Raw genomic sequence first — 121,896 nt, forward strand, 5'->3', positions numbered from 1 at the left:
AATATGATGCCCAGGCCCTATTCGCCTATGTAACACAAATCACTAAATCTACCCCCCCCACCTATCCCAGACGAACAAGCTCTTTCCAAGGCTAATGAGCTCGCTTCTTTCTTTCAACAGAAGATCTTAAATACCCTCGCCCTCCTTCCTCCAAATACTACACCTCCCAAGTCAGGCGAGAATCACCAGTCTCTTACTAGACCCAAATTTGACAGTTTTGAATCAATCTCCACTAAAGAGATTGAATCCCTTCTAAAAAGACAGAAACCATCTAGCCATCCAGCCGATAACATCCCATCGAGACTCCTGCTTCTCATCCCTGACACGATCTCAGGACCTCTGACCAGCATCATAAACAGCCTTCTAACACAAGGAAGCTACCCAGACAGCCTCAAAACCGCCTCACTCAAGCCCCTCCTCAAGAAACACAACTTAGACCCGAATGTACTAGCTAATTTCAGACCCATCTCTAACCTCCCCTTCGTTGCCAAACTAACGGAGAAACTGGTAAACACCCAACTTTCTGAATATCTAGAAGACCACAAGATCCTATACCCTTCGCAATATGGTTTCCGTAAATCACGCAACACGGAAACCCTCCTCATTTCTCTTGCAGACCATGTTATTATGGGGTTAGACAAAGGACACTCCTTTTTACTAGTCCTGTTAGACATCTCGGCGGCATTCGACACCGTCAACCACACCATCCTGCTGGATCGCCTAGCAGATATCGGCATCTCCGGATCTGCCCACAACTGGTTCAAGTCCTTCCTCAACAATAGGACTTTCAAAGTCAAAATCAACAATAAAGAGTCACCCCTAACAAAATCAACTCTGGGTGTACCACAAGGCTCCTCCTTATCCCCTACCCTCTTTAATATATACCTCCTCCCCCTCTGCCAACTGTTAACAGATCTCAACCTAATTCATTATCTGTATGCAGACGACGTGCAGATTCTAATCCCTATAACAGAATCAATATCAAAAGCGCTCACTCACTGGAATAACTGCCTTCTTTCCATCACTAATCTACTCAACAGCTTAAACCTGGTTCTCAACGCCTCCAAGACAGAGCTGCTCCATATCTCCTCAAATGAAAACAATATCACCCCACCATCACCACACTCTTCTCACATTACCTGCAAGCAGGTTAGAGACCTTGGGGTAATACTAGACAATCGACTAAACCTAAAGAAAATGGTCAACACAACTTCCAAAGACTGTTTCTACAGACTACAGGTTCTAAAACGACTTAAACCACTCTTATTCTTCCATGACTTCAGGACAGTCCTCCAAGCGCTACTATTCGCCAAAATAGACTACTGCAGTGCCCTTTTCCTAGGCCTCCCCAAATCCACTACCAAACCACTGCAGATGATTCAAAACGCGGCAGCAAGATTGCTGACCAGTACCAGCCGCGGCGAACACATCTCACCCATCCTCAGGAACCTACATTGGTTACCAGTTCATTTCAGAATTCTATACAAATCAATCACCTTAATTCATAAAACCATCCATCATCATCTTCAACTCGACCTGGAAATCCCATTCAAACTCCACTCCTCCAACAGACCAACTAGGGATATTCTCAAAGGCACTCTGAAATTTCCCCCCACTAAAGCCTCACGCCTCTCTACAACCAAAGACAGAGCTTTTTCGATAGCTGGCCCATCTATCTGGAATAGCATCCCATCAAATCTCAGACTGGAGCCCTGCCTTTTAACTTTTAGAAAAAGACTTAAAACCTGGCTCTTCCTCCAAGCCTTCACCGATCCACCAGACATTCACTAGTTTGACCTCACTCTTACCCGACCTGGCATTTACACTCAAGAATGGACTCTGACTCTTCCAGGTTAAAGCACCTATTAAGCATTTAACCGTACACCCTACGGTAACACTTTATATTTCTCCTGCCTTATCTTCCTTCCAGCTTGTCGCAAGCTTCCAAGTTCTCTTTCCCTGTTGATTGTAACTTTGACTTATTCCCTCCTATTGTTTAGCTCTCGTTTACTTGAATTGTTACTCCAGTTATTCCCTGTTAAATGTAAACCGATCCGATATGGTTATTACTATGAAGGTCGGTATAAAAAACTGTTAAATAAATAAATAAATAAATAAATAAATAAAATATCTTGTTTGTTCTCTGACCCCCTCCCAAGGATTTTAGCCCCCTCTTAATTCTGGTTTGTTTTTTTTAACATGATGATTACTCTCGGCCCCCTTTACTTTTTATTTTAGATGTCCTGGCCCGAGGACCACAATGATCTGAAACAATAAATATTTTATCAGAAAGGATGAAAGCCTGGGAATGATGAAACAGCGCAGGCCGCCTCTCATCATTAGGGGGGGGGAGGCCTTGATGGTGCCGTCTACTTGGGGTCCCAAATGCACAATGCCTTCATTCAGGAAGGCCAGGGCTGCCGCCTCCCCCTACCACTCCCCCCCCCGCCCCCACGAGCTCTCCCAGCCAGGACACAGCTCAACCCGGTACCCTAATGAGCTCAAAGAGTATCATTAAGTCCCCGCTTTTTTTTCCTGCATATCCCCTCCTGTTCTTCCTCCTTAACCTCAGACTCTGGCATCACTACTGATGCCCTAATTAACTCAATAGTTTGTGTGTGAAAGCTCCTTCCACCCCCCCACCCCATCCCCCATGGTACAGTATATATATATATATGTGTGTGTATAAATAAACACAGACACACGATTTCACTGTTACTTATGAAGCAGACGGTAAGAAAGGGAGGAGAGGAGGACAAGGTCGGAGAGAGAGAGAGAAGGAGAGAGGCTGCCGAGAATACACCTCCTCAGCGGCGTTCTGCTTTTCCACGTCCTAGCGAAGCTGCCGCCTGGTGCCAGCGTGCCCCTCGGCAGAGCCCTGTGTCGGATGCCAGCCGGCACTCTGCAAGGTCAGTGCTGCCTGCCCGCGCGCGCACGCTCCGCAGCTCCTCTCCCTTCAGTGCGCTGCTGACTTTGCTGGGCCGTGGTGCGGGGGGAAATGTTGTTCTTGCTGCAGGGGTTACCAGGTCCTCTGATCCGGACAGGCCACCATCCATCTTAGCTGGCAGGGACCGCCGGAGAGCGCGCAGCTGCGCCTCGGACTCGGGGGCAGGGCCTGGCACCTGCTCCGTTCCAGGCCCTTTCGCTGCCTTTCTGAGTCACTGAGTGAGTTCTAGTGATGGGGAAGAGTGGTCCCGTGTGCCCTCTCTGAACACGAAGCCCCCAGAAGCAGAGACCCCCCCCTTCAGAAGAAGCAGGTGGGGCATCGTTTCTCAGGGCTGGAGAGTCTGATAGAAGGCAGAAATCATGGAGGGATACAGGAGCAAAAACCATCTCTGTTTTCTGTGGCTAAACATAGAGCTAATAATAATAATAATAATCAACCCTTGACCAGATTGTAATGTAAGTCGGATAAACTTATCCAACTAACTTTGGAGGAATATTCAGTGGTGCAGCTGCACTACTGAATATGGTAAGATACATAGATTTATCCGGCTACTACTCTACAGCACGAATAAAGTTAGCTGAACTAAATTCTGCCCCAGAATGCCCCAACATAATCCAGCTAAATTTTAGCCAGATAAGTGAGGGAAATATTGAAAAGTTGGCATTTAACTAGAAAACTTGTGTTATCCCACTAAATTCCACTGAATATTGACCAAGAAAAGTCTGAAATAACCAGTCCCTCCCCCCCCCCCTCATCCTTTCTGCTGCATAATTAAGCTCTGGAATTCCTTGCCAGAGGATGTGGTGAAAGCTATTAGTTTAAAAAAGGTTTGGACAAGTTCCTGGAGGAACTTGTCCAATTAACAATTATTACAGGAGAGTTGCAGAAATCCACTGCTTATTTTTGGGATAAGAAATCTGGAATCTATCTATCCTTGGGATCCTGCCAGGTACTTGTATCCTGGCTTGGAAACAGGATACTGGGCTCGATGGATCCTCGGTCTGACCCAGTATGGCAAGCCTTATGTCAGCACATACCCTATTATAGGAAACCTCTTGCACTGTCATTTCCTCGGCTCTCCTTGGAAAGAAGTGAGCGTTTTTTCCTGAAGAAATTCACACTGGAGGGATGAGATAAGATGAGAGATTTAAAGAGACAAATAACATGATTGATTCTGTTTCAATTGTCCTTTTAATTTGATTCCAGTGCTTTTTGTTGAGATGTACATTGCTTTGAGATGTTTATTGTACTCTGTAAGGCGATACATAAATGTTTTTAAATACATAAATAAACGGGCCTCATTTGCAAACTGCAGCGTGTACAAGTATTTTTCTGCCTGTTTCCTGCAAGCACTCGGTTTTGCATGGGGCTGATGCACTATTCCCGTGGTTGGACGTGGGTTTTGTAACGCATGTCCACAACCTCTTATTCTATAAGAGGATTAGCGCATATAACCCCCCGAACCCGCAAAACTAATAGCGCTCATCACAGGCGAATGTGTGTGGTTGAGGCTATTAGCTATCCTACTCAGATCAGAAAACAAATTGTGCACCCGACCCAGAGCAGGTGTTAATTTCTGAGCGCCCCAAAAACTTGTACAGAAAAGCAGAAAATACCGCTTTTCTGTACATCCTCCGACTTAATATCGTGACAATAGATTAAAAAAATTTTTTTTTTAAGTGTCAGCGGTCAGCTTCGGGAAACGGACGCTTAGTTAATCAGCGTCCGTTTTCCGAACCCGTGGCTGTGCGCCGATGAGGAAAACAGATGCTGCAAAATTCAGCGTCTGTGTTCTTAACTGGCGGACAGCCGACCTCTCCTGGGTGCCCGCTGTCAAGGAGGTGCTAGGAGCGCGCAACAGACCCTAGTGCCTCATTGACAGTGCGACCCCTAATTTAAATATTGCATGGCACCCCCAGGAGAAGTTCCTGGGAGTGCATTAGGAAAGTGGGCACTGAACACTCAGCGCCCGCTTTCAGCGCATTTTTTTTTTTTTTTGCATCAGCCCCACTGACAGCTACATCTCCTGGGTGCTCGCTGCCAAGGAGGCGCTAAGGGTACACATTTGTCCCTAGCGCCTCTGTGGCAGTGCGACCCATCATTTAAATATTGAACCTCGTGCCCAGGAGAGGTGGCTGGGCGTGCTTTATGAAAGTGGGCGCTCAACACCGAGCGCCCGTTTTCCCGCGCTGATTTATTACATCAGCACCCCAAGTGCGAGTGCTGTTTTCTGCCCCGATCCTAACGAAGCCCTGGGAATGGCTCCTCTAACTCGGCTGAGTGTCCGTGTGCTTACAGCCAAGCAGAGGAGAGCAATCTCCGGGCAGGCCGTTTTGCCCAGGTGAATTGGCATCTGCCTGCCTGGGTAGTAGGTGGCTTTGTGCACACTGCCAACCCCCGCTGAGGATCAGCTAGGGCGCTCATAGTCCCAGCAGAGATTCATCCTGCTTAGAACCTTCCTCCGCAGCTCAGAGCTTCTCAGAAGAAAGGAACAGAATCAAGCGAGGAGCACGCCAACGCAGGTGAGTTACAGGTGGCCCTCTGTGGAGGGAAGTCTCACCTTCGGGCAGGAGGGCCGCGGGGCTGCTGCCCCGCTTCTCCGAGCTTGCGCGAGGGCCGAGAGAAGCGGGATCCACCACACGCGCGTACTGCCGGGAGCGGGCGGGCCGAATCCGCGTTCAGGGATTCTCGTGCGCCCAAAAACTCGCGCGCCCTCTCGGCATGCATTAACGAAACGCGTCCCCATGTGGGGAACGGTGTTTGGAAACCGCGCGCCTACATTTACGTGTCAAAGCTGTGCATGCATGGGGGGGGGGGGGGGGCACGTCTCTAGGGTGCGCATTTTACGCCACGGCTTGGCACCGTGTCAGCCTGCACGCATGTTTTTTAGCCTCACGACAGACCGATATTTTAACCCAACGTAAGTAGGGCTGTTGCAACGTTATCTGGGCTCTTGCGGGCCTAAGAGTGCATGGGCGGATCGCCAATTCGGCAACCTGATAACGTACCAAACGTTGTACCAGCGGCTGGTGGTCTACCTCATGGGCTGTAGGAGAAGCTTTTCCTGATCCCATAGAGGAAGTATAACCGATCCAGCCGTGTCTTCCGGGATGTCCTGGAAACTCAGTGCTGTGCTCAGCGCTCTGCAATGTGGCATCGGTTCATCCTGTGTCTTTGGAGGGTGTTTGCCTCGTCCATCCTTGAGTATGTGGTTCGCTTTGAACTGGAAGGCCCAGTCCCCTTCCAGTCTGGGTCGAATCTCGTGCGTACATAACGTAATGCTGTGCCTTACCTCTTCTCATAGAAGTGCTGAAGCACAACAGAAAGGGGCGAAAGCAAATGTCCAGAAATATTCCAGCTGAAAGGGGAAATAAATAAATAAAATACAGTATGACCAAGGATACACTGCAGCGTAAAGAAAAACCAAGGGCCTCTACAAGCTTTTCGGCACCTCTGACCTGTCACCTGACGCTGCTGACCACCCTCTGCTCTCTTGGATTTCAGGACTCATCCTTTCACGATTCTCCTATTCCCTCCCCTGTGGCACTTTTGCTGTATCCTTTGGTGCATCCCCTTCTAGTTCCGAATCTCAGGCCTAGATTGTCCGACAACATCATCTTCAGTAGTGATTTTCTGTCAGGTCACAAACAGGTCAGGTTTCAGGACATGAGCAATGAACATGCATGAGGAATATTTGCATATGCACTGCCTCCATTTCATGCACGTTCATTGTTCATGTCCTAATATCCAAACTCCAAGACTGGAGCTCCCTGTCCCTGTGCAACACCCATATAACTTCTCGTCTCTATATTGGCTCTCCATCTGCTTCCCCATAAACTTTAACCCTGCCCTTGGGAGACATCTAGCCAGTCAGGGGTGCAGGATATCCCCACTGAATATGGAGGAGATAGGTTTGAATGCACTGTAGGCATATTTCATGCATATTCATTATTGATATCCTGAAAACTTGACTGGCTAGATGTGTCCCAAGGGCTGGGTTGAGAGCCAGGGCTTCACGTGTCTCCCTGCTCACTCAAGTTCCCTCAGTTTGCAGCTCCTCGCTGCATCTTCTCTCACACTACGTCCCTCGTGACCTCCGTTCATCGGGCAAGCTGTACGTATTTTGTGCCTTTCTCCTCCATCGCCAGCTGTAAATTTTCCACCTTGTTGTGCCTATACATGTTTTTCATTTGAGAGAGAGACAAAATAATCACAGAACATTTTTAGTGGCCTTCTCAACACGACAGTGAGTAACTGGCATGGAAAACTTGAATGCTAGTTATGAAGAGCGACAGAGCTGTGATTTGAAGCCAGTGGAGTGGATATGGCTCTACCAGGGTGTGCTGTATGATTATCGACTGCCACCATGTTTTCCAGGGCAAGCCGATCCAGTCCTAGTCTTATCCATCGCAGGAAAGAAGGTAGTCCAGTTTTTCTCTGAGCACCAAACTTGTATATTCAGCGGGGTTAACTCGGGTGCCAGCCTGTTCTGCTGGCAACGCTAGCGTGCAGTCATTTGATGGCTCGATTGACAGTCCTCGGGTTTTCCCTGCTTCTCCATAGCTCTGTCCAACAGAGGGACAGTGGTCCTGGAGGCGGCCCTGAGGAGCGCGCTGCTGGCACTGCAAGGTGCGATCAAGGAACGGGACCAGCGCCTGCAGGAATGCAAAGGCTGCACCCCGTGTCTCTTCCAGGACTGTGGCAGCCCGACGGAAGACTGCAATGGTGAGCTTCTCGCTGTTTGTTTGTTACAGGCGCATTCAGGGCAAGTGGGCTGCCTGCAGTAGTGCATTTAAAGGTCAGGATAGAATGTGACTCTAGGGGGTGTGAATCGTGTGATCGATCGTCTTAACGATCGATTTTGGCTGGGGGGGGAGGGAAATATTATCGTCGTGTTTTTTGTTTGTTAAAAATTGTTAAAAATCGTAAATCGGGAGAGGGCGGGAAAACCGGCACACCAAAAAAATCCTAAAACCCACCCCGAACCTTTAAAACAAATCCCCCACCCTCTCGAACCCCCCCAAAAATGTTTTAAGTTACCTGGGGTCCAGTGGGGGGGGTCCCGACGCGATCTCCAGCTCTCTGGCCACGGCTGCATTGAGAAATGGCGCCGGTGGCCCTTTGCCCTTATCATGTGACAGGGCACAGGTAGCGCCGGCGCCATTTTGGTTCCTGGCTCCCGACGTCACGCGTTCAGGAGATCGCCCCTGGACCCCCGCTGGACCCCCAGGGACTTTTGGCCAGCTTGGGGGGGTCTCCTGACTCCCACAAGACTTGCCAAAAGTCCAGCGGGGGTCTGGGAGGAACCTCCTGCACGCGGGCCGTATTGCCAATCTTCAAAATGGCGCCGGCGCTACCTTTGCCCTCGCTATGTCATACGTTTCAGTTCCTTTTTGGCGAGGAGGAGTAATCCTCCTCCTCTTTTCTTTTTGCGGGGAATAGAGAAAAGGTCATAGGTATCAGTGGGAAGCTGGTTTATAAGGGGAGTATCCGAGGGTTTAAACCATGTTTCTGTTACGGCACAGATTTCTGGTTTGGAGTCGGTAAGGGGATCATGAAGTAGGTGGGGTGTTTTGTTTTTTTTTGCAGAGACTGGGCATTGAAAAGAAGTAGTGTGATAAGGGAAAGGCTGAGGAGTTGCGTGGGGGGGGGGGGGGGAATGGGAATAGGGGTAAGTCGCCTATGTAAAGGAGTGGGAGGGTTGAAGAGGGAGAAAGAATATTTTAAGGGGTTGTTTCTCCGATTAGGAGTGTGCCAGTTACAAGAATGGGGTGGCATAGTTGAAAATAGGAGAGATAGAGGTTTGATTGGGGGGGAAAGGAGTGAGGCAAACGCTAAGAGAGTTATAACAATTAAAAGGTACTTCTAGAAAAGGAGGCACCCGAAGGGGCGCACAAAAGGGCAGGCCCCTTTGTTGTGCACATTTGGCGCGCAGCGCGCGACACCGAGAGGAGCGAGGGGATTTAAATCCCTGCCGGTCTTGCATAAAGTATGATGCATCCATCCCACTCCCATCTGAATTCTTGCCCACAACCAGTGAATATGAAACAGAAGTATTTATTTAGCATTTCTGCTTTGTCCTTATCTCTCTCTTTCTACACATTACTTCTTGTCACTTTCAAGCCTTATTTCACCTGTGGTCTTTTTCCTTTCCCTGACATACCTGAAAAATGTCATCACCTTGACTGGCCGAGGGGTCCCCAGGGCAGGTTTGGAATATTCCACCTTAAAAAGAGACCTGACCCCCTCCCCCCCATCAGTATGAGCTGTTAAAGTAATTTCTCCTTGAAAGTATTTTTTTTTTAATTGACCAAAGAGGATTTGAGATATGAGCTAATGGGGGGGGGGGGGGGGGGGATCTCTTATTAGCTGATGCCTATGGTAATTTTCTCTCTTTTTCTCTCCTTATTCTTCTCTCTTCTCATACTCTCTCTCTTGCTTTGCTGCTCCTTCTTTCCTGCCTTCCTTTCAGATTTTAGTGGACCTGAGGACTGAGAACGGGAAAGGTCTGTACCGGGCCTGGGTGCATGTCACGTTGGCAGGGAAGTCCATCGCCTTTACCAGTCTGGTGGGACTGGACCGCGACCCTTTGCACCGCAGCACACCTGGCCTCACCGCTCTCTCTCTGGATGCCTTAGAGACCTAAGTGGGGGGGGGGGGGGGGGGGGTGCTGCTCGCTGCTCCACCACCAAGGAGTCGCTGCTAAATTACACCAGAACTTCGCGCCTCCCGTCATCGTTGGGCTTGTCCAAATGGAAAGCAAGTGTCAGCTGCAGAACTGGGTCAGGGGAGTCCCTAAAGCTCCCTTCACGGAGAATTGGGAGGAGGGAGAGATATAAGATCCAGATTTGTTCAAGTTACCCTGTGATAAATCGAGATCCTCTGCTTTGCGAACGCATCAGTTCTCCTGCACCAGTCTCCAGAACGTTCCTTGTGACGGGTGCTGAGGGCGATGGCTTCTGCTTGGTTCTTGAGCTGTAAAAATGTTCCCATCAGGGCAATCCATAAGAGAGAATGTGACACCATTTGTGACAGCTTGAGTATGGATTCATGCACATCCCATGACCCGGGGCGCTGCCTTGGTACGGAGCAGTCCTTGCTTTCCCATTTCAGCAGTTCCGGCAGCATCAGGATAAGAAGTTCCAGCAGATGCAGAACTGCTTTCTTTGGATAACGTTCAACCCTCTTTATTCCTAGCGTCCTTAAAAAAAAAAAAAAGCTTACTTTATCTGACGGGCTTTTTTCTTTTCAGTTGACTGAGCTGCCACGTATTGTGGTACACTGCGGTGTCTTCCCTTCTGTAATGCAGACCGCCGGTAGTTGTGTCAGTCCTAGAGAGCACTGGAGTCTCTGTAGGCTGTAATATTTTTTCAGGGACCAGCAAAAATTATATTGTAGTACATGAGTTTTCCAGAGCACCCAGGTTCCTTCTTCAATCTAGTTTCCTTCCTCCAGGATTAATACAGTTTCTGAAACTCTACAGGTAAACAGCATCTTTTCAGGATTCATCCTGGTTTGTCAACCAGAAAACTATCTAGAGTAGGAAATATTTCTGAACCTTTTTTGTTTTCAGTCTCTAAACTTGTAATAAAATGATAAAAAATGGTGATCGCAGTGCCACCCAGGGGAGAAAACTGTAACCTCACTGCACCTTCCCTTATCGCTGAGCCGGGATTACAGCTATGCATGGTTGACAAAGCTACTGTTGAGGCAGAGGTCTCAAGATGCTCAGCCTCTCTGGAGTGAATTATAAATACGAAAATATTCAGACTTCTTCAAGCTATACAAGCAATGTAGAGTAGATGGGCAGTGGTCTGTGATGTGCGTGCATGTGTACACACAAAATAAACCAAGGGACATCCGAGGCTGTGGTGCCAGTGCCTACACACCTTGTCTAGCCACATACGCTGGGCCATAACGCATCTCTTCAACCCTATTTATGTGTACCGATTTTAGTAAAAATAAAAAGCAGTAGAAATGTGTTTTATCAGTATATTCAACGTGAAAATGGAGGCAACAGGAACACTTCTGAAGGAACTGCCAGTCCCCCACAGACCCCTCACCCTCGGCAGCTTCAGCAGATTGACAGAGGTGGGGAGAAGGAAACCAGGGTGTGTGGGCCTGGCAGGGGCGGGGGTTCCCAGTACAAAGCATTAGACCAGCAACAAGTGCAAAGGAGGAAAAATGTCTCATGGTGAGAGGGTGCTAAGCACGGCCGACTCGAGCGGAGCACGTTCTGTCTTGGGGTTCCGTATGGAGTGAGGTGTTGGTGGTGGACACAGAATTGGTAACTGAGCTGAGAGGATCCCTAGATGCAAAAGCTGGGGCTGTTATTTCCCTCTGCCTCTTCTCGCTCACTCCCCAGACTGATCGGCAGACACCCAGTAACAGCTCCCCAGCATCCACTGATGTCCACGATGGGGGGGGGGGGGGGGTCTGGCCAACGCGCTCCTGACACAGGCCATGCCAAAACATCATCTGTCCGGTCCAGGGACACTGACCCATACTCTTCTATTAATGGGAATACAGAAAACCTTTCCAGAATTTCTTTGAAAATAATAAGGAAGTATTTTGGACTGGACACAAGTGGTTGGGTTTTTTTGTAAGGAAATTCAGAACGTTTTTGGTGGCACCTGATAAGCCTAAGGACATGTCTTAAAAAAAATGTTTAACAGGGGTAGACGATAATTAATGAAATATTTCCTTATGAGGGAACCGTTTTAGGGTATCCTTAGGAGAGAAAACTTAGAGATCATTGAGTTTTCTTCTTTTTTGTGAAATGGCTTTTTAAAAAAAAATTGTGGACCTAGGAGGCCTAGAATATCTGTGGTTTCTTGTTTGTTTTTTTATGGTGGGGGATTGCCATATAAGGACACTAACAGACTGACCTACCTTTTTTTTTTAGACATGTTACTATATTCATAGGTAAGGTTTGTTACTCTCCCCTTTAGTTGATGTGGTTGGCAATTCGCTTTCTCCCAGACCCTTCTATGCTGCAGAATACTTTTCAGTATCCGGCCTGATAAAAGCCCTTTGAAACCTAACCCACTAATTGAGGTGGAAAACTTTGCTTATGGAAGAGATTCGTGGAACCACCTTAATCGCAATTCTTTTTTTTTTTTTTTTTTTAAATAGCTATAATAATTGCTTCTTGTGGTTTTTGAAAGTAAAAGCAGGGGATTTTGGGCCTAATGAGATGGGACTGGAAGCAATTAGTGCGGGGGCAGTGGCCCAGGCCCTCTCTCCGGGCAGTGATGTGGAAGCGCACTTAAATGAATATTTTTATTTTAAGCTTTCATCTGTCCTTTCATTGCAGCTCAGCAGGTCCAGGAAGCAGCTGGGTAGAGGGGCACGAGGAAATCGCATTTTTCACGAGCCTTCCCTTTCCCCCCCACCGCCAGTGCACACGATCGCGTTACTCTCTTCCATTCCTTGGCCTCGCACCTGCCCCTGTCCGTCTTCGCCCAGCTTGGGTTCCTACTTCATGTTCCCCCGTCCCTCGGAGGAAGGAGAGAAGAAGAAGGTGAAGCGGGATGGGGGATCCCGGCAGCATGGAGGGGGTCCTCGTCGTCCTGGCCCTGCTCGCCGCCTCCTCTCTCTCAGGTAGGAAAAGGGGGGCTTCCAGTTTGGGTCTGCGGACTCTAAAAGTCTCCAGCCATGTTTTCCAGACCGGGAATGGATCAGGCAAGGTAATGTTCTTTTTAACTCCGTTTCCTCCTCAGAACGGGAGAGCCGCCACTTTTATTCATGGGATTCCCCGGGGCAGTTATCTAAACTTTGCTCCGCTCCGTGCAGACGAGCTTGCTCTGGGTTGGGTTTGTTTTTTTCGCGCCAGGGCTGAGAAATGTTCCGGCCCTGCCCGCTCGCCCGTCCTGCAGGGGCTCAGGCTGAGGCGCTTCGCGGCGGATCTCTCCGCTCGGGGCAGGCGGGAAACAAAAAAAAAAATGCACGAGCCTCTCGGCGCTTGAAGGTGTCCGAGGACGTCTTACTTGTTGGAGGTGAAGCTCCGTCCCCTTTTATACGAGGAAATGTGTTCCTTGAAGCTTCCCCGCCCCCCCAAACTGTAAAAGCGGGGCGCGGATTTATCAGAGCTGTGCTGGGGAGCAAGAAGCAGGGTGGATGTCCCCATGCATCAGGCAATATAATTCAGGCTAACTTCTAATTAATACATTATCATCAAAAATAGAAATAAAATACACACCAACAATATATTAAAAAATGTAAAAAAAAAACAAAACCCACGGCCGGGGGGAAATCAGGCGGGAAATGTAGCAAGGACCTGCTCTCCAGGTGATGTATTGTCCTCTTGCACTGAGGACAAGTCTCCTAGGGCTACTGCCCAGGAAGGAAGGGTTAGGCCGGCCATCATAGTTGGTGATTCAATTATTAGAAATGTAGACAGCTGGATGGCTGGTGGGCATGAGGATCGCCTGGTGCGAAGGTGGCAGACCTCACGTGTCACCTAGATAGGATTATAGACAGTGCTGGGGAGGAGCCGGCTGTCATGGTACATGTGGGCACCAACGACATAGGAAAATGTGGGAGGGAGGTTCTGGAAGCCAAATTTAGGCTCTGAGGTAGAAAGCTTAAATCCAGAACCTCCAGGGTAGCATTCTCTGAAATGCTCCCTGTTCCACGCGCAGGTCACCAGAGGCAGGCAGAGCTCCGGAGTCTCAATGCGTGGATGAGACGATGGTGCAAGGAAGAGGGATTCAGCTTTGTAAGGAACTGGGGAAACTTTTGGGGAAAGGGGAGACTTTTCCGAAAGGACGGGCTCCACCTTAACCAGGGTGGAACCAGACTGCTGGCACTAACCTTTAAAAAGGAGATAGAGCAGCTTTTAAACTAGAACAAGGGAGAAAGCCGACAGTCACTCAGCAGCGCATGGTTCGGAGAAATGTATCCTTGATGAATACTAATGAAACAGGAGAGTCAGGGCATCCCAACAGAGAGGTTCCATTAAAAGCAAACATAGTTCATATACCTATATGTAAAAAATCACCTGAGCTAAAGATTTCCAAATTATCCCTAACAACTGAAAAGCAGGTTGTTAATACAAACAAAGAACACACTTTGAAATGTCTGTATGCTAATGCCAGAAGTCTAAGAAGTAAGATGGGAGAGTTAGAGTGTATAGCAGCAAATGATGAGATTGACATAATTGGCATCACAGAGACTTGTGGAAGGAGGATAACCAATGGGACAGTGCTATATCAGGGTACAAATTATATCGCAATGATAGGGAGGATCAACTTGGTGGGGGTGTGGCACTTTATGTCCGGGAGGGTATAGAGTCCAACAGGATAAAGATCATACAAGAGACAAAATGCGCAATAGAATCTATATGGGTAGAAATCCCTTGTGTGGTATAGTGAAATTGAAAGGTGAAAAGGATCAATGGGTGGAGACAGATGAAGAAATGGCAGAAATATTAAACGAATACTTCAGTTCTGTGTTCACTAAGGAGGACCTGGAGAAGGACCGTCCCTAGTTAACAAGATACTGGAGGGGAGTGGAATGGATGAACGTACAGATAGTACGCAGACGACGTACTATCTGTACGATCTGTACGCAGACGACGTACAGATTCTAATCCCTATAACAGAATCCTTCTCAAAAGCTCTCACCTATTGGAACAACTGCCTTTTATCCATTACTAATCTACTCAACAGCTTAAACTTGGTCCTCAATGCCTCAAAGACAGAGCTTCTCCTCATCTCTTCAAATGAAAACAATCTTCCTCCACCTTCACCACACTATGCTCACATCACCCGTACGCACGTTAGAGACCTTGGGGCAATAATAGACAATCGACTAAACCTTAAAAAAATGGTCAACACAACTACCAAAGACAGCTTCTACAGACTACAGGTTTTGAAACGACTTAGACCACTCTTATTTTTCCAAGATTTCAGGACAGTCCTCCAGGCACTACTGTTCACCAAAATAGATTACTGCAGTGCCCTCCTCCTAGGCCTCCCCAAATCTACCACTGCAGATGTTACAAAATGCGGCAGCGAGACTGCTGACCAACACCAGCCGCAGTGAACACATCTCCCCCATCCTCAGAAACCTACATTGGTTACCAGTAAATTTCAGAATCATGTACAAATCTATTACCCTAATACACAAAACCATCCATCAGCAACTACAACTCGACCTGGAAATCCCATTCAAACTCCACTCCTCTAACAGACCAACAAGAGATAATCACAAAGGCACTCTGAAATTTCCCCCTACTAAAGCCACACGCCTCTCTAAGACCAAAGACAGAGCTTTTTCAATAGCAGGCCCTTCTATCTGGAATAACATCCCAGCAAATCTCAGATTGGAACCCTGCCTCTTAACCTTTAGAAAAAGACTAAAGACGTGGCTCTTTCACCAAGCCTTCCCAGATCCACCAGATATTCACTAGTTTGAGCTCCACTTCTTATAAGGTCTTTGACACACTTCCTCCTGAACAATGGACATTGGCTTTCCAGGTTAAAGAATAAGCTCTAACTCGTTAAACTATTCGTATCGTTATATTTACTCTACCTGCCTTTATCTTCCTTCCAGCTTGTTTTAAGCTTCCAAGTTCTTCCATTCCTTGTTGATTGTAACTTTGACTTATTCCTTTTTCCTTTTGTTTATCTATTGTTACCAGAATTGTCACCTCAGTTTACCCTTGTTAAAATGTAAACCGATCTGATATGGTTATCTACTATGAGGGTCGGTATAAAAAACTTAAATAAATAAATAAATAAATGAAACTCCATTTACAGAAGAGAATGTATGGGAAGAGCTGGGGAAACTGAAAGTGGAGAAAGCCCATGGGGCCTGATGAGGTTCATCCCAGGATACTGAGGGAGCTCAGAGATGAGCTGGCGGGTCCACTGTGTGACCTGTTCAATAGATCCCTAGAAATGGGAGTGGTGCCAAGTGATTGGAGAAGAGCGACGGTGGTCCCGCTTCACAAGAGTGGGAGCAGAGAAGAGGCTGGAAACTACAGGCTGGTTACCCTCACCTCTGTGGTGGGAAAAGTAATGGAGACTCTGCTGAAAGAGAGAATAGTGAACTATCTACAGTTGGAAGAACTGCTGGACCAGAGGCAGCATGGATTCACCAGGGGAAGGTCCTGTCAGACAAATCTGATTGACTTTTTTGACTGGGTAACCAAGGAATTGGATCAAGGAAGAGCACTCGATGTCATCTACTTGGATTTCAGCAAAGCTTTTGATACGGTCCCGCACAGGAGACTGGTGAATAAAATGAGAAGCTTAGGAGTGAGGGCCAAGGTGGTGGCCTGGATTGCAAACTGGTTGACGGACAGAAGACAATGTGTGATGGTAAATGGGACTCTCTCTAAGAGAGAGCGGTGTTAAGCGGTCTTTAGCTAACTGCGTCTGTAGTTAAAACAAAGGAGAGCAAAGAGCCCCCCCCCCCCCCATGTTTCTTCTCCTGTTTAAATTGTAAATCCCGAGGAACTGTTTAGATGGCCTTGGAAAGCCGGACTCGGTGGGGCTGCTGGGAAGCTCATTTGTTTGTGATCCTGAGGTCTTGGATCCCGTTTCACGGCACCTGGGGGGCGGGGGGAGGGCGGCTGAGGCTTTGCTTCTCTGAGGTGCACGACGGGCTTGTGCAGAAATCCTGGCAAAGCTGGGGCTGGGCGTGAGGCAGAAGGATTTGTCACTGGGATGCAGCAGCTCCTTAGTGGGGCGCAGAAAAGGAAGATTTGGGGGATCCTCACTCTGATGCACTTCCTTTCACCTGCAGGTGTCTTTTGTTTTAATGAGGAGCAGCGTCTCATCAACCACCTGTTCATTGAGCGAGGTTACAACAAAGATATCCGACCTGTGAAAGACAAGGGAGAAACTGTGGATGTGTTCCTGGCTTTGACACTCTCCAACCTCATCTCTCTAGTAAGCCTCTCTCTATCATCTGCTGTGCTCACTTCCTTCCTGTTATAATACTGCAGAACCTGGGGTTTTAAAATCACTTCCCTACCACTAAGGATCCTCTGTGCTTATCCCAGGCTTTACCCCTCATTCCCTCACAGCTAAGGATCCTCTGTGCTTATCCCAGGCTTTTCCCGTCGATAGCAGGGCTGAATTAGCCATGCTGTCATGGGATCTGTCCATCAGGTCCGGGAGGCGGAGCTTGATAAAGCAGAGGTTGATTTTTGTATCCTCTGCGCCTGCGTGTGTGTGTTCCCGCGCAGGCAGATCTACTCTCCCCAGTCTGTTTTTTCCGTGCGCGGGATCGCACGCGGAGCCAAGACTTTCCTCATGTCGAAAAGCGGGGTTCAAACGCTGCCGCTGCAATAAGGTAATGTCGGTCACAGGCGGTCATGACCGGTGTTACCGGTGCCTTGGCAGCGCACACGATGTATCGAACTGTGAATTGTGTGCGAAGATGTCCCCCAGGGCGAAAAGGCAGAGGGCCTACAGGCTCCGAGAGCTTCTCAGCACCCCTGAAGCTTCAGAGGCCCATTCTTCTCCGGGACCGGTAAAGAAGTTAAAATATGCGGCACCGAAGGCTCTGTCGGACAGCCAGGTAACAGGGGAGCAGGGCCCTGCAACCCTTCATAGCCGAAAATTAGCTACTCAATCGACGTCCAGTCGAGAGTCAAAACGAGGCAGATCGCCTCATAGACGTACTGAGAGTTCGCGCCACATGACGCCGAGACTAGGCCCCACATCACCGCGCCCTACAGGGGAAGCGGCGCAAGAAGAAGAACAGCGCCACAAAGCTCCGAAACCCAAGGATACAGCGCCGGCCTTGCAAGGCTCTAAGGCGCCGGGAAAACCGGAGCGTAAATTGGCGCCGAAAGATAAGACCCCAAAAGACGCGGCTTCTAAGAGCCAGACGAAGCTAAGCGGCCGCACGGCGCCGAAGACCCTTACAGCGCCAAGCAGCAGTATGGCGCCGGAAGGCCGCAGAGAGCCGAAATCCCGCAAGGCACCGGACGAGCATATAGCACAGGAAGGCCATACGGCGCCGAGCAACCTTGTGGCGCAGAAAAGCCACAAGTCACCGGAAAGCCGCACGGCACCGAAAATCCACACGGTGTCAAAAAGCCACACGGCGTCTGGAAGCCACGCGGCGCAAGCAGAACGGGAGACACCAAGTTCTTCCAAGGAGGCATTGTTCGTTTCACCATTGGAACAACCAAAGGAGCACACAGGGTTGTTTGTGACTATACCTACCAACAGAGATCCAAAATTGTTCTCATTATCTGTACCAAAAAAATGGAGTCATAAACGCAGAAGGTCGGACACCCACAGCTCCACTTCACGTAGTTCTCACCACGGGAGATCAAGTTCCTCTTCGCACAGCTCCCGGAAAGCTCATACCCCATCACATGACTCAGCTTCTTGTCATGGGAAGAAGAGGAAACGGGATCCATATCGGGACCATAAAACAAAGCATCGAGGACATAGAGACATTAGTCCTTCGATGTCTAGGTCCTCACGATTGTCCCAGCACAGGGACCACAACTCCCCAATATATGTCACATCATCGCACGTTTCTCCGGGTTTGGTGTCGGAGCCAGATCGCCCACATCATACTCCTAGTCCTCAGAAAGATCAACAAGGACAGAAAACAGCGAAGGTAATGCCGCAGGCTACAAAGGATGCCTTCTGGCAACTATCACAATCTTTATCAGGTTTTTACGAAGCCATTCAATCGTCCTTTATCATAGAAAAGGATAAAAGGGTCTCCACACAAGATCAGGAATCTTCGGACCCTGTAGAGGACATTAGTGAAACACAATCTCCCCTTGCAGAACGAGCTATCTCGCTTTCACCAGCCGTTTCCATATCACAGGAACCTGACAACTCCTTCTCTGATTCACCTGATTCATCAACTGGGTTTCCCTCAGACCCTCCAGAGGGTCAACAGGAACCTTACTCACCTCCTGAAGATCTTTCCTATCCGAAGTTTTTAGAAAAGATAGGGAACATCCTGCAGCTGCAAATTCAAAAAGAACCAGACCCCAGAGCTGAAATGTTGGGGCTTCTAAGAATTTTCGATGTTCCGGGGGAGCCGACCACGCTCCCACCTCACGACCTCCTACATCGTCTGCTATTGAAGGCGTGGGAAACTCCTCAAACCATACAACCGGTATCCAGAAAATCGGATATTAAATTTCGGATCAAAAAAGAAACTCCATATGCACTTCCGCAACTACCACATGAATCGGTAGTTGTCGAGTCTGCCATGCAGCGTTTTAAAAAGCCAAAAATACACACAACCTACCCACCAAATAAGGACCATAGGTATCTGGATGAGGTGGGAAGAAAGATATACCAAAACTCGATGCTGACAACACGCATTATGCACCACCAATTTTACATGGTGCAATATTTGTATGACTGCATCCAGGCAACTAAAGGGTTCCTTTCCACCGTGGGTGGACAGACACCTCAAACCCTGCACGATATGGAAGAATGTTCCAGACACCTGCTCCGCTCAATCTATGAAGGCATGGAGACCTCCTCAAGAGCTTCGGCAACAGCCATAGCAGCTCGCAGAACAGCATGGCTTCGTTCGAGCTCCATCAGGGAAGATGTGCATGGGAAACTGGCCAACCTCCCCTGTACAGGTGATAACCTGTTTGGAGCGAAGTTACAGGAAACGGTCGGTAAACTCAAAGATGAAGCGTTAGCAGTTCAATCCCTTCACTCTCAGTCAACTTACCATCCCATAAAACGTTTTTATCCATACCAACGCAGATCCACCTATGGAAGAAGACCCTTCCGTCAATATCAAGGATACCGCTCTCAAACCTACCTCTGACCCTATCAGAGGCAAAAGCAACAACAATCTAATCTACCCCGCAGAGGCAGGCCACGCGCGCAACGTCAACAAGCGCAACAGCAATCAGCTGCTCCGAAAACCACTCAGTCTTTTTGAGCCTACAGCCACCATCACTACACCCATCACCGCCAGGAAGAATCCAGTCTCGTGTTGCGGTTTGGAGCCAAATAACATCAGATCAGTGGGTACTGGACATTGTAAAGTTGGGTTATCGTCTTCAATTTCAGTCCAAACCGCATCTCCCACACGTCATAGCGGGCAGACCATTCCGGGATCATCCACAACTCCAAAAGGAGATATCACACCTATGCCAACAGAAGGCAATAGTGCGATTAACCTCAAATTACTACAGTCGCGGATTTTATTCCCCATATTTCCTAATTCCCAAGAAATCGGAAGGCCTACGACCCATTCTAGATCTCCGGGAACTCAACAAATGTCTGATAAAAGAAAAATTCAAGATGGTATCCCTGAAATCAATCCTACCCTTACTGCAACCCAACGATTGGATGTGTTCCATCGACCTGAAGGATGCATATACTCACATTCCAATCCATCCTTCTTCTTGGCAGTACCTTTGCTTCACTTACAAGCAGCAGCACTACCAATACAGAGTACTCCCCTTCGGGTTATCAGCGGCACCCAGGGTGTTTACCAAGTGCATGGTAGTGGTGGTGGCTCATCTCCGACAACAAGGGATGACGATTTTCCCTTATCTAGATGACTGGCTAGTAGTAGCGCCATCACAGGACCGCCTCCTCTGTCAGCTCAGTCAAATCCTTCATTGCTTGCATCAACTAGGACTAGTGGTCAATTTCAAGAAATCTCACCTGACACCGACACAGCAACTACACTTCATAGAAGCGTACCTGGACACCACCCAATCCAGGGCATATCCGCCACAGGAACGCCAAGCACAAATGCAGAAGCTTCTGCACGATCTCCTACCGAGGCCAGCATCGTCGGCCAGACAAATCCTAGTCGTTCTCGGCCATATGGCAGCGGCCAATTTTCTAGTGCCGAACACCAAGTTACACATGAGACGGCTACAGTGGGGACTCAAACAACAATGGAGTCAACACTCCCAACCACTCACACAATCGGTTGCCCTTACTACAGAAATGAAGAGGGACATCACCTGGTGGCTCCTCCAGTCCACACTAGTGAAGGGAGCTCTATTCAGACAGCCAATGCACGACTCTGTTCTAACAACAGACGCCTCACGAAAAGGCTGGGGGGCACATCTGGAGATCCACGAGACACAAGGGCTTTGGTCATTAACAGAACAAGCGATGCAAATCAATTTACTGGAGCTTCGAGCGATTCGCAACGCTCTCCAGACTTTTCAGCACTTTCTGAAAGGACGAAGAGTCATGGTCTACACAGACAATCAAGTTGCAATGTTCTATATCAACAAACAGGGAGGCTCGGGCTCCTGGACCCTATGCAAGGAGGCGTTACTCATCTTCCAATTTGCGCACCAGCACTGCATACATCTCCAGGCCACATACTTGCCAGGTATAGCAAACACGAGAGCCGACAGATTGAGCAGAATCTTCCACCCACACGAATGGTCCCTCACCCGAGAGGTGGTGCTCAGCATTTTTGCCAAATGGGGCATGCCAGAGTTAGACTTATTTGCGACGGAACTCAATGCACAGCTTCCAAAATTCTGTTCAATTCGCCCAAGCCAGTTTCGGCTGGTACAGGATGCCCTCCTCATTCCGTGGACGTCGGGTCTGCTATACGCGTTTCCGCCCATTCCCTTGATCACCAGAACAATTCAAAAATGCATAATGGACGAGGCTCAGATGATCCTCATTGCTCCAGCCTGGCCGAGACAACCCTGGTACAGTTACCTCCTGCACCTCTCCAGCGACACGCCGATGCGACTTCCGCATCGCCCAGATCTGCTATTGCAGGACCAGGGAACGTTGTTACATCCACTGCATTCATCCCTACACTTAACGGCGTGGAGATTGACAGGTGGGTGCTAACTGAACAAAACGTCTCTATTAAGGCTCAAAGTATCCTATTGGAATCTAGGAAACCCTCTACCCGACGCAATTACCAATATAAATGGAAGAGGTATATCACATGGTGTACAGCCCAGCAAGTATCACCTATGGACTGTTCGCCACAACGGTTGCTGGACTATCTTCATTCCTTATTCGAAACAGGCCTAGCCACGACTTCGATTAGAGTCCACCTCAGTGCCATTGCAGCCTACCACAAGCCATATAAGCAGGGCTCTATAGCAACTCACCCTTTGCTTGCTCGTTTCCTCAAGGGTCTCCTACATATCAGACCCCCCACAGCTAAACCACCGGTTCCGTGGAATATTAATATAGTATTGGAACAACTCATGCTTCCTCCGTTTGAACCAATGGAATCAGCACACATAAAATTCCTTACATGGAAGGTGGTATTCCTCGTAGCAGTCACCTCAGCTAGACGAGTTAGTGAATTGCAAGCACTAGTGCACTATGAACCATATTTACAGTTCTTTCATCAAAAGGTGGTCCTTCGAACTCACCCTTCATTTTTACCGAAGGTCATTTCTCCATTTCACCTTAATCAGAGTATAGAACTCCCAACGTTTTTTCCAAAACCACATACAACGCCGAGGGAAGCTTTGCTTCACACCCTGGACTGTAAGAGGGCTCTAGCTTATTACGGGAATAGGACGACTTCTTCAACACGTCCATCGCAACTATTCATATCCTTCGATCCTAAAGCACCAGGACTATCAGTCTCGAAACGTACCATATCCAGCTGGATAGTCCAATGTTTTCAATTCTGTTACGGGAAAAAGAATGAAGTTCTCTCACGCAAGCCAAAAGCTCACCAAGTTCGGGCACTAGCGACATCATGGGCTCATCTCAGAAACATACAGCCCATAGACATTTGTAAGGCAGCTACTTGGACTTCCTTACACACGTTTACTACACATTATTGCCTAGATCAACAAACGTCAGCAGATGCAAGTTTAGGTCGCACAGTCCTACAATCTGCAACAGAGCATAATCAGTGATTGCCACTTCTATCATAATGTTTGGGAGCTTGTGACTCCCATGACAGCATGGCTAATTCAGCCCTGCTATCGACGGGAAAAAACAAGTTTGCTTACCGTAAACATTGTTTCCGTAGATAGCAGGATGAATTAGCCATGCTGACCCGCCCTCCGCCCTGGCAATCACAGTACATCAAACACTTAGACTGCTTAATCACAGACTGAGGAGAGTAGATCTGCCTGCGTGGGAACACACACACGCAGGCGCAGAGGATACAAAAATCAACCTCTGCTTTATCAAGCTCCGCCTCCCGGACCTGATGGACAGATCCCATGACAGCATGGCTAATTCATCCTGCTATCTACGGAAACAACGTTTACGGTAAGCAAACTTGTTTTTACCTCTCACTCCTCCACAGCTAAGGATCCTCTGTGCTTATCCCAGGCTTTACCCCTCACTCCCCACAGCTAAGGATCCTCTGTACTTATCCCAGACTTTACCCCTCACTCCCCCACAGCTAAGGATCCTCTGTGCTTATCCCAGGCTTTACCTCTCACTCCCCCACAGCTAAGGATCCTCTGTGCTTATCCCAGGCTTTACCCCTCACTCCCCCACAGCTAAGGATCCTCTGTGCTTATCCCAGGCTTTACCCCTCACTCCCTCACAGCTAAGGATCCTCTGTGCTTATCCCAGGTTTTACCCCTCACTTCCCCACAGCTAAGGATCCTCTGTGCTTATCCCAGGTTTTACCCCTCACTTCCCCACAGCTAAGGATCCTCTGTGCTTATTCTAGGCTTTACCCCTCACTCCCCCACAGCTAAGGATCCTCTGTGCTTATCCCAGGCTTTACCCCTCACTCCCCCACAGCTAAGGGTCCTCTGTGCTTATCCCAGGCTTTACCCCTCAGCTAAGAATCCACTGTTCAGAGTCTGGTTTCTCAGGCTTTCCATTTCATTTTTGTTTGCATGTTTCTGTTTCTAATTTGCAACCCCTTATTCTGTATTAGGTAAGTGTCAATCTGTGTTCTGCATAGATTTATTTTATTTATTTATTTAGCATTTTTTATATACCGAGGTAGAGCAGAGTAGCCTTCACTCCGGTTTACAATTATAACAACCTGTTACATAAAACTATTGAAGACATTTAAGAAAAAAACAACATTTAACAATCTGAGAACTGTCATGTCAAACATATGGACAAGGCAAGCTATCCCAAAGGATAGGCACATTGAATATAAACCAGATAAGGTGTACCAAAGGAAAGGTACATTGAATAGACTGAGATCAAGTATAATGATAAAATAGTCTTAGATATCTGTAGGAAACAGGATGATTAGACAGAGGGGGGGAATAAATGACAAAATATGGGAAGCTGTGGGATTAAGTTTTGAGATTGTTGTGCAGGCTGTCAGTATGAGATTGCAGAGTAGCCAGGCTTTTAGTTCTTTCTTAAAAGATTTTGGGTTTTCTTGAGAGGCGAGGAACTGAGGTAAGGAGTTCCACAGTTTTGGGCCGATGATAGGAAAGGCTCTGTTTCTGGTGGAAGAGAGTTTAGCATAAGGGAGTGATGGAATCACTAGCTGTAGTTTACTAGTTGATCTTGTGCGTGGAGAGTACTGGATATGAATGATGTCATCAAGTGCGGTGTAGTCTGCTTTGTATATTGCTTTCTGTAAAGTTGAGAGGATCTTAAATTCGATTCTTTGTTCAATTGTGAGCCATTGTAATTGCTTGAGTACGGGTGTGATATGATCAAATTTTCTTTTACCCGTCAGAACTCTGGCAGCAGCATTCTGAAGAAGTTGTAAGGGTCTTAGGGATGATTTAGGTAAGCCAATTAGTAGAGAATTGCAATAGTCCAGACCAGAGAAGATTAGGGTTTGAAGGACGGTTTTGAAATCATGGGGGTGAAGCAGAGGTTTTAGGTGTTTGATTACATGTAATTTATGAAATCCTTCTTTTATTTTTGAAGAGATGTGTATTTTATAGTTTAGATCGCTATCAATCCAGAAGCCCAAGTCTTTAACGTTGTCTTTGAGTTGGATGGTGGTGTTGTCGAATTGGAAAGGTGGGATAATTTTTGGTCTGGCATTATTTCTGGCGATTAGAATGCATTCGGTTTTGTTCATGTTTAAGCATAATTTGAGCTGAAGTAACATGTTTCTGATTGATGATCGAGGTGCAATATTTCTGTTAGCACCTAGGGACTTGTAGAAGTACGGCTCATTCTGTTACCCCAGTATGTGGTGTATTAGTATTCTAGGGCCTGCTATAATATTTGTATTGCTGCCTTTTCATAGATAAGCTTGCTGCTGTTTGAGTCCTGAGATTTAGTGCTAGTATGGGACAGCAAGATTTAGGTGTTTTGTTTTATTTTATGTTTTGTTTGTTATTTCACAAAGTATTTGGCAGTGGAGAGTGTTTGGTTTGCTGTTACTGAGGTGTGTGTGTGTGTGTGTGTGTGTGTGTAAGAATGAGCATGTATGTGTGTGAGAGTATGAGAGTGAACATACGAGTGTATTAGTGTATGTGTTATCTGAGAAAATTTGTGTGCATGCTGCTACCAGTGCGCGTGTGCCCACCTTCTCCCCCTGCTAATCCTCAGCTGTCTCAGGGTGCCTAGAAATCAAAGGTTCCCAGGTATGTTTGGGGGGAGAGAGAGAGTTCACACCCAGCCCTGATATTCCAACCTCCTGCCCTTTCCCCCACTCCACACTTCCACTTTCTTTTTCTCTACAAAATAGAGATGTGCTTCGGGTTTTCATATCGTGCCGGGCTTCGTTTCGGGCCCCCCCCCCCCCCGTGGGAATTTCGTTTTTCCCACGGTTCGGGGGACCAGATTTTCGGGTAAGCGCGCGCTAACGGGGAGATAGCGCACGCTAGCCCGAAAATTAATTTTTTCCAAAATTTCGGAAAAAATTATAATCGTTTTTCACCTTGAACTGTGATTGTTGCCAGCGTAGTCTGCCCCGTCCGGGTCCTGGGCGGCGCCATTTTGAAGTCGGCTGCGGGCCCAGTTTGTCGAGGTGCCGGGGCTGAGATGGGCACTTCCATTCCCGCTTGTTTTGAAGCTTTCAACTGCATCCGACAAGGTCTTGATACGATAGGCGATACCTTTGCGTTGGAAGATAAGTGCGAATGGAAACGCCCAGTGGTACCGGATGTCATCATTGCGAAGGGCTGCGGTCACCTCTTTCAGTTAGTATCTTTTTTTTGTAAGGTTGTCGGCGCAATATCGTTATAAATTGAGATATTCAAGTTTTGCCATTTCACATGCTGGTGTGCTCTCGCCGCTTTTAATACTTCCTCTTTAATGCGAAAATGGTGAAATTTGATTATAATATCCCGGGGTTGACTGTCCCAGGGCCCTATGTGCTCGCTCCAGATCAATCTCGGGAAGATTATTTTCTCCTGTTGGAAGTGAGTTGCTTGTGGATAATATATGCTGACAGAGAGCCTTAGCGGTTGCCAGACAATCAAAAAATTGTTTGGACTCCGGAATCCCTCTGAGGCGGAGGTTCGCCCTCCGCGACCTATTTTCCAAGCCCTCCACCTTTTCAGATAAAAGTTCCATATCAAAGGATAACCGGCTATTTTGAGTGGTGAGCGACTCTGTTAGGGCACTTTGACCGTCCATGCGCGCATCCAGGTATCTACCCGATGGCCTAATGCATCCAAGTCTTCCCTTATATTTGAAATGGATGCAACGATGTCTGCCTTGTGAGCTTTGAGGTCGGCTCGCAACTCTATAAACCAGTTTCGCATCTCCGAATGTGTCGGAAAATCAGAGTGTGGAATTAGGAGCACTAACTCCGCGTGAATCGCCGACTCACAGCTGGGGTCGCTAACAAAGCCCTCGTGGTCTGAGGCCTTCTCGGCCTGCTCGTCGGCGTCGGGTAAAAGTTCCCCCGCTACTTTACTGAATGCAAACTGTTTTAAATCCGTTGGTTTTTTTCCGGGCTGCCATCCTGTACTGATCCCACAACCTTTTCTTCATTTTTTGCACCTCAGGGGCTATATCTGCTGCTAATAGTGTCGTTTTTATCCAGGGGTAAGGAGGAGCAGTCAAATCAGGCGGCCATCTTGTTGCGCTGCTCGCTAGCGCCCCCCTAGAGATCCTTTTTGAGGATTTCGGAGGATGGGGTGTCACTGCGTATGGTCCCTTCCTTTTTTCCTAAAGTGGTTTCATCCTTTCATCTCAACCAGACGGTTGAGCTTCCAGCTTTTCCGAATTTGTCTCCAACTGATCCAATGTAAAAAAAAGTTGCATCTCTTGAATGTGAGACAAGTGCTCTTGTGGTTTCTCAAGGTGAAAAATACTTTTTGGAGGTTGGATGATCTGTTTGTCTTTTTTAGTGGAGCAAAGAAAAGAACTAAAGCTTCCAAGGGCATGATCGCGAGATGGCTGATGGAGGCCATAAGTTCAGCGTACATATGTAAGGGTCATCTAGCTCTGGAAGGGTTGTGAGCGCATTCTACTTGGGCACTGGCACCTTCCTGGGCGGAGTATCAATTGTTTTCTCCGCAAGAGATTTGTTGGGCTGTGACATGGTCTTCTCGTCACACTTTCACCAAACATTACCGCTTGGATGTGCGGGCGCCAGACAAGGCGTCTTTTGGGAAAAGTGTGTTGTACGTGGGTCTTTCGGGTTCCTGCCCATTATAAGGGGAGCTTGGGTACACATCCCACTTGTCTGGACTGATCTGGGATATGAACAGGAAAGGAAATTGGTTCTTACCTGAATTTTCATTCCTGTAGTACCACAGATCAGTCCAGAGATCCATCCCCTTCTTTTGAAAGACTTCCTTGCTTCTGGATGTTGTTAAGACAGTATGTAGACATATGCAGAGTTACTGACAGTGTACATAGGTTAATATGTTCTTTTGGTTTTTATGCAAAGAATCCCGGTTATATGGGGCTCCAACTCTATTCTCTGCTTGCCCTTAATTTGCTTAGGGTTTGATAATTTGAACATCTTGGCTTGGGTACAGGTTAATACTGAGGGACTGCAGGTGGCACTCTCTGATATGTAGCAGTACCTGAAAGTTTTGTTCTCTGCCTCCATCTGCTGGTAGGGATGCAAAACCCACTTGTCTGGAATTATCTGTGGTACTACAGAAACGAAAATGATCAGGTAAGAACAAATTTTCCTTTTCATGCAAATGAAACTCCATTTTTCCCATCGATAAGCAGGCTGAATTAGCTATGCTGTCTGGGACATCCCTCTGGGAGGCTTGAGGTGGAAAACTCTCTCCAAAGATACAGAGCTTTGCTCTGTGCGCCAGTTCCTGTGTGATTGCATGACTTGCCCAGTTCTGTTTTTTCTCAAGCAGCTCAGGAAAACGGATCTCTCGCGTCTTTATCTCTAATTTCTTTTCTCTCTTTCACTGATGGACATAACTCTTGCTACCTGTTCCTGGGGCTGGACCATGATAAGGCATCCTGCTGCGATTGCGGTGATGAGAAAATAGCCAGACTGAGGGACAAAGGATCACTGGGCTCATATGCTCCGGCACACCGCTCCACTCGGTCTTCACCGACGCCAAGACAAAAGAAGGCAGCCACAGCGAAATGAGCGGCATCATTGGAACTGACCTCATCAGGTCAGGGCCAGGTGGGAAAGCCCCCCAGAGAGCCCGAAGGTAGGGGTTCGGGGGAGAGAATCACAAAAGGCCCAAAGGTGCCAACGAAACAACTGCCAAAAGCCATAGTGCAGGAGTTGGTGGCTCCAAAAAAGCCGAAGCACGACACAGTTCGACGCATGGCGCACGACACAGAACGGCGCACGATGCGTATCGACACTCAGTGTACAATGCGCAGAAGTGTACAAAGGAAAATTAGGGCTTACCTGATAATTTTCGTTCCTGTAGTACCAAGGATCAGTCCAGACTGCTGGGTTATGCCTCCCGTCCAGCAGATGGAGTCAGAGAGAAACTGAAAAGGCACCACTGATATACCCTCGTGCGCCCCCTGCGATCCTTCAGTATAATCCATAACAAAGCAGTATGAAATAAGAAACAATGGCAAACTCTGTGACTAGATCAAGATAAGTATGAACATTATGAACATGTGGAAAAACGAGGAAACCAGGCGGAAAAAGGCCATGACATATAAGAAAAACAGAACAAGTCCTTCAACGAGAAATCTGAAAACCAATATAGCTGCGGGACTCTTTAATGACATGGGCGGGCGTCTGGACTGATCCTTGGTACTACAGGAACGAAAATTATCAGGTAAGCCCTAATTTTCCTTTCCCTGTACGTACCAGGATCAGTCCAGACTGCTGGGAAGTACCCAAGCTGCCCTAAATGGGGTGGGACACTGACAGTCCCGAGCGAAGCACACCGCTGCCAAACGAGTCTACCGTCGGAGCGCGCACGTCCAATCGGTAATGTCTAGCAAAAGTGTGTAACGATTTCCAAGTAGCCGCTCGGCAAATTTCCTGAGATGAGATAAAACCATTCTCCGCCCAAGACGTCGCTTGGGACCGCAGAGAATGGGCCTTAAGACCTTCTGGAACGGCACGACCTTGAGAAATGTAAGCGGAAACAATTGCCTCCTTCAACCAGCGGGCTATCGTAGCCTTAGAAGCTTTATTCCCCTTCTTTGGACCATTCCACAAGACAAAAAGATGATCAGACAACCGAAAAGGGTTGGTAATGTCCAAATACCTCAAGAGTGTCCTTCTAACATCCAACCTTCGAAGTTCCGGTTGCCTAGACGCATCACCGTCGTCCGCCGCAAAGGCCGGTAGGTCCACTGTCTGGTTGACGTGAAAAGCTGAAACTACCTTAGGCAAAAAGGAAGGAACAGTACGTAGTGAAACCCCTGAATTAGAAATATGGAGAAACGGTTCTCTGCAAGACAACGCCTGAAGTTCTGAAATTCTTCTAGCCAAACAAATAGCGACGAGAAAAACCGTTTTGAGAGTGAGATCCTTGAGAGTAGCCCTTCACAATGGCTCAAACGGAGAAGTACAAAGACCCCGGAGAGCCAAATTTAAACTCCAAGAAGGACAGATAGGTCGCACCGGAGGTCGTAAATGTTTGACTCCCTTTAAAAATCGCGCTACGTCCGGGTGCATGGCAATGGAAAATCCGTCAAGTTTACCACGGTAACAGCCTAAGGCTGCCACCTGCACACGAAGAGAATTATAGGATAAACCTTTCTTAAGACCCTCTTGCAAAAAGGCCAGAATATGAGACACCGTAGCCTGCCGCGACGGCACTTTTAAACCCTGGCACCAAGAGTCAAAAACTTTCCATACCCTGACATAGGCAACCGAAGTAGAGGGCTTACGAGCCTGAAGAAGAGTAGTAATGACCGACTCCGAATATCCCTTCTTTCTCAATTGCCGCCTCTCATAAGCCAAGCCGCTAGACAAAAGCGATCGGTCTGGTCGAAAAATACTGGACCCTGCCGTAGAAGTCGAGGCAGATGACCCAGACGCAAGGGGCCGTCCACCGCCAGGTTGATCAGGTCGGCGAACCACGGTCTCCTTGGCCACTCCGGAGCCACTAGAATGACGGGACCTGTGTGGGATTCGATCTGTACGTGTTTCCACCAATGGCCATGGTGGAAACACATACAGAAGGACCTGCACGGGCCAGGGAAGAACGAGTGCATCTACTCCTTCCGACCCGTGTTCCCTTCTGCGGCTGAAGAAGCGAGCTGCCTTGGCATTCGAACGAGTTGCCATGAGGTCCAAACGGGGAGTTCCCCACCGTTGACTGATAAGTCTGAGTGCCTCGGGAGATAGTTCCCACTCTCCCGGATCTAGCCGCTGCCGGCTGAGATAGTCCGCTTGAATGTTGTCGACTCCGGCGATGTGCGACGCTGCAATACGAGACAGGTGCTTCTCTGCCCAATCCATCAATCGGCTGGCTTCGGTTGCTACTGGTAGACTCCTTGTTCCGCCTTGCCGATTTATATATGCCACCGTGGTTGCATTGTCGGACAACACTCGAACTGCTCTGTCCTGAATCAAGGGGAGAAAGTGCTGTAACGCTAGGCGAACCGCCCTGGTTTCCAAACGATTGATAGACCACTTGGTCTGCGGAAGCGTCCAACGTCCCTGAGCGGACTGAGACTGACAGACTGCCCCCCACCCCCGTCAGACTGGCATCGGTCGTGACGATGACCTATTGAGGGGGCTCCAAATCGACCCCTTGTAGCAAGTGGACCGGATCCAACCACCATTGTAGACTGGTCCTGGCTGGGTGTAGGAGCGGCAAAGGTATCTGAAATTCTTCCGATTTGGGATCCCAACGCGACAGAAGCGCCCTCTGTAGCGGCCACATATGCGCAAAAGACCAAGGAACCAAATCCAGGGTGGACGCCATATACCCAAGAACCTGTAAATAATCCCATACCACTGGCAAGGGAAGGGCTAGAAGACGGCGAACGTGCGCCATCAGGCGCTCCATCCTTGCCTGTGGCAGGAAAACCTTGCCCAAATTTGTGTCGAACGAGGCGCCCAGAAATTCTAAGCTCTGGGAGGGAAGCAGTTGGTTCTTGGGGTAATTGACTACCCAACCCAGAGAGTTGAGTCGGTAAAGTACTGTGTGAATTGCGTCTTCGCAGAGACGTCGCGATTTTGCCCGAATGAGCCAGTCGTCCAAGTACGGGTGTACCAATACCCCGTCTCTCCGGAGACTCGCGGCCACCACCACCATTACTTTGGTGAACACTCTCGGAGCTGTCGCAAGCCCGAACGGAAGAGCACAGAACTGGAAATGAGATCCCAGGACCATAAAGCGTAGAAACCTTTGATGGAACTCTTGTATTCCTATATGCAGGTAAGCCTCTGTGAGATCTAAGGAAGCCAAATATTTGCCTTTGTGGACCGCAGCGATGACTGAGCGTAGGGTCTCCATCCGAAACCGCGGTATGCGCAATGCCCTGTTGACCTGCTTGAGATCCAGGATTGGCCGGAACGTGCCCTTCTTGAGAATGATGAAATAAATGGAATAACGACCTGTCCATTGCTCGGCAGCCGGTACTGGCACTATAGCGCCTGCAACCGTTCCAGGGTCTGTGCAATCAGCTGTTGCTTTGCTGGAGAGCCGCTGGGAGAGATGAGGAACAAATCGCGCAGGGGCCGTGCAAAATCTAAAGCGTATCCGTGAGTTATAATGTCGAGGACCCACTGGTCGGTGGTGATTGTGGCCCATTCCTCCCGAAAGTGAGAGAGTCGTCCTCCGACTTCCGGGACGGAGGAATGGACCGGCGTCCCTTCACTGAGCCGCCTTAGAGGTGGCGAAGGTGTGTGACGCTCCTGCGCGTGCTGGTCTTCTACCACGAAAGGAAGGAGTCCATGCTTGGGAGCGCATAGATGGTTGTCTTGTAGCATAAGAGGAGCCCCTCTCGGAGCGAAATCGGCGCTGCCCGCGAAAACGACCGCGGAAGGTGCCCGAAGAACGAAAAAACCTGGGCTTGTCCTCTGGCAACTTGAATACCTTGTTCTCCCCCAGAGACCGAATAAGTTGCTCTAACTCGTCCCCAAATAATAGTTTGCCCCGAAAAGGAAAGGAACCGAGTTGCGCTTTAGAAGAAGAGTCTGCTGCCCAGTGATGCAGCCATAAGAGCCTCCGTGCCGAGACTGCCGAAGACATAGACCGGGCCGAAGTGCGGAGTAGATCATAGAAAGCATCTGCAGCATAGGCCACCGCGGACTCTATGCGATTTGCTTGCTCTGCTTCCTCCGGAGGCAGCTCTTGAGCCGTCAACATCTGTTGTACCCAACGGAGAGTAGCCCTCTGTACCATGCAGCTGCAAACGGCCGCCCGTACTCCCAAGGCTGAAACCCTCAAAAATTCGCTTAAGTAACATCTCCAATTTCCGATCTTGAAGATCCTTAAGGGCTGTACCCCCTGTTACTGGGATGGTGGTATGTTTAGCCATGGCTGTAACCGCCGAATCCACCTTTGGCACCTTAAGGAGCTCCAAGGAATCAGCAGGGAGTGGGTAAAGCTTATCCATAGCGCAGCTGACTCTGAGTGGCCTCCGGATAATCCCATTCTCGGGACACAATCTGAAAGTTTATTGTGAAAAGGAAAAGCATGTGAGGGTGTGCGGAGACCGGATAACTCAAAATCTCCTGGCTGGGAATCCAATTCAGTCAGGGGTACCGGAATTCGTAGCTCTTGAAGAACATGCGTGATCAAAGGATCTAATTCCTCTTTATGGAATAACCGTAGTATCTGAGGATCATCCCCCTCAACTGGGTCCGCACCCCCCACGTCAGTACCAGAATCCGGAGCGGGCGGGTCCTGTGAAAAGGGATCTGGGGCTACATGCTGTGGAGGTTTAGGAGGAGGAGGGGCCGGATTAGGATCCCCCTGTCCCAGGTCATTGTGACCTGTAGAAATTTTGCCACGTTTATCTGGAGCAGGAGCACCCTGCTCCCATTCAGCTTCGGCCTCCATATAAGCCTTGTGGAGCAAAAGAACAAATTGTGAGGTAAAAGGATGAGGTCTCTTTAAGGAACCTCCCTTGGCTCCCATAGGTGGCAAATCCATAAGCCCTGATAAACCGCGGGGTCTGTAGGGGCTAAGGTCCGGTGGGGACAGAGGTGGGAGGTCATCTCCCTCCTCCGACGAAACTGCATCGCAATCAGGCTCTCCTAAAATGGCCGCCAAATTTTCCAAAATGGCCGCCGCCCCTGGTATCGGCAGCGAGGACTGCCGAGATTTGCCCGATGCTGACCGTGCCCCAAGTCGCGGTGAGGGAGAGCTCCCGGCCGTGGCTGGCCCCCGTGAGGAGCCCTCACCCCCGGAAAGGCACCGGGAGCAAAGGCCCTCGCGGGAGAGCCGGCGGCCCGGCTCCCCACATGCAGCACAAACTGTCCCTCTGGGCATTTTTTTTTTTTTTAAGAAGAAAACGGCGCGAAAAAGGGGCTGGGTGACAAGCCACCCCTTCCGGAGACCACAGTGAGTAAAGCAGGCAGTGGGAAAAATTACCTCGTTTTTTTTTTTTTTTTTTTAACGTTTATAGCGCTGCTACCGGCAGCTATGTAAATACCTCACAAGTCAATTTTATGGTGGAGCCTGCAGAGGGTGTAGTTACCCGTCTGACTATCTTCTCCGAGGAATTAAACTTCTCAGGAGGCGGAGAGGGAGAGTGACCGGCCCACCGATTAATCCTCCCCTCCTCTCACTGGGCAGGGCAGAAAGAAACCCCCGGGAAAAGGCTCTAGGGCAGTGCCCTGCCTTGCCTGCTACGGCTCCTATTACTTAAAGTAGTTCTGAAAATTTACATTGATCCAGTCACAGGATTTCTCAGATAGTCTAAGTCAAACCTGAGAGGGAAACCCCTCCCAATTTACAGGAGATCAGGACCGCAGGTTATGCTCTCTCATCTGCTGGAGTCAGAGATATACTGAAGGATCGCAGGGGGCGCACGAGGGTATATCAGTGGTGCCTTTTCAGTTTCTCTCTGACTCCATCTGCTGGACGGGAGGCATAACCCAGCAGTCTGGACTGATCCTGGTACGTACAGGGAACACAGGACGCTCAATGGTGCACGGTGTATGATGCAGGTCAAGGCACAACACCGACGCAAAACATATTGAGGCATGCGTCGAGGGAAAAGGTGAAAGATAAACCTTCGACGCAGGAGCGTCTTTCATCGATGAATTTGACGCACAAAAAAAACAAGGCGCACAGCATAAAATGAAGAAACATTAGGAAGGAGCCTCAGAGACAATGGCATCTGGACCCTCAAGTAATTTTCACTCCAAAAGAACTCATAGGATCCGACGACTTTGACATCGACATTATGAGGGTCTCGGAGGGTTCTGCTTCCTTTCCCAGAAGCAGTGTGTAAGAACATTTTAGGTAGCTTAGCTAGATCCCCGGAAGAGTTTGTGATGGATCAGAACAGGCTCTAATGATTGATGATTATTGCATATAAGTTGAGTACAGGGATTGTATAAAGGCATGACACTATCACGTTGTTCCAGGGACATCCTGGCAACAGGAGAGCTGGGATGGTCCCAGGGAACATCTGGTGTCTCTGGGGAGATCAAAGGCTAAGACATCTGGTGTCTCTTAACACCTGGAAAGATCAAATGCTAAAGACTAGTACCTATACTAGTGAGCCAATAATGAGTTAAGACATTTGGTGTCTTTTAACAAATGCAGAGATCAAAAGACTAGTACTGAAATACCTTCCTGGATAAAGTGCAAATTGAAACACATAACTTGCAGAGGGATATAAGGCATTGCATTTGCTTATTTTAGTTGGATGATCTGAAAGGAACAAAGAGCAAATCAGCTGGTTCTTTTTAGGGTCCCCAAGCTGGAGTCTTCCAGGTTTCCAAGAACAGTGTTTTATGTAGAGGAAAGATATATATATATAAGGGAAGTGTTCATTTTTTGTCCTTTGATTAATATTCTGTCTGTTTCCTATTTACTTGTATTGATTTAAGTACAGCTTACTGTGATACTGTATTCAATTTTGATATTACTTATCTTTGCGATTTATTATCCATAAATTTACAATTTAGTAAACTAAGTTTTTTGCTTTACCAGATTGTGTGTAGATTGTTCTGTGACATAATATAAAATATGGCCACCCCGCACATTTGGCATCACCACAGGATTATATACATATGTCATTGTAACACAATATTGGGGATGGGATTAGTGATTGATTATTTCTAGAGTGTTAGACATATTCAGAAAGTGACAAAAAGTCACTACTCCCGGTGACCAGGCTTTTGATAGCAGGTCTGGTTGGACTAGTTCCAAACAATTTAATGTTCCAGCACAATTACTAAACCAAATAGACATTGCAGATTTAAGGGACCTTATAACATTAGGACAAAATTCTGATTTGATTTCAGAGATTAACTGTCTTTTTTTCCAGCAAAGGTTGGCAAATGTCAGGGACTGTTTGGAATCAGGTCTTATGCTTTTCTCTGATTGCCGAGGCAATGAAGAACTGCTGTCTGCCCAATTCCTGGAGCAAGGGATGGCTCCAGATCCAGAAATCACAGCCCAGTCTCAGTTTACACTTGTAGCAGACATGCACAATTGTGGAAGGATTCAGAACTGGGTCATGGGGGAACACAGGGACTCCTCTATTGGGGATATTGACAATTCGATTGCTGTAGAAGCAATTACTAGTGTTTAAAGTTTTAGAACTTGAAAGGACACAGGGAGTTAAGGGGTTAACAGCAGAGAGAAAGGGGGGGGATGAGTGGGGGATGCAGGAAAATGTTTCTCATATGCAAATACAAACGGAGGAGAAAATTCATTTAAATGAATTGATTTTTCAGTTTAAAACTCATGAACAGACTGATGGGGAATTAAAGATATTTGCATAAAATGAATTTGATTTAGCAAGAAAGTTTATATTTCCTTTGCAGTGAAGTGAAATCTGTACCTTGTCAAAATCAAAACAGGGAATGTATACCTCTCCTAATGACTAGCATTGAAGTTATACAGAAACTCGTAAGGTTTGATTTCTTTACGCATTGGGTAAATACTTGTGTGAAATGGATCAGCATTGCTTTATGGTTCTGATCTGGAAATAGAAAGTGAGAGCAGCTGTCTGTTTAAACTTTCTGTTTCATTTCTGCATCAGGCAGATGTGCAGTGTAGTCTTTATGTCTGATAGAGAAGATCCCGCTACAAGAAAGGGGAGATGAGATTAAAAGAAAGTTCTTCTGGTCCTGAAGCAACAGACCGGCATGCCTGTCACGTGATTGATGTGTTCATAAGTTTTTATTTTTATCCGTACTACATGTAATGAAATATTATAGATAACTCTTTATTTAGGGAAAGAACCTGTATGGCAGAATGAGTTGAAACATGGTTAGTTTTCTGAGTTTGTTTGTAGCTGTTTATACAGAAATCTGTTATAAGAGATGAGATAAGCTTCTTTCTTATCTTATTGCTTTTCGCTTCAGAAATTATAGAGAGGGATTTCTTCCTATCATAGTTTCTTTTACTTAATTAGAGTTTTTATTTCATATCCGGTATTAATTCATGCATCTGACAATGATGAAAGTGCAAAGGTTTTGCTTTAATGGCAAGCTTCCAGAGAGACCTGTACACACTATGACCGGGTGGAAGGAAAACCATCACGTTCTTTGCAACAGAAAGACCCCTTTAACCTTTCATTTTATGGACTTGAAGTGCTTAGAATTTATGAATGCATTACCTCTTTCTTTGTTTCTTTGTCCCATGGGAAATTAGGGATGTGCATTCATTTTAGACGAAAAAGGAAATATAGACGATATTTCCTATTTTGTCACGGTTCAGGGGGGCCCCGAAAATGATAGGAAAACCCCACGAAATTTTGTGTGGTTTTCTTATTTGGGGGGGGGGGGGAGAGAAAGGGCACACAGAAAAAAACCCCCAAACCCACCCCAACCCTTCAGATTTAAATATTTACAATCCCCCCCCCCCCCCCCAAAAAAAACCAAACTTGCCTAAAGTCCCTGGTGGTCAAGCGGGGATCCCAGGAGCGATGGCCCCCTCTCGGGCCGTCGGCTGCCACTAATGAAAATGGCGCCGATGGCCCTTACCCTTTGCCATTACCATGTGACAGGGGCTATCAGTGCCATTGACTGGCACCTGTCACATGGTAGGAGCAATGGATGGCCCGCGCCATATTTTCACATCTGCAAAAAAAAAAAAAAAAGAAACATTCCCCTCCCAACCCTAAATTAGGTGGTGTAGCCTCACAGGCCATGTCCCAAATTTCGGAAATTCTAAAGACCTTCTTTGCCTCTCTGCCTGCTACCCACCACAGTAGGCTTGGAAGATAATTTGTCGTCACACTCATTTCCCTCTTCCCCCCTCAAAATGTAAATGTAGAGGATGACAATCGCCTGAGTCCAGCAGTTTCAGAACGTGATAAAGAACTCCCGGACACCCCTCCAACTTCTCCAGGTACATCCATGGGAATTCTATCAGACCCCCCTGGAGGAGCCACCGGAAGCTTCCTCACCTCCAGAAGACTTATCATATTCAAAGTTCATTAAAAAGATGGGTTCACTCTTAAAGGTAGAGACAAAAAGTTGCTGGATCCAAGGTCGGAGGTGCATGGCATTCTCAAATTCTTGACATCCCTTTGGAGCCGACTGCATTTCCAGTTCATGTGGTCCTGGAGGGTCCATTGGACAAATCATGGGAATCTCCTTTCTCGGGTCCTCCCATTTCACGGAAGTCTGATTTGAAATATAGAATGTGAAAATCTTCACTCTACGGATTAGTACAGCTACCTCACGCATCAGTAGTGGTCGAATCGGCCATGAAAAAAGCAAAGAAGACATGCCTGCATCCGAATACACCACCAGGGAAAGAGAATAAATAACTAGACAACTTCAGTAAGAAGGTCTTTCAAGCAACAATGCTGAATTCCAGGATTCAGCAACACCAATTTTATATCACCCAATATTTGTATGAATGCCTGCAAGCCTTGAAGCCTAAAGAAGGTTCGAAGATCGAAAAACCAATTACAGAACCAAGCCATAGCTGACATGGAAGAGGGGTTACGCCATCTCCTTCGTACAATATATGAAGCCTCAATACATCAGCTAGAACATCAATAGCTTCAATAGCAGCCTGAAAAATTGCTTGGCTTCGAGCAAGCGCCATCTACAATGATGTACATGATAAGCTGGCTGATCTCCCTTGCAAGGGAGATAATTTGTTCGGGGACAGATTATGAGAGACTGTATCCCAACTGAAGGAGCAAAGCACAGCAGTCTCCTCATGACGGAGCAATCTTCCTTGAGAAGATTCTACCCGAATTATAAAAGGTCTTTCTACCAGAGACGTCAGTATAGACCGTTTAACCCCTGCAGAGTACCTCCCTACCAAACTCAGAGGCAGCAACCTCAACAAACCCAAGCAAGGGGACGTGCAAGAGCTCAACACCCACAAAAGCAACAGCAAGGCAACAACCAGAAACCTCAACAGAATTTTTGAAAATGGCTCGGCCACAGCCTTTGCGGGAATAGGCAGCAGAATATCCTTTTACCAGACCTGGACCTCCATTACATCGGACTGTTGTTTTCTCAGTGTGGTATAGGATGGTTACAAACCGAACTTCCATTTAACTCTTCAATTGCCCCATTTCATACTATCCTCTCGAAATCGAGGGGGCAATGTTCTTCTCCATCAGGAGGTTGTCACTACTCAAAGAGCATGCAATCCAGGTGTTACCTCGACAATAATACAATCAAGGATTCTATTTCCTGTACTTCCTCATCCCAAAGAAAGGAGGAAGTCTCCGGCCCATCTTGGACCTATGGGCCCTCAACAAATTCATTCGGAAGGAGAAATTCTTGATATCTCTCAAAACCAATGACTGGAGTGCTCTTTAGATCTCATGGATGCACATGATCATATCACCATGCATCTGTTTTTTGTGGCATATTTGCTTTCAGGTGAACGCAAAGCATTACCAATACAAAGTGCTTCCGCCTGGCCTACTGTCAGCATTCTGAGTGTTCACAAAATGCCTAGCTATCACTGTGGCCCACCCACACAGAAAGGGGATCAAGATTTTTGCCTATCTGGACAATTGGCTTCTAGTTTTTTCAAAATGCTTAGCTCTCACCTAAAGAAGACAATAACCTGCCTAGAGAATCTAGAATTCATAATAAACTACGAGAAGTCCAACCAACACCCAACCTAAGTCCTTCAGTTCATCGGAGCGGTAATAAACACCAAGCTCTGCAAGGCTTTCCTTCCAGCGGAAAGAATCCAGATATTTTGCGAGCTAGCTCACACCTTGAAGAACCAGTTGCATTCCCCAGCTCATCAAATACTCACTCTTCTGGGTCATATGGCAGTGGCTATATATGTTGTACTACACACCCGCCTTCATGTGCAGCACCTACAATAAGGATTCAAGACGCAATGGTCTCAACACAGCCAACTGCTGTTGCTGCAGGCCATCATGACTCAGTCAACGATCTTTGGCATAAACTGGTGGCTATCCCCCCGATTTACTATTTATTTATTTATTTAAACATTTTTATATACCGGCATTAGTTGTGGACATCATGCCGGTTTACAATGAACAGTTAAGCTTAGAAATTTCATTTTAACAGGGAAAGCAAAACTGGGAGAGGGGGTAACAAGAGGTAGCTGAGAAGAGAAAGGATAACATAACATGGTTCCTCAATATGAGGAGAAGAGTATACGCAAAGTGGTCTACTTTGGAAACGGTGTGATAGCCTTCTATTCTGGGTAGGCTTGCTTGAACAACCATGTTTTCAATTTCTTTTTGAAGTTGTTCATACAAGGTTCGAGGCACAGGTCAGGTGGTAGGGTGTTCCAATGAGTGGGACCTGCGATCGAGAGTGCACGGTCGCGTGTAGAGGAGAGATGGGCTGTTTTCTGGGATGGTACAACTAGGGTGCCTTTTTTGGCCGTTCTAGTGGTCGACTGGACTGAGGAGTTGTGAAAGGTAAATCTAACCAGTTGGAGTTGTGGGTATGAATTGCTTTATGCATAATGGTGAGGGTTTTGTAGATAATACGGGAGGCTATGGGGAGCCAGTGTAGATCTCTAAGGATGGGAGTGATGTGATCATATTTACGGGAGTTTGCAATGAGTCTCGCTGTAGCATGTTGTAACATTTGTAGAGGTTTAATGGTAGAGTACGGGAGTCCTAGGAGTAGAGCATTACAGTTGTCTAATTTGGATGAGATGGTGGCCTGGATAACTGTACGGAAATAGGAGCTGTACTAGAAATAGGAGCACCATTTTGAACCCTGTTGCTTCAGATTGCTATGACAACAGATGATCCAAAAGGAGATGGGGAGCACACATGCTACACCTAAAGACACTTGGAATCTGGTCTCCACAGGAGAGAACCCTCCAGGTGCTATAAGGCTTCATGCCCCGGTTTCCAAACTGGCGATTCCTTGGGATATCAGTCTGGTGTTAGACTCATGCATCTGCCATTGAAGCCAATGCATTCTGCCTCCATGAAATACCTGACACAGAAGATATCATTCCTAGTGGCCATCACTTCAGCAAAACAAGTGAGTGAGCTTCAGGCATTAGTCTACTATTCTCCTTACTTGCAATTCTACCATGAAAAATTCAACTTACTGACCCATCCGTCCTTTCTCCCCAAGGTGGTCTCAGCCTTTCACCTGAATCAAACAATTACCTTACCAACTTTCTTTCCAGAACTACATTCAATGGACAGGGAAAAGATCCTTCACACTCTAGACTGCAAAAGAGCCCTGGCTTATTACATATAAAGGACTGAATCTCCTAAATGTCAATCTCAATTCTTTGTCTCTTTCAACCCAAACATGCCAGGATTACTGGTCGCCAAAAGAACATTAGCGAACTGGTTATCCCAATGTATTCAGTTCTGCTACTCAACTCATCAAGATAGTCTTCCAGATAGAGTAAAAGTGCACCAACTCGGAGCCACAGCAGCCTCTATAGCTCACCTTCACAACATACCAATTCTGGACATATGTAAAGCAGCTACTTGTTCGTCTCTTCATTCCTTAACATTCCATTATTGCCTCCAGCAACAGACAAGAGTCAATACTGCCCTATGCTACTGGCACAATGAGATGGTTTTCGCACATGGGGGCCTCTTGGTCCATGCCAGAGACAGAATGTCACCTCCACAAATATATAGTTAAACAGTGTCCTCAAGGGATCCTTAGTTGGGGACTCCCAGATAGCATGGCTAATTCAACCTGCTTATCAATGGGGAAAAAAGCAAGTTTGCTTACCATAAATGGTGTTTTCTGTAGATAGCAGGATGAATTAGCTATGTGATCCCACTCTCCTTCCTGGACAGCCTCTTATTCCTTCTGTCTTTGACTGTTTTTCTCTATTTGCTGCTCATCCATACTTAATCAACTGGGCAAATCATGCAGTTGCGCGGGAACTGCTGCACAGGCGCGCAAAGCAAAGCTCTGAATCTATGGAGAGAGTTTTCCCGACTCAAGCTGTCCAGAGGGAAGTCCCAGACAGCATGGCTAATTCATCCTACTATCTACGGAAAAGATCATTTACGGTAAGCAAACTTGTTTTTTTCCATGCAATATTCTCTGACATAAGGGATCACTGTACTGTCTTCCACACACTGATTTTTTTCCCTGTTAAAACAAATACAAACACATTCCTGTAAAAGCAGGTTTTTCTTGACCTCTAGGAATATGTGAACTTCCCAAGTTTCATTGTACAAGAAGATGTCAAATGGCTCTATGAATAGTTTTCAAAAGCTGAAAAAATACATTAATGGCTCACATGCTAACTGTACATGTTTAAACCTTTGGCAATATTGTGTCATTACAGAAAGAGACTGATGAAACTCTGACTACGAACCTTTGGATTGAGCATGTAAGTTTCATGTGGCTTCCTGCTTTTCACCTTATTCTGTTTAGCCTGCACAGTATCTTGAAGTAACAGGTGGGGACTCTTTCTTGCTCTGTTTTATAGAGTCGGGTCCTTTTTTTTTTTTTTTTTTTTTTACATGTCATTGCTGGCTCCAGGTGAATATTGGGAAAACAGATTCAATTTTCAGAATCACTATGTGGGGCACTCAAGGGTGGAGGATATGTTAAGGGGGTTCTCCTAGGACAAGCAGGATGGTAGTCCTCTCACATGGGTGACATCATCGGCTGGAGCCCGGCCCAGAAAATTTATGTCAAAGTTTCTGAAACTTTGTCTAGGCACACTGAGCATGCTAAGCATGCCCTATACCACATGTCCATATGAGGTCCCTTTTCAGTCTCTTTTTTTTCCACTGAGGTTTCGCCTTGCGGTGAAGTGAGTTCATGGCTTTTCTTTTGAAATTGCCTAGGAAAAATTTTCCACCGATCATTTTCAGTTTTTCGCGCGTTTTCTTCGATGCGGGTCCCTCTTTGGTTCCTCTTTTTTGGCAGTTCGATAAGTTTAATTTTGCTTCCGTTCCCTCCGTGGCGGCGATGTCTCTGTGCCCACTGGTGTCAGTTGCCCACCTATCACGCCTCTCATTTTTTCCACTTTTTGTTTGTATCACCATGGCCTCGTCCTGTTTTTGTCAATGCCCCCAAGAACTATGTCCATCATGGACCCACACAATATGTATATCCTCTGCCTGGTGGCATCACATGATGTCCGGGGTTGCCACTTATGTGACCAGATGACCTCCTAAGAGATGTCGCGCTCAACTCGATAAGATGGAGAAGCTCTTCGGGTCGAGAGAGTCTGAAGCTTTGGCACCAATGGACACTGAGCCATAAACAGTGGCGGGGCTGTCAGTCTCGTCGAAGCCGCCAGCAGACAGGGGTGCCAGGGACCAGCCCCTCTTGGTCTCTTCCAGGTCGAGGATATAGGGTTCATCATCATTGAGCTTGGCACCGGGAAAAGACCGGGCTGAGCATCAAGTGAAGTCGAGGAAGCATCGGTACCGGTCACCTTCAATGAACAGTGCTGGGCTTGGGACAGTGCCGGCGCATGCTGTGATGCCCCCCAGTGACCCCGTGGCGAGGAGTGCCCATCCTCCATTGATGCCGGGGTCCGTGATGGTCTCTACCAGTCATAGTGTCAGTTGCCAATCCACTTCAGGGATCTGAGGAAGATCTGGCCACCCCTCTTGCCTCCCAGTCCATCTTAGCATCGGCAACTTTTGAGGAGGAGTTGGAGCACAGCTGGTGGGCCCTGTGGGGCATTGAGCCAACAGCACTGACGGTGCCTATGCCCGCACTCTCCCTGCTGGAAATGCTGCTGGAATGGCTCCATGTTCTCATTGGTATGTTACCGACCCAGCTGGCATTGGTTCCTGGGAAGCCATCGATACCCAGCAGGGCACTGATGCTTTCCCTGACTGATATGGTGCTCGTTTCCGGTTCCTTCGAGGAGGAAGCTTCATTGAGGCCAGCAGGAACACTGAGGCCTGCAGCCCCCATCCAGTTTTGCCCTGACCAGCATCGGTGCCCAGGCCTCTGGACAAAGGCTGAGCACCTAGGGCCCATCCCCTTTGGATTACAGTGAGGATGAGGCCCCATATGACCCCTGGGAGTATGACTCTGCAGAATCCTCCTCATAGGGTCTCCCCTCAGAACAGTCTCCTCCAGAGGAATGAAGGAAGTCTCCATCGGAGAACCTGACCTTCAGAGTTTTTGTGAGGGCGATGGCAGAGGCCATCCCATTTCGGTTGATGACTGAGGAGGATGCCAGGAACAAGATACTAGAAATTCTACAGTTCGTGAAAGCTCCTAAAGAGACCGTGGCGGTCCCGGTGCATGAGATCTTTAAGGAGTTGTGCTGAGGATTTGAGAGCACCCCCTCACCAGTACCTCCTGTAAATAGGCTACCGGATTTGAAAAGAATCAGCTGGCATACCAATTGGTGGTGGTCGAATCCATTCTCAAGAGGGCCAAGTGCTCTCAAACCCAGGCCTCGGCGCCCCTGAGGAAGGATCACAGAGCGATGGACACTCTTGGAAGGAAAGTATTTCAGGGGGGCCATACTCATTACCTGCATTGCCTCCTACCAGTTTTACATGATCCAATTCTCATGCAACCTCTGGAAACGGGTGCAGGAGGTGGCTGAGCAGCTGCCTCAACAGCAGCAAGACATCTTCTTATCACTGTTGTGTCAGGGCCTGGAGTGTGGAAAGCACGAGGTTCGTTCAACCTATGATGTTTTCGAGATGGCAGTGAGAGTATCTGCAGCAGGAATTGATGCCTGCAGAATGGCATGGCTGCAGACTTCGAATCTCTGACCAGTTGTACAGGAAAGACATGTACAGGAGAGAATCTCTTCAGCGAGAAGGTGAAGGATATGGTGGCCCAGTTGTGGGATCACCATGAGACCTTCCAGCATCTCTCTGCCAGCACTTCAGATCCGCCCTTCTTACCCAGGTGGTCTGTGAGGCAGGGTCAGAGGAGGTCTTTCTACTGCCAGAGGAAGTACTGTCTCCCTCCCATTTGCAGAGGGTGAGCTCTCGAGGCAGTCTCAGGCAGCAACGAGCTCCCAAGCCCCAGCTGGTGCCCCAACCAAATCCCGGGACAGGGTTTTGACTGGATCGTAGGGAGCATAAGCCAGCTGCCCGTAACAGAGACGCTTGACCCCCCCCCCCCCCGATCGGGGGCAGGCTATGGTTCTTCGCAAATTGATGGCCCAATATAACCTCAGACCAGTGGGTTCTGTCCATCGTCTGCCAAGGGTACCAATTGAACCTATTGGGTGTCCTGCCAAATTCTTCTCCATGCCCATTTTGGGGGCCGATAATGCATCAGGAGGTACTCTTAAGGGAGCTCTCCACCCTCTTAATGGCCAGAGGGGATGAATCTGTCCCACCAAGGCAAAGAGGGCAGGGATTCTACTCCTGATACTTCCTGATTCCAAATAGAACAGGGGGACTCCACCCCATCCTAGGCCTGAGGGCCTTGAACAAGTTTCTAAAAAAAGAAATTCAGGATGGTTTCCCTGGGATCCTGATTTCCCCTCCTGCAAAAAGGGGACTTGCTATGCTCCCTCGATTTTTAAAGGACACGAATACTCACACCGAGATCTTCTCAGGTCACAAGAACTATCTCAGATTTGTAGTGGGAAAACAGCACTTCCAGTACAGAGTGTTGCCATTTGGACTAGCGTCAGCCCTGCGTGTCTTTACAAACTGCCTGGCCATGGTGGGAACACACCTCTGCAGGCTGGGAGTGAATGGTTTTCCTTACTTGGATGACTGGCTAGTTAAGAGCACCTCTCAGACAGGGGCAGATTGGTGCATGCGCTTGACCATTTGGGTGTTGGAGTCACTAGGATTTGTAATCAGCTACCGCAACCGTCCACGTTATTCCCTTGGCACATTTGCACATGTGCAGAGCCCAATGGACCCTGAGGTCACAATGGCATCAGGCCCCCCAGAACCTCCAAGCACACATCCGAATCACTCCGTCTCTCCGGGACTCCTTGTCCTGGTGGCGGGTTCTCTCGAATTTGGAACGGGGAATATCTTTCCAAACTCCCCCTACCCAAATTGTCCTTACCCCGGTTGCGTCCACCCTGGGGTGGGGTGCTTATGTAGAGGGGATTTGCACCAAGGGCCTATGGTCAAATCAACTTGCTGGAGCTTTGGGTGATGAGGTATGGTCTGTGTTTTCAGAGATCGTCTGTCCAACAAAATTGTCTTGAACCAGACAGACAACCAAGGAGCGATGTGGTATGTCAACAAGCAGGGAGGCACAGGATCGTACCTCCTGTGTCAGAAAGCGTCCAGATCTGGTCCTGGGCCCTGTCCCATTGGATGGCACTCGGGGCCATGTATCTGGCCGGAAAAGAGAACGTGATAACAGACAGACAAACTGTCAAGCCTTCAGACCCCATGAGTGGTTGCTGGACCAGGGGGTGGCGAATCAAATCTTCTGCCTTTGGGGAAACCCAATGTGGACTTGTTCACATCCCCCTGCATCAGGAAGGTGACTCACTTGTGCTCCCTGTACAGGTCAGATGGCGAGCCACCCTCGGATGCCTTTGCTCGCCATTGGGGAAAGGGTCTACTGTATGCGTAACCGCCAATTCCTCTAGTGATCAAGACTCTCATGAAGCTTCGAGAGGACCAAGGAACTATGATTCTCATAGCCCCTCATTGACCGAAACAGATCTGGTTTCCACTCCTTCGGGAATTGTCTGTCCAGAGACTGATCAGGCTGGGGACTTCCCCAGATTTCATCACGCAAGATCAGGGCAGGCTGCGACATCCCAACCTCCAGGCCCTGGACATTGAGAAGCTGATTCTGCAGCCACTTGATCTTTCAGAAGATGTTTTGGGTCCTGGTGGCTTCTAGAAAGCCTTCCACTAGAAAGTCCTACAGACAGAAGTGGAGGAGGTTTTCGGTGTGGTGTGAACAGAAGGCCCCAGATCCGTTCTCCTGCCCCCCCCCCCCCCTCCCCACACACACACAAAAACTGCTTGATTACCTTCTGCATCTATCAGAAGCTGGCTTGAAAACCAACTCCATTAGTGTTCATCTAAGTGCAATTGGTGCATACCACTAAGATGTAGATGGTATACCTATCTCTGTACAGCCTATAGTTGTGCTTTTTATGTGGGGCCTGCTTCAGTTGAAACCTCCCCTAATGCCTCCCGCTGTGTCTTGGGACCTCAGCATGGTGCTAGTTCAGCCGTTGAAAGCTCCTTTTGAGCCGCTGCACTCTTGTGACCTGAAGTACTTGATCTGGAAGGTCATATGTTTGGTGGCAGTCACTTCAGCACGCAGGGTCAGAGAGCTCCAGGCAATAGTGACTCATTGAGCTTATACATATTTTATCATGATAGGGTGGTCTTGCGCATCCTAAGTTCCTGCCTTGGATGGTAACTGATTTCCATCTTAATAAGTCAATCATCCCACCAACATTCTTTTCCAGGCCCTATTCACACCAAGGCGAACGAGCACTGCACAGTTTGGATTGCAAGAGAGCCTTAGCCTTCTATCTGGAGCAGACAGAATCCCACAGACAGTCCACCCAACTTTCTTTTGACTGGAATAGGTTGGGAGTTGCCGTTGCCAAGCAGACACCATCCAATTGGCCAGCAGATTGCATCGCCTTCTGTTATGCCCAGGCGGGACTGCATCTTGGGGGGTCGTGTCAAGGCTCATTCTGTCAGAACCATGACAACAATGGTGGCCAACTTGCGAGCAGCTCCCATAGAGGAGATCTGCAAGGCTGCAACGTGGAGTTCTCTCCACACATTCGCATCTCACTACTGTCTGGATAGGGATGGCTGACGTAATAGTAGGTTCAGCCAGTCTGTCCTTCGGAATCTCTTTGAGGTGTTGAACCCAACTATCCCTGCCTAGAGCCCATTGTTTGGGTTCAGGCTGTCTCCCACTCTGTTACCAACAGCACTGTGGTTGTTGTGCCCATTGGCAGCTGGTTGGTGCGTGTTGGTCCCCCTTTGTGTTGGGGAACAGCCTGTAGCTAGGGATTCACCCATGTGTGAGGACTACCATCCTGTTTGCCCTAGGAGAAAGCAGAGTTGCTTACCTTTAACAGGTGTTCTCCTAGGACAGTAGGATGTTAGTCCTCACAAAACCTGCCCGCCACCTCATAATTCTATGTTACTGAAGAGGGATCTCGCGTGGACGCGTGGTATAGGGCATGCTCAGTGTGCCTAGTCAAAGTTCCAGAAACTTTGACATAAGTTTTCCGTGCCGGGCTGCATCCGATGATGTCACCCATGTGTGAGGATTAACATCCTGCTGTCCTAGGTGAACACCTGTTACAGGTAAGCAACTCTGCTTTATTCCATGCCTTGGGAAAAGTCATGCACATTCCTGGGGTGATCACCTCCAGTCAGTCAGAAGACCTGAGTCCAAAGTGCTAGCATCATATTACAATATAAATTACAATACAGATGATTAAACTTTCAGTCGTATTTTGACAAAGCTTGGCTTATCACATGATGCTCAGATGCCTTCCATAACTAATGGGATAAATGGTCAAAAGGTCTGCACTCAAAATTTAAGAATGAGGAAAAATCCCAGGTTAACTGGAAGCAACAATCCTCTGATGAAAGAAATGAGCAAAAAATATTAGTGTCTGTCATTCTTATTTTACTCCTCTATCCAAGACCAGCATCAGGGCATTCATAAAATAAGACAAATTGGTATGTGTATTTTTCGCAAGTTGAGTTCCCTGTACATCTGTACATACCCAGATCAGTCCAGACTCCTGGGTTTTGCTTCCCTTCCAGCAGATGGAGACAGAGAAAGTTTTACTGACACTGCTACTTAACCACATGTGCCACCTGCAGTTCCCCAGTATTTCTCTGTCTCCAGCAGATGGTAGATGGGTGCAAACTTGCAGTTCTGCAACTGAGCTGATTTTTTTCCTTTTGAGCCTTCCACCCGGGGATTTTTTTTTTTTTTAATCCTAAGGGGGTTCTTCCCTGTCCGGTTGAGACAGATGGGCCAGGGGTTGGTGACCCTTGTGTGTGCCCGACCCATGTGCTCATGGGGTGTAAATCTCAAGGTCTAGATCCCGCCCCTTCACAAGGCCACTTAGGCGACTGCAGGCTCCTCCAGGTACACTTTTTTTTTTTTGTCTGGGACAGCCTATGCTTTTTTGTAGGATTCTGTCTCAGTTGGGGTAGCTTTCTGTAAAGTTTAAAAAAAAAAAAAAAAAGTGAAGCAGTGTTAAGCTCCCTGCTCAGCTTTTAAAGCGGTAGGTTTATTTTCTCTGCGATTTTTTTTTTTCCTTATCTTTCATGGTTCCTTCCTCCATTTTAAGCAGCAGCTTTATTTTTCTCTTTTAGTCACTGAGCATTCAGTGATGGACCACAGGTCGGACTGCCAAGTGTGTGGCTCCATGCCGTCGCGGCTCAGCATTGTGCCGTGTTTTCTGAGGGTGGGGAGGACCCGTCTGACCGTCTTGTCTACCTCGAAACAGCATTGGGGAATTCCTCCGCTAGCACTCTGCCGTCACATCGGACCGCTGACCGGAGTGCTGACTCCTTCCCGATCAGCGCGGGAACGGTAGCCATCTTGGATTTGCATGGCACAAGTGTTCTGCGAGCGGGACTCTCCCAGTCCCACCTTGAGTAGGGAGCTTTGGTACATCCCAGGAGTCTGGACTGATCCGGATACGTACAAGGAAAGGAAATGTTATGACAGTCGGTCCCAGACGGCTGCGACCGCTCTTACTCACTTCGTGTGCTGCCGCCCTATCTTCCTTGGGGGAACTCGCGGCTGTGGCTAGCCGCTTCCGACGCATATCACCCCATTCCAGGACCCTCCAGGGTGGCAGGGACGCCGCCGACCGCCATGTCTCCTCCGGGCCTTCCTAAAGCGAGCTATATGGCCCTCCTTTAAGGACGCCGGGGTGGGAACCTCAGGGGCGTCTCCTGATGACATCACTGACCCTGGACTCTTAAGCTTCACCGGGACTTGGCTATGAGTTCCTTCCATGCTGAATCCTGATGGATCTCTCTTAGGATGCTGGTTCCTGTATCCTGCACCTCCTGGCGTGAGACACTCTCAGGTACCCGCTCCTCAGGGGTCTCGTTCCTGTCTCTGGCTATCCGCTCCTTGGAGGCCCCTGCACCTTGGACGCTGCCTGCCAGCTTCACCGCTCCTCGGGGTTGCTTCTGTAACTACTCTACTTGTGGAGACTCAGTGTAGGTGTACCCCGCTCTGTGGACCATTGCCTTACTATGCTTCGTGGAGACTCATTGTAGGTGTACCCCACCCTGCGGGCCACTGTCTTACAGCTCTGCTTCGTGGAGACTCATTGTAGGTGTACCCCGCTCTATGGACCATTGCTGTACTACTCTGCCTCGTGGAGACTCGGCATAGGTGTACCCCGCCCTGCGGGCCACTGCCTTATCTCTGTGACTGTGTACCTCAGTGACTGTGCCATGCTTCCCCCCACTCCTCGGGGTAGTGTCTTGCTTTTACCCCAGAGACTGTACCCGCACTCCCCCGCTCCTCGGGGTAGTGTCCACGTGCATTGCCAGAGACCCCTGGGCTTCCCCGCTCCTCGGGTAAGTCTGTCATTCCTCCCGTGCTGACTCTCTCCGTGGCTCCTTCCCCGGGTGTCGCTCCCTCAGCACTCCTCCATACCCTGCCTTGCATTCCCCCGCTCCTCTGGGCCTGCTCTGCACTTCACCACTAGGAGGACCTATTCTAGCATTCGTATCCACACCCCAGTCCCCTGCTCTCTCTGTGCACCCTGGGCTGTGTCACCTGTTGCTACAGACCTCGCCTCCCGACGGTGGGGCCCAGCGGGGCTCCACCCCATGGGCGGTACCACCTCTCACCTTGGGCCAAGGGCCCACTAACTCACGAATCCTAATAGGAAAATTGGTTATCTGTAGAACCACGGATCAGTCCAGAACCCGCCCAGTCTAGTGAGGGGGAGAGTCGTCCGCTCATTCAGTTTTTATAGCAGAGAATATCTTCCAAAACATGAAGGTTGGGACGTTTGTCAAATTTGTCGTCATTTGGCTTGGGTATAGATTAATACTGAGGAACTGCAGGTGGCACATGTGGTTAAGTAGCAGTGTCAGTAAAACTTTCTCTGTCTCCATCTGCTGGAAGGGAGGCAAAACCCAGGAGTCTGGACTGATCCATGGTACTACAGGAACGAAAATTAGCAGGTAAGAACAGATTTTCCTTTCCCTGGGTATAGTCCTATCCAGATTTCCAGAGACAGCCAAAGGCTGCAGAAAAAGAGACTGCTCGCACTTGGAATGAGAGGTCATCAGCATGGCATGGAACTTAAGAGTTATTTTCAGATGCAGGGATGGCAGAGTGGAGCGTGCCCTGAACTGGACTTTTTTCCAGTTTTCTATGAGGGCTGTGACCTGGCCGGGAGCGAAGGCACTGGGTGTGAGAGGGTGGTGTGTGTATAGCTGCACCAGGGACCTGCACTGATCCCGGGGGTCCCGGGCTCTCCCCTTCAGTCTCATCTTATCCAGGTTTAAGAAAAAAAAAAGAGTTGTATCTCTTTAATTTCTCCTGCTCTGTCGGCCTAGCTTTCTCTCAGCTGGTGTTAGTGTGCTGTCTGTTTTCAGGATGCAGACAGCTCCTGTGCGAGGGTTTTTTGTTTTTTTTTCTTTCGCCGCTTTCCTCTCCTGCCTGGCTAAATTTAGGCCGCTGCTCATGCCGTGTGGTGCAGCCTGTGCCGCATGCGGCAGCGCGTGCATCTCTCCCGGGCCTGAATTTGCACAGCATGTTTATCGGGGGGGGGAGAGGGGTCCTTGGAGGTCGCTGCCCCGGTGAAATTGACAGGCAGTGACCTGCGATCGCGGCGGGTGGCAGGCCCCGGATCCGTTCCTTCTCAGCGTATCCACTCCCTGAGGACACTCTAGATCTCCTGAGAGTGCCAAAGGTGGATGCGGCCTTCTCGGCAGTGACGAAGAAATAGACTATCCCGGTGACGGGGACCACAGCCTTAAAGGACTTGCAGGACTGCAAGTTAGAAGTCCAGCTCAAGAGGATTTTCGAGGTGTCCGCCCTCAGGGTGGCACAGCGGGCCAGTCTCCGCTGGGTTCAGGATTTGCTGGCATCCGGTTCCTTTTCAGAGGCCCAGGCTCAGCAGGCTGGGCGGTTGGAGGCCACGGTGGCTTATAGTGTGGACGCGCTTTATGATCTCTTGCGAACCTCTGGGAGGAAGATGGTCTCGGCGGTCTCTGCTCGACACCTCCTATGGTTGCGGAATTGGTCTGCGGATGTGTCTTCCAAAGCGCATTTGAGTTCTCTACCCTTCAAAGGGAGGCTGCTGTTCGGTCAGAAGTTGGAGGATATGATAAAGTCGCTGGGGGAGAACAAGATCCATAAACTACCGGCAGACTGAGGGCGAGAGGTTCCTTCCTTCAGCGGGCGAGATTTTGGGGAAATCGGTTCTGCCCCTCCCAGACCACCGGTTCCTCTTTTCGGCAGGGTCAAAGCCGCCAAAATACGTGGAACCAGTCTTTTTAAGGCCGGCGGCCAGCCAGGGATGGGAGTTCCCCCGCCCCATGGAGGCCCCAAGGCTTCTCATTGAAGTGCGGCTGGTTCACTCCTCTGTTCCAAGAATAGGAGGCAGGCTGTCCTTATTCCTAGAGGAGTGGACCACGGTAACATCGGATCAATGGGTCCTAAATATAATCGAGCACGGCTGCGTTTTAGATTTTGCATGTTCGATCCACGACCGCTTCATGGCTTCTTCATGTGCGTACCGTCAGAAGTGTCAAGCGGTACAAGACACCCTGCAGTGCTTGCAGGACCTGGGCGCAGGCGTTACTCAATTTATTTTATTGTGCCGAAAAAGGAGGGCACGTTTCGCCCCATTCTCGATTTGAAGAAAGTCAATCAGAAGCTGAGGGTACCTCGTTTTCGCATGGAAACTCTGTGCTTGGTGATAGCATCCGTACACAAGGGGGAGTTTCTCGCATCATTGGACCTGAAAGAGGCTTATATGAACATACCTATCCATCCGGATCATCAGAAATACCTGCGGTTTGCGATCCTCGGACAACATTTCCAATTTTGTGCTCTGCCATTTAGTCTAGCGACAGCGCCCCGAGTTTTCACCAAGGTGATGGTGGTGGTCGCAGCGGCCCTGTGGCGAGAGGGCATATTGGTGCATCCCTACCTGGATGACTGGCTGATTCGAGCAAAATCGGAAGCCCTATGCAGGACGGCGGTCCAGAGGGTGCTGCAGCGATTGACCTCCTTAGGGTGGGTGGTCAATCCTGACAAGAGCCATCTGGTTCCCTCCCAGTCCTTGGAATTTCTGGGGGCCAGGTTCGATACGGTCTTGGGCAAGATTTTTCTTACAGAAGAAAGGGTTTCCCAGGTGGAATTCTTCAGGTCCATGCTACGGCCCAGGGCCTGGGATTACTTACAGGTTCTGGGATCGATGGCATCCACGCTCCAGCTGGTACCATGGGCCTTTGCTCATATGCGTCCACTTCACTTCAATCAGCGTTGCTCTCTCGATGGAGTCCATTGTCCCAGCAGTTTCAACTTTGATTACCACTGACGGACTCAGCGCGTTCCAGTCTACATTGGTGGCTCTCTCTAGCCCATTTGCGTCGGGGCGTGGCCTTGGAAATTCCCACGTGGATCGTGGTCACCAAGGACACCAGCCTCTCAGGGTGGGGAGCAGTGTGTTGGATTGGTGGTGCAAGGGCAATGGACAAAGACGGAATCATCTTGGTCGATCAATCGATTGGAGACCAGGGCGGTTCGGTTGGCACTACAAGCCTTTCTTCCCCTGGTGGAGGGATGATCGGTGAGGATTCTCTCAGACAATGCAACAACGGTAGCATACATCAATCATCAGGGAGGAACCAGGAGCCATCTGGTGGCGACCGAAGCGCGGATGTTGATTGCCTGGGCGGAACATCACCTTTACAAGGTAGTGGCCTCTCAAATCGCTGGGGTCGACAACGTGAAGGCTGATTTTTCTCAGTCGACACCAGTTGGATCCTGGAGAGTGGGAACTCTGAGGCCTTTAGTCTTCTGTGTCATCGTTGGACCGTGCCTTCCATGGATCTCATGGTGACATATCGCAATGCCAAGGCTCCCTGTTTCTTCAGTTGACTGGAACGGAGAGCAGAGGGGGTAGATGTTCCCGTCCTACCCTGGCAAAGGGACGTTCTGTTGTACGTCTTTCCGCCGTGGCCATTGGTCGGAAAGGTGCTGCGCCGCATCAAAGGTCACCCGGGCAAGGTGATTCTCGTGGCTCCGGAGTGGCCATGGCACCCATGGTTTGTGGATCTCTTGAATCTTGTAGTTGACGGTCCGCTGAGGTTTCATCCATCTCTGGCTCTTCTGCGCCAGCGCCCCGTCTGTTTTGGCGAGGTAGATCGCTTCTGTCTAGCGGCATGGCTTTTGAAAGGTAGAGGTTGAGAACGAGGGGTTATTCCCCTGCAGTAATTGCCACGCTTTTGCACTCACGTAAGACTTCCACTTCCAGGGCTTATGTCAGAGTTTGGGGAGTATTTGAATCCTGGTGCGTAACGTTCATCCATCCAGGGCTTAGATTCCGGAGGTTCTGGATTTTCTGCAGGTCGGATTGTCCAAGGGTTTGGCCTTTAATTCACTATGAGTTCAGGTGGCGGCATTAGGCTGTTTTCGTGGCAAGGTCCAGGGATTACTCTAGCCTCTCATCCAGATGTGGCTAGGTTTTTGAAGGGGGTTAAGCATTTGCGTCCTCCGGTCCAGAATCCCTGTCCTTCGTGGAAACTTAATTTGGTTCTCCGGGCCCTTTGTGATGCACCCTTTGAACCATTGAAACGGGCGACACTGAAGGACCTTACCTTGAAGATAGTGTTTCTCATTGCTATTTCATCGGCGAGGCGTATTTCAGAGCTTCAGGCCTTATCTTACAGGGAGCCTTTCTTACGGATTTCTTTGAGAATGGTTCCCTCCTTTCTCCCAAAGGTGGTTTCTGCTTTTCATTTGAATCAGTGGAACTGCCTTCCTTTGCGGGACTGGATTCCTCTACGCCAGAGGCCAGAGGCTTGTGGAAGCTAGATGTTAAGAGAGTTATGTTACCTGGAGGTTACCAACGGTTTTTGTTTTTCATACCATTTATTCGTCTTATGGAGTGGTCCCAGGAGAGGTCATAAGGCTTCCAAAGCCACTATCGCACATTGGCTGAAGGAGACGATTGTTTCGGCATACCTTGTGCAGGGACGTCCGATTCCGGTCGGCCTTAAGGCTCATTCCATGCGCTCGCAATCAACTTCATGGGCTGCATGCCAACAGGTGGCGCCTCAAGAGATTTGTAGGGCGGCTACCTGGAAATCTCCACATACTTTCATGAGACATTACAGGCTTGATGTCCGGGCACCGGAGCCCGGTTCTTTCGGAGCTAGTGTTCTCCGAGTGGGACTCTCACAGTCCCACCCTGGTTAGGGAAGCTTGGGTGCATACCAAGAGTCTGGGCTGATCCGGGTACGTACAGGGAAAGGAAAATTGGTTCTTACCTGCTAATTTTCGTTCCTGTAGTACCACGGATCAGCCCAGGGTCCCACCCAGGGAGAGTCCGCTCGGCCGGTGGTTAGTGATTCATTTGGCTGTTAGTTACTTAATGCCCCCCCTCTTTTTTTCAGGATAAGAAATTGGAGCATAATTGGATTTTAGTCAGTTACATGTTTTCCTACCTCTGCTCTTCGGGGGGAGGTTGTTCAGGAAGAGGTTTTTGATAGTTTATTATCGTTCTGCTTGGGTACAGTGGAATACTGACAGACTCTAGGTGGCACCTCAGGGTTATACGACAGAGTCCACAGAAAATTCTCTGTCTCCGCCTGCTGGATGGGAGGTAAAACCCAGGAGTCTGGGCTGATCCATGGTACTACAGGAATGAAAATTAGCAGGTAAGAACCAATTTTCCTTTGTTTTACTGAGAGAGTGAGTTAGAAGGTAAGAACACTTGAGAGGTAGGAAAGGCCAAGCGTGAGAGAGAGGGGGAAGAAAAGGGACAGGAAACAGGGAGATGGAGATTAGAGATTGAGAGTGGCGGTGGAAGGGGGTGAGAGCAAGACAAAAGAATGATGAGATGTAAAGAGGCACCGGATGGGAGGAAGACAGAGGGGGAGAAGAGCAAAATGAGATGAGAAACTTGTGTAAAAAAAAAAAAAAAGGTGGGAGCGAAGAGAGAAATGGCAAAAAGAGGAGACAGAAACAAAGATAACATGGAAAGAAATCAGGATTCAGAAAATGGATAAGAGGAAAGGTTTCTTAACCTTGTGATGGAAAAAGTCTTTTAACAAAGAAAAATAAAAACTATTTTTCTACCTAATTACAGGAAAGTAAAGGACCACACTTAGGAATGAGTGACTGATATGAATCCTCTGTGGGAATGAGTGACTGACATTGATTAGATTATTGCTTCTCAAGAAAAATCAAAGCAATTTACAATAAAATCAGAATGAGCAAAACAATAAAACAACATTCATAAAAACACCAATTAAAGCATAGTACTTAAAATGAATCCTCTGTGAGATGAGTAACTGATATGGATTCCTTTAGGAATGCTTCAATAGTCCACTTCTGTCACTCTTAGGAAGGAGTGACTGATAGGACCGCATAGGGCATTGCTGTGTGTGTGTGACTGTTTGGTAGAGGTGGAGAAAAGGCTGGGAGGCTACAATGAAAACTTGAACTGGTGCTTACATTCATGAGTCAGTTACCATGTCCAAGTTTGCTCAGACAGTGAAGTGGACCACTCTCCCACTTAATGTATAATTTTGTGGTGGCAATTTCACAGCAGTTAGACATCCGGTGAACATCTGGTTCCTGACTTGCCCTTATCCAGACACCCGAGTCTTAACTCACAAGTCAAAAAATGGACATCAAACTCAAACTGGAGTTGCCTTCAGTTTTGGCAAACTGATTTAATTCAAGATTCATCAGCCTACAATAGTTGCTTTTTGTATAATTCAGACCAGTCAACCAAGCCCTGTTTCATACCACATATTAATATTAGTCCAGCAAAAAAATGTACATATCTCTAGTAATGCCAAAAAAAGATAAGTGGTGTCTCATTCTACAGCGATTATTTCATAGCACAACCAAGGCTTTCATTGGATAGTTTTAAGGGATTGCTTCAGAGCAGTTAGATTTCATTCACCCTGTGCACCTATCGCTAGCCTTGACCTGTAGGAGTTTATATGAAATGGGGAGAGACTGGTGGCGGTATGGTGTTGGGGGGGGGGGGGAGGTGAATGAGAGGAAGAGAGACTGATAGGAAAACTGCATCAGATGGCCTTTGGCCCCAACTGCCACTTGTGTGGTGATTCCCTATCAAATGCATTTTAGTACACAAGTGCACTGTTTGTTTCAGACAAGGTTTGTTTTTGGGTTTTTTTTTTTAAATAGGAGACTTAATCCTCCTGCTGTGGCAGTGGTCATAGATGGTGCTAAACCTCCATGTTCAACATTTCAGTCTCAGCCCAAAGTAGAGACCGTCCTCGGCTCATAACTCAAACCTTGTTCTTGACTACACTCTTATCTCAGCCAAAAAAGCCAAGACGCTATCAAGGGGAATGATTACGTGATAAGAATGTGTACTGCAATTGTAGAAACATGAACTGGGCCAAAATATGACTACTTGCGGTTTTTTTGTTTATTGCTTTGCTTCAGGGATGGAATGACAAGAGGTTGACATGGAATAAATCCGAATTTGATGACATTGAAATTGTCCGCCTCCCGTCTTACATGCTCTGGCAACCGAAGATCATCCTGGAGAACAAGTGAGAGCAAACTACTTTCTCATCACATCATGGAGGCCTGCCCATCCCGGACCTCCTGAACCAAGTTTATCATCCCATCAGGGTGCAATATTTACAGCTGCCATCCTTTTTTTCAAAATTTGCTTCATAAATACATATTGGGAGTGTGTCTTTCTAGAGGTACAGACAGAAAAAAAAGAGAATTCAAAAGGAGAGCTGATAGAGGCAGGCAGCCTCACTCTTTATGAATGGGATGGGGATCATTACTGACAATCGCTGACACTAGGGAGCCTTTAAAAAAAATTATTTATTGTTTCACTCTGAGTTTCTTCCAACTTTTTTTTTTTTTTTTTTTGTTTCTAAGTCCTGGATACTTGTATCACGGGCACTCTGAGTCCAACCTGATGGTGGTGGTGTTCAGTGATGACTGGGATTTCCCCCCGCCAGCAGCATCCTCATCTCTGACTGGGCAAAGAAGCAGAGGCCCAGGGTGGGAAACAAACCCGGCTCTGCCACATAGCAACTGCCGTTGGGTCAGGCTGGCCCTATTATTTTTGCAAGAAAACCCTCCTCATATTTATTTCCATTTTATATATTCATGAATTAAAAAAAAATCAAATTATGGCCTGGTGGTGTACACACTGTGTTCATAAACCTGAAAAGAGCAAATGGCTATTTCTCCTCATCCTGGTGCTCTGGGAAAGTCCAACCATTAGAAGTTTTTTCACATCCCCTCACTGTATTTTGTGCTCATTATTACAAGTTAAGAAATTTGACTTCCTGCCTCGGTACGGTGCGTTTTGTTAGAACTGCATGCCTATGAAGCCTTTTCCCTCAATAAGGGCTTTCCTTCCATTTTCTCCTGCACAGCAATGATGGCCAGTTTGAGGTGGCTTACTACTGCAACGTGCTCCTGTATGACTCTGGCTACGTGTCCTGGCAGCCCCCTGCCATATTCCGCAGTGCCTGCCCCATCAATGTCAACTTCTTCCCCTTTGACTGGCAGAACTGCTCCCTGAAGTTCAGGTAAGGGGCCTGGAATTCAACGTTTAGCACTGATGATAAGGAACATGATATTTTTCCCATTCAACAGGCAGTTCAGGCTTCAACAACAGCAGGTGTGGCTTCTAGCTCCTACATCAGAAATCTCGTTACATTGCTTCAGGAGTGGCCTTTATTCCACTGTAAAGCACACTGAATACTGGCAGGCCCCTGGAGCTAAATACTTGCATCTGGAGGAGTGCTGCTGGCTTTAAAACATAGGGAAAGTATTTTACTCTTGAACATTTGATATTTATTTGGCAGCTTTTCTATACCGTCGTTTAGTAATATCATCATCATCTATACCATCGTTTAGTAATATCATCATTTACACATTTCATACAGAAATTCATAATAATAAAATAATAATAATAATAAAATAAAATATTAAAACATACCAGATCGGTGCTACAAAATTAATACAGTATCAATATAAAAGCAATAAATATATTTCCCTGTACGTACCCGGATCAGTCCAACTCCTGGGTTTATTCCACTGTAAAGCACACTGAATACTGGCAGGCCCCTGGAGCTAAATACTTGCATCTGGAGGAGTGCTGCTGGCCTTAAAACATAGGGAAAGTATTTTACTCTTGAACATTTGATATTTATTTGGCAGCTTTTCTATACCGTCGTTTAGTAATATCATCATCATCTATACCGTCGTTTAGTAATATCATCATTTCCCTGTACGTACCGGATCAGTCCAGACACCTGGGTTGTGACTCCGCACCAGCAGGTGGAGACAGAGTAAAACTTGTCGGGCTCCCTACATATAGTAAGGTGCCACCCACAGCCCCTCAGTCTTTCTCTGTCTCCAGCAGATGGGGCAGGTCCACCCACAGTCTCTGGAATCCCTGGGGTTGGAGTTAGCCAGTCAGGGATAGAAAAAAAAAAAAAAAAAAAGAGGACAGAAAGGGGATTTTCCTTTTTTTGTTTTAATTCATAGTAAAAAAAAAAAAAAAAAAAAGAATTAGAAAGTTTTGGGCCAGGAAGCTCCCGGTGGAAGTGCCTCCCAGGGGGGTTGCCAGATCCTGAGGGGATCATCCTCCCCTGGTAGAGGCCGCTGCTGGGGTCGAGGACCCGGCCCCTCTGGCAGCAGCGTTGGGGGTGACACCGGGGAGCCCGGTTCACTCACCCCCAGTGGAGCCCGGAGGCTTTTCAGCACCCTGGTCAGCGACTTTAGTAAAAAAAAAAAAAAAAAAAAGGTTTTGTTTTGCTTAGGGCTGCGGCGTTTTTCGTGCGATCTCGGCCGGAATGCCCGTCGGGGCCGCCTGCCGCACGTGCGGCTCCGCGCGCACGCGAGTCTCGAGGGACGGCATGTGTTCGGGCTGCCTCGCCGGAGGCGAGGGACCGTCCGGGGGCGATCGGGGGGGTCGGACCCGGGCGTCTCGTTCGCCGCCGCGCGTTTGTGCAGTGCAGGAGGGGGGGCCGGATCCGTTCCCGCTTAGCGCGGGAGCGGCGGCCATTTTGTCGACCGTCCACGAGGCGACCAGGAGAGCCATGGAACATGGCTCCCAGCCCCCTCCGCTCTCCCCCCAGCCTCGGGCCGCGTCGGGGGCGCCTCATGGTGCCTCCGATGCGGCTGACTGGGGTTCGGGGGAGGGGCGCTCGGACTCTGAAGAGTCCTTTTCGGAGGATTTTAATTTTTTATTAAAAAAATTGGCGATGTATCAGAGGGAGCGGCGCAGGCACGGGAAAGTGCCAGGAGATGCGGATGGGCGGTCCCGCTCCCGGAAGAGGTCTGCCCGCCCTAGAGACACGGCTGTGCCCCCGAAGGACAAGCGGCTGGCGCGTGGCGCGCCCCAGGACGCGGATTCGGAATCCACTTCCTCGGAGGAGGAACGGTCGAACTCGGGGGCGCCGGAAGGGCCTGAGGGGCCCGATGAGCAGGGTCCAGCACAGTCAGGCGCAGGCAAGGGCGCGCAGACGGGGGATGGTGACGACCCCAAGGTCGTCCGCCTGTTTAAGAGGGAGGAGCTCTCCCCTCTCATTCCAGCGATCCTCGACGAGATTGGAGTGGAGGCCCCGCCGGTGGAAACCCGTCAAGGGCCTAAGATGGATCCGGTACTCCTGGGACTCGCGGGTCCTACGGTAGCGTTCCCTTTCCATTTTTCTGCGTCCGACATTCTCTTCCGAGAATGGGACACCCCGGAGTTGGGCCTCAAGGTAAGTAAGGCTATGGATAAGCTATATCCTCTGCCGGAGGATGCCTTGGAGCTCCTGCGGCTCCCTCGCGTGGATGCCGCTGTGTCGGCGGTCACCAAAAGGTCGACCATTCCCGTCACCGGCGCTGCGGGATGTCCAGGATCGGAAGCTGGAGGTGCAGCTCAAGAAAGTGTTCGAGGTGTCAGCCCTGGGAGCGAGGGCTGCTATTTGCAGCAATTTTGCGTTGCGGGCTGGGCTCCGCTGGGCCCAGACCTTACAAGCGAATGCGGGTCTCTCAGAAGGGGAGGCTGCTCAGGCGGACCTTCTGGAGGCAGTAATCGCTTACAGCGCTGATGCCATGCATGATCTGCTGCGCACCTCGGCCCGGGCCATGGTGTCTGCGGTTTCAGCGCGTCGTCTTCTCTGGCTCCGAAACTGGGCTGCGGACGGTACGTCTAAGGCTCATCTCGGCGCCTTGCCTTTTAAGGGGAAGTTGCTGTTTGGAAAGCAGCTGGATGATATCATGCAGTTCCTGAGTGAGAACAAGGCTTTTAAGCTACCGGAGGACAGGCCACGTCCTAGACCAAATTTTTCTGCACGGAACCGTTTTCGAAACAACCGTCGCCAGAGGCCGCAGAGGTCAGCTGGGGCAGGTCAATCCTTTAGAGGAGGCGCTACCAGAGCTTTGACCTGGCCCCAGCCCTTTCGGGGGAAGAGATTCAACAGATCAGGTGGATCCTCGGCGGGATCCGGGGCCAAGTCGGCCCAATGATACGCAATTGGTTCGTTTCTCGGCGAAGGCTCAAGAGGACGTTCCACGGGTGGGAGCGCGCCTCGAGAGTTTTTACGAGGAATGGACCAAAATCACTTCGGACCAGTGGGTGCTAGACGTGATAAGACACGGTTACGCGTTAGAATTTGCACGTCTCCCCTGGGACAAGTTTCTCGTATCCCCCTGCAAGACCGTAGCCAAAAGGGCCGCCGTACGGGCAACCCTCCAGCGCCTGGAGGCTCTGGGCGCCATCACTACTGTGCCGCCGGCGCAACGGGGCATGGGAAGGTACTCCATTTATTTCGTGGTTCCAAAAAAGGACGGAGCGTTTCGTCCGATCCTCGATCTAAAGGGAGTAAACCGGTGCCTTCGTGTTCCACGGTTCAAGATGGAAACAATTCGCTCGGTAGTGGCTGCGGTTCGCCCAGGCGAGTTCCTAGCGTCCCTGGATCTGACGGAGGCGTATCTCCACATAGGGATCCAGCCCGCCTATCATCAATACTTGCGATTTTGCATCCTGGGCAAGCATTTCCAGTTCAGGGCTCTTCCCTTCGGTCTCGCCACGGCTCCACGCACCTTCACCAAGGTTATGGTGGTGGTGGCTGCTCAGCTCCGGCGGGAAGGGCTCTTCGTGCACCCTTACCTGGACGATTGGCTCATTCGGGCCAAATCCGAGATGGAGTGTCGGCAAGCGGTGACCAGGGTCCTGCGGCTCCTGCGGTCGCTTGGCTGGGTGGTCAATCTAGCCAAGAGTCACCTTCAGCCCACCCAGAGGTTAGAATATCTGGGGGCCTTGTTCGACACCAGGGAGGCCACGGTATCCCTGACTCGGGACAGGATCCTCAAGCTCCAGGGACAGGTGCGGCGTTTGCTAGCGCTACAATGCCCTTTGGTCCGCGATTACCTGATGGTCTTGGGTTCCATGGCGTCGACACTCGCCTTGGTGCCTTGGGCTTTTGCTCATCTGCGACCGTTACAATCAGCGTTACTTTCCCGCTGGAGGCCGGTCTCGGAGGAGTTCCTGCGCCCGCTGCCTCTCACGGACCGCGCCAGGGCCAGCCTGCAGTGGTGGCTCTGCCCCAACCATCTGACGTGCGGCGTTTCTCTGATCCTGCCCAATTGGACGGTGGTCACGACGGATGCCAGTCTCTCGGGTTGGGGAGCGGTCTGTGGGGGGCGCTCGGTGCAGGGCCTGTGGTCAGCCCAGCAGTCGCAGTGGTCCATCAATCGGTTGGAGACCAAGGCGGTGGCGCTGGCGTTGCAAGCTTTTCTGCCGTGGATACGGGGTCAGGCGGTTCGAGTCCTGTCGGACAACGCCACCACGGTAGCCTATATCAACCGTCAAGGTGGGACACGGAGTCAGCAAGTGGCGGAGGAAGCGGCTCAGTTGATGTGCTGGGCGGAACGGCACCTCAGCAGCATTGCGGCTTCACACATCGCCGGCGTCGACAACGTCCAAGCGGACTTCCTCAGCCGGCACCGGCTGGATCCAGGGGAGTGGGAACTCCCGGAGGTAGCGTACCGACTCATCTGCGCCAGGTGGGGTCAACCACGTCTGGATCTGATGGCCACCGCGCAAAACGCAAAGGCTCCGAGGTTCTTCAGCCGTCGGAGGGAGCGGGGCGCGGAAGGGGTCGATGCACTCGTGCTTCCTTGGCCCACGGACGTGCTGCTCTACGTGTTTCCCCCGTGGCCTCTGATAGGCAAGGTGCTCCGACGGATCGAGCTACATCCGGCGGAGGTGATCTTGGTGGCGCCGGAGTGGCCACGGCGTCCGTGGTTCGCGGATCTACTGCGGTTAGCGGTGGAATCTCCGCTCCGTTTGCGGGGCGACGCGACCATTCTGCGGCAGGGACCCGTTTGTTTGGAGGACGCGGATCACTTTTGTCTCGCGGTTTGGCGTTTGAGAGGGCGCGTCTAAGGTCCAAAGGGTACTCCGAGGCAGTGATCACCACGTTGTTGAGGGCTAGAAAACAGTCCACGTCTTTGACCTATATGAGGGTCTGGACGGTCTTTGAGGACTGGTGTAGTGCTCGCGAGGTGAACCCCATTCGACCGGAAGTTCCGGAGATTCTCTCTTTCCTTCAAGAGGGCCTCTCGAAGGGACTGTCCTGGAGTACCCTGAAAGTTCAAGTGGCAGCCCTTGGCTGCCTTCGAGGTAAGGTCCGGGGAGTGTCCTTGGCGGGCCATCCGGATGTGACACGGTTTCTGCGGGGGGCGAAGCATCTCCGTCCGCCGGTCCGGAATCCGTGCCCCTCCTGGAACTTAAACTGCGTGCTTTCGGCTCTTTGTGGGCCGCCTTTTGAACCGGTCAAGCGGGCGACGTTGAAGGATTTAACATTGAAAACAGTGTTTTTGGTCGCTATTACGTCCGCGCGTCGGGTCTCGGAGTTACAAGCTCTTTCTTGTAGAGAACCGTTTTTGCGTTTTACAGAGACTGGTGTCTCTCTGCGGACTGTCCCCTCCTTTTTACCCAAGGTGGTGTCGTCCTTTCACTTAAATCAGTCAGTTGATCTTCCCGGGTTTTCGGCCATGGATCCTCAGGCCAGGGGATCGAGGGAACTGAGGAAACTTGATGTCCGTAGGATTCTACTTCGTTATCTGGAAGTTACGAATCCTTTCCGGGTTTCCGATCACTTGTTTGTTCTCTGGTCGGGGGCTCGTAGAGGATCGGCGGCTTCACGGGCCACGATTGCGCGTTGGCTCAAGGAGGCGATTAGTTCGGCGTATCTTCTGCAGGGCAAGTTGGCACCCAGGGAGCTTCGTGCACATTCGACGCGGGCGCAGGCCACGTCTTGGGCCGAAGTTTCTAGTGTGTCCACACAAGAGATCTGCAGGGCGGCAACGTGGAAATCGTTGCACACTTTCACGAGACATTACAGGCTTGATGTCCAGGCGACTGCGGCTCAGGGTTTTGGGGCGAGTGTTCTCCGAGCGGGACTCTCTACTTCCCACCCTGGGTAAATTAGCTCTGGTACATCCCAGGTGTCTGGACTGATCCGGTACGTACAGGGAAAGGAAAATTAGTTCTTACCTGATAATTTTCGTTCCTGTAGTACACGGATCAGTCCAGACTCCCGCCCGTCTGTGTCTTGTAGTTTAGATCAGAAGAAAGAGAGAGAGTCTGCTCGTTTGCTTATTTGGCTATTTGGCTATTGTAGTTTGCAGTTTGCACGTTGTGTTCATGGTTCTGAAGGTTTTCGGCTCCAGCTCAGGGGCTGTTGTGAATTGGCCTCATGTTTGGGGTTTTTTCTAGTTAGCTAGTTTTTTGGCTTTATCTGGCTTTGACATTACGTGCGACTGAGGGGCTGTGGGTGGCACCTTACTATATGTAGGGAGCCCGACAAGTTTTACTCTGTCTCCACCTGCTGGTGCGGAGTCACAACCCAGGTGTCTGGACTGATCCGTGTACTACAGGAACGAAAATTATCAGGTAAGAACTAATTTTCCTTTACACATTTCATACAGAAATTCATAATAATAAAATAAAATATTAAAACATACCAGATCAGTGCTACAAAATTAATACAGTATCAATATAAAAGCAATAAATATATTTCCCTGTACGTACCCGGATCAGTCCAACTCCTGGGTTTTGCCCCCCCCCCCCCCCTAGCAGATGGAGACAGAGCAGTTACCATAACAACGCTCCGCCTATAAATAGGCTGGTGCCACCTACAGTCCGGCAGTATTCTGTCTCCAGCAGATGGGAGAGGTGCCAAACCTACAGACTGAGCTGTGTGCTTAAGTTGATTATCTTGTGTTTAGTTAGTTTAGGGGACTTTTTTGTCTTTTGTTTCTGGATTATTTCAGCTTTATTTAAAAAGAATCTACTAGATAAATGAAGCTTGACCGATGTGCCGCAAATGCGCAGTAGAGAGCAACTCTACCGCGCATGCGCGGGCAGCACGTTGATCAGAGCTTGCCAGTAACAAAAATGGCGCAGCGAGGAGCAGTAGTGGTGGCGACGGCGAGGGAGGGACCTCTGGCGTGGCAAGGAGCAGCGGCGGCGGCGCGCACGAGGGAGGGACCTCTGGCGCGGCGAGGAGCAGTAGCGGTGGCGTGAGAGGGAGGGAGGGACCTCTGGCGCGGTGAGGAGCAGTAGTGGTGGCGACGGCGAGGGAGGGACCTCTGGCGTGGCAAGGAGCAGCGGCGGCGGCGCGCACGAGGGAGGGACCTCTGGCGCGGCGAGGAGCAGTAGCGGTGGCGTGAGAGGGAGGGAGGGACCTCTGGCGCGGTGAGGAGCAGTAGCGGTGGCGCGCGTGCGTGTGAGGGAAGGAGGGAGGGACCTCTGGCGAGGAGCAGTAGCAGTGGCGGCGCATGCGCAAGGGAAGGAGGGACCTCTGGCGCGGCGAGGAGCAGTAGAGGCGCGCGCGGGAGGGACCTCTGGCGCGGTGAGGAGCAGTAGCGGTAGTGGGGCGCGCGCGCAAGGGAGGGAGGGAGGGAGGGAGGGAGGGACCTCCCCGGAGGTCTTCTGTCTGCGCCATCCGAAGAGGTTGTGAATGAGCTGAGAGGGGAAGGGAGGGGATTGAGAGAGGGGGAGTGACTGAGAGGGGAGGGGGAGGGTGGAGGGAGGAGAGAGTGAGGGGAGGGGGGAGGTGGGAGACTAGAGGGTGAGGGGGGAGGGGGGAGGGGGAGAATGAGGGGAGGGAGGGACGAATGAGGGGTAAGGAAATGGACCGAAAAAAAAAATGTTAATGTAGCCCGTTGTTACGGGCTTAACGGCTAGTATAAAAGAAAGGAGCTTGTGGCAGCACAGTGGTTGTTAGCCTCCCAGGTGGTCATTAGGTTCTGAGAGAGCCATCCCATGCTGGTCTGAGGCAGCTGCTTCACAGAGTCGAGGGCCCTGCTTATCTTCTCAGCAGCTGGGTGTGAAACTGGGGAGCCCGGCTCACTCCACCGAAGGGATCAGCACATTGGACCACTGCCGGGCAAGTTTTATAATTTAAAAAAAGTTTTGCTTTCGTTTTCCCCCGCACCGGCTCTCTCTCCCTCACTCCTTGTCGCAGCGCGGTATTTGCCTTTCGTTTTGTTGTTTATTCATTGAATTTTCATTGAATTTTCTTTAATTTATTTTGTCTTTATTTTCCTGTCACGACTCGATGCCGTGTTCGTCCGTTTGCCACGTGTGCGGGTCGTTCCGCACGCGGCTCTCCAGGGAGGGCCTTTGCTTGGCTTGCATCCCGGAGGGGGGAGGGGCTGTCAGGAGCCAAAAAAAATATTAAAATGGCAAAACTAGTTAGATCAAAGTCTGCCCCAGTCCCGATTGGGACGTCTGCTACAATTCACTGAGGCTGATCAGTTCCCGTTCAGCATGGGAACAGGGGACCATTTTCCAGTCATTTAGGGTTCTGTCTAGTGCAGCGCTGGGGGAGGGGGTTTTACCTCCTCCTCTTTCTCCCCAGCAAAGTTTTCAAAGGGACAGGGAACCTTTACAGCCTAATTCCCCTGCAATGGAGGATAGCCTTGAGGGGGCCTCTGACGCCTTGTCTTCCTCTTTTTTTGTCACAATTTGTGTTATTGCTTCATAAAGCTTACAAGGAGGGGAAGTTAGGGAAGTTGCAGTCTGGTAAAAAGGTCGTTTTCTCAAGGATCTAAGCCCTCTGCTAAGAAAAGGTCTACCTCTAAGGGAAGTGCGGAGCCTGCTCAGCCTAAGCGTCCCTGTCGGTCAGGGGTTCTCCAGATTACTACGGATACTTCTAGTCAGGATTATGATCCAGATGATCTAGACCTACTGCCCAAGCCCCCACGGGGTGGATATAGACCCTGATTTACAGCACCAAGGCACAATGCGTGGGGCGCGTGCTGCGGAAGGGGATGACCCTAAGGTGGTGCACCTTTTTAGAAAGGAGGAGTTGGGTCCCCTTATTCCTTCTATTTTAGCTGAACTGGGCATTGAAGGTCCCCCTGAGGAATCTAAACTGGGTGCTATGGATCAGGTGTTGCTGGGTCTGAGAGGCCCTGCTTCTTCCTTTCCCTTTCATTTCTCAGCTACAGATTTGCTCTTCCGGGAATGGGATTGAAAGTGTGTAAAGCCATGGACAAGCTATATCCTCTGCCAGAGGATGCTTTAGAGCTGCTTTGAGTACCCAAGGTAGATGCGGCAGTGTGCGCTGTTAACAAGGCCACGATCCCGGTTAATGGAGCTACAGCATTCAAGGACCTGCAAGACAGGAATTTGGAGGTGCAACGTAAAAGGATTTTTGAGGTTTCAGCACTGGGAGTGCATGCGGCTATTTGCTGCAATTTCGCCTTACGAGCGAGTCTCCATTGGATTCAGCAGTTGCAAGCTAACGCTGCCTTATCGGATGAAGAGGCGGCCCAGGCAGGTCGTCTGGAAGCTTTGGCGTACAGCGCGGATGCACTACATGATCAACTGCACACATCGGACAGATCCATGGTTTCAGCTGTCTCAGCTCGTAGGCTCCTCTTTTGAGAAACTGGTCGGTGGATGTCTCCTCCAAGTCACAGCTAGGGTCCTTGCCCTTCAAAGACAAACTACTTTTCAGTAAAGATCTGGAAGATATGATCCAATCTCTGGGGGAGAATAAGATTTCTAATTTCTCCCTGCGGTTACGAAACCAAGCGAAGAGCAGTGCAGGACACTTTGCAATGACTTCTGCAACTAGGGGCCATCGTCTTAGTGCCTCCGGAGGCAAGAAGGAAAGGCCGTTACTCCATTTACTTCATAGTGCCAAATAAAGAGGAATCCTTTCAGCTCATTCTGGATCAAAAAAAATTAAAAAAAAAAGTAAATAGATGTCTCTGGTCCCCCGGTTTCACATGGAGACGCTCTGGTCAGTCATTGCCTTGGTGCGCAATGGAGAGTTTCTAGCATCCTTAGACCTCACGGAAGCAGATCTTCATATAGGCATTCAGTCACACCAACAGACATTTCTTTTGATTTTCGATACTGGATCAGCATTTTCAGTTTCAGGCTCTGCCCTTCGGTCTAGCCACAACACCCAGGACATTCACCATGGTGGTGGTGGCAGTCCATCTCCGCAGGAAAAGGTTGCTGGGGCATCCTTACTTGGACGATTGGCTGATTCGTGCAAAATCGAAAGCGCTTGCCCAGGAGGCGATTCAGAGAGTACTTCAGCTCCTGCAATTGCTGGGCTGGGTGGTCAATTTCGCCAAGAGCCGACTGGAGCCCACTCAGTCGTTGGAGTATTTGGGTGCTCTATTCGACACTCAGCAGGGCAGAGTTTTTTTTCTTACCACGGAATGCATCTCCAAGCGGCAAGTCCAAGTAAGAGGTTTTAATGCTCAAGCACCCACCCAGAGTCAGAGATTATTTACAGGTTCTTGGGTCGATGACTTCAACATTAGAACTTTTACCCTGGGCCTTTGCTCATATGAGGCCTTTCCACCTTGCTTTCCTGATGGAACCCAGTCTTCGAGCTTTTTCATCTACCTTTGCCACTTATGGAGGCAGTGCGATCCAGTCTTGACTGGTGGTTGGTGACGGACAATTTAGTCCAAGGAGTTCCCCTGGAAGTGCCCGACTGGACAGTGGTCACCACCGATGCCAGTTTCTCTGGTTGGGGAGTGGTATGCCAAGGGAAATCGGTACAAGGACTTTGGTCTCCCGTCAAATCTCTCTGGTCGATCAATCGACTGGAAACCAGGGTGGTATGGTTGGCATTGCAAGCATTCCATCCTCTCCTCCAGGGCAAGTCGGTCAGAATTCTCTCAGATGATGCGACCATGATGGCGTACATCAATCGCCAAGGAGGAACCAGAAGTCAACTGATGGCAATGGAAGCTCAACAATTGATCAGCTGGGCAGAACAAAACTTGGTAAGCTTAGCAGCGTCTCACATTGCCGGCATGGACAATGTGCAGGCAGACTTTATAAGTCGTCACTGTCTCGATCCCGGGGAATGGGAATTGATGGACGCGGTTTTTCAACTCATTTGCGACGCATGGGGCATGCCCAGCATGGATCTCATGGCGACGTTTCGGAATGCCAAAGCTCCATGGTTCTATGCTCGGCGGAGAGAGACGGGAGCAGAAGGGGTAGATACCCTAGTGCTATTTTGGCCTATAGAGGTTCTTCTGTACATCTTTCCACCTTGGCCATTGATCGGCAAAGTGCTCAGGCGGAGAGAGATCCATCCAATGGAGGTCATCCTGGTAGCTCCAGAATGGCTGAGACGTCCCTGGTTCGCAGACCTTCTCAATCTTGCTGTGGAGGGCCCGCTGCAGTTTCCAGTTCTCCCGGACCTGCTACATCAAGGGCCTGTTTGTTTGGAAGAAGTCGATCACTTCTGTCTAGTGGCATGGCTTTTGAAAGACAGAGGTTAAGTTGCAAAGGCTGTTCTCCGGCTGTAGTAGTCATGCTCCTCTAATCGCATAAGACTTCTACCAATCTCATGTATATTAGAATATGGAAAGTTTTTGAGACTTGATGTCTGGACCGAGAGGTCACGTCTACCCGGTTTTCATTGTCAGATATTCTGTGTTTTCTACAATCCGGTCTAACGGTTTGTCATGTAGTTCCCTCAGAGTGCAAGTGGTGGCGCTTGGTTGTTTGCGTGGATCCGTCCAGGGCGTAGCGTTAGCCACACATCCAGATGTAGTTCGTTTTCTTAAGGGAGCAAAACACTTGCATCCTTCACTTCGGCATCCCTATCCGTCATGGGGTCTGAATTTAGTCCTTACTGCTCTTTGTTCGGCGCCTTTTGAGCCCTTGAAGAGATCGACTCTAAAAGTTCTTACCTTGAAGGTGATTTTTCTGGTGGCCATCACATCAGCTCGTAGGGTGTCGGAACTCCAGGCACTTTCATGTAGGGAACCCTTTTTGCGGATTTCGGATTCAGGAGTTTCTTTAAGGACTGTTTAAGGACTGTTTTTCTTGCTAAAAGTGGTTTCCTCTTTTCATGTCAACCAATCGGTTGATCTGCCGGCCTTCACAAAGTTAGACCGTTCGGATCCTTTGGTTGGTGACTTGCGGAAGCTTGACGTTCGCAAAGCTTTGCTGCATTACCTAGAGGTTACCAATTAGTTTTGTGAGTCTAACCATCTCTTTGTGCTGTGGAGTGGTCCTAAATGAGGACAGCAGGCGTCCAAAACTACTATAGCTCATTGGCTAAAAGAGGCTATTAGTTCAGCCTCTCCCCTTCGGGGTAGATCCCTTCCTACGGGTCTGCGTGCCCACTCTACTCATTCGCAAGCGGCGTCTTGGGCAGAGTGTCAGATGGTATCACCGCAGGAGATATGCAGGCGGCTACGTGGAAATCCTTGCATACATTTGCAAGACATTACAGATTGGATGTTCAGGCTCCAGTTGCGGGAGGATTTGGAGAGGGAGTGCTTTGAGCGGGCTTCTCCAGATCCCATCCCAATTAAGGAAGCTCTGGTACATCCCAGGAGTCTGCACTGATCCGGGTACGTACAGGGAAAGGAAAATTAGTTTCTTACCTGATAATTTTCGTTCTTGTAGTACCACGGATCAGTCCAGAATCCCGCCCATCTCAGACATGAGAGAAAGGGAGAGTCTGCTTGGTTCTTATATATTATCTTATTTCAGATTGTCAGAGTTCTGAATTTTGTCCTGGGAGGGTTCAGTGGACCATTTTGTTTCTTTTACTGTATATAGTTATAATGGTTTTGAGATTTCCATTCTGCTTTGACATTGAGTAATACTGCCGGACTGTAGGTGGCACCAGCCTATTTATAGGCGGAGTTTGTTTTGATAACTGCTCTGTCTCCATCTGCTAGAGGGGGGCAAAACCCAGGAGTCTGGACTGATCCGTGATACTACAGGAACGAAAATTATTAGGTAAGAAACTAATTTTCCTATATAAAACAAGAAATATAAAAGGCTTAAGAATACAAAATAAAACTATAAAATAATGGGTAGGAAAAAGTAAAAGGTATCTGCCCTAAGAGTCTCCTTTCTTATGTGTGAAGGCTGTGTGATTAGCCAGGTTTTCAAATCCTTTTTAAATTGTCTGAGATCCTGCTGCAATCTAAGGTCCAGTGGCATTGCATTCCAGATTTTGGGTCCTGCCAGAGAGATTGCCCTATGCCTGACCTGTGTGAGATGTGCTGATTTTACCGATGGAATTGGTAATAGGCCTTTTGTTTGCTGATCTTAAATTTCTTTGGGATGTATGGAGGCAAATTGTCATGTTAAGCCAGTCTGCATGTTCATCATATATTAGTTTGTGTAGTGTACTAAGAATTTTATAATGTATACGGAGTTTAACTGGTAACCAGTGTAATTCCGCTAATATCGGTGTAATATTCCACTTTTTGTCAAGTTTAGTCTCAAAGCAGACTGCAGAAATTAAGATTTAGATAGGTAAAAAGTAATTAACACCGAGCGCTATTGTATGGCCTATAGACCAAATGTGGCATGAAAAAAAAGTTATTTTGAAATTCTTTTTTTCATATTCCTAATGAGCCGGTGGGGAAAGGCCTGGTTGAATAAGAACATAAGAACATGCCATACTGGGTCAGACCAAGGGTCCATCAAGCCCAGCATCCTGTTTCCAACAGTGGCCAATCCAGGCCCTAAGAATCTGGCAAGTACCCAAAAACTAAGTCTATTTCATGTTACCGTTGCTAGTAATAGCAGTGGCTATGCAAGGATTAATTAATAGCAGGTAATGGACTTCTCCTTCAAGAACTTATCCAATCCTTTTTTAAACACAGCTATACTAACTGAACTAACCACATCCTCTGGCAACAAATTCCAGAGTTTAATTGTACGTTGAGTGAAAAACTTTCTCTGATTAGTTTTAAATGTGCCACAAGCTAACTTCATGGAGTGCCCCCTAGTCTTTCTATTATCTGAAAGACTAAATAACCGATTCACATCTACCCGTTCTAGACCTCTCATGATTTTAAACACCTCTATCATATCCCCCCTCAGCTGTCTCTTCTCCAAGCTGAAAAGTCCTAACCTCTTTAGTCTTTCCTCATAGGGGAGCTGTTCCATTTCCCTTACCATTTTGGTTGCCCTTCTCTGTACCTTCTCCATCACAACTATTTCTTTTTTGAGATGCGGCGACCAGAATTGTACAGAGTATTCAAGGTGGGATCTCACCATGGAGCGATACAGAGGCATTATGACATTTTCCATTTTATTCACCATTCTCTTCCTAATTCCCAACATTCTGTTTGCTTTTTTGACTGCCGCAGCACTTTTTTCTGGTAGCTTGGTTCCTGGTTGATGGGTAAAGGAACCTCATTCCAGATCTTGGGTGCATAGCATCTGAAGGCTCTTAGTATTGCACAGTTCAATTTGGCAGAAGAGCCTTTTGTGAGAACTGGAGTTGTCTAGTTGGGGTGTAGAAGCCAAGGAGGTCTGTTTGTTTGTTCACACATTTGAAGACAAAGTAGAGGGTTTTAAATGTAATCCTTGTTACATTCGCTAGCCAATGTAGTCTTGAAAGCGTAAATAAGCATGTTGATAAAGGTGAGCCAGCTGATATGGTATTCCTGAAAGCATTTGACAAAGTCCCTCATGAGAGACTTCTTAGGATCGGCTGTCCTCGACCATCTGTCCAGGACTTCATGTTCCCACCGATGGCCGGAGATGTGGCCAGGTAGGAGAAGATCAAGCACTGCTTCGAACCGTCCTCCAACGTTGTCTAGTCTGCTTGCTTCGGTGATTCCCTGTGAGTTCCCTGTTCCTGTTTAGTCTTGGTGTTCCCGGTTCCTGACTTCGGATTGGCTTACGATGATTCTCAGGTTCCTGACTTCGGATTGGCAAGCGGTGATTCTCTGGCACATGACTTCGGACTTGACCTAGGACTCCTTCAAGACCACAGTCTCCAAGGGCCCACCTAAGTCCCAGCGGCCTGGGCCCCTACGGGCTCCTCCTGGGGGGACTGTGGGTTTCCAGGGTGAAGCTCCAGTTGGCCTTTTGCACCGATCCCCTGACCTCTCTAGGTCCACCTAAGTCCCAGCGGTCGGGTCCCTATGGGTTCCTCCCGGGGGGACTGCAGACCACCAGTGGTGAAGACCGCCATCTACTCACCTCCTCGTCCGACTCCACAGAGGCTCCTGTCTTCAGTACCAAGGGTCAGCTGCTCTCCTCCTCTGTCCTGCCTCGCTACCCGACGAGAGAACCTACGGATCCTCCGCAAGGTAACATCCCCTCGTCGGCCCAAGGGTCCACAAGCCTGAGCATAACAATCAAGCTAGGGTGAGATAATATAGTAAGTAGAAATCTATTAGCCAAAAGATCTTCATTCAAAAATTGGAAAAAAGGATCCATCTGAAGAAAATAGGAAAAAGCATAAGCATTGTCAAGCTAAATGTAAAACATTGATAAGACAGTTGAAAAGAAGTTGGCCATAGAGGCAAAAACTCATAATAAAAACTTAAAAAAAAAAATCCAAGTGAGTGAGTTGGCTGGACCATTAGATGATCGAGGGGTTAAAAGAGCACTTAGGGAAGATGAGGCCATTGTGGAAAGAGTAAATGAATTCTTTGATTCCGTGTTTACTGATGAGGATTTTGGGGAGATACCTATTCCAGAGACAGTTTTCAGGGGTGACGATTCAGATAGACAAACTGAAGAGTAGCAAATCACCTGGACCAAACTGTATTTCCTTGTACGTACCAGGATCAGTCCAGACTGCCAAACTGTATATACCCCAGGGTTCTAAAAGAACTAAAAAATAAATTTTCAGACTTATTACAAGTAATTTGTATCCTATCAATAAGTCATCCATTATCCCTGAAGACTGGAAGGTGTCCAATGTAATCCTGATATTTAAAAAGGGCTCCAGAAGTGAAACGGGAAACTATAGACTGATAAGCCTGACTTCAGTGCCAAGAAAAATTGTGGAAACTATTATAAAGTATAAAATCACAGAACATATAGATAGACATGGTTTAATGAGATCAAGCCAGCATGGATTTACCCAAAGGAAGTCTTGCCTCACAAATTTGCTACATTTTTTTGAAGGAGTGAATCAACATGTGGATACAGGTAAACTGGTAGATGTGGTATATTTGGATTTTCAGAAGGCATTTGACAAAGTCCCTCATGAGAGGCTTCTAAGAAAAGTGAAAAGTCATGGGATAGGAGGCGATGTCCTTTGTAGATTGCAAACTGGTTAAAAGTGTTGGATTCGTGGACCCTTGGACTGAGGTGGAGATAACACAACCTGCAGGGAGGAGCGCTGCAGGTCCCCAGTGTCTGCAAGCAAATCTGGATGAGGCAGAGGCCAAACTGGAGCTTTAACTCTACAAGCCCACATTCCCCTCGGGCTGAGCCTTTGGGTGCCAGGGCCAACCAGTCTTAGGTGGGGGCCTCTACTGATGAGATGGAGATGGGTAGAACCGATATGGTACAGGCGGATCGAGAAGCAGGCCAGGTCAGTGGTAGGCGGCTTTCAAGGAGGACCAATAAGCAGGCTGTAATCAGTGGCAGGCATAGTTCAAGGAAGACCAAGAGACAAGCTGAGGTAAATACCAGGTATCCGTCCGAAGGGAAGGCGGGACATAGGCAAGGCAGGAAGGCAAGGAACAGAACAGGTGGGCAGACGAGGAAACCTAGAACATAGACGAACCAAGGGACTGATCATGAGAACTGGAGGAGAAGACACAGGAACTAGAACTGAAAAAAAAAGACAAGGACTGGAACTGAAGATGAATACAAGGAACTGGAACTGAAGATCCCAGGACTGGAAAATGCAGAGATAGAAACGCTGAGGCAACTCACACTACTAAGGCAGTAGGGAGATCTATTGCGGAGGCACCAGAAGGATGTCTGTAGTATTCTTATACAGGCCAGAGAGGATGATGTCATCAGATGGTGATGGCCCTTTAAGAATGGTGAAGTTAGCGCACTTGCACCCTAGGAGGAGTGGGGACCAGCGGTGGTTCCAACATCCTGCTACAAGGATCTTTAGTGGTGTCCTGCCGTGTTGCGGCGCAGCTTCTTGCTGCACTTGAAGGAGAGGCAGGCTGGCGGAGTCCTGGAATGAGGGGATAGGCCCAGCCCAAGAGGTAATATAGCGGTCCATGGGAGGAGCTTACAGACCGCCAAAGGCAACAAAAAGACAGGAAACAGAGAGTAGGATTAAATGATCTATTTTCATAGTGGAAAAAGGTAAACAGTGGACTGCCTCAGGGATCTGTACTTGGATTGGTGCTTTTTAATATATTTATAAATGATCTGGAAAGAGGTACTACACATGAGGTGATCAAATTTGCAGATGACACAAAATTATTCAGAGTATTTAAATCACAAGCGGATTGTGATAAATTGCAGGAAGACCCTGCGAGACTGGAAGACTGGGCATCCATATGACAGTCATACAATGTGAACAAGTGCAGGGTGTTGCATATAGGGAAAAATAATTCTTGCTGTAGACACACAATGTTAGATTCCATATTAAGGGCTACCACCCAGGAAAAAGATTTGGGCGTCATAGTTGATATTACATTGAAATCGTCAGCTCAATGTGCTGCAGGGTCAAAAAAGCAAACAAAATGTCAGGAATTATTAGGAAGGGAATGGCAAATAAAACGGAAAATGTCAATGCCTCTGTATCACTCCATGGTGAGACCGCACATAGAGTACTGTGTGCAGTTCTGGTCTCCGCATCTCAAAAAAGATACTGAACTGGAAAAGGTACAGAAAAGGGTGACCAAAACGATAAAGGGCATGGAATGACTCCCATTTGAGGAAAGGCTAAAGAGGTTAAGGCTGTTCAGCTTGAAGAAGATATGGCTGAGTGAGGGGATATGATAGAGGTTTACAAAATCATGAGTGGAACAGAATGGGAAAATGTGAATTGGTTATTTACTCTTTCAAATAATACAAAGACTAGGGGTCACTCTATGAAATTAGTAAGTAGCACATTTAGAACAAACTGGAAAAAATTATTTTCACTCAATGCAAAATTAAGCTCTGGAATTCATTGCCGGAGGATTATGGTTAAGGCAGATAGTATAGCTGGATTTAATAAAGATTTGGACAAGTTCCTAGAGGAAAAAGTCCATTATTAAGGTGGAGTTGCAGAAATCCACTATGGAATCTATCTACCCTTTTGGCTCCTGCCAGGTACTTGTGACCTGAATTGGCCACTGCTGGAAAGAGGATACTGGGCTTGATGTATCTTTGTTCTGACCCAGTATTGCAAATCTTATGTACTTTCGTTCTCCCTCCTCCCGCTAGTCTGGTCTCCTAACCCTTTTCCCCCAAGGCTGGATTTAGGAGAGGGCAACATAGTCATATACCTTGGGCAACAAATTATGAAGCTGTCCAAAAAACTAGGATTTCCCATGCTGCTTTCTGCTTTCCAAGGGGATGTGAAGGAGGAAACCCCTTGCTCTAATTCCTCTGCCTATGGGTGCCATCCTCTTAAATCTGGCCCTGCTTTGTCCCATAAATTAAGAAGTCTAAATATGTCTGTGCCTGCAAGCATTTGACTTGTACGGAGCAGAAATAGGAGGGTGAGTGATTGTGGTAGCCGCAGCAATAGGTCTGGGCTGAAGAATAGGCAAAGCACTGTCAGTCTGCGCAGAGCCAGAGGAGGAAGGCAGTAGCTTTGGGTAGAAAAAGGAGGAGAGGTGGGAACAGTGTCAGCCTGTGTGGTGCCCAAGCAGGAGGAAAGCAGCAGCTTTGAGCCTGATCCAAAGAGGAGAGATGGGGCCCTTGGAAAAAGGTAGCTCAGATGTACAGGCTTGAAGGCAGCTGCTGCCATTTTTTCCTGTGGGGATCTGGACAAAGGAGGGGGAGAAGGGGCAAGGCTCAGAGGGGATGGAAGAGAGAGAAAATTAGGAGTGGGTGAAGCCTAGGATGGGAAGCAAACTGGAGGATCAAGCCTGGGCGGGGGGGAAACGATAGCAAACTGGGCATCGAGACTGGGGAGGGGAAGGGGAAATGAGAGTGAGCTGGGGGTTGAGCCTGGAGAGAAGGAAAGCTGGGGAGGGGGAGTGCTGTGGGGTTGTTTCAGGCCTTGGTGGGAGAGGCTCAGACTGATGTACTTTTCACAGTACTCCAGGGGGAATTCTGTATCTTGAGTAGTAATGTAAAATGCAATACAAAAAAAAGTTAATTATTGCTCAAAGACAGTGATTATATTGTGTTTTGACAAACAGTGTGCATTTTTTATTTTTTTGTGCAAAGCTCCCCCTTGAGTAGATATAATGTATGAATCTCTGAGCATCAGAAAACAGAATGGGGGGATATGGGTAGGGAAGCACAGTAATTGTTCGTACAGGACAAAAAAAAACCAAAAACTAGTGACAGCCCTGTTCAAACGGCAGTCAGTGCAGCTTAACCAAAAGTAGCGTAATATGTTCTCTCGTGGCAGTGCCAAAGATTGTCCTCTCAACAGCATTCTGATCCACTGAAGTGCTTTCAAAGTGGATTGTGGTAAAACCTAAAGACTGTGCATTCCGAGAAGAGAGGGTTACTGGCGGTGAGCCGCAGGGATCCATCCTTGGACCTGCTCTTTTCAACATTTTCATAAGTGATATTGCAGAAGGGCTAGCAGGAAATGTTTGTCATTTTGCAGATGGTACCAAAATCTGAAACAGGGTAGACACCCAGGAAGGTGTGGGAAACATGGGGAGGGATCTGGTGAAGAGAAATGGTCTTGAGTCTGGCAGCTAATATTTAATGCTAAAAAAATATAGTCATGCCTTTGGGCAGCAAAACCCAAGGGAGCAGTACAGTCCAGTAATGAAATTTTTCTATGCATTAAAAAAGTGCAGGATAGGGGGTGATCTTATGTGGCCAAATAGGTGGATAAGGCGATAGCAAAGGCCAGAAAGATGCTTGGGTGCATAGAGAGAGCAGTGGTCAGCCACTTCTACAGGAATTCCACTCTACGAACAAAAAGAGAGATTTTTATGCTCACAGAATTCACGACCGCGTATTTGACGCCAAGGTCCTATTCTCCTATGTATCTGATCTCACAAAAACCACCACTCCGTCCAGCCCGGATGACCAAGCACAATCCAAGGCCAACGAACTTGCAACCTTCTTCCAGAGCAAAATCTTCAACCTTCTAACACTCCTGCCCCCCAGCTCTACCTCAACTCCTATCTCCATCTCCTCTTCTTCAAACACGGGAGCCTCACTTGAATCATTTGAACCTACATCTGCCCTGGAGATTGAATCTCTAATAAAGAGAATGAAACCCTCTACCCATCCTTACGACCAAATCCTGACTAAACAACTCCTTTCAGTGCCGGACATCATCTCCAAGCAACTGGCTGATATTATAAATTGCTCGCTATCACAAGGAATCTTCCCTGACGTTCTAAAACTTGCCACTCTCAAACCCCTTCTTAAGAAACCGAACCTAGACCCCAGGGAACCCAACAATTTCCGTCCCATCTACAATCTGCCTTTTGTCGCCAAGATTATGGAAAAACTAGTCAATACCCAATTGTCAGATTACCTTGAAGACCATAAAATACTCCACCCAACTCAATACGGATTCCGCAAATCGCTAAGCACCGAAACCCTCCGCATTTCCCCTCACAGACCACCTCATCATGGGCTTGGACACAGGTCACTCCTTCCTACTAGTTCTTGACATCTCGATGGCTTTTGACACGGTGAACCACTCCATTCTCCTAAATCGACTATCCGACATTGGGATAACAGGAACAGCCTTCAGATGGTTCGATTCTTTTCTCAGTAATAGAGCCTATAAAGTCAAAATCAACAACAAAGAGTCCCCACGCATCAATTCTTCACTAGGAGTACCTCAGGGCTCTTCCCTGTCCCCCACTCTCTTCAATATCTACCTCCTTCCCCTCTGCCAGCTGCTAACAAACCTAAAACACTATCTTTATGCTGATGATGTACAAATTCCGATCCCTATAACTGAATCCCTCACGAAAACACTTAAGTTCTGGGACAACTGCCTCCAAGATATCAAACTCCTCCTCAACAGCCTAAACCTTGTGCTGAACTCTGCTAAGATGGAACTTCTCCTTATATCTCCGGACTACAGCGATATCCAGCAGCTGAACCACCCCAACATCTTGGTCACCCAAGCAAGAGATCTTGGAGTAATAATTGACAACCATCTGAATTTAAAGAAGTTCATCAATCAAACAACCAAGGACTGCTTCTACAAACTACAGGTGCTAAAAAGACTTAAACCTCTTCTGCACTTTCACGACTTCAGAACTGTCCTCCAGGCCATTATATTCTCTAAGTTAGACTATTGCAACTCTATTCTGCTAGGTCTTCTCGCCTCTTCCACCAAACTCTTCAGATGCTTCAAAACGTGGCCGCTAGAATCCTAACAAATACCAACAGAAGAGATCACATCACGCCCATCCTAAAAAATTTACACTGGCTACCTATAAGCTTTAGAATCCTACACAAGTCCCTCACCATCATTCACAAAACCATTCACAACCAGATCTCCATCGACCTTCAATTCCCACTCAGACTCCACACCTCCTCAAGATCTATCAGAGAAGCTTACAAAAGATCTCTGCACGCCCCTCCAACCAAACCCTTCATTCAGCCACTAGAGAATGGGCCTTCTTGACAGCAGAGCTGGCCATCTGGAATGCTATTCCCCCTGATCTCAGACAAGAACCCTGCCTGTTGATGTTCAGAAAAAAACTCAAGACCTGGCTGTTTCAACAAGCCTTCCCTTAACTCAGGCCCATCTCAGCTATAATCTCAGCTATAATCTTATACCAATGCCTTCTTTTCAACGCACTCCATTATCGACACTGTAAATGATTTGTTATTGTTATAGTTACCGAGTTACCTTCTGCTCCTGGCTTCTCTTCTCCCTAGTTCCAGTACCCTTGTTTTAATGTAACTTTTGCCTTTTCCTCTATGTTAATGTTACTGTTATAACCCCCTGTTCACTGATTTGTATCATGAATGTTGGTATAAAAAAGCACTAAATAAATAAATAAATATTGTCCTTGTATATCTCCCTGGTGAGACCTCATTTGAAATATGCATACAATTCTGGAGACTGCACCTTCAAAATGATATAAACCAGCTGGAGTTGGTTCAGAGTGTTGTGCTCAGTGGACCATGGGTCCATCCCACAGCCCGCCTCTCTTACATCCAGCCCGGGCATGTCCTGGCTGGATGTAAGAGAGAATCTTCTGGCTGGGACATGGCCACCTACCGCAGCATGGCTTGGCAGATGCTGTCAAGGATCCTGCTGCAGAGCATCCCTAGGCTCACGCAAGCCCGACTTGCCGGGACTTATAGGGCCCACGGCAGGAAATCCTCCGTGGGTCTCTCTGATGACATCATGGGTCCTTCTGTATAAAGAGCCTGCCTAGACACCCCTCCAATGCCTTGATAATAGGTTGACTCCTTTGGAGAAATGCTTTGCATGTGCATTTCTGGTTCCTGATCCTTGCTTCTGGTTTCTGATTCTACGGTGTGTCCTGTTCTTGGTTCCTTGACAGTCTGAGTTCTTGTCTTCATGGTCAGTCTTCCCTTGGTCTGTCTCTGTTATCTTGTCTTGCTCCCATGGTTTGTCCTCCCTCCTCCTCTTTGTTCCTCGTCTCATCAGATTGGACGTCTGGCTTAACCTCAGATTGGACCTCAATGCTGCTTGACCTCCGCCCGCCTCTGACCACAGCTTGAACCTGTCTGCATTTGCCCGCTGCCTGTCCCAACCACTGCTCATCCTGACTCCACATTCTTCACCATGCTGGCCTGCAACTTCATCTCCACAGAGGCCCCGGCACTCAAGAGTTCAACATAAGGGGAACGAGTTGGGTCTCTGCTCCAGTCAACTCCGCATGATGATGGTGGGGACATGCAGGGCTCCTCCCTGTGGGTTGCACCAACTCCACCTCAGCCTAAGGGTCCACTTCTGCAACAGATTGCCAAGGCCATGGATCTGACAGATGCCTCAGACCTTCAGGCCATTCTGGGCCTAGCACAGAAGATTCAGCAGCAGCTGTTTCTTGAGCTCCATGCAGCGACTCGGTGCCCACCTGGATGCAGCAGCAGTGTTAGCTACCTCTTCACCTTCTGCTGCCGTCGTGGCCCACTCAGCTATGCCTACTTCTCCCATGATTTGGCTACCATGGCCGCCCCGGTACGCTGGGGACCCGAAACAATGCCAAGGGTTCTTGAACCAATATTTCATGTACTGTCTCCTGCCAGCACTGTTCCCCAATGACTCTGTCAAGACAACCTTCGTGCTTTCCCTGCTGGATGGTAAGGCCTTGGCCTGGGCCTCACCATTATGGGAGCGAGCAGATCCTCTTCTCCAGGATCTTCAGCAATTTGTCAAGGTCTTCAAGATCATCTTCCACAAACCGGGCCAGCTAGCCAAGGTGGGTTCGGACCTCCTGCATCTACACCACGGTTCCCAAATACTGATGGACTATGCTATAGAATTTCAGACCATGGCTATGGAGCTAAGCTGGGGAGAGGACAGCTTCCATGGTATATTCATGGAGGGGCTGTCTTCATGGGTGAAGGATGAGTTTAGATGCTCATGAGCTCCCAGAATCCATGGATGGTCTTATTGATTTAGCCAGGAGAATGGACCATCTCCTCCAGCAACGGGCTCAGGAGCCCCGCCCACCACGCAGACCCATCATGCTAGCTCCTTGATTTCAGCACTCCCTCTCTCCCATTCCAATGGCAGCACCAGCCCAAACACACCTCGAGGAACCAACACAGCTCGGCTAAGGGCCCCTCACCCCTAAAGAAAGGCTCTGCCGACATCAGCTGGAGCAGTGCTTCTACTGCGCTGAGACTAGGCACCAGCTGGCACGCTGTCTACTGAAGCCGGGAAACTAACCAGCCTAAGGTCTAGTGGTGAGGTGATCCTAGGTTTCACGACTCCTGCTCCTCAACTGACGCTCCCAGTGACTATCACTGTGAATAACCAAGAATTTCCTACTCAGGCCTTGGCAGATTCTGGCGCCGGTGGAATTTCATAATACAAACCTTTGTCGACCACTTGCAGCTTCCCCCGTTACCAGAAAGACACCCCTGGTCATCTTCTCAATTCACAGGGATCTGCTCCCTGGCCAGATCTCCCTAGCCACAGCACCCTTGTGCTTATACACCGGCTTGCTATATATAGAGAGCATAGTCTTTCATATCATCGACAAGGCGATACATCCCATTATGCTGGGCTTACCCTGGTTGCAACTTCACGCTCTGCATTTTGAATGGACATCGTTATAGTTGACCAGCTGGGGCTCTCATTGTCACAACTCATGCCTACAATGTGTGCAACCACCACCTTGCTTGCCCTTGGCAACAACCCTGGTAGGGCTGCCCTCACAGTACACAGATTACACTGAAATGTTCTCCAAGAAGGAGGCTGAGACTTTGCCTTCGCATAAGGTATACAACTGTGCCATTGATCTGCTACCTAACACCGATCCACCTCGTGGGAGAGTATATCCTTTATCCGTACCGGAGACTAAAGCAATGTCGGAATACATCAAAGAAAACCTTGACTGGGGTTTCATCAGGTCCTCCACTTCTTCCACCGGAGCAAGTTTCTTCTTTGTCTCCAAAAAGGATGGCTCATTTTGTCCATGAATTGACTATAGAGGGTTGAATGCTATAACGAAAAAGGACTGGTACCCTTTACCGCTCATTTCTGAGTTGTTTGACCATCTCCAGGGATCTAGAGTATTTACAAAGCTGGACCTTCGCGGAGCATACAACCTAATTTGGATCAAACACAGAGATGAATGGAAGACAGCATTCAATACTCGAGATAGGCACTATGAGTATCTAGTAATGCCCTTTAGTTTATGAAATGCCCCCACTGTATTTCAGAAAATGATGAATGAAATCTTCAGAGACCTCCTCTATATCTGTGTCAACGTGTACCTCAATGAAATTCTCATCTTCTTTAAGGATCTCAAATCCTACTGCCAGGATGTTCGCCAGGTCCTCCAGAGGCTACAAGATAACAAACTGAAAGCAAAGTTGGAGAAATTTCTGTTTTTGAGAATAGAATCTTCTTTTACTAGGATACATTGTATCTAGCAAGGTCTTCCATATAGATCCAGTAAAGGTCAAGTGCATCCAAGACTAAGCACAACCCTCCAGTCTTCATGCCCAGCAAAGATTTCCAGGCTTTGCCAACTATTACCGGCATTTCATTCCTATCTACTCCCAGATTGTGGTTCCACTCAAGGCATTCACTCGAAAAGGAGCAAACAGCAAAGCCTAGCCTTCGGAAGTGGTCATTGCCTTCCAAGAATTGAAGGATGCATTCCTTCAAAAGCTGTGCCTCCATCACCCTGATGACTTGCGTCCCTTTATCCTCAAAATTGGCACTTCCTTGCTGGGGTAGGAGCAATAATGAGCACTCGATATAGTACTGAGCACTCGATATAGTACTCAATATAGTACTGAGCACTCGAAATAGACTACTCAAACGCGCTTCTCCTAGGTCTCCCAAAGAATAGCCTTGCCCCCCTGCAACTGCTACAAAACTCAGCTGCACGAATATTAACAGGCACACGCAGAAAAGAGCATATCACACCTATCCTCAAACAACTCCATTGGCTTCCTATCACAGCTAGAATTCAATTTAAAACCCTCACCCTTATACACAAAGCCATCCACCACCCAGACATGCACTGGTTCTCAGACTTTCTACACATCCATTCCTCGTCCAGACCTACCAGAACACCCTACACAGCAACCATACAAACACCTTCCCCCAAACTCTTCCATCTAACAGCCACCAAACAACGCGCCCTCTCCCTTGCTGGACCCTCCTTATGGAACTCAATGCCTACCCAGCTACGCCTTGAGACCTGCAGCAAGAAATTCAGATAGAACCTCAAGACATGGCTGTTCACCCGAGCCTACGCATGAGCCCCCCTATTTCTATTGTCACCCCTATTCTACCTCGCCCCTTCCGCCTCCACCCCTCTCCTCCCTCGCCCCCCCTCCCCTCGCCCTCTAGGTCTATTACCCTTAAACTCCTCCTCTCATATCACCCCCCCCCCCCCAACATTATTTATGTATATAATCTATACTTTTGTATTTAACTATGTATTGCATTTAATGATTGTACTGTAAATATCCCTGGTTTCACCAACCCCCTCCCTACCCACCTCCTAGTTCTATTATCAGTTTCATTGTAAAGCCCTGTTGGCTAATTTTTTTGTTCCATGGAAACCGATGTGATGTTTTCTTAACGAATGTCGGTATACAAAAACTTTAAATAAATAAATAAATGGGAGCCCTTCCTCCATGCTCCTCCTTCTCATAAAAATTCTCCTCTGTAGAACGCAACTATGGGATTGGGGACAGAGAACTGTTGGCAATCAAACTTGCGCTTCAGGAATGGTGCCATTGGCTTGAAGATGCACAACATCCAGGGCCGGAGAGAGCAGGAATTAGGCCCGTGTCTGCTAAGAAAAGTAGGCCCCTATGTAAGGTTCCGATGTGATACTTAATAAGAGAAATCATTTTCTAAATTTCCCAAATAATTTTTATTTATTTAAGAAGGCTTTACGAGCTTTTTTGTTAGCAAATTCTTCAATTACAATTTAAATTTTTATTTATACATGTTAGAAATAGATATATTTAGCTTTTTTAAAAATTTTGCCCAACAAAAGTAGGCCCCTTGAACATTGTAGGCCCTAGCCAAATGGCCATACTGGCACCCCTCTCTCCTGGAGTGACATCACACTACTGTTTACACGATCACAAAAACTTAGAACATCTTCATCATGCTCAATGGCTGAATGCCCTCCAAGCCCGTTGGTTGCTGTTCTTTGCACATTTTGACTTCCAGATGAGATACCAGCCAGTCACTAAGAATATCAGAGTGGATGCCCTCTCCTGGTCTTTGCTGACAGAGGACACCCTGGATCCACCTAGGCATATTATTGATCCAACCCTGATCCTTCTGGCCACCACCATGATTTCCCACCAGGGAAGACTGTTATTCCACATATACTCCGTAAAAAAAAAAGGGTTAAAATGGTCCCATAACTTCCATGTTGCAGTTCACTCTGGATGGGCCCGAACTCTCGCAATGCTTCAGCAATACTACTGGTGGCCCCAGAGGTAGAGAGATGTCTGGGCCTATGTAGACTTCTGTTTCATCTGCGCACAGCATAAACCTTTGATGGGACAACACCCTGGGGGTTGTTACAGCCGTTGCCAGCTCCCAGGGAACCCTGGACCAATTTGTCTACTGACTTTGCGGTGGACCTCCCTCTCTCAAACGACTGCACAATCATTTGGGTCGTAGTTGACCGGTTCTCAAAGATGGCTCATTTTATCCCATTTCCTGGCCTTCCCACAGCCCCGGAGCTGGCCCAATTATTCACACACCGCATCTTCCACCTGCACAACCTGCCCAAACATATTGTCTCTGACCTTGGGCCTTAGTTTACAGCCAAACATTGGTGCTCCCTCTATTAAAAAAAAATTTAACATTTCCTTGGCATACCACCCCCAAGCTAATGGCCAGTCTGAATAGACTAATCAGATACTGAAAGGCTTTCGTAGAGCCTATTCAAATGACCGTCAAGATAGCTGTGTTCCTTTCATTCTGAGGGCGGAGTTTTCCCACATCACACTGCTTTAGGCCATCTCCTTTCCAAATTGTTTATAGAAGATAGCCGTCACCTCCTTTGCTTATCCCATTAACTGTTCCCTTGCCAATGCCTCAATTGACAGCTCAGGAGCTCCAAGAACTCTGGATGCACACAAAGGAAATGCTACAGAAAGCAGCTGAGAGAGCCAGAAAAACTATGGATGCACACCTCAGGCCAGCGCCACAATATAAGGCAAGGAACAAGGTCGGGCTTAGCATCCTTCACATCCAGCTTCAGATGCCTTCCATGTGGCGCGCCCCCAGTACATTGGGCCATTCCCAATCCTGCCCAGTGACGTACCAGTTACAATTATCAGCCTGCCTAGGAATCCACAGCATACCCATGTTTCGCTTCTGAAGCCACTTATTCTCTCCTGGCCCTCCAGGAAACCACCAGAACCTCAAGAAATGTATGCTGAAGACTGTCATCTTTCAGGTGAAAGAGTGAACATCAGACCCTGTGGCAAGAGATGGGAATATCTTATCTCCTGGGAGGGATATGGTCTGGAGGAAAACACATGGGAACCTGCTTCCAATACATTGGACAAGAGCCTCCTCAAGGAATTTCATGCCACACACCCCAAGAAACCTAAACCCTCGGGGGGGGGGGGAGTTTAGAAGAGGGGATACTGTTGTGCTCAGTGGACTGTGGGTCCGTCCCTTGGCTGCCGCTCTTACTTCCAGCCTGGGCCTGTTCTGGCAGCCTCCCCATGACACAACAGATCCTTCCATCCAGGACAAGGCCGCTTGCTGCTGCTATGAACGCTGCCTGCGGGTCTCCCCCGCGAGCAGGCTCACCTACCACGCTGTGATGATCTTCACCGACGCGGCAGGACGCCGCCGTCGGCCTGCCCACGTGGCCCGGAGGCCACCTGCGATCCTCTTCTGCCCCGCAGTCGGAGACGCAGCCCTCCTGCTTCTCTCTTCAGGGCTGGGAGTGCCCCCGGCGCTGATCCCATCTTTGCGGCTGGAGGCTGCAAAAGCCCCGGGCTGGAGTGGCGGCTGGAGCCGCCCCCAGGGCCTCCAGCAGCGACTGGAGCCGCTGCTCACGTTGGGCCTGCGTCCCAGGCCAGCCCTGCTTCCTTTGACGCACTACGTTGGTGCAGGCCGCTGTCCGCGGTCCTGCACAGCTCCTGCACTCTCCCTAGGCGCGCGGCCGCGTCTTCTTGTTTCATTTAAAGGGCCAGACACAGGAAGTGTCTTGGCCCTACCTTGCTGACTGTTTCCTGTACCAGCCCTATAAAGGGCTGCTCCGTCAGTTGTTCCTGGCCTTGCATCGTCGTGGAGTCTTCGCTCTGGAGGCTCCTGCCTGCCAGAGCCTGTGTAAGGTCTTCTTCTCTTCGTGGAGCTCCTCGTCTCGTCCATTGTGCCATGTTCTGTCTTCATGCCTGAGGTCCTCGTCCAGGTGTCTTGCTGTCTTGATCTCCTTCGTCCCGGTGTTCCTGCCTCCCGTGATGTTCCTTCCTTCATCTCGCCTTCAACGCTCTCGAGCCTTCTGGTCCGGTAGGCCGGGGGTCCTTCAGATGCAGTACTCCTGAGTGGACTAGCCTGCTGGTGGATGGTTGTCCTGTGCTCCTGAGCCGTCAAGTCCTGGTTGTGTGTTCCTGTGCTGTCCCGCTCCCATCGTGGTCCGTGACCAGCCTCTGGGGCTGTGTAGGGCGCGTACTGGGACAGGGTGGTCCGCGACTCAGTCCCGCGGGTGGCCTGAGAGGGGCGCCCTGAGAGATAGTGCCAATGTCCATGCCTTGTGTTGTCCATGTGGATGTCATGTGTCTTCGCCAAGGATGCCGTTGCATCAGCCATGTGTCCTCGTTCATGGATGCCGTCGCATCAACCCTAGTCTTCGTGCCATGGATGCCGTTGCATCAACCCGAGTCTTCGTGCCATGTGATGCCGTTGCATCAGTCTTCATGTATACGTCTCAAGGTCCGTCTGCCCTCAACCTCAGGCCAGGCCTGCTGCTCCATGCTGCTCGCAGCAGGTCCGAAAGGGCCCAGATTGGTCGGAGGACCATTCACCTTCCATCATCCTTGGATGTTGGACATGGGAGCTTGCCAGCCTGGCCGAGGGCACGATTGTTCAGCTTTGCGGAGCCACCGTCAACCCTTGGCTCGGTCCTGAAGGTCGGGGTCGGGTTGAGGCCCATGGGCACACGAAAAACACCGTTCACAACAGCTGCAGCTTGGCTAGGCCGACACCAACGCTGCTGCGGGTCTTGCTGCAGAACATCCCTAGGTGCGCATGCACCCCACTTGCCGGGACTTAAAGGACCAGTATCAGGACATCCTCATTGGTTCTACTGTATAACAAGCCTTCCTGGACACCCCTCCAATGCCTCAGCAATAGGTCGACTCCATTGGAGAAGTGCTTTTCCTCTGCGTTCCTGGTTCCTGATCCTTGAATCTTGCTTTCTGATTCCATTGTGTGTCCTGTTCCTGGTTCCTTTTCATTCTAGTTTTGTCTTCTGAGTTCTTGTCTTCGTAGTCAGTCTTCCCTTCGTTTGTCTTCAGCGACTTGTCTTGATTTATTTATTTAGATTTATATTCCGCTCTTCGTACTTTTTTTTTTTCAGTGCTTCAAAGTGGATTACATTCAGGGACTGAGGTATTTCCCTATCCCCTATTTCCCTATCCTCTGCGTTCCTGGCTTTGACCAGGAACGCAGAGGAAAAGCACTTCTCCAATGGAGTCGACCTATTGCTGAGGCATTGGAGGGGTGTCCAGGAAGGCTTGTTATACAGTAGAACCCATGAGGATGTCCTGATACTGGCCCTTTAAGTCCTACAGAAAGGAGGATGGTTCCTCAGCCTGATACTGGCCCTTTAAGTCCTACAGAAAGGAGGATGGTTCCTCATCCTCCTTTCTCCTCTTAATTCCTCGTCTCATCAGATTTGACTTCTGGCTTTGACCTCTGCTTGGACTTCTGGCTTGACTCAGATTGGACCTCAATGCTGCTTGACCTCCGCCCGCCTCAGACCATTGCCTGCATACCATTATCGCTCAAACTCTACCTGACCTGACCACTGCCTGAACTGTGACACTGAGTGAACTTCGCCCGCAGCTTAAACTTTCTCCGTTTGCCCGCTGCCTGTCCCGACCGCTACTCACCCTGATTCCACTTTCTTCACTGTGTGGGCCTACAACCTCATCTACACAATGGATCTTCACCTCCACAGAGGCCTGCACTTAAGTCCAGCCAGCCCCAGCACCTGAGGGCTCAACCTAAGTGGAACAAGGGCTGTTATTGGTGAAGCTCCATTAGGACCTCTGCTCCAGCCAGCTTTGCCTGCCGACAGTGAGGACCTGCATAGCTCCTCCCTGCAGGTTGCTCCAATTCCACCTCGGCGTAAGAATCCATGTCCACAACACAGAGGGTGGCTACTAAAATGATCAGGGGTCTTTGTTCTAAAGCATATGGGGATAGTCTTAAGATCTAAACATGTACACCCTGGTGGAAAGGTGGGATAGGGGAGATATGACAGAAACTTTAAAATATCTGAAAATTTTCCATGCACAGGAGGTGGGCTTCTTTCAACGGAAAGGAGGCTCTAGAACAAGAGGTCATAAGGGGTAGACTCAGGAGTAATCTAAGGAAATATTTCTTTACAGATACATGGAATGGCCTCCCAGTGGAGACAAGGGCAGTATCTGGATTCAAAAAGCATGAGACAAGCACAGGGGATCCCTGAGAGAGTAGTAGAGTGAAGTTGTATATATGGGGAGATCAGATAGTCTGTATGGTGCTTTTCTGCCGTCATGATTCTATGTTTTAATAGAGAGGGAGAAAAAAGAAAGATATGAAGAATGGTCCTGAAAGTGAGAGGAAGATAGGTAGGCTGGTATGAAAGACAAAAGCAACAAAAGAAAGGAGAGAAGCCATGAGAAGGGGAGTATTGTGACGATAACAGATTTCTTATGGTTTTCTTCTGTGGGTCCAGTTCTCTGACCTACAATGCGAAGGAGATCACAATGCAGCTGATGACATTGAACAACGGTACGGATTACCCTGTGGAATGGATCATCATTGACCCTGAAGGCTTCACCGGTAAGTCCTTCCTCCTCGATCTCATTCCCCTTCCTCCCTGATCTCCTCCCCCTTCCCCCTTTCTCCCAGATCTCCTACTCCTGCCTGTCTCCTCGCTTTTCCTTCCTCCGAGATATTCAGCTCATGCTGGTGTCATATTCAGGAATCTTTATTAGCCAGACAATTTGTACGACTGTTGCCAAAGTAATATGTAAGGAGATGATTTTGTTACTGCTCACATTAATGTAAAGGCCAAGGCTAATTGTAACCTGTACACTTTACATCAGTTTTCAAAGTAAATTGGTGCATGTAACTGAAAATTATCCCAGGAAAACTGTGTGCATAAGTTTACACCTACTAATTGGTGCATATAATTTTCCTGAAGAAAATTACATGCATTCTTTTGAAAATTCAAAGTTCCCAGTTCGTACAGAATCAGTCCAGAGAAATGGGTTGTGTATCCCTACCAGCAGAGGGAGTCAAAGAACCAAAACTTTGGGCACTGCCATATGTACAAGAGTGCCACCTGCAGTTAGCCAGTATTTCTCTGACTCCAGCAGAGGGTAGAGTTACACTCCTGCAGTTTTTGGTTGTTGTTACTTTTTTTTTTTTTTAGGTAGTTTGATTTTTTATTGCATTTGCATCGCTTCCTGAGGTGTTAGGCACCTTCGTGGGCCATCCCTCAGTGGAAGCCGGGCGTCCGGGGGATTTGGAATCCCTGCCTGTGCCTCGTCTGCATCGGGTCGGTGGGGGAATTCCAGGGGCTCTTGGTTTTTTCCCCCCTGCTGCTGCTACACCTGCTCCTTCCATCCCTACTTCAGTTTTAGAGTAAAGTTTAGTTTAAAAAAAAAAAGACTTTTTTTCTGTGATGCTGGCCAGCTGCCTTTGGAACAGATATAAGGAGTGACCGTACAGGGAGCCTGGTAGCACGGTGTCCTTCCACGCCCGGAGCTCCGGGGACTTCGAAGGCACAGGGGTGAGTTTGACGTTGCTGACCTGGCCCAGGTTCGTTAGCGGCCGCGGGCACTTGTATTTTTCTCTTCAGCCGGTTCCGGGGATGCGTGGCTCGGCGGTGAGGGAGTTTTTGGCGCTAAATTTCAGATTGGCTTCCTCAGTTCTGCCGCTGGTTATTTTTCCTGCGTCACGGCTACGTTTCTTTACCCTTAGTTTGTCAGCTCCGTCCAGGCCTGGGTTTTTCCCACGTCGCGACGGCAAGCGGGGTTTGATTTTAGCGGCCTTGTTTTTTTCTTCACGCCGCGTGGCGACTCGCCTGCCTGATGGGTCTCCACTCAAAATCGCCATCCTGCCGCATGTGTAGTTCATGCGGATAGGTGCTGGATGCGGATTATTTATGCCTCACTTGTGCCCCAGAGTCGGGGGACTCGTTGGGGTCGGAGGGACCCCCTCGGGCGGAGGAGCAGGTGTTTTTAGAGCCGGCTTTAGGTGTGGAGGAGGCTCCTCCCGTTTTGGCCCCTATTGGGGCAGACTCCTTAGGGAGTGCTGACACGGTGACCACAGTGCCCCCCTCGGGGGTGGAGGGGAAACCGGAGGGTTTTACCCCTGAATTTGTACTCCTCATGCATGAGGCATACTTGGCACGTCAGCGGGCACCTCTCAAGCGGCCTGGCCCTCAAGGGGGCACAGGACACCCACCGGAGAAAATACCTCGGGGTGCGGGTTCTTCTCACCCTTCCGGGGATCAGTCCCGTCCAAGTGGCGTGGGAGCTCAGGCTCCTCAGGGTCCGAGCCCAGGAGCGGGTTCGGCGCCGGCCACGGGGGTGGTTCCGGGAACAGACCCGGACCAGGCGGATGTGGATACAGATATTTCCGATGACCCGGAGGCCCTGTCGACGGAAGGGGATGATCCCAGTGTGGTCTGACTGTTTAAGCGGGATGAGCTCCGTCCACTTATTCCTCAAGTTTTGGAAGTGTTGGGACTGAAAGTTTACCAAGAGGAATCGGACAATGAAAGGATTAACCTCGTTCTAGATGGCATTAGAGGTCCAACTACGGCCTTTCCTTTGCCAAAGAAGGTTCAAAAGTTAGTGAACAGGGAGTGAGAAACTCCTGATGCGGGGCTGAAGGTTGGCAGAGTGATGGCGAAGTTATATCCCCTGTCCATGGACGTTTTGGATTTGCTCAAGGTTCCTAAGGTGGACTCTGCAGTCTCAGCGGTCACTAAGAAGACCACAATCCCGCTGACTGGTGCGGCGGCGCTAAAGGACGTACAGGATCGCAAACTGGAGATCCAGTTGAAGCGGGCCTTTGAAGTTTCAGCTCTGAGTTTACGCGCGGCAATCTGTGCTAGTCTCATGCAGAGAGCGTGCCTGTGTTGGGTCCAGGAAACTCGGGACACTGCTGCTGCAGGCAACAGCGGGGCGTTGCAGTCTGCCCGGTTGGAGGCCGGTATTGCTTATGTAGCAGATACTCTCTATGATCTGGTGCGGACCTCGGCGAGGACTATAGTGTCCATGGTTTCCACACAGCGACTCCTATGGCTACGGAACTGGGCGGCGGACTTGTCCTCAAAATCCAGGCTGTGCAACCTGCCATTTAAAGGCCAGCTTCTTTTCGGGGAGGAACTGGATCAACTGGTAAAGCTGTTGGCGGAATCCAAGGGCAACCGATTACCTGAGGACAGAAGATCGTCACGGAAGTCCTTCCCACCTCGGTCTCATTTTCGGGACAACTGTCGCTACAGGACTAGTCTGTACACGACCACGACCTCTTCTAAGCCAACACAGGTCGGCAGCAGTCCTTTCGTGGGGGTCTGCGACCCGGAAGAGACTCCGGGTTTCAAGGGGCCTCAGGCAACAAGACTGTCCAATGAAGCCACGACTGCCCATTCCGTCGTCAAAACTGTCGGGGGCAGATTATCCAACTTTTACACGGAATGGGCAAGAATTACATCAGACCGCTGGGTCTTGAAGGTCATCAGGCACGGTTAAGCCTTGGAATTCTCGCGGCCAGTTCGGGAGGTCTTTGTGGAGTCCCGGGTGGCCTCGCCCCACAAGTGCAAGGCTGTCCGAGAAGAACTACGGGATTGGCAACAAGGAGCTCCTGGCAATAAAGCTTGCATTCGAGGATCATAAGAACCTTGAGTATCTCCGCCACGCACAACGGCTGAATTACAGACAGGCCAGATGGTCTTTATTCTTCAACCGTTTCGATTTTGTGCTCAAGTTCTGCCCTGGAGATCGAAACACCAGAGCAGACGCACTGTCACGCTCATTTCATTCAGAGGATGTGCCTGATGAGCGACAGCACATAATTGACCTGAAGAAAATCCTCTTCACATCCACTCAGTCTGTGCCCATTGGAAAGACTATCGTTCCAAAGAACCTCAGGAAGAAAGTGCTCTTCTGGGCGCACGATTCCAAGCTGGCTGGCCATCCTGGTCAACTTCGAACCCTGCTCAGGATTCAGGAGCTGTATTGGTGGCCTACCATCAAAAAGGATACCTATTCTTACGTGGCATCCTGCACCAACTGCACCAAGAACAAACCGGCCTCTGGACCACCGTGGGGTCAAATGCAACCTTTGCCAGTGCCGGATCGACCCTGGTCGCACATCGCTACTGACTTTGTAGTCGATCTACCTACTTCTGGAGGAATGAACACCATCTGGGTGACTGGGGATCGCTTTAGCAAGATGGCACACTTCGTGGCGCTCCCTGGCATACCCTCAGCCTTGAAGCTTGCAAAGCTCTTCATAACGCACATATTCCGCCTCCACGGCCTACCTTCACACATCGTATCTGACCGTGGGTCCCAATTCACGGTACGATTCTGGAAGGCTTTGTGCAAGTTGTTTGACATCACTCTAGACTACACTTCAGCCACCATCCGCAGTCGAATGGCCAAACGGAACGGATCAACTGAACAGTGAAGCAATTTATCCGAGCCTGTCACATCCCGCCAAAACAACTGGGCCGAATTGCTTCCATGGGCTGAATTCGCCATCAACTCTCATCCAGCAACTTCTACTGGAAAATCACCATTTGAAGTGGATTTTGGACGTCCTCAAACACCGCCACTTCCACTGAAGCTCTCAGTGACATCCCCAGCAGCTCAATCTACTGCTGATGATATCCATGAATTGTGGGTTCAGACAAAGGACATGCTAATCAAAGTGAGTGACCGAGCTAAGAAGTACTACGATGCACACCATGCGCTAGCTCCAGTCATCAAGCCAGGAGACAAGGTCTGGTTGTCAACCAAGCACCTCAGACTCAAACTATCCTCCTTTCGGTTTGCTCCTCGCTACGTGGGACCATTCCCAGTTCTTCAACGTATTGGCAATGTCACCTATCGTCTGAAGCTACCACCTGGTCTCCACATTCATAACGCGTTCCACGTTTCACTGTTGAAAACACTCATAGCAAATTTTCTTCCAAGACTCAAGATCCACCTGTCATCAATGCAGAAGATGACTTAGAATACAAAGTCGAAGAGATTCTGGATGTTCGTAAAAGAGGCAAGACTTTTGAATACCTTCTAAAATGGGAAGGTTTCGGCCCTGAAGAAAGCTCTTGGGCGCCTCAGACCAATATCCTGGACAAAGAGATGCTTCGTCAGTTCCACCTTGCGCATCCTTGAAAACCTAAGTCTGGTACCTGAAGAGGAAATCGCCCTTTGAAGGGGGGTACTGTTGTTCGCGCCATCGCCGGTACTTCAGTCGGGGCCGCACCGCACGCGCGCCCCTAGGCCTCCAGGAAACATGGCGGGTTGCAGCGTCTAGCCGGTCTGGGGACGCCGGAGGACTTCAGCAGAAGGACGCCACGGCAGCCAATCTTCCCGCGGGCGAAGAGGGAGGCGCCAAAGAGGTAAGGCGGGCGGAGAGAGGGCGTCGGGAACAGACGCCCTCTCTCCGCCCTCCTTACCTCTTTGGCGCCTCCCTCTTCGCCCGCGGGAAGATTGGCTGCCGTGGCGTCCTTCTGCTGAAGTCCTCCGGCGTCCCCAGACCGGCTAGACGCTGCAACCCGCCATGTTTCCTGGAGGCCTAGGGGCGCGCGTGCGGTGCGGCCCCGACTGAAGTACCGGCGATGGCGCGAACTTCAGGGACGTCCTCCTGAGATGACGTCACCCGCAAAGGATATATAAGGTCTTAGAATTTGCTAACAGATTGAGTTAGCAAGGGTTACTCTACCTAAGCTACTCTGCCTCCTCGGACTTACCGGGGTACCCGCTCCTCGGGGGCCTCGCTCGCTCCTTTGTTTTTCAGGTGACAGTCTGGAACCGGTACTTGCTCCTCGAGGGCCCTCGTTCCCAGACTTGCTCCGTATTCTCTTCTGCCTGGAAGTCATTGCTGCCAACTACATCAGTGAGTTACCATCGCTCTCTCAGAGCTTTCCCTGGAACCAGGTACTCGCTCCTCGAGGGCCTATACATTCCAGCGCCTGGGCTTCTATGAGACATTGTGTGAGTGTTACCATCAGGTTCGGTACATGAACTCTGTTTTACCCTGCCTACTCCCTATATTTCAGTTTCTCTACAGCTCAGCCTCCAGGGATCACTGTTCCAGTATCTGAGGGACTACAGCCCAGCCGGGCATTCCAACTCACTACTGCCACCTCTGGTGGTACAGTATACTGTCTAATAAAAGAACTAGTGTGTGTCTGTCTCCTAACTCTGAGCCTGACCGGTGGTCCCTCTCGGGATCTGCCACCAGTCCAAGGATCCACCCACAACTCTCCTAAATAACATCACCTGCAAGAATTGGATATTGAGGCCCCTCTGGACCCACCTGGTCCTACTCCCTCGGTGAAAAAGGGAGGACCCTGTGCTTGCAGGGCTATACCCTCCGACCAGAGCCTTTCCTACCCATCCTACTTTTCTTCAATTGTTGGCTAGGGAATGGGATTCGCCCGAAGCCTCACTTAAGGTCAGCAGAGCAATGGAAAAATTATACCCCCTCCCTGAGGACTTTCTGGAGCTGCTTAAGGTCTCGAAGGTGGATGCAGTGGTTTCGGCAGTCACGAAAAGAACGACCATTCCGGTTACAGGAGGCACAGCTCTGCGGGATCTGCAGGACAGGAAACTAGAAGTCTATCTCAAAAGAGTGTTTGAAGTTTCCGCACTGGGAGTCTGGGCGACCATCTGTAGCTCGCTAGCGCAAAGGTGGGACTTCGCTGGGTGCAACAGCTGCTCACCTCACAAGAGCTACTGCCGGAGGAAGCACGACAGGCAGACCGTCTGGAGGTCATCATAGCCTATGGAGCAGATGCCCTGTATGACCTTCTCCGAGTTCTGGCCAGATCAATGGTCTCAGCAGTCTCGGCTCAATGCCTTCTCTGGCTCCGCAACTGGTCAGCGGATTCCTCCTCCAAGACACAGTTGGGATCACTACCTTTTAAAGGGAAATTCCTTTTTGGGAATGACCTGAACCAGATTATCAAGTCCCTCGGAGAGAATACAGTGCATATGCTTCCGGAAGATCGGCCGTGGGCTACTAGAACGTTCAGTGCCTCCAGAAGCCGGTTCCGCACCACAAGACAGTCGACGCCTCGGATGCCCTCTTCCAGATCTCAGTCCTGGTCCCGTTCCTTTCGAGGCCGCAGACCGGCATGTGACGGGATGGCCCAAGGGGCACCCTCCAAGTCTTCACAATGATGCCAGACTGACCCACTCCCCGACCCCCAGGATAGGGGGGCAATTCTTTTCTACGAGAAGTGGGTCCAGATCACGTCTGATCAGTGGGTCCTGGATATTCTAAAGCACGGCTGCGCATTGGACTTTCCTCGACCCCTAAGAGACAGATTCCTCTTCTCTCCCTGCGGACCACCCCAAAAGCAGCTCATTGTGCAACAGACGCTCGACAGGCTCCTAGCCCTCGGAGCGATCGTCCCAGTGCCGCCCACGGAAGTTGGGTCCGGCCATTATTCAGTCTATTTTGTGGTTCCCAAGAAGGAGGGATCCTTCCACCCAATTTTGGATCTCAAATTGGTCAACAAGTCGCTCAAGGTCCCACACTTCAGGATGGAGACCTTGCGCTCGGTCATTGCTGCAGTACATCAGGGGGAATTTCTCACCTCCCTGGATCTGACGGCTTATCTTCACATTCCCATCCTCAAAGCCCATCAGTGCTTCCTTCGATTCAAAATACTGGGTCAGCATTTTCAGTTCCAAGCTCTCCCTTTTGGCCTGGCGACTGCCCCCTGGACATTCACGAAGGTAATGGTGGTGGTAGCGGCAGCTCTCCGCCGAGAGGGAATTCTGGTTCACCCATATCTGGATGACTGGCTCATTCGAGCAAAGATCTTGAGTCAGTGTCACTGGGCGGTCGACAGGGTAGTACATCTCCTCCAATCCCTCGGTTGGGTTGTCAACTTCGCCAAAAGCAGTCTTATTCCATCTCAGTCTCTGGACTTCCTGGGAGCGCGGTTCGACACAGCGGCGGGCAAAGTCTTCCTGCGACCAGACCGGACCCAGTCGCTCGTAGCACAAGTACAGCGCTTCTCTTGCCTCTCCTTTCCCATGGCTTGGGATTATCTACAGGTTCTGGGATCCATGGCATCCACTATCGATCTAGTACCCTGGGCTTTTGCACATATGCATCCTCTGCAGAGAGCATTACTCTCCCGATGGAAACCGGTGTCTCAGGAGTTCCAGGCCATCCTTCCACTCCCGCAGCACGCCAGGGACAGCCAGCTCTGGTGGCTCGACCCGCTCCATTTGGCGCGGGGAATGCTCTTGGAAATTCCAGAATGGGTGGTTGTCACCACGGATGCCAGTCTCTCCGGCTGAGGGGCGGTGTGCCAGACGAGTTCAGTTCAGGGACAGTGGACGAAGTCTCAAGCCACATGGCCGATCAATCGCTTGGAAAGTCTGGCGCTGAGGAGTTTTCTTCACCTCGTTCGGCATCGGGTGGTCAGGATCCTCTTGGACAATGCAAACACGGTAGCATACATCAATCGCCAGGGGATCACGAGAAGTCGTCATGTCTCGTTGGAAACGGACAAGTTGATGACTTGGGCGGAGATCCACCTCTCTTGACTGGCGGCCTCTCACATTGCAGGAGTAGACATCATTCAGGCAGACTTCCTGAGTCGGCAATGTCTAGATCCCGGGGAGTGGGAACTCTCCGAGGAGGCGATGCAGCTTCTCATTCATCATTGGGGGACCCCTCGCCTGGATCTCATGGCCACCTCCCACAATGCAAAGGCACCGCGATTCTTCATTCGCAGAAGGGAGCACGGCACAGAAGGCGTGGATGCGCTAGTCCTTCCATGGCCACGTCACCTTCTCCTCTACGTGTTTCTGCCATGGCCACTCGTGGGCAAGGTCCTCCGGAGAATAAAAGTCCACCAAGGTCCGGTGATTCTGGTGGCACCGGAATGGCCTCGTCGTCCTTGGGTCATGGACTTGATCAACCTCGCGGTGGACAGTCCTCTTCGCCTGGGCCATCTGCCGCGCCTACTGCATCAAGGTCCAGTATTTTTTGACCAGGCGATCTGGAGATCCAAACGATCTGCTTTTGTCTTGCGGCCTGGCTTTTGAGAAGCGCAGACTGAGATGCCGTGGATACCCAGAGGCCGTAGTTTCGACTCTCCTCAAGGCTCGGAAGACTTCAACGTCCATTGCTTATGTCCGGGTTTGGAAGGTTTTCGAATCCTGGTGCGCCGCCCAGGCAGCACTGCTCGGACTGCTTCAGTGCCTCAGATCCTTTCGTTCCTTCAGGCAGGGCTGGAGAAGGGCTTAGCCTACAACACACTGAGGGTTCAGGTTTCTGCCCTTGGATCCCTGGTCCATCGACAGGAGGGAATTCCTCTTTCCTCTCACCCGGATATTGTCCGGTTCCTCAAGAGAGTGAAACACCTGAACCCCCAGTTCAGGCTTCTTGCCCTTCCTGGAGCCTCAACTTAGTCCTCTGGACCTTGGGTGGCCCTCCTTTTGAGCCGATGCGTGCTGCTACCCTCAAGGATCTCACCCTCAAGAATTTTTCCTTGTGGCCATTTGCTGTGCCCACCGGGTTTCCGAGCTCCAGGCGCTGTCCTGCAGGGAGCCCTAACTCGTTTCACGGATTCGGGGGTCACCTTACGCACGGTGCCCTCGTTCCTGCCCAAGGTGGTTTCTGCATTTCATCTGAATCAGACGGTTGAACTCCCATCTTTCTCCACTGATCATCCCCAAGATCTCCGTAAGCTTGATGTTAAGCGCATCCTGCTTCGTTATCTGGAGGTCACTAATGACTTTCGTCTGTCGGATCATTTGTTTGTCCTTTGGAATGGTCCAAAGAAGGGAGCCAAGGCTACGAAGACAATGATTGCTCGCTGGCTGAAAGAAGCTATTGTGGCAGCATATATGGGGCGGGTCGGCAGCCTCCGCTGGGCATCAGGGCCCACTCTCTTCGTGCACAGGCAGCATCCTGGGCGGAGAGCCAGTCAGTTTCTTCCCAGGAGATATGCCGAGTGGCGACCTGGAAATTGTTACATACCTTTGCTTGGCACTATCGTTTGGATCTCCAGTCGCTTTTTGGTTCTTTCGGCAATAGAGTCATTCGAGCAGGGCTATCAAGGCCCCACCCTATGTAGGGAAGCTTTGGTACATCCCACCGTCTGGACTGATCCGGGTACGTACAGGGAAAAGAAATTTATTCCTTACCTGCTAATTTTCGTTCCTGTAGTACCACGGATCAGTCCAGACGCCCTACCTAAGAATTGTTGGGTTTTCTGGGATTTACTGCTCGATTTGTTTTGCTATTGCTTCTCTGCTCACCTACTTCTGTTATAGCCTCTTGTATATGGGGCTGTTCAATAATTCTTTTTGCAAATTTGCCTTTTGGCCTTTTGTTTTTCCATACACACTATTCGAAGTTACACTTGTTTGGTCTCCTTGAGCCATCCTTCTCTGTCTAATGCTTTGATATTCTTAACACTGGAGATTGGCAAGGGTGCACTGGTTTATAAGGCAGCACCTTCTGGAGCTTTGTCTGACTCCATCTGCTGGACGGGGGACATAACCCACCGTCTGGACTGATCCGTGGTACTATAGGAATGAAAATTAGCAGGTAAGGAATAATTTTCTTCTGCTCATGTTATAACAGGTCACAGTTTGAGGGAACACATTACTCCAAAATGATTTGAGCTACATTGGCCAACAATACAATGGTGTATAATCTACAAAGCAGCTATGCTGGTTCACAAATTGCATGCCCTTGAGTCTTTCCCAAGAGCAAGTTCCGTGCTGTGGATCTACAATCCTAGAGCTCTACGGTCATCACAGCGTGGCTTGTTGGATGTGTCTTCTCCACGCTACGCACGTTTGACTGAAACTAGGGAACATGCTTTTTCAGTGGCTGACCCACTAATATGGAACCCACTGCCCCAAGAACTGCATCTTGGAAAAGATTTAAAAGAATTTAAAAGACAATGAAAGACCCATTTGTTCAGGCAAGCTTTCCTGTAACCAGTATGGCATTTTTTCTTGCAGGCTTTTAATCTCTATTAGTATTTGCTTTGTTTGTAAGAAACTTTGGGGCCAATATTCAGCCGCGGAGTAACTAGATAAGTGAGTTGGATACATCTATATCCACGCCAATTAATTTAATCAGCTATCTTAAAGTTAGCCAGGTAAATATAGCTGGCTAACTTTAGGACATCCCTACGGTGCAACCAGAGTTAGCCGCATAACTTACGTGGCTAACTCTGCTCATCTCGGAAACATCTCCCACCTGCCTCCAGCTTGTCCCCAGTTATCCATCTAAATGGCTTTTGAATATAACCTCTTTTTATGGTTTTTGTTTTTAGCAATCATCTAGGTTTTGTTGTACGCCGCCTAGAGCCTTGGAATTTGCGGTATATAAATTTTATAAATAAAATACATAAATAAAAACAGGGAGAGTGGACAGCTATGAAATTCAACTGAATTGCCATCAGAGCTGCTTTTAACATTTGCTTCTTTATTTCTTTGCAGAAAATGGGGAATGGGAGATTATTCACAAGCCTGCCAAAAAGAACATTGACAAGAGCGTATCACCCGAGAGCACTAAGTACCAGGACATCACCTTCTACTTGATCATCAAACGCAAGCCTCTCTTCTACATCATCAATATCATTACCCCATGCATGCTCATTTCCTTCTTGGCCACCTTCGTGTTTTATTTGCCAGCTGACAGTGAGTATTAAACATAGGAATCAAGAGATGACCATAATTGCTCAGTGGTGGTGCTGCATGCTGCCATGAGGGTCAGTTCCCAAGCCTGGCCTCTGCCCCTGTGGCCGGCTGGTACTGGGGATGCTGTGGGATCCCAGCCCGCAGTGGAGGAGTAGCCCAGTGGTTAGAGCAGCAGGCTGTGAACCAGAGAATTCAGGGTTCAAATCCTGCTTTTCCTACAGATGCTGCTTGTGATCTTGGGATTGTAAGTCCTCTTAGGCAGGGAAATAATTAAAGTGCTTGAATTGTACCTTGCCTTGAGCTTGGATTCGGCAAAAAGCAACTATTCAATCTAAAATTCAAATCCAACACCAACTAGACTGGAAGCTGTGCTCTTTGATCAAAGACAGGCACAGCATTGGGTCCAAATGGGGGAAATCCTGCATAACTGTACATGAAGCTCTTGGCACTGCAACCCCAGTAAGGGCTATTCCCTGTACGTACCAGGATCAGTCCAGACCGCTGGGTTGTGTCTCCCTTCCAGCAGCTGGAGTCAGAGGAAAAAAGCTGAAAGGCACCCCCTCTTAACTTGGTGTGCCACCTGTGATCCTTCAGTATTTTCTCTGACTCCAGCAGGGGAGGTCGAGCATTCCCTGTAGTCCTGATCCTAGCATATTTTCTTCATAGTTTTTAGAGTGTTTTACTCTACCTTGTGTGTTCTGGCAGAATGGCTACATCAAGTTGGTTTTACAAAAAAAAAGAAAAAACTTAGTTTCCTTTTCAGTCAGTGCTGTCTGTTTTATCCTCCCGAGGCGTCTACAGCCTTGGTAGAGGTGCGGCTGGGGCTGGACGTCCCGATAGCCGCCATCCCCGGAGGCGCGCTCTAACCTGGTGAGTGGGGTGATTAACCCGCGGGCCGGTCCCTTCCCCCTACGGCCTCGAGACGTGACATTCCTCGGGGGGCCGTGTTCCCAGGGCTCCGGAAGGCCGAATTTCGGCAGTGCACATTGTTTTTATTGCTTACTGGGGCTTCTTTTCACAGCCGGGCTATTTTTTGAATCGCCGGGATGCCACGAGGACTCTCTTGTTCCGCGTGTGGGGACTCGGGGCTGCGGCTTTCCCGTGACGGGGTGTGTGCACGCTGCCTCCCGGGGGGGGAGGCCAGTCCGGGGTGGATTCGGGTGCAATTGTGGTGCGACCTGCCACGCAGCGCTCCCGATCGCGGTCTTCCCGGCTGCTGCGGGAATGGCAGCCATTTTGCCGAGCCCGCGCTCTACTGCAGGGGGAGGGGAGTCTCCTCCTCCACTTTCTCCTCCTAGCTTAAGCCCGGTTCGGCCGCGCGATCTGGGGCCCACCCCTCCTCCGAACCCAGCCCCGTCCCCTATGGAGCCCTTAAAGGAACTGGTGCCATTTTCTTCAAAGTTTATTTTATTAATGCATAAAGCTTTTTTTAGAAGCTGAGGCACAGCTTCAGGATACTGAGCCTCTGCCACCAAAGGTTGGCAAACGTGCTGCGGCTCCTAGTGTCCCTTCAGCCCCTGCGGGGGGTTCCCAATCCTGGTCCCGTGGATCCTCCTCGGGACCCGCTCCTCCTGGATTCCAACGGGGATGTCGATGAGTCCACCCTGGTAGAGGGAGTCGATCCCTGTGTTTTCCGATTGTTCAGGGGGGAGGAGCTGGATCCTTTGATCCCTCATGTCCTAGCGGAGCTGGAAGTTGAAGCCCCGCATCCCAGCATGGAGCCTGTCAGGGGGAATCCGGTCCTCTCAGGGCTGCGCACCCCTCCCAAAACCTTTCCCTTTCACCCAATGCTCATGCAGCTCGTGACCCGGGAATGGGACTCTCCTGAGGTGACCCTGCATGTGGGGAGGGAAATGGAGAAACTTTATCCCTTACCCGATGAGGCATTGGGCATTCTCACAATTCCCAAGGTGGGCGCGTCGGTCTCAGCGGTCACTAAGCGGACAACCATTCCCGTGACTGGGGCGACTGCTCTTAAAGATTTGCAGGATCAGAGACTTGAGGTCCTTCTCAAATGGATCTTTGAGGTTTCAGCACTGTGTGTTCGTGCAGCTGTCTGCAGTAGCTTAATGCAAAGGGCAACCCTGGGATGGGTACAACAAATGCTCACCTCTCAGGAGTTGCCTCCAGAGGACGCTGACCAGGCGAATAGGATGGAATCCACGATGGCTTTCACTGCAGATGGATTATATGATTTGCTCCGGGCTTCTTCGCACAATATGGCTACAGCAGTCTCAGCCAGGAGGCTTCTTTGGCTTTGTAACTGGTCGGCAGACGTTTCTTTTAAGACCCAGTTGGGCATCCTTCCCTCTAAAGGGAAATTGCTGTTTGGGGAGGAGTTGGAAGCCCTCATCAAATCTCTGGGTGAGAGCAAGGTGTATAAGTTGCTGGAGGATAAGCTCCAGTCTTCCAAATTCTTTGGTTCAACACGGTCGGGTTTCAGGATAGCGCAGATTTTGGCAGGCTAGGGCTCCCACCTTTCCCGCCCGGCAACAGATTCAGAGATCTCAGTCTTGGCCTTCTTCCTTTCGTGGCCGCCGGCTCTTCCATGTTGGAGGTTCTCAAGGGGCCGCAGGGGACAAGCAGGCCCAATGAAGGGCCTCTCCCCAGTTCCAGTGGTGGGCAGCCGCCTCTCACTCTTTCTCGAGGAGTGGGTCAAGATTACGTCAGACCAGTGGGTCCTCAGCATAATCGAAAACGGCTACGAGTTGGATTTTGCCCACCCGTTAAGGGATCTGTTCCTGGTATCGCCCTGCGGGTCTCAAGCCAAGCGGGATTTGGTAAGGAAAACCCTGGATCGGTTGATATCCCTGGCGGCCATAGTGCCTGTTCCTCCAGAGAAGCGCGGGTCTGGCAGGTACTCCATCTATTTTGTGGTCCCAAAGAAGGAGGGAACATTTTGCCCGATCATGAACCTGAAACAGGTCAACCGAGTTCTTTGGTTTCCACGGTTCCGCATGGAGACTCTCCACTCGGTCATTGCGGCCGTCAACTCAGGAGAATTTTTGGCCTCTTTGGACCTAACAGGCATATCTTCACATAGGGATCCGCAAGCGTCATCAGAGATTCCTCCGGTTCATGGTTTTGGGAGAACATTATCAGTTCCAAGCGCTCCCATTTGGGTTGGCGAAGGCTCCGTGAGTATTCACCAAGGTGATGGTGGTGGTTGCAGCAGCCCTCAGGCAGGAGGGGATCTTAGTCAACCCCTACCTGGATGACTAGCTCATACGGGCGAAATCAGACCACCTCTGTCGGATGGCGGTCCAAACAGTTTTGCTTCGCCTCCAATCTCTTGGTTGGGTGGTCAACTTTGCCAAGAGCCAGTTGGTCCTTTCTCAGGTTCTGAATTTCTTAGGCACTCGGTTCGAGATTTCGGTAGGCAAGGTCTTCCTCACCCAAGAAAGGATGCTCAAGTTATGGGCGCAAATACGTTGGCTCTTGTCCTTACCTCTTCCCCTAGTGTGGGATTATTTGCAAGTACTTGGTTCCATGGCATCTACTCTGGAGTTGGTTCCCTGGGCGTTTGCGCATATGAAACCTTTGCAGAGGGCGTTGCTTTCTCGTTGAAACCCGGGGCGGTTGTCCCTCCTGGAACCCACCAGGTCCAGTCTCGATTGGTGGTTGATTCTGACCCACTTGCAACGGGGAATGGACCTGGAGGAACCATAGTGGGTGATCATGATGACAGATGCCAGCCTCTCAAGCTGGGGAGCGGTCTGCCAATCAAGCGCCACTCAGGGCCAATGGACGATTTATCAGGCGACATGGTCCATCAATCGGTTGGAGACCAGGGCAGTGTGCCTTGCATTACGTGCTTTTCTCCCTCTGGTCCGTCAGCGGTCGGTACAGATATTGTCGGACAATGCGACAACCGTAGCCTACATCAACCGTCAGGGAGGAACCAAGAGTCGGCTAGTGGCCTTGGAGGCTGACTGCCTCATGGCATGGGCAGAGCGCCATCTGGTCCGGCTGGTGGCCTCCCACATAGCCAGGATAGACAATGTTCAGGCGGATTTTCTCAGTCGTCAGTATCTGGATCCCGGCGAGTGGGAGCTGTCAGGTGCAGCCTTCCAGATCCTCACTCGCCGCTGGGGTGTTCCTCACCTAGACTTGATGGCGACTCAGAAGAATGCAAAGGCGGCCCGTTTTTTCGGTCGTCGGAGAGATCACGGGTCAGAAGGGGTGGATGCCCTCGTCCTTCCATGGCCTCGCAATGTTCTGTTATACGTGTTTCCCCCCTGGCCACTAGTGGGCAAGGTCTTGCGTCAGATAGAGGCTCACGCAGGGTCAGTCATTCTTGTGGCTCCGGAATGGCACTGGCGGCCGTGGTTTGCAGATCTGATCAACGTGGCAATCGACGGTCCAATTCGTCTCAACCATCTCCTGAATCTTCTTCAGCAAGGTCCAGTATTTTTCGATCAAGCGGATCGCTTTTGTCTAGCGGCCTGGCTTATGAGAGGAGACAGTTGAGAAAGAGGGGATATTCTGATTCAGTTATATCTACCCTCCTACAAGTGAGGAAGTCTTCTACGTCACTAGCCTGTGTTCAGGTCTGGCGGGTGTTCGACTCCTGGTGCTGCGGGTTGCATGTGTTCCCGCGTTGGGCCTCGGTGGCTCAGATTCTGGCCTTTTTGCAAGAAGGCCTAAAGAAAGGATTGGCTTGCAGTTCTCTCCGGGTGCAGGTCGCGGCCCTGGGGTGTCTGCGGGGCAAGGTTGACTGTTTTTTCCCGGGCAGCTCATCCAGATGTGTCCCGTTTTTTGAAGGGGGCTAAACACTTGAATCCTCCGGTCAGAAAGGTTTGCCCTTTGTGGAGTTTAAATTTGGTTCTCTGTGGCTTATGTGGTCTTCCATTTGAGCCTCTCAAGCGGGCCACGTTGAAGGACCTGACTCTCAAGACGGTTTTTCTGGTGGTGATCACCTCTGCAAGGCGGGTCTCGGAGCGTCAAGCTTTGTCGTGTCGAGAGCCATATCTCCGTATTTCGGATTCCGGGGTTTCTCTACAGACTGTGCCCTCTTTCTTACCGAAGGTAGTGTCAGGTTTTCATTTGAATCAGACGGTAGAGTTGCCTGCATTTCCAAATTTGGATCCTTGTTCTCCTATGGATAGGGATCTGCATAAATTGGATGTCCAGCGGGTCCTTCTTCGTTATCTGGAGGTGACCAACACTTTTCGTTTGTCGGATCTTTTGTTTGTCTTATGGAGTGGTCCTAAGAAGGGCCAAAAGGCGTCCAAAGTTACTGTTGCTAGGTGGTTAAAGGAGGCCATTACCTCCACTTAGTCTGTATGGGCCGCGCCATTCCGGACAGTTTGAAGGCGCATTCCACCAGATCTCAGGCGGAGAGTCAATTTTTCTCGCCACAGGAGATCTGTAGAGCAGCCACTTGGAAATCGTTGCATACCTTTGCTAAGCATTACTGGGTGGACGTTCGCGCTCCGGATGTTGACTGCTTTGGCAGCGGTATTCTGCACGCTGGACTCTCCAGGTCCCACCCCATTTAGGGCAGCTTGGGTACATCCCAGCGGTCTGGACTGATCCTGGTACGTACAGGGAAAGGAAAATTGGTTTTTACCTGCTAATTTTCATTCCTGTAGTACCAAGGATCAGTCCAGACGCCCGCCCTTGGGTTTTTTGGAGAGTCGGTTACGTATTGTGATTTTCAATCTGCAGAATTCTTTACAGTGATAGCCATTTGCGTGGCGTATGGAAGTGTCCTTTCTTGTACATATGTTCTGCGATTCTCCGGTTTTTGGCGGTTTTACGGTTTTTTGACTGTGCAAATTTGATGTAGCCATTGGTTATTAATTTTGGGGGTTTTATCCTCTAATTTTTTCTTCTGCTATGGTATCGATAATACTGAAGGATCGCAGGTGGCACACCAAGTTAAGAGGGGGTGCCTTTCAGCTTTTTTTCTCTGACTCCACCTGCTGGAAGGGAGACACAACCCAGCGGTCTGGACTGATCCTTGGTACTACAGGAACGAAAATTAGAAGGTAAGAACCAATTTTCCTTTTCTAATTGACTTGAAAGACCCAAGGAGCAAGAGAAAAGTGCCAGTCCTAAGATGATAATAATAATATAACACCCCCACCCCCTTTCACTTTTCTAGGCATCAAAAACAACTCAGCAATGGTTCTTTAATCTATTCCTCAAGAATCCCAAAAAGGGAGAGTTTCAGGGTAACCAAAATATGCCAAGTAAGCAAGTGTATGCCAGTATGTCACATGAATATTCATTGTGGATTGCCCCAATACCAATCTGGTTGGGAGTTTTGAGGACTGGATTCAAGAATCACTGACTTACATGAACTTTCTTCTATCAGAACCAAAAGGACCAGACTACAAGGTACGCTAAAAAGTGTCAGACAGAATCCAAAGGACTGTCCGAGAGTATTTCTGAGATGTAATCTGCACCGGGTTATGCAGCATAAGAGCTCATATTGGACAGGGGCTCTGCCAATAATTATGACCTGGACTGAACTTCAGTGTACTGTGCAAACGCATCAACAGAACCTAAACCGCACAGCTCCTTACAAAGAAAGCTCAGCCTCCCGAGTTTCAGAGGCAGTGCAGGACCTTCTTAAATCGTGCCACTGGAGTGAGTGACAGAGGGGAATTGGTGATCAACTTTCCAGTCAGGCTTGGAGTGAAATGTTACTGACATTGCACATATCCTTATTTCCTCAGGCGGGGAGAAGATGTCTCTGTCGATATCTGTCCTGCTGGCGCAGGCTGTTTTCCTATTGCTGATTTCCCAGCGTCTGCCAGCGACTTCCCTGGCTGTCCCTCTCATTGGCAAGTAAGTCCGTCCTAGTGCTCTAGCTGAAGAGGAGATGCAGCCAGTTTAAATGTGGATGCAGCAAAACCTTGCTGAAAGAGAGGTCTTAGGTCTGGTTGCATACATTTACTTTATTCTATCAAAGAAGCTGTGCCCCTGAACAGTATTTCATCAGGAGATCCAAAATGGGGTCTTTATGATACAGACTGCAGTCAGACCCTGTGGCCTGAAAGAAGCTTGCAGACACAATAGCTACAAGTACAGGTATCCTGTATTCAAACTCATTTGTAGGCCACAGGGGGCTCATGAGTTGGGTATGATTGGGATAGGTTAAGTTATCTAGAAGTACTTCATTCTTGCTATTGTCTTTTTTTCCCCAGGAATTTTGAGGGATTTGTAGGAGATGCTGCATTACAAATTAAAATAACCCAGTGCCTTAACAGAGCACCTAACATGTCATATAGAGCCTGTACTATCTTGGAAGCAGGCAGGTTCTCTTTCACTTACTTAAGTCACAATAGGCTCTGGTACTGTGTATATTCTTCACACCTCAGACCATGCACTTCCCTCACTTTAGAACATCTTTGCTGCCCACAGCCAGAGGATAAAGTAATGTTCCCTGTACGTACCAGGATCAGTCCGGACAGTGGGTTATGTCCCCCGTCCAGCAGATGGAGTCAGACAAGGCTTCGGAGGGTGCTGACATATCAACCAGTGCACCCTCTGTGAGTCCTCAGTATCTTTCTGACTCCAGCAGATAGTAGAGGAATCTTGGCTTCCCCTGTTTTGAGGACACCACCTCCTCTTTTCTACTTCTATTATTTGGCTTTTTTCTTAGGTTGGATCAAGTTAAAAAAAAAAAAAAAAAAGTTGGAGGGTTAGAGAGTTTTCTATTGGCTTGCAGGCAGTTCTGTCTTGTCTCCTCTCCCCCTCTATCTCTCTCTCTCATTCTGTCTCCGGGGGTAAGTTCTCTGTTGGAATTTCTTGTGAATTTTTATTTACTTTTTTACAGTTTTCTCCCCAGGTACGTGGTTGGGGAGGTGGATGTTGGAGGTTTCAACCTCTCCCCTCCCTCGCCGCGACCCGACCCGCGGCCCCGAGATGCGCATTCCCCAGGGCTGCTGCAGCAGAGTAGTTCCATTCCTCTGCTGCCACTGACAGGGTCGGAGGTGCAGCGGTTCCAACACCCCCCCCCCCCCCCCCCCGAGCATGCCGAGGGGGGGGGAGGGGAGCTGTTGTGGAGCCGGGAATCCCGCGGTTATCCCGCGAGGGCTTGTGTACAAGGTACCTCCCTGGTGGGGAGGACACCTCTCAGCCGCCGGGACATTTCTTTTTGCGCGATTCAACACGCCCAAGGGAGCAGAGGCCGGCCCTGTTGCCGCTTCGAGCGGGAACGGTGGCCATCTTGGAATCGGAGAATCACAGGCAGGAGCCATCAGGAGAAGACAGGGAGGATTTTTTGACTCCGGTTCCACCACTGAGTCCCCAGGGACAGTCAGGAGACTCTCCTATGCCCCCCCCCCCCCCGCGAGCCCCCCTACCTTTTCTGCGGATTTTATCTTGCTCATGCATATTTGCAATGGCTGGGCCAGGCTATGGAGCCCATGGCGGAACCCCTGCCACCCAAAGTTCCCAGGCTAGCGGATGCTCTTTCGGGGATCCAGGACTCAGCGGGGGGGGGGGAACCAGGGGCCACCCTTGGGACTTCCGGGGTGCGTTTCGTCCTCCCACCGGCGGGAGGGGCAGGATCGCCTCCGGATCAGGGGGGGATTCTCCTCCCCCCATCAGGATGATCCCCTCCTTGCCGCACAGATGGAAGGTGATGACCCGAGGGTACTCAGGATCTTCAAGAAGGACGAGTTGGACGCACTCATCCCTCACATTCTACAGGAGCTGGACATCGAGCCCCCCCCCCCCCTGATCCGCTGGTGCCTCCCACCCCTCTTCGAGTAAGAAGGGGGATCCAGTCCTAGCGGGCCTACGCCCTCTGTCCAGGGCCTTTCCTACCCATCCCACCTTCCTACATCTATCGGCCAGGGAATGGGACACTCCTGAGGCCTCGCTTAAGGTCAGTAGAGCAGTGGAAAAGCTATATCCCCTTCCCGAGGATTTCCTGGAGCTTCTTAAGGTTCCAAAGGTGGACTCCGCGGTGTCAGCAGTCACAAAGCGGACAACTATCCCAGTTACGGGTGGCACGGCCCTGCGGGATCTACAGGACAGGAAACTGGAAGTCTATCTCAAAAGGGTGTTCGAGGTTTCGGCCTTGGGAATCCGCGCTGCCATTTGTAGTTCATTAGCGCAGAGAGTGGGACTCCGCTGGGTTCAGCAACTCCTCACTTCTCAAGACCTGCCTCCGGAGGAAGCAAGCCAGGCTGACCGCCTGGAGGCTGTCATTGCCTACGGAGCAGATGCTCTATATGACCTACTCCGCGTACTGGCAAGATCCATGGTGTCCGTGGTATCAGCAAGACGTCTTTTCTGGCTCCGAAACTGGTCGGCTGATTCCTCTTCCAAGTCCAGCCTGGGATCTCTTCCCTTTAAGGGTAAATTTCTTTTCGGGGAGGATCTGGACCAGATCATTAAGTCACTGGGTGAAAATACGGTACATCATCTGCCCAAGGACCGTCCGCAATCTGCAAGGTCGTTTAATTAATTAATTTATTTTATTTTTAATTTTTTGCTCACCTTTATATTAATGTCATCCGCACTTGTATTTCCCACATTTTTTTACAACATGTCCATTCCCTGTTTAACCAGTCGTGTGTTTGTTTTTTATTGTTTGGCTATTAAGTTTTTTTAGATTGTGAGAGCCTTTCCTTTATTCACGTTTGATTCATCATTTTTTTTACATTGAAACACAGGCGAGTTATTTTACAGTCACAATTGTATTATTCAATCCAGTTGGCAATGTGTGTTATTTTCAATTATATTTTCTATACAGTGCACAGCCTTTTTGAAAAACTCATTGACACAAGATAATCTTCATACGTATGAAAGATATTTCTCACACAGTTAAAATCATCCATTCTTTTATATAATGACATGCCCTTGTTCCTATTGCAAGTTACATTTCTTATTATATATGTTCAATTTATACGGTCAATTTATATGTTCCATTTTACATGTTCTAATCCATTTGTTACCATACAATTGTCTATATGATTTGGTTTTTTATTTATGTTTGTCTCTTTTTAAGATGTATGCGTTATTTGTTTATTGTAGCCCCTGAGGCAGCCCCTATGTGGGGGCGAAACTCGGCCTGAGTCGGGCGTTTTGATATTGGATTAACTAGTCTCCTAATAATTTATTGGTTATTCTGCTTTGATATCGTGTATACTGAGGGATCGCAGGTGGCACACCAGGTTAAGAGGGGGTGCCTTTTCAGTTTTTTCTCTGACTCCCTCTGCTGGAAGGGAGACACAACCCAGCGGTCTGGACTGATCCGTAGTACTACAGGAACGAAAATTAGCAGGTAAGAACCAATTTTCCTTTCTTTGCCTCCCCTAGCAGAACACTTAACTGCAAAATTGCATGGGGAAAGATTTTTTTTTAAAAAACATTTGGGGCCTGATTTACTAAGCTTTTATCCCATCGACACAGAATGGGGGGGAAAAAAAAGCCTTTAGTATTTTATCCCAGTCAACAAATAACCAGTAAATATGTAGAAGGCCCCACAGCTAAGCACTGTCCTCTGGTCCTGCAGGTACTTAATGTTTATCATGGTGCTGGTCACCGTGGTGGTTGTGAGCTGCGTCGTCGTGTTGAACATTCACTTCCGGACCCCCAGCACTCACACAATGTCGGTGTGGCTCAAAGAGGTAGGTTTAAGCAGAGGTGAGTGTGGTGTTGGAAAAGAGGCTGATGCTGCCCGCATAAGACAGGACCTCATTCTGTAGCTCTGGCTCTTTCTTCTGCTTGGCAGTTAGCTGGTAATAAGTCACAGGATCACCTGCTTTGTGGCTCTTTTATGATTCTCCGAAGACATTGGTCACTTTTATCTGGGTAAAGCACCTCTTATTGTGCTCAAGTAGTAGAAAGTAGATAGAATACAAATATTCAAGCGGTCTGTCAGATAATGTCTTCACTTTTGATGTCCCTTCCTCTGTGGGAGGCGAGTACTGTGTCTAGCACAGTCCAACGAAGTTATTCAGAATCATGTTTAAATTGTAGACAGTGCTTATAACTATAGGTGCATCCGGCTTTTGGGTATTTAATTGGCTGTGACGTTCTCTCAGCCAAACTCTGACAGGCCTCTTAGTGCGTCCAACACATAACTGGGGACAAGGACATTGTAGCAAATAAACTACACTGTGTGATTCACAGTTATAATTAAAACATTTTTTTTGTATATCTTTTTTTTTTTTTTTTTAATCGGATGCTGCCAAGCTGTACCTTCCATTGTGTTTACACATATGTTACAAGTTCCCCACAGGGACGATAGCCATGATGTCGTAACAGTTCGTTATTATCTGTAACTGATTGAAGTGACACAGGAACCACATGATCTTTTTTTGCTAGAGCCCCTCATATGAAATTGATGGTTCCTCCGCAAACACATTATGAAATTGAAGGACATGCCAGTGTTGTTGTTTGCTACTGCGAGCTATGAAAGTAGATTTCACAGAATACTGCAAAACACAAACTGTTTGTGATGGCTGATCCTTATTATGATATTGTAACAATGAAGGGCGAGGGGAATATAACGCCCTTTTATATGCTGCTCGCACTCCAGAGAATGGATATCCTCTCTCAAAAAATCACTTCACTAGAATATATGCCTGTATCTTAAATTCAGGTAAAGTTAAACAAATTCTTTGGTTGCGAAAAATTGACCTACGGGGAGACCATCTTTAAAGGCTCGGGGGTGAAATCTGTGGTAGATAAGTAAATTGTTCCTGTCTATCAGTTTGTGGAATACCGTAGTTTCTAAAACATGATCTTTTTTTCAAAATGAATATGTCCAAAAAAGAAATTTCAACCAAACTTGAATTGATTGAAAATTTTAAATATGGGTCACAAATCAAAAAAATATTTTAAAGGTTCTTCATTGGAATCCCACAAAAACAACAAATTGTCAATATATCTGACCCAGAATGTTATGTGTGAAAAATACGGTGATGAATAAATGAAACGTCACTCCAGTGCATCCATACCTAGGTTGGCTATTGTGAGGGTGCCACAAATGACCCCCCATCGCAATCCCATGGATTTGTAAATAGAAATTGCCCTCAAATTTTAAAAAGTTATGTTGCAGGACTAACCTATCTATTGACAAAATAAAGTTCACAGGAACTCGGTGTGCATGTGCATTGGACAGAAATATGTTGGAAATTGTATCCATTGCTACTTTATGTGATACATTGGTATATAAGGATATAACATCTATAGTAACCAAAATAGTATCATCAGAAATGAAAGAAATGTCCTGAATTTTATTCAAAACTTGAGTAGTGTACTGGACATAAGACCGCATTTGTTTAACATAAGGTTTCAAAAATTTATCAAGAAAGATTGCCTGTTGAAAATATACTATATAACAGTCAGTTTTGGATACCTACTGTATTAGTGTGTAGGCACTGCCCTTTTCCCACTACGCCTCGGCTGTAACTTTTATTTTCCAGGGACACAATTTCCCTGTTCAGGATCTCATTGACTTTTTATTCTATTACTTTTCTTATGTCTCCTGCACAAACAACTTTTTCCTCCTCCAATGTTCCTAGTTGTTCTTATGCAAGCTGCCTCGTATTCTGCGCATGTCACAGCCAGCCGAGAGTGAGCCGGAACCCTGGGACGGCGTCTTGTTACGCCGCAGCAGTTCTGTGGGCTACATCATCAAGGCGGAGGAATACTTGTCGGTGAAGTCCCGCAGCGAGCTCATGTTCGAGAAGCAGTCTGAGCGCCATGGGCTGGCCAGTAGGGTAACACCCGCACGTACGGAAATGAGTTTCGTTCTACATGATCAAGAACCTTGGTTTCCATTCAGTCGGGGCAATGTGCAATTTATTCTCCGACTGAGAGAAAAATTCAGCCTGGCGTGAAAATGCCTTGTTTTGTGTGTCTAATTTTAAAAAGATATTTTTTGACTCAGCATTCAAATCTAATGACTGCTCTCGGATCCCATATGTAATAGGTTAGTCCTTAATGGAGCAATTTTTATGAGGACCTGCATCGTAGGGATGTGCATTCATTGGGCTATTCGCTTCAGCTATGTGCACATATCTCGCGATTGGAAGGTACACGCACAAAACTGCGTGCGCGCATTCGGGTAGGCACCCACATGCATGCATACCAGCAGTTTTGTGCGTGTACCTTCCATTTGTGAGGTGCGCGCACACGAGATAAATGGATTAAAAAAAAATCCCCCAACAAATCCATATCCCTACTGCAGAGATGCAAAATCCAAGCAGCAGTTCAGAGAGGGAAAGTGCGAGCATGCTTTGCTCTTGAAAGTTGCTCGTGGAAAAAGGGCCTGCAGACATTTGTGGGTCTGTGTTTTCCCCTGAAAATAACAGGCGCAGATTTGTCATCTCTGTGCATTATTTCCCGGCCCCCCAACCTAAACATGCTCCCTAGGCCTGCTTACTTTTTACCTGGCCAAAAGAATATTCATTGATCCCTCTGCATACTTTTAGCTGTGCAAATGACTTCTGAAAATTCCCCCTCCCCCAGCAGAAGGGAGGGCCTAGGAGTCAGGGAAAGGTTAGATTTATTCTCATTTTATACATTTTCCTTCCCCCCCCCCCCCCCCCCCCAGTGTTCACTGAACATGTGACTAGGAAGCTAGGAGGGTCGCACCTTCCTCTGACTAACAAGCAGGTGTATGATTGGTGCCCTCCTGAAACCCATATGTGAGACTGTTCTGACAATAATTTCCAGAGCCTGCTCGTCCATCCATCCATTCATCCAGCCTGCTCTGATCAATGGTGCAAAACATGACTCTCTCTTCTGTTTCCCTAAACAGGAATGAACCCCCACAACCATGATGACATCCAAGAGCTGCTGTACAATGAGATTAAGCCTGCCATAGATGGAACCAATTTCATCGTTAAGCACATGAGAGACAAAAACAACTACAGCGAGGTTTGCAGGGGTTATAGGTCTTCTCCCTGCAGTGCATCTCTGTGGCAATTGAAGGAAATCTGCATACTTTTAAAGCCTGGGCAGCACAAGAACCCATGGTTCCTGAAGGAGTGACTTGTGTGCCGCAGACCTTGGGATCCCTGTGAAACGTAGAAATGATGGCAGAAAAGGACCAAATGGTCCATTCAGTCGGCCCAGCCGTGCCATACAGGTCTCCCCACAAAGTTATCATCAGGGGGTGGCATTTGACTTGCAGTTACCCCCCATACTTATTTTCCCAAACTGTCAAAGTCAGGGCCCTGTTGGTTTCTGTCTGAGTCCAATTCCCCTTTATCTTTGGCCGCTGTGCTGGGAGCCTAACCCCACCCCTTTTTTGCAAGCCCCGGGACTTAGACGCGTCCCGGGGCTTTTGAAAATAGGCCCGGCGCACGTAAACCTGGTTACGCGCATAAACCCTTCTAAAATCTGGCCCTCAGTCTCCAGGACACTGGGGTCAGGTTTACATCAATACATTCCAGTGTGGTACTTAAAGCAACAGCTATAAAAAATACAAATAAAAAAGATTGCTGCAAGCCTGCTCTGTAGAGGAGGAGACTTGTGCCAGTCTAAAGATCCTGTTCTTCCTCTTCACTTTTTAGTCTTTCGCTTTATTTTCCCTTCATGGTCTTTTTTTTCTTTCCTTCACCTTCTCTCACTGTTTTACGTTCTCTCATCTCCCTGCATCTCTCTTCCACTTTTTCCCTTCCTCTATTCTCACATCCTCTCTCTCTCTCTCTCACTTCCAGGAGAAGGATAACTGGAATCGAGTGGCAAGGACGGTTGATCGCCTCTGCCTGTTTCTGGTGACCCCTGTGATGATTCTGGGAACCATGTGGATCTTCCTTCAGGGCAGTTACAACCACCCCCCTCCTCTGCCATTTGCTGGGGACCCCTTTGACTACAAAGAGGAGCATAAGCGCTATCTCTAGGGCTCCCAAACGACCGAGGAATCCCCACATAATTTTCTGCACAGCCCCTTCCTCTGCCATATGCAAAGCACGTGTTCCTTAGCCACCTACGGTAGCCATATGAAGTCATTAACTTGTATTTTGTCTTTTGTAAAACTGTTCTTTTTTCCAGCTTGCCAGCGTGGCCTGCCCTTTTCTGCCTGGACAGCACTAAACGTAAAAACGTCTCTTCAAAACTGGATTTTTTTCTTTAAGTTCTGTTGTATTTATATTTTATTTGTGTTGGGAACAAGTGAATTATTTGGCCTGCTTATCGCCAGGAAAGGAAAGGGACTGGAGAAAGTGCTGATGAAAAGTGGACAGTGAGGAACAGCAAAAGGCTGAACGAGTTGTAGAGAAAATGCATTTTAGACTCCAAAATCTAGAGAAGGCTCCAACAATTGGAAGCAGAGAATGCTTTCCCTGGCTGTGTTTTGGTGCATAGCTGCACCTCATTTCCAGCCGTTATCCTGTCCTGATCCTAAGCCGTCTTACCCTTAGCGATGGCTGTTTTGGAAGCTGAGTCTAACGTGGGCGGGAACTGTATTCATTTCTTCCATCCTCCAGGCTGAGGGGAAGAATGATGGTGAGCTGTTGTCCAGGGCTCTCGGGACCATGGCGAGGTATACGGGATAAGACTTGTTTTGCATGTCGGACAAAGAAAAAAAAGCAAGGGTCCTTAGTGCGCTCTATGTATTACGATTAAGTCATCCACAGAATGCGCCTTGTTTTTTTGCAGGGTTCAGGAGATTTACTGGACCTTCGGAGGGGGTGCAGGGCGTGCATATTGCTGGTCACCCTGCTGAGCTTAGTGATGGGATGTTACACCTTTCTACAAACAGCACAAGCAAAAATAGTAGTTAATGAGTTAAAGGTTATCATAGTGACATAATACATGATGGCAGAAAAAGACCAATCAGCCCGTCCATCCATCTGTCCACACTAAGGATATCTCCCAGCTGCCAGCCTTACAATGTGATGGCCTGTAGGATGTTGTCCTTATCCAAGGCAGCTTTTGCTCTCTCCTTCCTTGGTATTGAATGTCTTGGGTAGATAAGCATCTGAATTTACCAAAGTAGTTGACACCTATGTCAAACCATAAAGCTGTTGCCTGAATATCTGGCCTCGTAGGTCCCCTGCATGGCCTGCCAGACAGACTTTGCTACATGACTGCCTGCATTTCTGCTAGGACTCATCAGTCTTCTTATTGCTTATAAGAAAGTAATCGGTGCTGCAATTAGGACTTTTGCCAGGCCTAGTAAATAGTCTGTCGCTGATTCCAGTCATCAATATTTGAGAAACCTGTGCAGGTGCAAGGTCCATGGGCATTTTTGACCCTTTGTACCTGCTAGTTAGTTTTTAAAGGGAAACTTTTGTACCCATGGACCTTGCACTGCAATATCTGTGAGCTGGCTGTGTAAATCTGCAAATCAGATCTCCATCCTGCCTCCCCCCCTTAACCATCTCCACCCTGGGACAGCCATTTTACCATAGGTGGGGGACAATAGTCACCTGGCTAGATCCTGCTGAAAACTGACCTCCCTAGACATAACTTGCATCTTGCTGGTATCATGACAGTTGTATGCTTGTCAAGGAAATCCTGGAAACTGACATTTTGGGGATTTTCTGCTATTTTTTCAAAAATTCTTGCTTTGCTTAAAAATGAACATTTTGCTGACGCTGTTGTATCACTTCAGCTATTATCCCTTAAGCAGGGCTTAGTTTGTAGACAAAAAGGAAGTGGGAGGGTGAAGCAGAGGGGAGGAGGAGGGGGCTGAGTGTGAACCCTTCCATATACACATATATCTCTATCTATCTATCTATCCGTGTGCGAGTAGACCCAGTAGCAGCAGAAGCAATGGGGCTGACAGGCATTCACCTCCTGTCTCTTCACCCGTTCTCATTCTTTCTCATGACCTGTCAGTCGAGCCAGGAAAATGCATAAAAATCAAGGCCATGCATCTGTTCTCAACTTGGGATAAGCCGATGAAACATTCCCTCTTCTGCTTTCTCTGGGGTCGGGGGGGAGTCAGAAATGATCCTGCTACCCCCAGCTCTGCTCTGTTTCTGCAGAGAGCCGGAACTGATTTACATCACTACTACTGGTCTGTTTCCGTGGGGTGGGGGGAGTCATAACTGAATTACACGGCCGGGTCTTGTCGGCCTTGTTTGTAAAACCACCACAGTCTCCTTAGGTCCATCAGAAATGAAGTCCTGGGTAACAGACACAAAATGGGATTGAAACTTGTGAACTGTAGTGCTCATCAAAGCCAGGGCTGATGCCTTGATAAGTGGCACTGTTGCTGATAAGTTACAGATTTGTACCAGTTCAACTCTGTGTCATTTTCTTTTTTTGCTCTGATGCATTTGCTTCATTATCACCACTTCTCCTCCTCCCTCCTGTTAGAAGAGGAGGGGATGGAGAAGAACAGGAGGGAAGGGGGTGGATCCGGGGCGGGGGGAGTGGTTGTTCTCCACTCCAGGCTCTCACCCTCTCTCCATCTCTTTCTTGCAGGCTTCCTGAAGGGGAGGGGCTTGAGCAGAACACCTCCCCACCCCCCCTTGCAGGTTCCCCCACCAGTTAAGCCCTGTCCCTGTAATATGATAGATCCAAACTACTTATAGTCAACAGTATTTTACTTATGCATTTTATTGCTTTTGTTTATATACAGAGAGTGTTATATTTCATAATGTATGTTTTTGTTATATTTTATTGAAAACCACTTTGATTTTATATGATGAGGCAGTATATCAAATTAATTAAACCTTAAACAAAAGTCTTGAGTGCATTTATTTAGACAGAGAACAAAGCTCATATGAATATATGAAAGCTGCATTATGTATCCCATTACAGCTAGACAACTTTCTTTCTTTCTTTCTTTCTTTCTTTCTTTCTTTCTTTATTTAAAAACTTTTCTATACCGTCGTTTAGCGATGCACCATCACAACAGTTTACAAATAGGCACGTAGAATTCAGTTTGGTTTAAAATTTGTCTAAAAAAGTGCCAATAAATTTTTCTGTTACATGTTTCAATAATATAAGTTATATGGTAAGTGGTTTGGATTTTTTCCATTTATATGATTAATAAAATAACCATACAAGTATTATACTTTATACTGTAATTTTCTTATATTAACATTTAATTATGAGAAAAATAATAAAATAAGCAATTATGCTCTTGGGTGACTTTATGCTGTGTGTAAATGTTCTTTTGTTCTTCTTATTCTCCGTTCTCACTGTGAAAAGCTTTTTTGAAAAGCCATGTTTTTAAACTCTTTTTGAAGAGTTTTAAATCTCTCATTAATCTTATTTCAAGTGGCATTGTGTTCCATAATATTGGACCAGCTAAGGATAGTGTGCTCTCTCTTACTTGGGTCAGTTTTGCTGTCTTTACAGAGGGGATGGTTAGTAGAGCTTTATTGGCTGATCTGAGATTTCTCTGGGGGACATGTAATCGTAGTGCTGTGTTTAGCCAATCAGCTTTCTCATCATTAATTAGTTTGTGAATTGTGCATAGTGTTTTAAATTGCACTCTTTGTTCAATTGGCAGCCAGTGTAATTCGGCAAGTGTTTGAGTGATGTGATCTCTTTTGCTTTTTCCAGTAAGTATTCTGGCAGCAGAGTTCTGTAAGATTTGTAGTGATCTTAATGTTGAATACGGGAATCCCAGGAATAGTGTGTTACAGTAGTCTGTGCTAGCGAATATAAGTGCTTGCAGAACTGTTTGGAAGTGTGCTTGGGTTAATAAGGGTTTTAGTCTTCTGAGGACCATTAGTTTGGCGTAGCCTTCTCTAACTTTCAAGGATATGTGTTGCTTAAGGTTGAGTTCTGTGTCAATTATTACTCCTAGGTTTCGAGCTTTCTCAGCTAGCTCCACTTTCTGATCATTTTTAAATTTGATGGGGTTCTGAATTAATTCAATGTTTTTTCGTTCAAGGTGTATAAATTCTGTTTTTTCGATGTTAATTACTAGCTCCATTTGGTTTAGTAGTTGTTTTATTATATCTAGGTATATCATTGCAAGGTTTAATGTTTTTTCAATTGTTTCATCTACTGGTAAAATTAGTTGGATGTCATCAGCGTATATGTAATGTATGATACCTAGTCCTGCCAAGAGGTGGCATAGAGGCAGCATGTAAATGTTATAGTGTCGCCGATAGTGCTGAACCCTGGGGTACCCCTGTTTTAAGCTTGATTTTGTCTGATATAGAGTTTAACTGTACTTGAAAAAATCTATTGTTAAGGTATGATCTGAACCATTCAATTGTTTTGTTTTGCAGTCCTATTTCTTCTAGCCTTTTTAGTAGCATGTTATGGTTTACTGTGTCAAATGCTGCTGACAGATCTAATAATATCATAATGTAGTGTTTTCCGCTGTCAAATCCTCATAGTACATTATCTTTTAGCGAGGTTAGTAATGTTTCGGTGCTATAATGTTTTCTGAAGCCATGTTGTGAGGGGTAAAGTATGCTATTGTTGTCTAGATGTTCAGCTAGTTGTTTTTGCACCGTTTTTTCTATTAATTTAGCAAGCATGGGTAGGTTTGAAACAGGTCTGTAGTTTCTTAAGACATTTGGATCACTGTTTTTTTTCTTCAGTATTTATTGCACCTTTAAGTAAGTCTGGCATTAATCCTTTGCTCAGGGATAGGTTAATTATTTTGGCTATTGTGTGGGAAGTTATATCAGCTAGTTTTTTTATGTCCATGGTGGGAATGGTGTCGATTTTATTTATTTATTTATTTTTAACTTTTATATACCGATCTTCTTGTAAAGAATACAAATCAAACCGGTTTACAGTGGAACAAAATAACTTCGCATGAGAGCTTACATAGAACCAAAAAACAAAGAATAAACTTTGCATTGATAACTTCGCATGAGAGATTTTGTGGGGCTGGATTCAAATTTTTTAGCATGGATTCCACTTCGATCTGGGATACCTTGTCAAATGTGGACCATTGTGTCACTTTTGTGCATCTTAATTTCTTGTTTAGTTGAGATCGGAATCTTCATTTTAAGGCTTGTGATTTTGTCTGAGAAATAGTGTGCTATTTCGTTACATTTATTCTCATGTGGGGTTTGGGGCGCCTCTGTTTTATCATTAGTCAGATTTTTTACTATGTTAGTGTTCTTGGGTTGTTTGCAAAGTTTTCAATTTTTGAGCTAAAGAATAGTTTTTTTGCATCGAGAATTACATTTTTGTAATAAGCTATTCCCTGTACGTACCCGGATCAGTCCAGACCATGGGTTGAGCCTCCTTTCCAGCGGGTGGAGACAGACTAAAACTGAAAGGGTATCCTATATGAGGACAGAGTCTACCCTGTAGCCCTTCAGTATTTGTCTCCAGCAGGTGGAACAGCTCACCCTGTGGTTCCCTGTTTACCTTATTCTCTGTCCCTTTGGGGATTCTTTATACTTTTTCTTCTCACGCTGTCTGGATCAAGCAAGTATTTACTCTTTATTGATTTAAAAAAAAAAAAAAAAAAAAGCTTGTATGAACTTTGTGTTTTGCTTCCACAGGAGACAGTTCCTGTCTCCTTGCTCTTGCAGGGGCCTAGGGGGGGCTCTGCCCCTTGTTTTATATAGCCTAGGCTCCCTATTCCCGCTGGTCCTCGGCTGCAGGGATGGATATTGGTGGGGTCAGTCACTCCCCTTGTTCAGTAGCTCTCTCTCTTTCTTTCTTTCTTTCTTTCTCTCTCTCTCTCCCTCCTATAAATTTCTCCCTTCACTGGGCTGAATCTTTTCTAAGGCTGCCTGCTGGGATCTTTCCCTGTCTTGTTTAAAAAAAAAAAGGAGAATATAAATAATAAAGGGAGAAAAGTTCTCTACCTTACTTTTTGTAGCCTCTGAGAGAGTTTAGGAGCGTGCAGACTTCAGTCTCTGCCTCCGCTCCTGCAGCCCAGCTGATTTTAAGTGCTGCTCCTCCCCCACATCGGAGCCATGCCGAGATCCCCATTGTGTCTGGCTTGTGGGGATTCCTCCTTGCGTCTCTCTTAGAG

The 121,896-nt window shown here is 48.6% G+C and overlaps 1 protein-coding gene across 3 annotated transcripts; it reads left to right on the top strand.

The window, feature by feature from the left end:
- The first annotated feature begins 12,243 nt into the window (after positions 1-12,243).
- On the top strand, positions 12,244-118,795 carry CHRND (cholinergic receptor nicotinic delta subunit). Of its 3 annotated transcripts, XM_029615668.1 has the most exons (12): positions 12,244-12,550; positions 16,703-16,848; positions 42,063-42,107; positions 57,335-57,444; positions 58,294-58,449; positions 89,855-89,961; positions 100,854-101,054; positions 107,741-107,852; positions 111,535-111,649; positions 113,552-113,762; positions 114,793-114,911; positions 115,697-118,795. In XM_029615668.1, the coding sequence occupies exons 1-12, from the start codon at positions 12,481-12,483 to the stop codon at positions 115,877-115,879; spliced, it is 1,575 nt and encodes a 524-aa protein (XP_029471528.1). In that variant the 5' UTR covers positions 12,244-12,480; the 3' UTR covers positions 115,880-118,795. The 3 variants fall into 3 exon arrangements, with proteins under 3 accessions (XP_029471528.1, XP_029471529.1, XP_029471530.1); XM_029615669.1 differs by lacking the exon at positions 16,703-16,848 and having other exon boundaries at positions 12,246-12,550; positions 115,697-115,879; XM_029615670.1 differs by lacking the exons at positions 12,244-12,550; positions 16,703-16,848 and adding an exon at positions 23,127-23,145 and having other exon boundaries at positions 115,697-115,879.
- Positions 118,796-121,896: the final 3,101 nt, after the last annotated feature.

This window comes from Rhinatrema bivittatum, chromosome 9 (assembly GCF_901001135.1).
Source record: "Rhinatrema bivittatum chromosome 9, aRhiBiv1.1, whole genome shotgun sequence".
Classification (NCBI taxonomy): domain Eukaryota; kingdom Metazoa; phylum Chordata; class Amphibia; order Gymnophiona; family Rhinatrematidae; genus Rhinatrema; species Rhinatrema bivittatum.

What these genes read in the sequence shown, in the direction of transcription:
- CHRND (XM_029615668.1), top strand. Translation starts at nt 12,481, where the DNA reads ATGGGGGATCCCGGCAGCATGGAGGGGGTCCTCGTCGTCCTGGCCCTG. An exon ending in TCTCCAACCTCATCTCTCTA is followed by an intron (nt 16,849 to 42,062) that starts GTAAGCCTCTCT and finishes GTGTCATTACAG; the next exon opens with AAAGAGACTGATGAAACTCT. An exon ending in AAGATCATCCTGGAGAACAA is followed by an intron (nt 57,445 to 58,293) that starts GTGAGAGCAAAC and finishes TCTCCTGCACAG; the next exon opens with CAATGATGGCCAGTTTGAGG.